We start from the raw sequence: 134,875 nt of genomic DNA on the forward strand, positions 1-134,875 counted from the left end.
AAGTATACTTTCCTGCAAAGAAGGATAAAAAATCTGAAAATCCTCTCCTTGAGAAAATTCTACGTACACCTATGCTTTCCTGTAATTAACTATATGTTTAATTGCTGTCAACCTCTTTTAAATATGAATCAATAGAATTAAAGAAATCTTTGGGATGAAATAAAATAGAATTTACAATGTCTAAGTCTCTTCACGCATGCCGTTTCCATGATTTATTCAATGTGGAAAAAAAAAAGGAACCAAAAAAAAAAATAAAATAAATAAAGCTGTCTAAATTCATTAACATTCGAGCACTTTCAAAGTGGTTTACTACAATTTCTGCTTGTATCGCTGAACTTTTGTGACAAGCTTATGACTTTTGAATTTAGAAAACTAATCATTTCCACAACCCTTAAGGTTTTTCTTGACTTGGTACACACTGTGGATACAACACATCCTCAGACCAATATTTTGGGATTAGCTCATGATTAGTGGTAAGTTATTAAAAGTTGTTTTAGCCCCACTGTTTGGGATGGTCAGCTCAAGTTGGTTTTTCAATTTTAAGGTGCAAATCTAAGCCAAACTCCCATTTAACCCTTTAAGTGGTTTTTGAAATTTTCCTGATCAGCATTATATAATTGCCACATTTGAAATTGCAAAACCTTGCCATTACATGTGTGGCTTTCTATGAAGAGAACCCTTTTTGTATTATTTATATATTGAGCATATATTTCTCTTTTTTTTTCCTCGCTTCTTCTTCTTATCTAACCTAGAACAATAGCTAACTCTGCCCACTGACAGTTGATTGGTTGGAGGGGAATGGAAAACATTTTATTGTAAAAACAGTTTCACTGCATTTTTATAGAAGACAAAATATTTCGGGTGACAGAAATAAAGCAGATCAGGTTTGACAAGATATCTCAGGATTGCCCCTGAAAGGGTAAAAAAAGTCTCTTTGGGCAGAGCAACACGGTCTATGATATTAAAAATTTAATTCATGATCATGTTTATTTTTAATATTGTAGAATCGTGTCTGCAATGTCTTATTGATGGCCTTATCCTCTCGGCTGTTAGAATAATTGTTTATTCTACAGTTATATATACAGTAGATAAACAGATATAATGTTTATCTTCCATGTTATAGAATGTCTGTGATCTCATATTGATTTTGATGGTCTGATCCTCTCTGCTATATCAGGAAATTGCTTATTCTATAATGTATAAAAATTCAAAACACCACGTACATCTGCACAGTATTACAGAATACTATGAAAAATAGCATTTTCAATCTATGGAAATACAAGCAGCAATTAAAAAAAAAATTTAAATTTCAAAATATGTAAAATCGTGTTTATTTCTAATTGCCTTTGAGACTATGACATAGTGTGTGCAACTTTGTTTATTTATGTTAAACGTCATTCAATAACATATGACTTAATAAAAAATTTTATGTTCAAAAATTTTTTCCCTCTCACTGTGTATAATTATTTGTACATTTCTATTATTCTCACAACCGTTCAAATATTACGTAAGCACCAATAGGGAAAAATAGGGTTTTATATTTTCTTTTAATAGCAAGGAAAGGAATGATTGGAATGAAGATTATCTAAGCATTTGGATGAGAACATATTGGCATGGCTTTATTCAAATCGGGTTTGAAGAAAATTGAATATATCAGTTTATCAAGGATATATAACTACAGTACCTTGGCTAACAATTTTTTTTTTCTGCCTTGGCTAACAGATGCGATTAATGAACATTTTCTTTGATACAAATGCAAGCAATGACATAAATCAGCTGCATCATGAGATGAATTTAAGCTAATCATTGTCAGAATGTCACTCGAAGATTTACTCACATCCCCTTTTTTGTAATCTTTTCTCCACATGTACCAAAACACAAATGGATGGGGGACACCTACACACTCGACTGTGTTAACACTGGCTTAAGTAGAATAAAACTGGTGTTTGTGTGCATAGTTTAAAATAAAAAGATCTGTATCTTACACTCCTATAAATTCTCATTTATAGCTCTCAAAGCTATTCATTTTAGCGTTTGGTCAGTTTTTATCGTCTTTATAACATTCCTTGGTATTTTAAATTTTGAGCCATACCTGGAATAAATCAAAATATATATTCCATAGAAACTTATGGGAAATTGTGTTTCAACAAACAAAAGTGATTCTGGAGCGAATTTCTTCATACAGTACTGTTTTCTCATTCAGAGCTGCAACTAGATACTTTTCACCCAGGGCAAGCTGGAATATTGGCGCCCCTTGCATGTAGAGGAAGCAGTTAAAGAGTGAATTTGGTGCCCCTTCTGGTTCAGCACCCAAGGCACCAGACCCGCCTGTCCTCATTTCCAACCAAATCTAATACAGTATCTCATACTACTAAAGACATGATTATCAAAACTTTCCTGTTAATTGAGCATTCATCGCACTGATATAGATTTTTAATAGAATCATTTTTCATCCTTTAAATCAAAGCATTGATATGTGATTTGGAAAATGATGCATCAGTACTTGGACCAGATTTTGACCACATTTGACATTTTAATGAAATGAAACTCACAGGGCACTTAGATATGCTACACGTATTAGTAAACAGCTCAGCAAACCATGCATTGAAGATTGTTTAGATGAAAGGGGTTTCGAAACCAACTTAATTGATGCTCTTCTGGGCATTCAAAATGTACATGCACTATTAAGGAATCAAAAAAATATATTTTTAGTTTTACTGGCACACAAGATGCTAGTAAAATATTATAAAGCACAATGGCAATTGATGGTTGTTTTGTTGATTGGTAGAGGTGCTCACCTCAGCAGTGCAATGTCCTGAAATCCTGATCTATTCTACTAGGTTGCTTCAGATCAACAAGAGAAGTAAAGAGGGCCCGGGGCCTTACACAGGACCTACCTTTAAGGGGGGGGGGGGTACAGGGTAAAATATTTCCTCTCATCACAAGCTTTCAAAACACATTTTAAATTTACAGAAATTAATGAAAACGGTACAGATATTTTTATACAATATTTCATTAAAATTATTTGAATTTAAATTTTTAAATTCAATTTTCATTTCTTGGAGGTCACGAGGGGGGTATACATTATACAATATATTATTATATCCCCCACCCGCATCTCTCTCGAGAATGGGGAGGGCAGCCCCCTTGGTTAATAACGGTACTAATCTAGAAGGTTTTGGTCCAGTTTACTTGATTTTTGGGGTTGGGGAGGGGTAAAAACCCATAAAACTTTGCTTAAGTAATACTTGAACGGTATATAGTTACGATTATTATGGAACTATTTTAACTTTTCTCCAGCTCGGAAGGTTTCAATCTGTTGTTTACACTTCTCTTACAGTGTTTACGCCGCTAAATTTACGGTTCGAGAGTAACTCATTCGCGCTCCTCTGTGATTGGTCGAGTTCAGTAGGGAATGTCGGATTTTTAGCCGCTAGTGAGGAAAGAAGACGCAGATTTGCATACGGCTTCTGGGGAAGAAGGATACACACATGCACTTCGTACACATTCCTCTGCGGAATTTCTAACGAATCGGCACATGCCGGAATGTGTGTGTGTGTGTGTGTGTGCGCAGGGGCGTAGCCAGAAATTTCGTTCGGGGGGGGGGGAACCAAAGTGACAGAAAAATGGATTTGGCCATCTTTTTCCCTTTTTTCGGTCATTTTCTCATACTTCGGGGGGGGGGGGAGGACCAGACCCCCAAGTCCCCCCCCTCGCTACGCCCTTGTGTGTGTGGCCCCTAATGTATGTATGTTGTTTAGTGTTCATGCTGCCATCTGTCATTCATTTTCTGAAGTAAAGATGGAAATGCTTGAAATTTATGTCTGTATCGTGTTGTAGGTCTGCCTGCTCTCTGCGGCGAGACGTTTTCGAATGGGAAACCGGCTTGCATTCGCAATTCGAAGCTGGAAAACTACAGAAAAACAGCTTCAACCGAGAACCTGGATCCTCAGGACGAGCACGATGTCCACATGACCGCACAGCCGCTCTCCTTTTGACACGACCTTTTTTTTCTCTTTTTTTTTTTTTTTTTTTGTTGTTGTCACAATCAGTGTTTTTTCCTGAAACTTGCAGAAACTGTCATTTTCCGACAAAAAAAGGGTAAAACTGCAATTAAAATTCGTGTGGGGGGGGGGAGAGTCTTCAACGCTGTGCTCCCGGCAGGTTAAATCTAACATCGTATTGTTACACCGACGCTATTGCTTTATCCGTCGGAAAAGATTTCCGATATTAGAATATTTCCAGACCCGTCATTTGTGGGGGGCCGTTACCCCCCCCCCTGCGCCTTTTGAAAATACACTAAAAATGGTATATATATATACACATACATTGAGTACATATGCTTTACCGCCCCCCCCCCCCCGGAAAAAGTTGAAATGACGACCCTGAATATTTCTGCTGATCTTGCTGGAAAATATGGTGGAATACGTTATTATTGTTGTTGTTGTTTCCTTTCTTTTCTTTCAATGCACTCAGTGAAAATCTGACTTACCTTCGAAGTGAAATATCTTCGTTTTTGATTACAATCCCAGGACGCCTAGGATGGATAAACTTTTAAAACAACGAACGTTTCAGGCAAGGAATAAGGAATCTTATTCTGGATGCCTGATGTGTTTATTTTCTTGTATATCAACGTAAGTTACGAAAATTACTTGTATCAACGTTTTTGATGAAAATAGCGAATTTTCAAGAAAAATCGGCCTAAAAAACCGAGACATGTTTTTTCAACAACAAAAAAAAGGTCAGGAGAGCCAAAAAAAGAGAAAAAAAAAATCAGGTTTTTGGGGTCATTCAAGTATTAAGTCAGCATCGATGGGGGAGGGAGAGGTTTTCCTTTTGCTGACTTTTGATGAGAAGGGGGAAGGGGGTTTGGATAATGCTTACGTCATCAACCACGCTTTATGAAAATATGAAATATTCTTAATTTCATTTTACTCGGTGCGCCGAAAACAAGAAAAATTTTTCGGTATACTGAGAAATTGAATTTTCTGGATGTTATGCCGAAATAACTGATATTTGGAGAGAAAAGTGATTTGTGTCCTCCGGGAATCGAACCTGGTTCCCCTTGCATACCGGGCAAGTGCGCTAACCAATGCACCAGAGACACACTTTTCAATTCCTTATAACATGCATTAGTAGCATGAGGGTGCCAGCACTTCACGCTACTAATGCGTGTTATAGGGAATTGAAAAGTGTGTCTCTCTGGTGTATTGGTTAGCACACTTGCCCGGTATGCAAGTGGGACTCGGGTTCGATTCCCGGAGGAGACAAATCGGGTTTCTTTCCAAATATCAGTTTCGGCATAACATCCAGAAAATTCAATTTCTCTGTATATATTTCCGGCCAAAAAATACCATCTCTTCATATAAAGTAGATTCTTAGTAGATTAGTATATTCTTTCGGTAGTTTGTGGGCACCTGAAATAACATTCTCCCCTATTGATAAGTGCCCTATACACAGCCACTAGTAATCTCCAAATGTCCCACAGATCCTTCAAGTAATCAGGAAATGTGTCCGGGCCGCTTAAGTGTTCTGGAATTGTGCCACGCATCACTTTAGTGATCCGTCGTAATTATATGCCGCTGATCATCTAAATAATCTGAGAATATGTTGCGGGTAACTTGAGTGATGTAGAACCGCACTCTCGGGCCGTCACTCAAGGGATCTCTAAATGTGTCAAGGATCACTTAAGAGATCTGGAACTGTGTCCCGGATTCATTTAAGTGATCTGAAAACGTACCACACGGGTCACTTAAATGCTCTGGAATTGTACCACGGGTCACTTAAGCGATCTGTAAATGTGCCGCTTAGTTCATTTTTACAAAATTAGGTTTGAGGAGGGCAGACCGCATCAGATAATCCCCAGGGCCATATTTGGACCGCGGGTGAAGGGCGTTTATGCGATTTATCATTATATGGCTTAGAGGGCGGGTCACGATGAATTTAATAAAGATAAATTTTGAGTTCATAGCCTTCAAACAGGGCCGCAACTAGGTGCGGGGCAAGCGCGCATTTTGACACCCCCCCCCCCCTCCCGTAATGTAGAAGGAGAGATTTCAGAATGAAATCTGCGCCCCCTCTGGTCTAGCGCCCGGGACACGAGACCCGCCTGCTCCCCACCCACTTAGTTGCGGCCCTACCTCCAAATAGCATTGAAATTAACAGAAATTAATTCGGAGGTTGCTTACGTCATCAACCACTCCTTTTTGAAGATATGAAATATTCTAAGCTGCTGACGGGGGGGGGGGGGAAGAGAGGTCAATGTTTTGCTAACAAGGGGGAGGAGGGGGGGTCAAAAATGGCTGAAAATCTGATTACGTAATACTTGAATGGCCCCTAAAGGTATTTTTTTCCGAAATTTCAATTTAAAAATTATTTTTTTTATCGTACCCTCCCCCCCCCCCCATCCCCCTAGAACTGATGACAAAATTTTGCTGACAAAGGAGGGGTCTAAAAATTTGCTGACGTTATATTTTAACGGCCCTTTTTCCTAAAAATGCGGGACGTATGGTCATTTTTTTGCAAATCAAGACCAAAAAAAGAAAAAAACCTATTAAATGGAATTTTTTTTAGGAAATGAATTCATTCACACAAAGAACAGTTTTGAAAAACGTTTAATGGAGATGAAATGAAAAGTTTGACGAAAGAAATTTCATAAACGATTTAAAAGAAGGTGATAACACCATGAAAAATCCAAGATTTGAAAAACAACAACAACTACGAACTTCATCCTGCTGTGTTTATCTCGGGAGTTAATTTTGGTTAGAGTCGACAATATTTACCCGACAACGGTATGGAGATCGTGCTTTCAGAAGGCTCTTGACCGTCGGTAAGAGCGGTCGGTTTTCGTTTTGGCTTGCGTGTCGTCTGTATCGAGTGCTCCTTTTCTGAGCACAGTTGTGCCTCAACTCAATTTCTAGTTAATTGGTGTTTTTCGCAGATCTAATTAGTGAGTAACTATTAGTAAATTTATTGTTAGGGTGCCGCGTAAGCGGTCGTGGAACATGTGCTGTATAATCCATAGATTGGCGATTTTTGGCAACTTTGTTTTTTCCGCGCCAAACATGTCCGACGACAGGAACAGGTGCTGTATAATCCAGAGTTTGGCGACTTTTTTGGCGCCAAACATGTCCGACGACCCGATCAAAAGTCGCCAAGGCAGTTAGACACTGCGGACGCCGAAAAAAAAAATCGCCAGCATGGAAAACAATAATAAAAATCCATTCAAATATGAAAAATATCATGAAACATAAAATATAATAGTATATTTAAATAAACGACGGTCATGCATGTTGTATTAATAAGCATATTCTAGGTATAAAAAAATTAAAACCCGGACTTTTTTCGGGTATCCAGAATCACCCGCGCTTTAAGCGTCATCTATAATGGATGGGTAATGGAAGCTTCTAGAAAGAACAACGACAACCTGGCAAAATAAGTGAGACCCAGACTTTTTCCGGGTATCCGGATTCTTTTAAATAAACAACGACCGTCATGCATGTTGTATAAATAAGCATATTCTAGGTATAAAAAAATTAAAACCCGGACTTTTTCCGGGTATCCAGATTCGTTTAAATAAACAATGACGGTTGACTTGCCAACTTATAGCGCCCTTGGCGATCTGGATTATATTGGATTTGGCAGTCTGTATTATACAGCACCTGTACCCAAAGTTGTCAAAAATCTCTAATCTATGGATTATAAAACACCTTTCCCATGAAGGATGTTGAAATGACCATGTGGAGTAAGACCCTGTTATAATGTTGCCCTCTTTTAACGTCAACCAGCCTATAACATCAGTTTTTCGAAAGTTCTGCTAACATAATAGGCAAAAATACTTGCTCGTCATAAGCTATGCTGATGACACAGCCCTCATAATTAGAAGCCGTTCAAGTATTATGTCATCATCGATGGGGAGAGGGGTTTCCGATTTACTGACTTTCGATGACAAGGGGGAAGGTGACTTTGGATAATGCGTACGTCATCAACCACCCTTTATGAAAATATGAAATATTTTTAATGCCGTCAGTTTGTGGGCACTTGAAGTAACACCCCCCCCCCCTCCACTATTGATAAGTGCCATTGAGAGCCAATTTAGTGATGTCTAAATGTTTCGCGGATCCAAGTGATCTGGTAATGTGTCCGGGATGCTTAAGTGTTCTGAAACTCTGCCACACATCTCTCAAATGACCCGTAATTATATGCTGTGGATCACTTAAATAATCTGAGAATGTGCCACCGATCACTTAAATAATTTGAGAATGCACTGGGGGACCACTTAAGTGCTCTAAAACTACGTCACATGTCACTCAAGGGATCTCTAAATGTGTCACGGATCGCTCAAGTGTTCTGGCTGTGTCCCGGGTCATTTAAGTGATCAGAAAATGAGCCATGGGCCACCCAAATGTTCTGGAATTGTACCATCGGACACTTAAGCGATTTGTATATGTGCCACTTGGTTCATTTTTTTACAAAATTAGGTTTGAGTAGGACAGGCGGCATCAGATACCCCCCCCCCTCTCTTCCTGGGCCATATTTGGTTTTGTGGGCCAATGGCTTTTATGCGAGTTATCATTATATGGCTTAGAGGGTAGGTCGCAATGAATTTATTGAAGATAAATTTTTTGAGTTCATAGCCTTCAAATAACATTGACATTAACGGAAATAATAATTATTACAACATATAAAGGTATTTTCTTCCGAAATTTCAATTGAAAAAATATATGTTTTCACATTAAAAAAATAAATTTTTGATCATGGGAGGGGGCACGAGCCCCTTATGCCCCTGTGTATGTCTCTGATCCCACCAATATGTGTTAGGATTCAGAGGGGCAGAGCTGATGACAAAATTTTGCTGATAAGGGGGGGGGGTGGAGGGAGGATGTCAGAGTTTTGCTGACAAGGGGAGAGGTGGTCAGAAATGACTAAAAATTTGCTTACGTAATACTTGAATGGCCCCTTACTTAAAATAATCTTTCGACATTAAAAAATCATGCTGAGCATGATCTAGCCATATTAAATTGTTGGATAAAAATTTATCGTGAAGAAATAATAAATTATCGTTGAATTTGATTAAAACTAAACATATAAAATTTCAACTTTTTTGCTGTCATCTGCAGACACATTCCTGTGCAAGGTGCTAAGAATTACGATATCCTTTTCGCTCTTGTACATATATAGTTTTGTCAGAGTATGGTATAGTATATCAGAGTATAGTATAGTATGTCAGAGTATAGTATAGTATATATCAGAGGTTTATACAACTTCTGACTATAAAGTTCGGTGAATAGTCCTGTAACATTAACATAGATGAAATGTTAACGAAAGTTACCTTACTGTCCTTCGAAATAGTCACCTCCCATTACTATGCACCGCTGAGATCTCCTATACATGTCCTGGAAACTTTGCAAGAAGTCTTCTTTTGGGATGGAGTTCAAAAGCCTCGTCACGTTTCGTTAGATGTCAGGAATATCGTCAAATCTCTTTCCTTTCAAATCGAGTCTGAGTCTTGGGAAGAAGTCTGGAGGATTGACATCTGGCGAGTATGGTGGATGTTCAATTTGCACCACCCCCTTTTTTTGCGAGGAACTGTTTGATGATATTGGCTGTGTGAGGGCGAGCATTGTCGTGAACAAGAAACCATGAACCTTGTTTTGCGTACTGAGGTCGTACCCTGCATAGACGTTTCATGAAACAGGTCAAAATTTCAATGTACCTTGCAGCATTTATCACCGTTCCCTCAGGTACTTTAAATTGATCTTTTGTTCGTTCATTTTCCTGTGCTCATTTAAGAACCAACGCACTAAACAAGCACTTTGTAGAACAAGTCTTTCACGGAACACAAACGACGCTCAACTGAACAACGGTGGCGGCAGATGGTCAACACCTGCCGCTACACATGTGCAGCGTTTTGCTTCGCCAGTGTTGCCAGATCAGCCGGTCTGACTTCATTCACTGAACTTTATTGTCAGAGGTTGTGTTTCTCAATGCAACAGGACAATACTGTGCCATTGAAGTGTTGTGCTCAATTTTTGTTTTTCGCCACAGAAGGTTCATCTACAAGTTTCACAGAAGTAAAATAGTTGTATGGTGCATCCAGACTTTACATGTGGTTGCAGCAATATCACACTGTCACAAAGTTCTGCATTGATTGGTCACTCTAAATATAGCGCTCTTTGGGCAAAGATAAAGATAGCCATTCAGGACATATTTCGTGGATTTCACAACAGTTGTTAACCAGAACTTGATGGCAAACTTATTTGCCACGTATTGGATGAATTTGCATCATTATTCACATGGCAACAATTACTCATCAACGGTTATGTTTTGGTCTATGACTATGGACTAATAACAGGTTTCCCGTCAGCTTGTGTCAATTGTCTGAAGTGGGAACAAATATGATATGTTAGTAGCCAGACGCTCTGCTCAGATGTCAAGTCTAAGATAGCGCATGATGCCATGGCACCGATTGTGTGGCATTGTTTCTTTGAACCACATGGTCCCCAATATACTTGTTTCATGAATCATCTACATATATTTACTTCAAAATCGATCATTTTTCATATGGGGGTCGAAATGACCCCTGTTGGCTGCTCTAGGTATTTCTCTAATTATTTAATTTAATAATTAACACATAGAGATATAAAAATTTGTCACAGTATTTACTAAAGTATTTTAAGAAAAGTCAGAAAATATTAGCTTCACCGTTGCATTATGTGTCAAGATAACACTGGGGGGGGGGGGATTGGAAAAAAAGGGTCAAAATGGCCCCAACAGTGCTTCTAGTGTTAAACACAAACTGCTAGGGACCTGGTTTTGGCCAATTTTGTTAAAATCACCCAGTGCATTTGTCAAGTTGATAGTTTAAGCTGAGTCTGCATAGTAAGATATCAGTCATATAACTATTTCCATTATTTCCTTTTAAACTTTAGTTTTTTTATTTGGTTATAGATATCTTTACTTCAGTTTTTATGTACATGTTTTTTTGAAGAGGGAGGGGATATTTTGGACAGGATCGTAAATAAACCGTGGCTTTTACCATAATGCCAAAAAACATTGTCAACAATAGATTTAGACTTTGTAATAATGAAACTTTTTCTTTCGCAGATAATCAAAGATTTCCATCTGCAGCATAAAATAGGTCTTAAGAAGAGGATATGCATTGAAAAGTTTTTGAAAAACGCTGAACCTTACAAAAATCATAGAAACTATAACAGATTTGGTTGTTTGCTTCTCACGTTTGAACAAATATTCAAAAGAATAGGTGAATCATCTGCAAGATAATGTGGATGAAGGCAATGTTGCTTTTGTATCAATTTAGACACAATCTATAGTTTGTGATCTATTTCTTTATAGAGAAAACTCACGAGTGTCAGTGTTGCAGAAGACTATTTGTGAAAGGGAATGATTCAGGCTTGTGTTCGTGAAGATATCAGACTGAAACGTCTGTACTGAAGTAAAACACCCATCAGTATGATATCTGCGGTCAAACATCTTATCAAGTAAGCAATTTAAGTCTGTACAAAAAAGACACAGAAAAAAAGGCCACATTAGTCGAAGAATGTTTTGTCAAATCAACGCTTTAAACAGGCACACAGAATTTTGAAGTGAGAAGGATCCACATAAGCATGAATTTTGTGGCAATTTTTATTTTTTGAGAAATTTACTTATTCATAAAAACATGCCTCACACATGAGCATAGCCAAATGAGTACGATAATTATGATGAAACATTTCTTACATCAGCAATTCGAACCAATACAGAGGAGTCCACGAGTTCGAAACCTGCAGTAAAATGTTTTTTCGAGTAGGCAATTTGAAATCACAAAATTGGGGCCATATGTACGCGATATCTGTGGTAAAACGTTTTCTAGCAACGGCAAATTGAACATACACAAATGAGTCAATGTGGAAGAGAAGCCACACGAGTGTGATATCTGTGGTGAAGTATTTTCTGTCAGTAGCAATTTGAATCAACACAAAAGATGCTACTTTGGGAAGAAGCCATATAATCGTGAAATCTTTGATAAAACATTTTCTCCAGCAGGCAGTTGAAAATCGCATAACAGGGTGCATAGTAGAGAGAGGCCGCAGGAGTGTAATATCTATTTTAGAATGTTTTCTAGCAGCAGTCATTTGAACATTCACAAAAGAGTCTACACTGGGAAGAAGCTACATGAGTGTATTGCCTGTAGAAAAACATTTGCTCAATTGAGCCATTTAAAATCACATTACAGGGTTCATACTAGAGAGAAGCCACACGAGTGTGATATCTGTGGTAAAACGTTTTCTTGGCGTGGCAGTTTGAATGGGCACAAACGACTCCACACAGGAGAGAAGCCACACAAATGTGATACCTGTGGTGAAACATTTCCTAGCAGCAGCAATTTGAATACGCACAAAAGAGTCCACGCGGGAGAAAAGCCATATGAGTGTGAAATCTGTGGAAAAACATTCTCAATCGTAAATGATTTAAATATGCACAAAAAGGCTCACATGGGAGAGAAGCCACATAAGTGTGAAATCTGTAATAAAACATTTGCTCGATTGGACCATTTAAAATCCCACAACAGCATCCATAGTGGGGAGAAGCCGCACAAGTGTGATATCTGTAGTAAAATGTTTTCCAGAAGCAATCATTTGAAGCAACACATAAGACTCCACACGGGAGAGAAGCCACATAAGTGTGAAATCTGCGGTAAAGCATTTTCTCGAACATACCATTTAAAACTGCACAACAGTGTCCATAGTGGAGAGAAGCCACATGAGTGCAAAATCTGTGGTAAAACATTTTCTCTAGTAGGTACTCTGAAATTACACCACAGGGTCCACACTGAAGAGAAGCCACACGAGTGCGATATCTGTGGTAGAACGTTTTCTAGACGCAGCAATTTCTACACGCACAAGAGAGTCCACTCGGGAGAGAAACCACACGCGTGTGAGATCTGCGGTAAAACATTTTAATTTTCATTTTCATTAATTTTCAATTAACATTTCATTTTCTCGAGTAGACAATTTAAATCTGCACGGAAGAATGCACACTGGGGAGAAACCACACGAATGTGATTTTTGCTTCCGGAAGTTTTCGACCAGTTCTCACCTGAAAAAGCACAAGTTGATTCATTCTGAAGGGAGTTCAAATGAAATTGGTAGTGTCGAGCAAATAGCATAGCGCACACATAAGTGAATGTCTTTGGGAGCCGTTCATGTATTACGTCAGCAGATTTTTAGCCATTTTGACTCCCCCGTCAGAAAAATTTCGTCAGCTCTGCTTCCTATCTCCTAACACGCATATCGGTGGGATCAGACACGTACGATGGGGCGGACAAGCCCCCTATGCGCCCCCCCCCCCCAACGATCAAAATTTTATTTATTTTTTTAATGCAAAAAATCTATTCTTTAATTAAAATTTTGAAATAAAATAACTTTTATATGTTGTTATAACCAATTTTTGTTAATTTCAATGTTATTTGAAGGTTAAGAACTCAAAATTCTTTTTTTAAGAAATTCATTGCGACCCCACCCTCTAAGCCAGAGGTGTTCAACTTTTTTCTAGTCGCGAGCACTGCCTGTAGCCTTCATAAAAAGAAGAGCACCTTTACGGCAAGTTTGACATAGGAATGCTTGAAAAATCGGGATGATTTCAAACCTTGAATGCAGTTTATACAAGGTGTTTAACTGGAACGCTGATCACAGGTGCTCGCAAGCACGAAATCGTACACGAGCATCGAACACTCTGGGTGCTTCAGGGAACATTATGGTGCTCGTGAGCAACGGTTTGAAGATGCCTGCTCTAAGCCATATATGGTGAATCCTTGAGTTATCTGATGAGGCCTGCCTCTTCAAAGATAATTTTGTAAAAATGAACTAAGCAGCACATTACAGATCCTTTAAGCGACCCGTGGCACATTTTCAGGTCACTCAAGTAGGCCCGTAGTGCATTCACAGATCACTCAAAGTGACTCGCCACCCTTCCAGAACACTTAAACGATCCGTGGCGCATTTAGAGATTCCTTGGGTGGCATGTGTCACTGTTTTAAAGCACGTGAGTGGCCCCCAGTGCGGTTCTACATCACTCAAGTTACCGGCGGCACATTCTCAGATTATTTAAGTGATCTGTGGCATATAATTACGTGCGTGATGCGTGGCGCAGTTCCAGAGCACTCAAGCGGCCCGGACACATTTTCAAAACGCTTGGATCGACGAAACATTTAGAGATCACTGAAGTGGCTCTGTAGGAGACTTATCAATAGAGAGGGCGCACCGATTAAGATGCCATTAAGAATATTTCACGTTTTTATGAAGGGTGGTTGATGACGTAAGCACCCCCCCCCCCCCATCGATGCTGACGTAATACTTGAATGACCCGTTACCACAATATTTCCGTGCAAAAGTATGCACCTCTTCGAGGTAATAAAGAGGGTTGTTAAAAATGAAAGAATAAAAGTAAATGAACGAATCCGCACACAACAACAAATAACTCTTCCAGAGAGAACCCTATATTAAAAATAAAGTGAACGATATGTGATATGTTCTGTAAACAGAGGCGGATTTAACGGCGGGCGCGCCCGGGGCCCCGAAAGACACAAACTTCATACTTTTTTCTAATTGAGGGGCCCAATATTTTCTTTTGCTCCCGGGGCCCCGACTGACTTTAATCCGCCACTGTCTGTAAGAAGTTTACATAGGTTTTTGCGAATCAACAAGGTCAAGTAGTTTTCTGTGCATCTTTTATCGCTTGACGTGGAAACTTAAATTGCTAACCAAACTTTGTTGATACATAACTACTAGTTATACTGTTAACTACATTATTGATTTTTTGTTGTTGTTTTTTAATGTTCCCATATGGACATACAAAACATCTCCTATTGAATGTATTAACGCTGGATATTTTAAAGGATGAGAGCTTTTTTTTTTCATTGGATGACCATATTCTTTGTTTGTGATTGTGTCAAATGACCAAAAAAAAATTGAAGGATCAATTCAAAAACGTCCGAAAATAATGCTCAACAACTGTTGTGATGTGTAAATTTTTTAAAAATAAAAGTTTCTATTTTCACAAGACTCATTGCCAATAACCGTATTTTAGTAAGTTTTTGTGAGCCTGTGTGATAATACGTAGTGTTTTTTTAAGTAAGTGCCGTTTTGAAATAAAAAGAAAACAAGTTGACTTTTCTTGACAATTATTTTTACATGTAATCCTGTACCTTAATCTAATTGTTCAACATAATTTCTACCAATATTAAGCCATTTATCTATCGTACAACCAGCTTTTGAATCCGAACCTCATAGTAGTCTGCTCCCCCCCCCCCCCCCCGATTTGTCAACCACTGTAATACGGCCGTTTTGACCTCATCGCCGTCGTCATGGCGCTGACCACCCAAATGCGGGAAAATGTGCGAAGGTTCGTTGTTCGGCAAAGATCGGGTAGTTCCCCGGCAATCGTATGGGACGCAGGAGTGCCTACGGCTTCCCCCTCGCAGCGGGGTCGATTCTCGGGTCGACCGTTTCTGAGGCATCCTGGTTCTTCGGCTCTCGACACGCGGACCGAAGTGACGGGTTGCGTGGCTGCTAGGTGGGGATTCCATCCCCGCCGAACTAGCCCCCGGCGAGAAAGAAACACGGACCGTTGTGGCGGACGACTCTCGGTTGAAGAAGTCGGAATAAGAAGACCGGAGGGAAATGTGCCGAGAGAACACGACGCGGCCATCATGCGCCGCTCGGGGAAGGTCTCGACCTCGGATCGGATTTTCCGAGAACTGATACCTGGTTGATCCTGCCAGGTAGTCATATGCTTGTCTCAAAGATTAAGCCATGCATGTCTAAGTACAGGCTTTAACAAAATGAAACCGCGAATGGCTCATTAAATCAGTTATGGGGGTCTATTACGCTCATGTCGTTATGCCCGCGTTTCAAACGTGTTTGGGGTTTGCGGTGCATTGTGGGCTAGATTTACGTCACCATCGCTAAAGGTTGATTTTTCTCACATCGTTACTAGCGATTTTCGTTATAGACATCGCTACGTAAAACGTTAAATTTCAAATAGATGTAGACGGTCTTTGAACTTATTTCGGTCTAATTTCCGGCGAGTACCACCGGATTCTGGCGGATTATCGAGATCCATGTCACCAATTGATTTGTCATCAAGCAGTGACATGTTTTGTAATGTAGGGTTCTTCTTTGCTCTCTGAATGGCTTTTCTCGAATATCCGGTCTTGAATAGTTTTATTTTAGATTTATTTCCAGTACTGATTTTTGGCTTAGTACCTGTAGTTACTTTGAATGTGTTCGCTGTTGCTTTTCCCGCTTCTTCGGAGGTGGTGGACTCCTTCCGTAATCCAGCAGAGCAACAGCAGCCACAACTATTACATGGTTGGTTAGATCAGTGGTTCTCAACCTTTTTTTGTCCATGGCCCCCTTTCAACCATTTCTCATTCCTGTGGCCCCCCTTGCGAACATGAATAATTTTCTACTCCCCCATCCTTCTCTCCCCCCCCCCCATTTTCCCATTAGAAGATAGTTATTCAAAAATTGTCTGAAGTATAAATATGTTTGAATTTAATTTGATTAATTTCTAATTTATGATAATAATGGAAAAGCAAAACAAACATAATAGAATACAGTAAAAAATAGAATAACTTATTTTCAATCAATGTAAACTCTGCGCTTGAAAACGGCACAATGTCATCAAGTTACTGTACTAGATGAAATTTGTATTATTTCCCAATTAGTTTTTTTGTGTGTGTAAATGGTTATGGTTTCATTAAGAAATGTCAGTTGTAGCTTCCAAAATACGCATTCTTATAATGATAAAAATTGCAAAAAGTGGTAGCAAGCAGTTTTATTAATTTTAATTCATGCGGAAAAGTAGTAATGAGGAAGTAGCCACACAAATGAATCACAACTGAAAAGTTCAACCTTTCACATCTTTTTCAACAATAATACATGCATCAAGGATATAGGTTCATGTTGTAGCCCTACTATGAATTTAAAAAAATGAACTAAAATACGTCTGAAAATTTTTTAAATATTTGTTTGAACCATTCATTCCAGAGAAATCATGTACGCAGTGACAAAACTGTTCGTGTGAACATAATAATGACTCATTATCAGGATTTCAAGCCCATTGGAAAATATAAATTATCAGATTTTCAAATAAGAAAATTATGAATTTGTTGACTTCAATTTCGATACGGTGAAAATCTGGTATTTTGTTGGATGGCAAGCTACCTTCAAGTGGCTTTTTTGGTTCATAATATGGCCGCTCTCTCGCAGGCGGACGAAGCAACGTGCGAGTTGGCTTAAACACAGGGCAATATTTCACGTAACAGTCCGTACTATATTTAATATACAGGGCGCATAGGTAACGGGGCATATGACATTTTACTGGCGAACCATTGGTCCTAGAAGCATACTTCCAGTTGGAAAAAGTACCCGAATAATGTGTATTACTCAGATATTTGATTCATGTTGCCAGGGGTTGCATAGTTATTAAAATAAAAATGTTAACTCTTTATGCGGACACCCTGTGCCCCAAAAACCCAATGTGAAAGTTTTGTTTCCCGGTCTCCAACAAAAAAATTCAACGGTTCTAAGTGCAATATTCACTGAGATATTCGAAGAAAGTTGGAAAAAAACCAGCATTATAAATACGGGGAAACCATTTTATCCGTTGCTGTTTTTTTCTCAAATTTCCTCAATTTTTCGAATTCGCATATGGTTTGGTGTATATATTAATCTCGGTGAATATTGCACTTAGAAACGTGAAATTATTTTAGTTGGCATCGGGAAAGACAGAGCAACAACGTCTTAATTGGGTTTTTTGGCACACGGGGACGGTATAAAAAGTTTTTTTTTACTTTACAACTGTACAACCCCTCACAACATGAATGACATATCTGAGTTGGACACGTGATTTGGATACTTTTTCTAGTTGGGTATGTAAGACTAACGGCCCGCCAGTAAAGTGACATACGCCCTGTTACCCCTGAGCCTGCTCATACACGTAAAAAAATAGTTTGGGACGAAATAAAGTCGACTCTTGTTTTAACGGATACCGTTATAACGGGAAAAAATATCGTTTTGACGAAAACTTTTCTAATCCTCGGGTAAGTTTACATATGAACAATATAAAAATCTGGAATTCCTTTGTAACGAAATTTCGTTATTACGAAGTGATTTCTCCGGTATCTTGGAGTTCATTATAATGGGGTTTGACTGTATTCCCTCAAAAAAAATCTGACATTTTTGCACTAAAGTAATTGAACTTCGGCAATTTGATCTGAAAACAGTCCTTTTTACTTTTATAAATTTAGGAAGGAAACAAAAGGAAGAAAGGGTGGGGAGAAAAAAAGAAAAATGACCAAGAGGGGCTCGGTTGTGCGTAAATGTGTCGAAATTCCACTTGTGCGCAAGGGGATTCGTTCCTCACTCTCAGTTTTATGACAAAATTTCACATTTATGAGACGTTTGACTACGGGCACGAGATTAATCTGTGTATATATAGCTTTCAATATTAAAATATTTCATTTATACGAAGAACAATTTCAATTATTTGTCATTTTCGTTTTGATTCGAACTCTCCAAATCTTTGGCATTTAGACATCATTTCAAACTATCAAATCCACGCAGTTTTTGCAGATTGTGAAAACGTGTGAAAATATTGCAGTATCGATTAAAAAACTTTAAAGGTGTAGTGTCAATCTTAGAGGACGTCCTAATGCATTATCTTCTTGGATTGCATATAGACACCAATCAGCAAACCAAATGACGTTAAGACCGTCTTAAATTTGTTCAAAACTACGTTTTTCCTGTTAAATTGAGAGGAATGACATATGAACACTTGCGATTGAAACAACAGTAATTTTATGCAATTATAGTTTCTTAAGTTATACAGCTATGTAGTTTTAAAAAATTAAATTTCGCGGGTATTTTTTCTCATGCATGATTTGGTCCCTTGAAGTTCGTTATAACTGAATTCGACTTTATTTGTTTTCAGCAAAGGCAATGAATTGGCACCCCCCTCAAAATTCATAAAAAAAAAATACCCCAGAGCAATCATTCTTTATTCGATTTTTATAAATATATTCCCCATCAGACCACTATTGAAGATAGCTTTGTGCTGAACTAGATGGCTATCCGTCTGTAATTGCATGAAAACGATGGGGGTTTTTTAAAAGCTTTCATTTTTCACCCATTTACTTCTTGGATTGCATTTACTACCAGCACTCAAAAGAATGTCAATGAATGGTCAACAAATATTTGTCTGCTTTCTTTATGGCAGCCCTCTCTGAATGCAAAGTCTTCGAACACACATAGTTTTCTGTCTTTACAGTTACTCCATTTTGTTTAAACATCTTCTAATAGTTTGTGTCAGGGCCTACTGTCACCCCCAAGTCGTAAAACCACCGAGATTACATGAACAACTTATTTTACTTTCTTCCTCATGTGAATGTTACTTGAATAGAGGAAAATTTGAGAAAAAGATATGCTATATATATATGCTATTCTATGCATTTTGTTTGCAATTAAATTTTTTTAGTCACTCTGACTAAAAAAATTTAATTTCATAAACTTCTTCGTGGCCCCCGTATCAGTAGCTGTGGCTCCCCTTTTGCGAGATTTTCATCCGTGGCCCCCCCCCCGGAATATCCTGTGGCCCCCGGTTGAGAACCACTGCGCTAGACGACTAGATAACGATTATTCTGGTGGCCTCCCTCATTCTAGTGGCTATAGCCCTGAGGACACACAAAATGCTGGTGTCCTTGACCATCACGTCGTTTCTTCCTTCCTAGGAGAACGACTGCCATGAGAGCCGGGGGGGGGGGCCTTGTACAATGTTCTTTTCTTCGTTTCCGGGTTTTTTTTTTCTTTTTTTTTTCGTTTACTTGTACATGTGTATAGTTAAAAAAAAAAATTCAATGAGATCTAAGGTACGTAGTTCAAGATATCCGCCCATACGAGTACAAATTGATATGATTGATATTAAAGAGTCCTGTCTATTTTCCTATGGGATATATCTGAAAGAAATAAAATCAAAAAGATCTTTCCACGGGCCCCCCTGACTCCCGGGCCCCAGGGCTGGAGCCCTGTCGGCCCCCCCCCCATGTGGGGGCCATGACAGGGACATTACATATCTAAGTGAATTTTATAAATAAACTAATCAATTACAATTTTTTGTAATTGTACCTCTTTAATCCCTCTACCACAATATCTTTTTTTTGGCCCGTAGAATATTGTTATATCGAGGTTTCACTGTATATTTAAACTAAATAATAAAATATAATTGTGTGTGTGTGATAAATCTTTTATCGCATTTCGAGATATGGTTATGTGACTTGTATATAATTTTACGCAATACAATAGAGCTCCCCCCCTAAAGGCTAGTTAAGAGTACAAATTGGTTAGGCGTATTGGGTTTTCCCATAGAAACTTGTGATTGCCATAGGCGTATTGCCATTTTCACGAGGGTGGGGGGGGGGGTTGCGTTCTTTTTTCCTGCAATAATTTTCCCTAGAATCTCGGCTCTGGGGGGGGGGGGGTTAGAACCCTAAACCCTCTTTGCATACGCCAATGGTGATCGTGATCCATGGTCGGCAGGGCCGCAACTGGGGGGGGGGGGGACGAGCAGGTATTTTGCCCAGGACCAGAAGAGAGCGCAAAATTCGCCTTTTATAGCCTCTTCTTCAAAATTACAGGGGGGGGGGGCCATGTCAAAATATGTGCTTACCTCAGCTGATCAAGCACTTAGTTGCGGCCCTGATGGCTAGTGTTCAATGTCAAAGTCTCTCGATTAACGATAATACCTCTATTATGGTATTTTTGATTGTCCGCAGAATATCGTTATATCGAGATTTCACGGCAGTTTTATCATGCCTAATACTAGCTACAATACCCGGCTGCTGTGTGTTTTATTCATTTATTGGGAGGATTGGAAAAGTGACAAACCATTACAAAGGAATAAATATATAATACTGGCAGGATTAAAGAAGTGACAAGCCATTGTAAAGGCACGTGTAAAACGCATTACTAGGGAACCACGGTAACCAAAGTAAACATTCCGAAAGTGATTGTTGAGGCCCACCCGAGCACATCCCGGGGGCCTCACAAAAATGGGAAGTAATTGAAATTTTCGAGAATTCTCTTGGTTGGGCCTCAGAAAAATCAATTGGCCCGGAGGCCCATGATGCTCCTAGACGGCCCTGTCAGCAAGCAAAGCACCACATCGAAAGAAAGTTCTACAGGAAATGATCGAAAGAACTTACTGCGCATGTGTACCTATTTTCGGCAGACCTGTACCCCCCAAATGCTTACAGTAGACTTTCTCACCCTCTCGGGATAACGTTAAAAACATAGGGAGAGAAAAAATTCTGAAAGGTCATATGGGCGTCAAAACAATTGAAACCCATTTCTTCGGGACTCTTCACATCTGCGTATTCTCAGAAAGAGGCAATAAACAAATCACCTAAGTGTCCACTCTAAATGGTCATCAGCCATCTCACTGGTCATTTTCGTATACGTCAGCAATCACCCTAAAATTTATGTCTTTTGCGGTGACAATATGCTAGAACTGTTGCAGCAACGCTTTTTCACTGCATACAAAAATCTTGTGCGCTTTTGATGTATACAAATTACGTTTTTCTTTTTTCAAAAGTATCCGAGTTTTAGTCGAAGTGAAAACGTCGAATAATTGAGGTTTTACGTTAAATTAAATGAATGAAATATTTTAACATTAAAATGCATTTGTTGTATTGTTGTTTAAAATGTATTTTTACCAATTGCTACCCAAGTTAAACGTCATATAAACATGAAAGTCGTATAACTGAGTGACGTATGAACGAGGTTACTCTGTAATTTGTAGATATGCCCTATTAAAAATAATCGTTTTTAAACTTTATGAAACACAACTCAACAAACACCGCAACTGGCCTCGATGCAGGGCCAAACTCTTCTGACATAGATTTATTATAGTTAACTCTTAATGCTCAAAATAAAAATTTAACAAAAATTCAAATTTTTAGCTTTGCTTACCGTTCTTTTGGGCTGGAACCGTAGGATTCAACCACGTGGGAAAAAAAATTAATTCTTTATGTACGCAAACTAGTTCAACTATTTTACTAAAAGATTTCGAACTGTATTTTTGTAGACGCGAATCGTAAATATTTTTCTGTTCAACCCTCTAAAGGCTCTAAAAAAGGCCGATGCGGAATGTAGCCTTTTTTTTTTCAGAAGCAAGGAAAAAAACCCCTTGATTTGTTCGGACTGGGAGAGGGTTAATAGAGGGGCCGTGAGCGAAATCACGTGATTCAGTACACACGTCATTACAGCCATTTCGTACAATACTTTTTGCGGGAAAACGCTTTAAACGAGAAATCTCGATGAGTATCAGTAATAAAAGTTGGCACCAGAGAGTCGCAGGACCCAAGGAGGAAAAAGTAATGAGGGATCCACTGTATACAAAAGCTTGCAGCAAAGCTGTCTCAGTATCGTAACCCGCCCACGAGAGTGGGGCTGGCGGAGCTTTAGGCCTGGGGCCTGGACCATTCTTGTCATTTTTTGTCTTTTTTCCACACTATTAGTTCAATATAGAGGGGGTCCGCTGAAGAGCGCAGCCTACGGGCCCCAGTTCCAGGATGTTGGGAGAGGGGTTCATGTGCTTTATCGGCACCCAGAGGCAATTTCACTGTGGAATACGACGTCTGTTTACTCCAATTTTCCTTCTATTGAGACATTATGGCCTTCTACAAACTGAAACAGCAGGAGTCGCGCGGTAGCCCTGTAGGTCCCTACACACGCTAGACGACTAGATAAGGAGTATTCTAGTGGCTTCCCTTATTCTAGTGGCTATAGCCAACACCCACTAGAAAACAAGGCCTGTACACGGTAACCCAAAAGTAGTTGTGACGTAGCATAGTTAGGCCGAAGAATTAAATGGAATGGTTGCCATCAGCCTACGATAAGCCATTAGTTATTCGAAAAAACGCGCCAAGTGATAAAAAGCTATTTTTCTTCAACGTATGTAGGCACGCTGTTTTCTCGCCAACAAAGCACGTTGCTTGGCTTCTACCTTGTATCTTCCACGTTGTTATTGTCAGACATGTGCGAAAACGAAGCTCTTAAAATCGTTCTTTTTTATTCGTTTCTGTGAATTTGAACACCTAAAAAAATTTAACAATCATGCCATATAAATGTTGTGTACCTTATTGTCGGGGAAACTATGTTAAAGGTCCCAAAGTATCAGTATTTTCATTCCCGGAGAATGCCATGTTGAGGAAGCGTTGGCTTTCAGCCATTCCAAGAAAAGACTTCGTTCCGACAGAGAATCACAAGGTAAGTGCATAACTAAAATTATTTTTGAATATTGGAATTACGTAATTGCCAGATTTTAGAAACAAATAATACATATTGCATATTGTAGAATTTTCTTTTTTATTCCCGAAATTTGATACAAGTAACTGAAGCTAAAAATACTGATTTGAATAATCAATTTGCTAATGAACATTTGCTAACGAAAAATTTCTGATTTAAATCAGACCTAATGTTTGAAGTAATTTTGAATATAATTTTTTTTTTAACATGTGTGATGTAATACCAGTAAAGTGAAGATTGGTTCATATTATTTACACATTAATATTTAAACAAATGTGATGGAGTTTTTTTTTTTGGGGGGGGGGCGCGAGATAAACAATTGGTAGAATTTGATGTCGTTGGTATGCCAAATGAGATTTTTAGTATGTTTTAAAGACAGATCTTGAGAGCTTAATAATATTGCCTATAATTTAAAAACTGAGAACTATAACTGTTATGAAAAATATTTGATACCCCCTATTACAAATACCACAACAGACAAAATGTCCAATGAGGTGGCTGACAAAAGCTGCCCTTAAAAAATATGGATGTTAAATATATATCACAAATACAGCAACCCAATAAGAGCAATTAAACACCAATAATTATGATAAAACATAAATATACTGCCCATAAAAAATTATGGTTGTCTCATTTTTTATTACGTATAGTTTCTTGATTAATACCCATATGTTTATCACATTTCTTTTTAATATGTGACAGTTGTATTAGAATTCATTACCCCCGAAGGAAAGTTATTCTATTTATTCACAACACAGAGGAAAACGCCCTGCAAAGTTGAAATTTTCGATTCGACTCGAAATTTAGGAAAAATAAAATATCGAATTTTTTTTTTAAAATTTGGTTTTTTTGGAGCAAACAATTTTTGTCAAAGCTGACTATAGTGCTTCATTATCTTATCATGATCCTCATCAGGCATATTTATCGTATGATTTAATTGATATTTTAATGAATCCTTGTAAATCAGTAGATTGCCAAGTAAAATTCTCGTTTTCTTACACAGGTGTGTGAATTACATTTCAGTGAAAATGACATTAGAAGAGTCGCTCAACATTATGATCCAGCCTCTGGCAAGAAACTGGTCGTCAAGCTCTCACAACCTCGACCTTGTGAAGGAGCCGTACCATCAATATTTCCAGGATGCCCAAAGTATTTGTCATCGAACAAAAGCTGTCGAGAAGATCCTGATGCAAGAAGAACGAGGCTCGAAAATGATCATCTTCAAGAAGGCATAGCTCAAAGTGTCATTTCTGAAAATGACTATAAAAACAAAAACCACTTCAAATCTGTGGAAGACCTTCAAAAGCTATTGGAAAAGGTAAATGTTCCACAGGAATATGATGTTATTTTCAAAAACGATATGGCTTTGTTTGTACATCTGAGTGTATTTCCATGCCCTGCAGTTTCTTATTGTGTGACTATCGACCAAAATTCGAGTGTATCAGTGCATCATAATAACTTGGTACTCAATGATGTGAATGGCAAACAGTTTCCTCGAAAAATGGAAAATATTTTTGAAATAATTTCTCTTTTAAAAGAAGTTACCAAACTCATAGTTTGCCCGAAAGAGAGTTGTAAGTTTGATTCCATAATTAAGTTTGCAAAAAATGTTGTTGAAAATTTGAAGGGGTTGAAAGAAGAAAATGACTATGTTGTCGATTTCTTATTAGAACAGTTGTCATTAATCAATTCATCTTGCTCAACTCAACGACGTTATTCATCTTCATTGTTAATTTTTTGTTCATTGGTTTTTTTCAATATCACCACATGCTTATCGCTTCATCAGAAATAGTGGATATTTTGTACTGTTAATACTGTTATTAAGAACCATTTTATTAGCTTTTGAATATTAAAATTCTTGCTTGTGTGTAATGAAAAACATTTGAAGGAAATTTTTAAATTATTGCTTAAATTGTTTGAGAAGACAATGTTTAAGCAGATAGTGTTTTCCCAATTCGTAAAATATATTTGAAAATATTAATTTAAAAAAAACTTCCACTTTTTGTTGATTTTTTTTTTCTCTGTAGGTGTGTGATGTGAAACTTGATTGAGAAAAAAAATATTCATATTTAAGTTATAAATTTATTTTCCTAAAACCCATTTTCAAGGAGGAAAAGGATAATTTCAATGGTTCTGTGAACCTAGACAAGTACAGGGAATTTTTTGTATTTTTGTCTGAACTGAAAAATGGGGAGGTGGGGGGGGTGATTAAAATAAAAAAATATAAATATATATAACCTAAATTCATCTAGTAAAACGTTAAGGCAGAAATATTTCATAGCACCAATTTTACTCGCGGAATAATAAATGAGTACGGTACATATATCAAGTCGATTCCACAGTGCGTAGCGCAAGCAGTCGCCTAAGTTTAGTGACGTCACGAGCTCGTGTTGCGGCCTTATTCTCTAGTGGGTGTTGCTATAGCCCTGAGGACACACAAAATGCTGGTGTCCTTGACGTCTCAGTAGCCATGATCATCACAATGTCTTTTCTTCCTTCCTAGGAGAACGACTGCCATGAGAGCCGGGGGGGGGGGGGGCCTTGTACAATGTTCTTTTCTTCGTTTCATTTTTCGTTCACTTGTACATGTGTATAGTTAAAAAAATTATCAATGAGAATAGAAGGTACATAGTTCAAGATATCCGCCCATACGAGTACAAATTGATATGATTGATATTAAAGAGTCCTGTCTATTGGGTGGGTCCCAGCCGTTCAACAAGACCACCGTACGAATCACTTGCTTCATCGACCTTGGAAAATTGAGGTACGAAGAACTGCTAATGCTTCATGAACCAATTGATAACACCGGCTTTCGCCATACACTCCAAAAAGTCTATGGTAATACTTTTTCCTATTTATATGTTTGCAACAATGGAAATTCATATTGTTTTGTTACCGGATTATTGAGCACCCGTTATGACAATGGAAATCCCTGGTACCATTGTTGACGAATTCAGAAAAATATCCAATGTTAACATTGAGTTGCGTTATGCTTGCGTATACTTTACACAATAATTTTTTTTTTTTTTTGGTGTGTTATGCACAATCTAGGTCCATTGCAATCAAAGCAACTATTTACCCAGAAAACCCCCTCCAGAGTTAGTTGTGAAACCTATAAACGTGTGTGCATTAAGAGCTGGCTGCTACCCAGGGGCCAGACTTAGGGGTGCGCGAAAGGTGCGGTCGCACCGGGCCGCAATTTTTTTAAACGAAACCCTTTCTTTTCTCAGCAAATTTTTTGGAAATTTTTGATTAAAATTTAATTTTTCCTCCCATTAAACATATTATTGATTGTGAAAGGAGGCTTTTAGTTTAAAGCCCTTATAATATCATTTTTAGTGTTATTAGGTATGGCATTAGCTTATTTTAAAGAGGAAAGGAGTGAATGCAGGGGTGGGCGTAGTTTTTACCCCTGAAAAAAGTCTGGTCTTTCTTTCTGCCATTAAAGAATAACAGGGCTATATTAACCACAAAGAGGAAAAAACATGGTTAGGGCATCAAACGAAAAGGGGCACCACAAAAAAAAAATCGAGTGTTTTTTCCCCCTTGGAAACCTCCCTTTTCCTAGGAGTTACCATCTGTTCCGTAGCATGGACATCTGTAACGGGGGGGGGGACCAAAATACCTAGCACCACTTAAAAAAGGGGGAAAATTTCTACGTTCCTTTAAATCTAGACTCGTTTATTTCATGAGTTGCGCACGAAGTCGTCACAGGGCCGCAACTAGATGCTTGGTCACCCGGAGCAAGTGCGCATTTTGGCGCCCCCTTGTAAAATGTTGAAGGAGAGGTTTAAGAACAAAGTCTGCACCTCCTCTGATCCAACACTCGGGGCACGAGACCCGCCTGCTCCCCCCTCTAGTTGTGGCCCTGAGTCGCCATATTGGTTAGCTTAGACATGGTTTGTATGTCCCTTAAAGAAGGAGGAAGGTATCACGTGATCCAAAAAGCCTCATTGAAGAAAACCCTGGCAGGCTGGGTATTATAGCTAGTTGGAGATATTTTTCAATTACATGTTTCTCACAAAAAAAGTCACCAGGAGGAGGACATTTAATAAAAACCCACTCCCCCCCCCCCCTGAATAAATCTAATTTGTGAATAAATTCACAATTCTAATTGATTTAAAAGGAGGAAAGAAAGTGATGGCTACATTCTTCTTAACCTTCTCAACACAAAATTTGATAGGTGGAAGCTGAAATTCCTACCTTTGCACATTTATTTTCCGCAAGAATGATTTTAATATCTGTCACCGTTTCCTTGCTGTCCCATTTTCAAAACCGCCAGTCCTTTGTGGGACACTCTGCATAAGCAAAGTGAATTGTAATTTGGTGACTTCTTTTCCAATGCCAACAGCACAGAAAATTATAATTAGCAATTTGACTTATTTCAGACTTGCGATTGATGACCACATTCCTTCGGAATTTTCTTACTTGTTTAAAAATTTGGATTTTTAAAAAAATTATACACTAGCGATATTTATTTTGCAAAATAAATCAATCAAGTACAGGGTGATTATAATTGAAGTTCCCCGTATTCTGAGTAGTTTTCCTCAAAAACTGCTTATCCGAATACAGCCAAATTTTTAGGATATCTTAAGGAGACCATGAAAGATTTACGAAATAAGTAAAAAAAAAAAGTTCAATTTTTGCCACCAGGCAGAAAAGTGGTGCTTTTTTTAATTGCATTTTACATTTTCCCCATGGTCTATATAGCGTATGTACCAAGTTTCAAGGAAATGCGCGTCTACTGTTACCATTAAACTTTATGCGAAGCACCAGGCAGAGCCCTTATCTTCTTCGTCATTGATTGAATTTTCATATAATAGCAATGGCTATAGTGTTTATATGTTTCATATTACTACTCGATTATTGGCTTTAAGAAAAGAGGGAAGAGTTTTCTAAAAAGTTTGACATTAATTAATTTAAAAGAGTCTTTAAATTTGAAAAATTTTGATTATTTAATAGTAAAGGGAGATATTTATCATTAACTCTTTAATGCCCAGATCGCCCGAAGTCGGCCGAGTAGGTTAATGCCCATAACCGCCTCAAGTCGGCCCAGCTAGGGGGTATGGGTATGTTTTGGTGGGCTTTTGTCACCAACGGGGAAGAAGATGAAAGCTCTTGTCAGAGGCGGGAACGGAAAGACAACTGCAACGCCCTATCAATGGGATTTTAAAAGCTGATGTACTAGAATGTTCCTTGAGAATGGACTAAAGGTACTCAAATTGTACAAAGAGATAATGCTGTGAGGAAAGGGGTGTTTTCAGTAGACAAATTATCTCCCGAAAATCCATTGAAATGAAAGGGTGAACGTCAATACAAAGGGTGGCATGAATAGATACTCATGGAGAAAGGGTGGGGAGAGGGAAAGTGGCTGAAATTTGGACGAGTCCACTTCGAACAGAAAAAACTTGGTATTTTCACGACCCTCCCAGGTTTTCTGTCTGGGCGTTAAAGAGTTAAGTAGTTAATCAACGAAACTCAACAATATCGATTAATCGTATTTATGTGTTTTGTAATGCTAGACGTAGATCTTTGGTCAAATGCATCTACCAGAACAGGCACTGCAGAAGGTCTGAACAGTTTCAGTATACCGACACTGCTCAGACTAATGAGCACCTGTCAGTATATTGTCTGCACGGCGACCCATGTAGCGCCCATTCTGGAGGACGTGTTCCATTGAAACTTGGAATGTATGTTATATGGTCCATGAGGGAAAAAATTAAAATTCAATAAAAAAGCACATTTTTTTACCTGGTGGTAGAAAAGTGAACTATTTTTTTTTTTTTTAATTTCATAAATACAAGATATACAGAAGACTGGATGTTGTGAAGATATTTATTATTTGAGATGTTAATTTTTTTTAAGGAAGGAAAAAACTCATCTCTGCCTCTACCGGGAGTCGAACCCGGGTCCCTCGATTGCCGGACGAGTGCTCTGACCACTAAGCTACAGAGGAGATAGAGATTTTCCTTCGCTAGAGGATATATGTAATCTCTCTCCCATGGTCTTATTAAGATATCCAAAAAATTTGGCTGTATTCGGATAAGCAGTTTTTGAGAAAAACTACTTAAGAGTACATGAACTTTAATTATAATCACCATGTACATCCAGTGATGATATTTTTCAGGCATCTGCTATTTTGAGTTTTACAGGCCCGTCCAGTATGGAGATCCGTCCATCCCTGCTGCATTGCTAAAATTAAAAAACTAGAATGTACAAAGTTTTTGCGATTTTTTTTTTCACAAACATCTTGATCAAAGTGTTTTGACACAAACTATAAGAAATTTCATATACACACTTCCCCTAAGACATCTCTCTCATGTGAACTCTTTTGTGAGTGTTCAAATGATGGGTTCGAGAAAACCTTTTATGGCAAGTGTCACATTCATACGGCTTTTCACCAGTGTGAATTATTCTGTGATGTTTTAAACTGCTCACATGAGTGAAAGTTTTCCCGCATATATCACACATGTATGGCTTCTCTCCACTGTGAACTCTTTGATGAGATTTTAAATGCTCCAATTCATAAAACGATTTATTGCAAACATCACACTCATACGGCTTCTCTCCGGTGTGTGTTTTTTTGTGTGTCTTCAAACTTGCATTGACACGAAATGTTTTGTCACACAAATCACACTCATACGGCTTCTCTCCGGTGTGAATTCTTCTGTGACAGTTTAAACCGCCGATTTGAGAAAACGTTTTGGCACAATAATCGCACGTGTATGGCTTCTCACTAGTGTGAACACTTTTGTGCTTGTTTAAACTGCTTCTTTCGGAAAACATTTTGCCACAAACATCACACTCATGTGACTTCTCTCCTGTGTGAATTCTTTTGTGAATATTTAGAAAATCGATTCGGGAGAACTTTTTTCCACAAAAATCACAGTCATACGGCTTCTCCCCTGTGTGAATTCGTCTGTGCTTCTTCAAACTTGTGCTGACGGAAAATGTCTTACCACAAAAATCGCACTGATACGGCTTTTGTCCAGTGTGAACTCTCCTGTGTCTGTTTAAATTTCCTTTTTCAGAAAACATTTTACCGCAAAACTCGCATTCGTGCGGTTTCTCTCCAGTGTGAATTCGTATGTGCTTTCGCAAATCACCGATTCTCAAAAATTTTTTCATGCAGCACTCACACTTATGTGGATTATCCTCAGTACCCAAGTGGTCACGAGAAATGGGTTCAGGTCGCTGCACGCTCAATGCTGCTGTGATCGGAGCACAACTAGAATTGTCTTCATCCTTGTGGTGTTCATCGTGTGATCGTGTACAAGATGATTCGTCCATTTCTAATGGAGTAGGAAGAATTTCAAAGAGATGTATTTCAATCTAGAGCAGAATCTTTTTATCTGCCATGTTTCTTATCCGATTTGATACTGTTAGGAAAACTAGTCTTGCGCGTCAAATTTTACCACACTGGAGATTTTCTTCTGGTATTTACCTAAAAAAAAATAAAGTAAAATTATATTTTCTATAAGCAAGTTTACATAGTGTGAAAGGTATTTAATTAACTCAACAACGATTTCAGTATAGTCTGTTCAGAATTTAAGTTGTCATATTTTGATCCAGAAAATACATAAAAAAATCTGGATCTGTCTGGATCTAAAAAACAGGATCTGAAGATCACTACTACAGTAGAACTAGAGATGTAAAATTCTCGAGAATAATCTTTCGGAGAGAATAGTCTCATCGAGGAGAATATTCGAGAATATTATTATTCTCTGGAAGGACTACTATTATAAATAACTTGAGAATATTCTTATAAGATCTTGGTGAGAATATTCTCCTGCTATTTGCAATGTATAGTTATATATAATATCCTTCAGAATATTTTCTGGGAGGACCACTTTCATAAATTACTGGGGAATATTCTTATCAAAAATAATAAGAATTATTCTCAAGTTATTAATAATAGTGCTTCCAGAGAATATTCTCCAGTTATAGAAGTCCTTCCAGAGAGTATTCTCCAGTTATAGAAGTCCTTCCAGAGAGTATTCTCAATAATATTTGTAATAGCATGTATTATAATAAATACTCTGTAAATTGATAAGAATAATTAATAAGAAATTGATAAGAAAATAATTGATAAGAATATTCTCTAGTATGTGGTTCCCAACTTCAAGGCGCAAATGCGAGCCGATCTCCCCGTTAAAAAGTCTCGCCACAGAGAGCAGCAGTCCTACAACGATAAATCATTCAATCATAACACTTCACTCATAGTTTGAAAAACTGGTGGCAGATGGCAGCACTACACATAACAAGCATTACAGAGAAACAAAAAACTTCACGTCAGGTTTAACTACACGTACACGCACATTCCGGCATGTACCGATTCGTTGGGGGTTCCGCGGGGGGGAGGGGTGTGTGTGGGTGGGGTGCATGTATGGTGTAGCAGTAGTGGTAGTGCCTCCAAAAAATGGCTCGGGGATCCATGATGTTCTTAAGTCAGCCACCTCGTTGGGCAATTTGCCTGTTGTGGCGTTGTATTTGTATTGTATTGTATTATAATGGTAGTCCTTCGAGAGAATATTCTCTGTCTCTCTTCCTCAAGAAGACGAGGAAATAATGAAGTTTGTAGCCCACAACATTAAAGTTCAAAAGCAAGAAAAATTAAACCATCATGGCTGAATTGCATGACTTGCAAAGAAATATGAATGGTATAGAATTTAAGTGTATGTGCATTGAAGAAAACAACATCTTCTTAGAATGGAGCTGATTATACAGGAATAGCTTGCTTTATCAATCAACTTTGAGTTTTACGCTTTGAGCTAATTTGTGAAAATTTATCTAATTTTAAAATAATTTTCTAAGGTTTTAATCTTAAGGCTTCTAAAATCTTCGTAACCAAACTTTTAAAACCTCCCATTCATGACCAGGAGAATATTCTCAAACTAAAAGTTGTCTTTGGGGGTTATTATATCAAAAATTGTTTTGTTTTAAATGTTTTAGGCAATGAAAAAACTGACAATATATTTCATAATATGAACAAAATTAGTAAAAAAAATCATTATTTAAAAGAAAAATGAATATTCTCGATTATATATTCTCCAACTTTTACATCCAGGAGAATATTGTCACCTCACATCTCTCAGTAGAACCTTCATAACTCAACAATTATTATTCTCATGTGGTTGGCATAATACTAAATTCAATGGGCAGAAACCTCTTCAACTCGACACGAGATAGCTAAATCCAGCTCAAGTCAACTACGGTCCATAATGTGCTATCACAACTAGTTTTTAGGAATTGGAAATGTCCGTAGATTGGTCAGAAATTTTCACATTTCTCTTGTATGTTTCAAAACTTGTGCTTCTGTACTCTTTTTGTTGTTTGTTGGTCGTAAATACTTCCTGACACTTTGGGAGTAGGGCCACTTTCCATTTCTTGGAGCGTAGAAACACGACCTGTGGACTACAGAAATCACAGATAAGCGAGGATGATATCTGAAATTTTTGAGCGAGCTGTTTGAATAAGCTAAAAATAAAGATTTTTTTTTTAGATCAAAATTTTCAAGTTAAAAAGTGAACGTTTTCCTAATTTTCAGCAATTGCACTGCTCATTCACAAATAACAGATAATTTGATACACTTATGCTTTTTTCACCACAATTCGGGATTATTTGAAACTTTTCGAAGAAAATTGCAGATAATTCTTTTCAAATTATTTTATAGATGACGGAATGGAATTACTTCACTTTCTATGAGTGCGTGTACATGGCATAAATGATGTTAAACTGTAACTGGCGACCAAACTCAACTGTAATGGTCGAATCTGCCATTCAATGCAGTTGTTTTGGAATTTGAATTGTATGACGCATCAATTTGGATAAGATTCCCTCTCATTCGGCTACAACTTTTTCCATCTGATTAGCCAAATTGCTACAATTGATAAAATAGTCAGGGGTGGGGGAATCCCCACAGTTGAACCTATGGATGATCCACTTAATGCATACAAACTCATATGGTAAAGTGCACCACTGCTACTGAATCAGTAGGGTAATGATGGGGGGGGGGGGTGTTGATGGGTTATAACTACACAATGGAACCCTGATATCGCCAATTATGAATTGGCGCACATCGCAAGGATCCAAGCCACATTGCAAGGCAAGACACATTGCCTTGGATCCGCCTGTCTCTGCTCTATTCACAGTTAAATATGTCTGCTTCTGTTCCATTCACAGCGGAAGATGTCAAAGCTTCATTCGAAGCTAAAGATACCTGCCTTGGCTCATTTGCAACTGAAGATGTCTGCCTCCGCTCCATTTACCGCTGAAGATGCCTGCCTCTGCTCAGGCAGTGACTCAGTGGAGGCAGGGGAGGGGGTGGAATGTGTTAGGAATGATCATCTTTCCAAAGAGCCGAATAATATGGGAAAATTTGTCTGTCCCATAAAATACAGGGCAATCCAACGAAACTAAACAAGTTGCCCCTCCCGATACATCATCCGGGACCCCATTCTCTGTGATAGGAAGTCCCCATTAAGTATCCCTAAAATCCTCTATGGAAAAGAAAAAAAATGGTGGAACAACATAAGGAAAAACAATCCTAATCGAAGGCCAAGAAAACTCTCGTCCTTGAAGATAAACATCAGCTTGTAAAAACCTCCGGAAAATAACACAAAGAAATATGGCTCTGTAGATACATTAAAACTGGTAAAGTGTTTGAAATGCTTCAATTGGTGCCATCAGATATGTTCATCGTCAACAAAACCCAAAAACTTTGCTTGCAAGACTAAATAATTTAAATGTAATTTATTTATTTATTCATTTCGTGTACATGTGTTCATCTCCATAAATTAATTATAAGAGATCCTAACACTGTTTTAATTAAGTTTCCGGTGAAAATAAATGTGTAGATAATAACTGGAAAGGAAGAGCGGAATTAATACACCTTTGATCAAAATCCAGAATTTGTGTTGTTTTAATCAGAAGAGCATTTACAGATTTGCTGCCTGTGGGCTGTACGAGAATTTTGCAGCCCATCTCCCATTCTGGTCCAATTTTCTTGACTACTCTTTCCTTAAATTCACTACCCTGTGCTATATATAGTCTGCTTGGCCTCCCTCCACTCCTGTTTCTCCAAGTCAGTAGCTTGCACACGCTCTAGGCCAAGGGCACTCAAAATTTAGGAGATTGGTTTGAAAATGTGTTGTGGGCATTCAAGTGATCTGTAAATATGATATAATCATCGCAATAATATAATCATGGGGGAAAATAGATTTTTCTGAGCGCCCCCCCCCCATCTGACTATAAATGCCTGCTTATTTCTATTTGCATGCTCAATCTCAAAAATCTTAACCAGGTTTCATTATCACGAGGCCCTGAACTGTGCCTGGGTAGGGCCCTGAATGAATGAACGCCAGGGTCTCTGCCACCGGACTTATCCCGTTGCCGAGATCTCTTCCAGCCCAGCTTTGTGGCAGAGTATGGAACAAAGTGAGTGTGTACACCTAACAGTCTGAGCGTGTAGCTAGTGTTGTGTATGATATTTCAGTGCTGCCATCTATACTTAAAATTGTGAGTGAAGTGTAATGATTGAATATCTGTAATGTTGTAGGTCTGTTGCTCTCTGTGGCGAGGCTTTTTAACGGGGAGATCGGCTCGTATTCGCGCCTTGAAGTTGGGAACCACAGAAAACCAACTTCAGCCAACCACCACTGTGGGGTTCGAACGCGGATCCTCGCATCGCGAATCCGTCACTATAACCACTCGACCACCACAGCGGCTGCCTGGGTGGGGCCCATATCTTAAGATGGCACTGCTCAAGTGCAGAGGGCTGGGGGGAAGTGGCCCTCATGAAATGAGACCTGGTTGGAATTTTGTAACGTAAGCATGCTTTGCCAGGTATGGGTCCCAGGATTTTCTTAAGACGTCCCTGGCTCCAGGCCACTTACTGACCTGGTTCCTCACTCTGTAGTTCACTTGTTTGGTCGTTCACATGCTTACTCATGTTCCAAGTCACTTTTTTGCTCACTCACATGCTTGCAAACTCTAAGTCACCACTCACTGTCTGGGCAGAAGCGGATTTATTGAAGGTTATGCAATTGTTGCCGCCTTTCTCTCATTCTATTAATTTTCTTGGCTAGTCATTCCTCAAATTTGATGCCCCTCTGAACTTGCAGCCCTGGGCTATAGCACGCTAAGCCCCCATAAATACACTTCTGGTTTTGATTTTGATTTTTGGTTAGAAAAAAATTAAGCTCAATTTTTGACTGATGTTGCATTTGCGAAATGCAGCATTGGTAGAAAATTGCTGCATTTACAATCTGATACCATACAACAGTGGAGAAGAGAGAGTATTCCCAACAAGCGCAGAGCCAGGGAAGAGGGGTGATTGCCCCTCCCAAAAGCAGAAAAATATGGGGTAAATTTGACTTTCCTGTAAAATACGGGATGATTCAAATGCACCTAAACAATATGTCACTTCTCAGACACATCGCCCTGGATCCTCCTGCCTTAGCTCCATTCTCAGCTGAAGATGTCTGTCTTCGCTCAATTTGAAGCTGAAGCTGTGTCTGCTCCATTCGCAGCTGAAGATATATGCTTTGGCTTCATTTACAGCTGAAAATGTTTGATTTTGCTCCATTCAAAGCTGAAGATGTTTGCTTCAGCTTCTTTCATGGCTAAGGATATCTGCTTCAGCTTTCAGCTTCATTTTGCGGCTGAAGGACATCATCTGCTTTCGCTTCATACAAAGCTGAAGATACCAGCCTTTGCTTCATTCACAACTGAAGATTGCCTGCCTTGGCTTCTTCCACAGCTGAATAACTGTTAACAGCTTCAAAACTGTTAAAAACAAGGGTGTTGCCCTTGTTTCTAATTTCTACTTTTGTCTAGTTTCTCCTCTCCTTTCTATATTATCAATAATTTGTCACCGAATCAAGATGAAAAAAACTGCTATTGTAAAATTTTATTACGCAGTCGAATCCTGTTATAACGAACTCCAAGTGACCAGAGAAATTACTTTGTTATTACGAAATTTCATTATAAAGGATTTCCAGGTTTTTTGCATTGTTCCTATGTAAACTCATCTGGAGGATTAGAAAAGTGTTCGCTAAAACAAGATTTTTTTCATTATAACGGTATTTGTTAAAACAGGATTCTATTATGTCGGCTTTTTGGTTGCCATAACTTACTTTTTAATTTAATTAATAAATTTCTTTCTACACCTATCGGGCCGATATATATATATTTTTTTTTAATCTTTCTTTCAGGTCAAAAAAGATAAGAAGATATTTACGTGCGTCACCTATAGAGATGTCGTCACAGGGTTGAGAGCATTTTATTACTGTTCTCTTCCCTGTCCCAGCTTTCTTCATCACATTATGAATTAACCGTTCTATCGCATCGCGTCAATTCAAATATAATTTTTTCTTTATACTTTTCTTTCAAATATTGTAAAACATGTATATTTTTATCGTAATAGATTGGGAACAAATAAATTACGTTATCTTATCAAGAGCCGAATGATACGGGGAAATTTTCCGTCCTGTAAAATATGAATGATACGATGAAGAACTTACACAATTTCCCCCCTCCTGACACATCATCCTGGATCCACGCTTGACACCCAAAGAGTACTTGAGTTCACACCAACAGATTCATTCAAACTGAACACAACTCCGCAACGAAAGTGTGAGTGAATGAACCTGACAGTCTAAGTGCATATTTAGTGTTGCGTCTAATTTCTCAGCACTACAATCTATATTTCAACTTGTGAAAAGTGTAATGATTGAATATTTTTAACTGTTGTAGGCCGTGTTGCTCTCTGTGGCGAGACTATTTAATGGGGAGATGTCTCGAAGTTGGGAACCACATTTTCTCAAGAGTGCATCCCCCCCATCCCTCCCCCCACACATCTGCTATTATTTATATTATTATTTCCTATAGGTTTCACGGGGTGAACTATCTCTGCAGTCCTTACTCGAAAAAAAGTAGTTGAGCGCCAATTTATCCATAGTTGGCTGGTAGTTCGGCTTTATTATCGATACTATCTCTAAGCTAAAGACTTTTTTAGTAGTTACTTAGGATCACAGTTAAAGACTGCCACCACTGTGGTGGTGGAGTGGTCATAGTGACGGACTCGCATCGCAAGGATCCGGGTTCAAAGCTCACCATCACCGCAGTGGTGATCGGCTGCAGTTGGTTTCCTGTGGTTCCCAACTTCGAGGCACAAATGCAAACCGATCTCCCTATTGAAAAGTCTCGCCGCAGAGAGCAACAGGCCTACAACGATACAATTAGGGTGGGATGTAGTTTAGATCCCTTCAGAAAGTCGCTAACTGTGGCACCTCAGAATCGTTTGTTTACCTTCAGCCTCAACTGGATTATTCTATCTTCTCGGTCTGCTAGGGCTTTATTCCTGCTTAGTGAAATATTCTTGCCATGTACCCCGCTTAGTGAAATAAAATTGCCATGTTTCTGGTTGTGGTGCAAACAGAGTTGATAATTACAGGCCGGGGGGCCCCCTTTAATGGTCAGAGGAGCGAAGCGACGTCTGAGCATAGCGAAGCGGCCAAGCAGCAGGGGGGGGGGAAGCTGTTTGCGGGCCATAGGCTCGCGCCGAATGAAGTTTGGCCCATAGGTGCAGCCACGGATTTGCGTATTCACATGCATCTGTTAGCGATTGGACGAAACGTTTTCTGCGCTAATGCATTGCTGAACTACGTGTCATTTCACTTCCATTGCGCGTTGTTGCAGGATGTTCTGCTCACAGTCGCGTTTCAGCACCAATTTTTTAAATTCTTGACAGTGTTAAATGGCTTCTGTTTGGCGAGGCCTAGTAACTTCAACCACTTCGATTTTAATTTCGTATTGTCGTGATGTATTTTTAAAATTCGGTAATATGAGTTTACATCCTGTTCAATTCCGTTGGATTATTTCGATTTATAACGTGTATTTTGGATTATTTACGTCCTAAGGATAATTTCACGTGCATGAGCCCCAAGGATTATTTCTGTTTCTAATGGATTATTGCTGCGCCGTTCAGGATGGGGGAAAGAGCAGGTGAGCGGTAAAAAAAAACTTTTTTATTTCCCTTTCTCGGGGTTACATTAGACTCGGCACTGTTTGGCGCCATGGCACCAAAGCAGTGCCAAGAAGGGTGCTTATACTGCTTTTCACCCCCGTTAGAGGTTCCGCAGAGGAATATGGACGATGTGCATGTATGGTTTAGTAGTAGTAGTTAAGGACTGCCCAGCACCAGTCGTTAACCAGTAGTTCACGGCGGCCATGTTGGAAGGGGAGAAATTTCGCGACTAGCCGCGAGCTCGCTCTATCGTTTTTGGCGATAAAATATGGTTTTTTTAACATCGGCAAAAAAGCCGCCAACTTGGCGTGTCACTTATACCAAAGCTGTTCCTCAAATCGGGCTTGGCGATAATAAAACAAAAATACTCGCCCAGCTACACCGGTATACCGTAATTTGGGAGTTCGTCCTCATCCTTTTCGGTTAATTAATAATAACAGTAGCAGGCTGGGGCCCTGTCAAGCCCAACAGGGGCCACGGCCTTGCGTGTACATCTACTCACCTGCACTTGAAGGTGAACTCGTCCAAAGGAATCAGTGGATCGACGCCAAGGGAGGGGGAATCCCGATTATAGCAATTATGATAATCAATTATGACTATTCAACGATCAGCGAGTGAAGGATACCAACGCGATCGTGTAAACATTATCGACCGTGACTGAACTCAGCTCACGACGTAAACAAAGGATGCATTTCGTAGTGGTTGTATTTTAAGGCATTGTGACGTCATCATTCCCGTGACGGATACCCATCACGTGACTGCAAAAGTGCTCCGGTTTTTCCCGTTTTTCACATGACGCCTATTTGAATTTTTATTATTTATGAGGCTTTCAGAATGGACGCCATAATCATCATCAGCATCACTCCTGAGGGACTTACACTGGATGATCCCATCGAGCCATCACCTTCTAGAGCAAGGTGCCTTCTGCTTTAGAAGGTATTGATCGAGCTTACATTACTGGAGGAAGAATGACGTCAGCGGTCTCCGCCTTGGCAGTGCTGAGAACAGTGTCCCCCAACATCTCCGTCGGAAGATCACGTGACTCGGTGCAAACAAACACGATCCCCCCCATAGAGATCAATGTTAAAATTGCCGATTTTACCATAGAAATGCGGAAATTTAGTGGAGTTTTCCGCCACATCAATCATTTTAAAAATTGAATTGAATCTTTGGCTTTCGAAATATTGAGTTCGCTTAGAGATACGAAGCCCAGAAAATTAAATATAAAAAAATGAGCCAGAATTTCTTCTCGATGAGCCAGACCCATTTTTGAGGTTGATATCCATGCAATAACATTGATTTCAACTATTTATTTATATCTTCTCAAGCGGGAAAATGATAATTAATGTCTCCGTATTGTCTTATATTATCCAATTGCATCTCAATCCATATAGTTTAGGATGTTTTGAAATTAATTATGGCCCCATATAAATTAAATTCCGCAACTTTAATCAAGCATTTTTTGAAGCAAAAACAGGCAAATCGATTCATTTCTGTTTCTTTCATTTGGATTTGTTCCTTTCATGAGTCGCATGTGACATTCCTTTCATGAGAGTAATTAAAGATAATTCTAGAATTAATGAAAGAGATACTTTCAGCATTGACGAAATTGATAATTTCAAAATCAATGGAAGTGATTATTCCAGAATTAATGAAAGAGATACTTTCAGCATTGACGAAATTGATAATTTCAAAATCAATGGAAGTGATTATTCCAGAATTAATGAAAGAGATACTTTCAGCATTGACGAAATTGATAATTTCAAAATCAATGGAAGTGATTATTCCAGAATTAATGAAAGTGGTAATTCTAGAATTTATGAAAGTGATAATTCTAGAATTAATGAATGATAATTCCAGAATTAATGAGTGATAATTCCAGAATTAATGAATGAAAATTCCAGAATTAATGAGTGATAATTCCAGAATTAATGAAAGATAATTCCAAAATTAATGAAAGATAATTCTAAAATTAATGAAAGTGATAATTTCAGTTCCAAAATTAATAATGAAAGAGATAATTTCAGTTCCAAAATTAATAATGAAGAGATAATTTCAGTTCCAAAATAAAAAAAGTGATAATTCCAGCATTAATGAAAGATAATTCTAAAATTAATGAAAGTGATAATTTCAGTTCCAAAATTAATAATGAAAGAGATAATTTAAGTTCCAAAATAAAAAAGTGATAATTCCAGCATTAATGAAAGATAATTCGGAATTAATGAAAGATGATTCCAGAATAAATTAAAGAAAAATTCTAGTTTTAATGAAATAGATAATTTCAGTTCCAAAATAAATGAAAGCGTAATTTCAGCATTAATAATGAAAGAAATAATTCCAGAAATTAAGAGAAAAAACGATAATTCGAAAATTAATGAAAGAAAAAATTATAAAATTAATGAAAGTGCTAATTCCAAAATAAATGAAAGCGGTAATTTCAGCATTAATGAAGTGATAATTCCAAAATTAATGAAAGAAAAAATTCTAGAATTAATGAAAGAAATAATTCCAGCATTAATGAAAAAGGGATAATTCCAAAATTAATGAGAGATAATTCCAAAATTAATGAGAGATAATTCCAAAATTAATGAGAGATAATTCCAAAATTAATGAAAGTTATAATGCCAGAATTAATGAGAGATAATTCCAAAATTAATGAAAGTTATAATGCCAGAATTAATGAGATATAATTTCAGAATCAATTAAAGAAGTAATTCCAGCATTAGTAAAAGAAATAATTTCAGCATTAGTAAAAGAAATAATTTCAGCAATAATGAAAGAAACAAATCCAGAATTGATTAAAGCAATTACTCCAGAGGTAATGAAAGAAATAATAATTAATAAAGAAATCATTCCAGAATTAATTTCAAAACATCCTAAACTATATGGATTGAGATGCAATTGGGTAATATAAGACAATACGGAGACATTAGTTTTCATTTTCGTGCTTGAGAAGATATAAATAAAAAGTTGAAATCAATGTTATTGCATGAAATATCCACCTCAAAAGTGGGTCTGGCTCGTTTATTTTATATTTAATTTTCTAGGCTTTGCATTTCTAAGCGAGCTCAATATTTCGAACACCAAAGATTCAATTCAATTTTTAAAATTATTGATGCCGTGGAAAACCCTGCTAAATTTCCTCATTTCTATATAGAATCGGCAATTTTAACATTGATCTCTATGGGGGGAGGGGGGATCGTGTTTGTTCGCACCGAGTCACGTGGTTTCTTTGCATTAGATGTCTACGACGTCGCGGCGGCTGGATGATCCCCATAGAGATCAATGTTAAAATTGCCGATTTTATAGCGTAGAAATGCGGAAATTTAGTGGGGTTTTCCGCCACATCAACAATTTTAAAAATTGAATTGAATCTTTGGCTTTCGAAATATTGAGTTCGCTTAGAGATACGAAACCCAGAAAATTAAATATAAAAAAATGAGCCAGACCCACTTTTGAGGTTGATATCCATGCAATAACATTGATTTCAACTTTTTATTTATATCTTCTCAAGCGGGAAAATGATAATTAATGTCTCCGTATTGTCTTATATTATCCAATTGCATCTCAATCCATATAGTTTAGGATGTTTTCTAGTTAATTATATGCCCATATAAATAACATCGAAGAATCGCAGCTTTAATCAAGCATTTTTTGAAGGAAAAAACCGGCAGATCGATTCTTTTCTATGTTTCTTTAATTTAGATTTGTTCCTTTCATGAGAATAATTAAAGATAATTCCAGAATTAATGAAAGAATTACTTTCGCATTGACGAAATTGATAATTTCAAAATTAATGAAAGATAATTCCAGAATTAATGAAAGATAATTCAAAAATTAATAAAAGAGATAATTTCAGTTCCAAAATAAATCAAAGTGATAATTCCAGCATTAACGAAAGATAATTCCAGAATTAATAAAAGAAGATACTTTCAAAATTAATAAAAGTGATAATTCCGGAGTTAATGAAAGATAATTCGGAATTAATGAAAGATGATTCAAGAATAAATGAATGAAAAATTCTAGTCATAATGAAACATAATTTCAGTTCCAAAATAAATGAAAGCAATAATTTCAGCATTAATGAAAGAAATAATTTCAGTATTAATGAAAGAAATAATTCCAGAATTAAGAAAATGGGATAATTCCAAAATTAATTAAAGAGATCATTCCAAATTAATGAAAGAAAAAATGATAGAATTAATGGAAGAGATAATTCCAAAATCTATGAAAGAGGTAATTTCAGCATTAGTGAAGTGATAATCCCAAAATAATTGAAAGCTATAATTCCGAACCAGCATTAATGAAAGATAATTTCAGATTAATGAAAGTGATAATTCCAAAATTAATGAAAGCGGTAATTCCAAAATTAATGAAAGCGGTAATTCCAGAATTAAAGTGAGATAATTCTAAAATTAATGAAAGATAATTCCTAAATTAATGAAAGAGATAATTCCTAAATTAATGAAAGATATAATTCCTAAATTAATGAAAGATATAATTCCTAAATTAATGAAAGAGATAATTCCTAAATTAATGAAAGAGATAATTCCTAAATTAATGAAAGAGATAATTCCTAAATTAATGAAAGAGATAATTCCTAAATTAATGAAAGAGATAATTCCTAAATTAATGAAAGAGATAATTCCTAAATTAATGAAAGAGATAATTCCAGAATTAATATGAGATAGAATTTCAGAATCAATGAAAGAAATAATTTCAGCATTAATGAAAAATTCCAAAATTAATGAAAGAAATAATTCCAAAATTAATGAAAGCGGTAATTCCAAAATTAATGAAAGCGTAATTCCAAAATTAATGAAAGCGGTAATTCCAGAATTAAAGTGAGATAATTCTAAAATTAATGAAAGAAAAAATTCTAGAATTAATGAAAGAAATAATTTTAGCATTGATAAAATAAGTGATAATTCCCAAATTAATTAAAGAGATAATTCCTAAATTAATGAAAGAGATAATTCCTAAATTAATGAAAGAGATAATTCCTAAATTAATGAAAGAGATAATTCCTAAATTAATGAAAGAGATTATTCCAGAATTAATATGAGATATAATTTCAGAATCAATGAAAGAAATAATTTCAGCATTAATGAAAAATTCCATAATTAATGAAAGAAATAATTCCAAAATTAATGAAAGAGATAATTCCAAAATTAATGAAAGAGATAATTCGAGAGTTAATGAGATATAATTTCAGAATCAATGAAAGAAGTAATTTGAGCATTAATAAAATAGATAATTTCAGCATTAATGAAAAAAACAAATCCAGAATTGATGAAAGCAATCACTCCAGAAGTAATGAAAGAAATAATAATTAATAAAGAAAATAATTCCAGAGTTAATGAAGGAAAATTCCAGAATTAATGAAGGAAAATTCCAGAATTAATGAAGGAAAATTTCAGAACTAATGAAGGAAAATTTCAGAACTAATGAAGGAAAATTTCAGAACTAATGAAGGAAACTTAATGAAGGAAAATTCAAGAATTGATGAAAGAAATTTTTTCAGCATTAACGAAAAAAATTATTTAATCTTTTTCATTTAGATGAGTTCTATATTCTTTTTTTTTTTTAATCTTTAAAAAGCAATATGTAGAAACCGAACTGTACATTGGCAAACGAGCTTTGTTTTCACCGAGTCACGTGGTTTCCTTGCATTAGATGTCTAGGCCGTCGCGGCGGTTGCATGCTCCCTCCAGTAATATAAGCTCGATGCCGCAATTAAATGCTTGGTCAGCCGGGGCAAGCACGCATTTTGGTGCCCTCTCATAATGTTGAAGGAGAGGTTAAAGAGTGAAATTTGCTCCCCCCTCTAATCTGACGCCCGGGGCACCAGTCCTGCCTGCACCCCCCCCTAGTTGCGGCCCTGGTTGGTTGGAATGTCGCGACTTTTGATTGGTGCTAACTTTTTTCACTGGATATATGTAGGAATTGATATATTTAACTAATTAATCTAAATCTGACATTTATATGGTTGGCCCGAGCATGAGGCTTCGATGACGGAAGTTAATGGTTCAATACCCTCTCAGATCCAGAATTTTTTTTTTCCTCCTTCAATTGTCGTTTCTTGTGTGTGATGATCCAAAGCATAGTTTACTTTATCGTATTTTTTTTTTTAAAGCGTTGCACAAGTTAAATGCGATTCATTCTTAACCTGTGTGTGTGTGTAGCATGTTTCTTTATTTTCTCTTTTTTTTACAATGAAACGAATTTTTTCCCTCCCTAGCGAAAATTCACCAATACTGGAAGATTAGCGATCATATCGAGGGAAGGGGAAAAATAGATCCATCATTTTCGAAAATCGGGGAATATATATGAGTGGATATTCGTCATTACAGTAGCCCGCTCCTCCCCACTTTGAGAAATCTGACTTTGTACCATTTTGAATTGTTTTGATTGTTATTACCTATGTAGTTTGTATTTTTATTCTCCCTAGATAGTGGTATCAGTTTTAACAGAGAATTTTCGCAAGAAATGAAATATAATTTATTAGGAGTGATGAAATTTGCAAAGTAATTTATAAAAAAAAATGAATATACACCAGCGTATATTTATATAATTATTCAAATTGGTTTTAATTATGTCGCATATGTATCGAATACATATGCTGTTAATTATATTAATATTATTAGCCTTCTATAGTTAAGGGGCCGTTCAAGTATTACGTTTTAGCCATTTTTGACCCCCCCCCCCTCCTTGTCAGCAAAATTTCGTCATCACCCCCATCCCAATAGAAATGCGTGCGATGATAATATGACATTCAATAAATCCGTTGAAAATTATTTGTATCAATTTTTTTGATTAAATAACAAAATCAATTCACCAAAAAAAGAAAAAACCGAGGTATTTTTCTCAAAAAAACCAAAACAGAAAAACTCGTTTCTATCCCTGAAAACACGGGACGTATGGTCACCTTATCCACAGTGTAAAAAAAAAAAAAATCTCTCTTCCCAACAGCGTGCTCTAGATCCTCCCCAGCCCCACAATATATTTCTAATAACTTCACGCATTTGCGTATTGTACATGCTTTCATTTCCAATTTGATAAGGGGCCGTTCAAGTATTACGTAAGCAAATTTTTAGCCATTATTGACCCCCCTCCCCACCCCTTGTCAGCAAAATTTCGTCATCAGCTCTGCTCCTCTGAATCCTAACTCATATTTTCATAAAGGGTGGTTGATGACTTGAGCATTTTCCAAACCCCTCTCCCCCCTTGTCATCAAAAGTCAGCCAATCGGAACCCCCCCCCCCATCGATGATGACGTAATACTTGAACGACTCCTTACGCACTAGTCAGTTTTAAATCCTCTCTGCAAAATTTAAAGGGAAATTCGAAAGGGAAAAATAAAAGATTTCGAGTGAGAAACGGTTTCTATCTACTCACACAAAAAATTCTCAAGGTTACATTCTTATCTCAAATTGTCGCAAATACTTGGCAAGAAAAAAAGGGGGTTTGCATTTCTTCCGTAGAACTTCCGACGTAATATTACGTCAGTAACCCTAGATGATGTCACCCGGGGCAAGTCAGAATTTTGGCGCCCCTTCTAATGTAGAAGCAGTTGAAGGGTGAATTCGGCGCTCCCTTCTGGTTCAGCGGCCGTGGCACCAGATCCACCTGCTCTTCCCCTAGTTGCGGCTCTGGATGTTAATGTGCTAGCATGTAACCGAGTTTAGATTCATTTGTCTCGAAGGTGGGAGAAGGACGTCGAATGTCAATCCGAAAATCGATGAATTGAACCCCACTCTTAACAATAGCTTTCCCCCATCCTTTCTATTAGAAAATTCTGAAAAGCCATTTTCAATATATTTTACGATTTAGCCATTTTCAATACATTCAATTTCTTCAACACAACAACAAATCGTGAGATGCTCGGGGTTAGGGCAGGGCCCCCTTAAAGTGAATTTATAGCGTGAAAAAAACAAAAACAGCCGCTGTGGTGATCGAGAGGCCATAGTGACGGACTCGCATCGCGAGGTCCCGGGTTCGAACCCCACCGTCACCACAGTGATGGTCGACTGAAGTTGGTTTTCTGTGGTTCCCAACTTCAAGGCGCGAATGCGAGCCGATCTCCCCTTTAAAAAGTCTCGCAACAGACCTACAAATGTAATTCAATCATAACGCATCGTTCACTTCTGAAGTATAGATGGCGGCACTGAAAAATCCAACACAACACTACATGGGGGCATTCAAGTATTACGTCAGCATCGGGGGTTACGGATTTACTGACTTTTGATGACAAGGCGGGGAGGGTGGGTTTGGAGGTTGCTTAGGTCAGCAACCAAAAAATATATAATAATCCTAGGCCCCACCCTTGTGGTGGTTGCTCCCAAATTGCGAACTATGAAAAAAGTATGAAATTCGCGCTGCGGCAAGCAGCTGCATTTATTACACGTCAATATCATTATTTGCACTTATCTCTAATTATCAGCTTCAAATCGAGAAGAAAAAAAAATCCTACTAACCGAGCATTCGACGAAGTGTGCATTTCTTTTGAAAAAACCGACTCTTCAACTTTGCGCATTATGACAGATGACAGTGACTCCCTCTCTTTCTCTTCCTCATGACACTCCCGTTTCAAAAATGATGCCAAAAGTGAACTAAGTTGCCAACAACTATAATAATCACGGAGAAGTAAAGCACTACGGCAAATTTCAGTGGATTACAATGAAGTCCACGAAATAAAAAGTTTAACGTTAACAAATATGTGAGATGAATGTTCTTATTTACAGTGGTAATTATTGTAATGATTTGTGAGTTAAAAATAATTTCAATCATGAGTTCAATAAAGAATGAAAATTCAATCAAGCTTCGTTGAAAACACGTGATAGAGTGTTTGTATGGTTACCCTACTAATTTTTGTGGGTTGATTTTTAATTAATCGCTCAAGTTAGGAAACCAAAAATTATGGTGTCGTTTGCAAGATACATTTCAACCTTCTAGAGAGGTTTTCTTATACAAATTTTCTTCAAAAAAATTGTATAAAGTAGATTAAATGCGTTCGAAAATGCAAAATTTTTCTTTTGTTTAAAAAAATTAGAACCGAACAAATCTTGCGTTTGCTTGGACAGTATGAGAAAATGGGTGTTGAAGACGCAATGCAGCTACGAGCATTGATTTTACTCATGAAGACATTCAATTGATAAGTCTCTGGCACAGATTTGGATTGGCCATCAACTATGAAACCCATCAGCAGATAACAGTTGGTTGCAATTGTAATTTATCGGCTTTTTTCTTTTCACAGGATACCACAATATTTTAATAGGATCAGCACAATTATCAGGTATCATGAAACCATCCAAATGTCAATTGTTTGATGAACATTGCTGAATTCTTGATCCAAATTCTGCGTTTTCCCATCTTCAAATAGTCTTCAGCTGCTGGAACCAAAACTAGGAAACCAATGAATCAAAAGACATCTCCAGATGGAGGTGAACATTAGGTTCTGTAGGTTTTTAATTCCAGAAGTTGAAAACTATGTTGATGGAAATTTCATCTTTCGTCAAGATTTTGCCAATATGAATTGCTGCTGCATTGATAGAGCTCCTTGGACACTGAAATTTCATTTGCCATCAAGATTTTGACAATCTTCATACAAGTCCAACGTCTGGAATCAAAAAGGTAGAGAGCTTTGCGTGAACTGGCATCCAGAGATGCCTTCTGATTCATTGGTCTACAATTTGTGGTTCCAGCAGCTGAAGACTATTTGGAGATGAAAAGTGCAGATTGGGTCACGAATGCTACAATGTTTATTAAACATGATTGTTATTTCGATGGTTTCGTACCTGATCATTAAAATAATATGGTAACCTGCTAAAAAAATAAATTGCAAACCAGCTGCTATCCACTCTACGATAGCAATGATGGGTCTCATGATTGAGGTCCAATAGATCTGAGTTGGAGACATAAATTCAATGTCTTTATGCATAAAATCCATGGTTAACGTCAAAGATGGCTGCAATACAATGTATTTGTATGAGATATATATCAGTGCATGTTTTCCCACACTGTCCAAGCAAATCCATGTGTAATCTTGCATTTGCAGAAAACAATTAAAGTAACAAAGACTGTTCTCTAGTACCTGTGGTTACAGCAGTCTTAACTATAGCAGGGCATGGCGCAGGACTCAAGAGGATCCAGGTTCAAACCGTGTCCAAAAAATTCACCAACAACAGTTCGATGCGAGTCAGTGAGAGAGGAGTATGTGAGTGATCAAGTGACCTAGTGCATGAGGGAGTGAGTGATTAAGCGAGTGACCTAGTAGTGTCACAAATGATTAAAAAAATCAGATTGTTCCATGTTATACTGTATATATTACAATATCAACCTAATGGCATATTTATAGCTTCAGCTCGGCGTGATTCCAACATATGATCCCCTCCATTATTGAACCCCCCACGAGTCAAATATCAAAAAACCTTTCTTAGTTCACGTCGTGAAACAAAACTATTCACAAAATTTGATATCAGCAGTTTTGGCTCGGCGATGATGAATCAGTCAGGATATGTTATTTTATATACAGTAGATGTAGACATGCACTAAAACGGGATTTCTGAAATTTCATCACCCATGGGGATCATGAGGTGTTAAGTGGTTCAAGAGGAATCATTGCTGAGTAAATCTGAGATTGTAGAATCCACACCAATGAAATCGCTGGTAACAGCTAGTTCATGAAAAAATAATCCATTGCTTACTGATGATCAACAATGTTTTTTATAATATTAAAGTGATAACAGGAGATGATTTTAAGCATTTTAGGAAGGTTATTTATTGCGTATCCACTTACTTTATGATCTTTTAATTCTCTGTTATCATTCCTTTTCTTGTTTCGTTAGAAGATTCCGAGTAAAATATAGAGTTAATGGAATTATTGAATATACTCTCTTGGGCAACAGCAATTTTTAATTTCTTCCCTTATCATCTCAATTTCTTCTAATAAAGTCATTATTAAAACTTTTCGCCATATCTTTAGGATCACCGACTAGGTCACTCACTCAATCGCTGAATCCCTCGCTAACTGACTCAGTAACTCAATCGCTCACTCCCTTGCTTTCTGACTCTCATCGAACTGTTGTCGGTGAATTGCATGGCAATGAATTGTTCGGTAAATTTCCGTAAACTGGTTCAAACCCCATTAGTGGCACAGTGGGTGCATGGCTGAATTCAGGTTTCTGCTGTAACCATGAAATTATAGATCCAAATCTTCTGTAGTTTTGCTTAAAAGCCAATCAACACAATGGACCCAAATCGACAACCCCATTTTATTCAATATTCCCACTATCAAACATTATATAACTGTGATAGAAAAGACCCTAAACATTTCAATTAGACTGTGCTACGCTGACTGAAATCATGGAAGAAAGAGGACTCAAGTAAAGACAAGAATGCAAGAAAAATTAACAAGACGACGATTTTTGTTTTATTTACAATTTCACAACAAATATTAAAAATAGCTTTTTTTCTGAACTTGTTTCCTTTACATGCATGGTTGTATAACCTCCAAATCTCGTGTAAATGATCAACACATATAAGCTTCTATTTGAACCTCACGCCATTTAAAAAGAAAAAACATTTCATTCATAAAAAAGGGGGTGATACAAAGCGTGGGATGAAAAATTTTAGTGGTTTTGTATTTAAGCTTTAATACAGACTTTTGGCAGGATTCGACATTGTTTGACGTAACGTAACAACACTCAATGACAACACTCATTGGCTGAATTCAACACAGAGCAATAACCTCCCTGTGCTGCCTCTGCAATAATCGAATAAAATTGACAAGCACACCATTTTGAACAATAAATATTCATATATATCTTATAACATGCCCTCGAAATCTGTTTTGTAAAATGTTCGAATTTGAAACTTGCCACAAAAATATAGAGAGCATCTTCCATATATTCTACATTTTTTAGATTACATTTTTTTAATATATGTAACATGATGGTTTCGATCCTTGATCACTAAGATTTTGATTTGTTCTTGTAAGATAATCACAAATACAAGTTCTAATCAGGATTTAGAATAGAATCTCAGGTGACAGAAAAACAGCGAACATGTAAGTGTATAATCCCAAACCCCTCCAATCATACTTGACACCCCCCCCCCCCAAAAAAAAATGATTTCACACAGATTGAAAACAAATGCATAACTATCACCCTTGAACATGTTCGTGAACAAATCTTTCTCGATTTTTTGTTTTTTACGGCACGCAACACAATAAATGCTTCTTTTCCCACCAACGACAATTAGCACCAAAACATCGTGAAGGAAAACAGCAACAGTCATTTGGACATTCCGAGACAGTCACAATAAATTAAAAATTACAAAACAAAGTTCATAATTGCAAATAAACTGGTAATAACTATTCATTCATTCGACGGGCTCCATGAGCGATTGGATCTTGTTATCGAAGAGCGGCAGCACCTCCATGTCATTGTTGATTTCTTCGTAAACAACACCGAAGTCTTCCTTCTGCGTTTTGAAGAAATACCTGTGAATTGAAAAAGAATTTTTTTTTTTTTTTAAAAAGCGTAATGGCGAAAGATAAATTACAGCATCATTTAAATATTTGCTGATTACAAATAATTGACTTGAATTATACACTATGTAACACAATTTTTGTCCTTGGTTAGCAGACCATATTCCAAACCCCACCGTTACCACAGTGGCGGTCAGCTGTGGTTCCCAACTTTGAGGCATCAATGCAGGCCGATCTAGCCATTAAAAAACTCTTGCAGCAGAGAGCAACAGGCTTACAACGGTACAATTATTCAATCATTATGCTTCACTCGAAATTAGAAAAACTGATGGCAGCACTGTACATGACAAGCATTACATAGAAACAAACCTCACATTAGGTTCACAACAGGTACACCACCATTCCAACATGTATCAATTCGTTAGAAGTTTCGCAGAGGAATATGGACGAGGTGCATGTATGGTTTAGTAATAGAAGACTATATTTCCCAAGCACTTATGACTAAAAAGACTGAATACAGCCATTTCATATGCTTCAACCTCTGGTTTTGTTTGGGGGGGGGGGGGCGGTAGGATCGATATCTGTGAATTCAGGGGTCTGTCCAGACTTAGGGTCCTGTCTTTATGTAAATTTTCCTTATTGTGAAAAATAAGTAATTTTGTGGTAAGCGAAATAATCCAGTCACTTTATCACAAAAGAAATTAAATGAAAAATTTATAGTTTCATTAATATGTATTTTGTGAAGGGTCTGGAAAACACCCAAATTTTGACTGGACAGACCCCTGTAGTTGGTCGTTTACATTGGTTTATTGGAATATTGAAAATACCAAAGAACAGCTTTCAACACTGAATAATAACTTTGAAAACTGTAAATAACGTTTAGAATATAAATCACATATCTGGACGTTTGGCCTAAAATAAAATTTTAAATTAAAAAAAAAAGAGACTTTCCCCACCTTTATATTCCCACATACACTTCATCTTCCCGTTTTAGCTCCCAAAAGTATAATTGTCATGATACATTTGATGTGTTATCCCTTGTATAGATACGCCAAGTAGAGAATTCCTTGGCGAACGTGCTCTTTTGGGTAAGCAGCTGTCTTTGAATTTTTCAAGATGACCATAGAGAATGACATTTGGAGAAACATTGGAAATTCCATTTTTGTATAACATAGCTACCAACTTTGGAGAATGGTAATTCGGGAGGTTTTTGCTCAGATCCGAATTCCGTACAAAAATAAATGTAAAAAAGATTAAAACATTTTAGGGATTTTTCATAAGTAAAAGGGAAATTTTAGGGATATTTTCCAGTTGCAAAAACAGTGACACCTTGCAAGCCATTACCACAAAATCATGGCCAAAAAAAGTCCTTGGTTTAAATTAACCTCTCAAAAATCTCAAATCTTGCAAACCAAAAAACCTCAGTTGTTCAGAGTCTGAAACGGGACACATGGATAAAGCAGATACATGCGATAATGCCTATTTTGGATTTTGAAAGACTGGATCGATGACCGATGATCGTGGAATTTTGTGTTTTCCCCACAAAAATTTTTTTTGTGATCTGATGAAATGGCGACAATTTACATAATGCTTATGAAGCAGCAGTTTTTTTTTAGAGAAAAACACAGCTCCATTATTTGTGGATGAAAGCAAGCTGATCACAATGGCAGCATTATGGTCTGGGGGACTGTTCCATGGCATTCACTGCTAGGTTCACTCATCAAAGCAAATGACAAGTATGTATCAATCCTTGAATATCCTATATATTCAGATTCTGTTTCCCGGGAATGACGGCATCATTAGGATAACAATACGATATGCTATACAGCTAAAATGTTTCACAGTGGTTGGAAGAGCATGAGTAACAATTTACTGTACTTCACTGGCCTCTGAATTATCCACACTTAAACCCAATTGAGAATCTTTGGCAGTGGTCCTAAACATTTGGAAGCCTGCAGCCTAAATTGAATTTATTTGTTTGTGAGTGGAAGGTCTGCTTAATAAACACGACTAATGCGAAATAAATGGGAAAAAAATGAAATCGCAAATCACTCATAAGCCATGTTGGTTGAGAAACACTGATCTATGGGACCACCTCGATCTGGTTACACTCTATAAACCCTCCACCAGGCTTTCTCAGCATCTGTCAACTTCCCTGCCAGTCAGCATGGCTCCATATCCACATGTGAACACTTTCCAGCACCTCACGGAGTCCCTCTCAGCTCGTTGAGCAGCTGTGCAGGCTTCACATGGCAGTTATTCCAGATATTAATAGACGTTTACATTAATGTGTGTTCACTGTGAAAAAATGTCTGACTTACTTTTATAAAAATGCCTTTGCATCTGTATACACAAACTGGTTACGACCACATATTCATATAGAGTATATTTTACAATGTATTTTACAAGGATTTGGAGATGAAGTGCTAATGAAAAACTGATCCACTTAAATAGTTGTTTTGTCGCCTGTCTCTTAAATCACAATAACCCATTATTTCATCCACACTCACAGGAACGCAGAAAATCAAAGACACGCACATTGTGGACCCACCTTAAAAAAGTAAGATCCTACAGGATCAATTTTAAAGCTCGCTTAATACGATTGGGGGTAAGTATATATAAATTATGCATGATCAAGTATATCACAGCAAATTTGAGTTCAGTAAGTTCAAGCAAAGCTGACCTGAAATTGCCCCTCTTCGACACCAATGACTTGAACTGCCTCAGAGTTATGTTCCTCCCTTGGATTTTGGATAAATAAGGCGTAGTGTGGCGGCCTATGCTGTATGCAACCTGTGTGAAATCACTTGTTGGGGGCTTGGTGACGACACAGTTCACTGTGTTCGGCAGAGACCGTCTATTCGATCTCCTGGGGGAGAAAAAATTATTTTAACACATAAATAACACAAACTTCATGATGAAACACAATTTTCAATTCAATAGAAACATGGATATTGGTAAACATCATTATGAAAATCTCTCATTTTATAAGCTAGGGACTGAGATCCGATTCCAAATGGCTGAACAACTACATTTTCACATTGTAACTGGCTAAGCCCATAACATGACTAAGGTCGGTGAGCTAATCAGCTACTATACAGTGCATTACAAAAGTTTAGACATTAATGAAATTCGTCCTTAAATCAAAAAGAAAAGGATATTTATTAAGCAATAAAGATTAACACTGCTCAACATTGATTTATTCTCAAAGATATTTCAGTTATTGTAGTCATTTTGGGGCACTGATTCCGAATCTGGTATTGGTTTTGTTAGATTCACGCTGGTTTTGGAGATGATGCATACTCCAAACAATGTGATTTGTATACTGCTTATGGCCTTAACATTTAGAGTTAATTTTCACTTAATCTAAAAAAGTAGAGCCAATCAAACAAAACCAATGTCAGATTCGGAATCAGCACCCCAAAATGACTGCAATATCTTTGCCAATGATTTAGTGTATTTATTTATAACGCACAGTTTCAATGTGAATTGTATGCTGCTTATGTGTTATGCCATTAAAATTCAACTCACTTCATTTCAAAAGCTAGAGCCAATATGACGAAACTATTTTTAGATTAGGAATCAGCAGCCCTAATATTCTCTAAAACCATTCATATGTCTTTAAAAACATGATTTATTTTTGAGCAGTCGATTCCTGTTTTAAGGAGAACACCATTGAAACGAAAATCTTGTTTTAATGAAAACTTTTCTAATCGCCCAGATAAGTTAACATAGAAAAAGTGTAAAATTTGGAATTCCTTTATTTCAAAATGATTTCTCTGGCCTCTTGGAGTTTGTTATAACAGGATTCAACTGAGCAAAATCAGAGTTTGCAAAAGTTTAGACACAATAAAGGGTTTTTGCCATTAATTGTCAAAATATACAAATTCGCCAAAAAAAAAAAAAGATGTCGCAGCTGTTCATAATTTATGTTCTCCACATGATATAGCATCAGTTCTTTGAGATACTGCATGCTACAGAGAAAAGTTTTGAAAAAATGATCCCAGTATGGAAGTTGAAATTGGAAAGAAAGATTGTGTCAGAAATTGCAGCTCTCACAACATTCTAAAACGTCTATCTATCGAGTATTATGTGAAAGGTGATATCTGAAATACCGATCAGGAGGGCCACATGTTTCACACAACAGATGACTGAAGAATCCAGAACATGGCATCACAAAGGATGACTATGTGAAAAATTAGGCACTTATCTGGACTTTCAGTGCCTATGGATATAGTTCATAGATGTATACACGAAACAGGTACTTTTAGAAAAAACAGTGAAAAATCAAAGGTATGTCATATGGACCCAAAAGTTTTTATTTTGAGTCCTAAGTTAGTAGTGTCGAGTGATGAGAAGTACAGGAATGTACACAATCTCGAGTGACGAGAAGAAGTGTACTCAAGACACTAGAGCAGACCCTCTTTTGACAAAAACATTTATCAGTGGCCCCTACATAGCCTGACCATATGTCCCGGTGTACATTCCGATATTTTTGCCAGTAAATGTGCTATTCCAAAAACACTTTTCAGAAAAAACCTTTTGGCACTTTTCATCCTAAAGCTTGTTTCGATTTTAATTAGGCGATAAGACTTCTGATAACATTCAATTTTTTTTATATTATATACATATTTACTGTTTTTTTTTTTTTTTTTGGTGTGCATAGTGTCCCTCATGAAAGATGAAAGTGTAGCAAGGTGTATAGTCCTCGATTTTCGTGTACAGGGTGATTAAGAATCATCCGATTTTGAAATGATTCTACACTTGAAATCGACAATTAACACATAAAACATACACACATTTCCCCTGTATATTTACATATTATTTATCATTTTATTCTGGGTTTTAGATTTTCAAGAAATAAACAATTTTGAAATCAGGTTTCCAAGTCACCCTGTAAAAGTACTAACTTCACAACGTCCGCTACATGCCAGAAGCATGGATGTACAATTTTTTTTTAATCAGTTGTTTGGACATCTTGTTTTGCTAAGTTGTGCCTGAAATGCAAATGTTTATCCCTATTGAAACACCCTCCCCCCCCCCCCCCATGTTACAAAACATTTTAGGAAAATAACTTCCAGAGTAACATGGGTAGAGTAAACATTCAAACGCCATTTCCCAAATGTAATTTTTGCAAGGACATAGAGGCATTTTGTCGAGAGTTTATAGAAATAATCCAATATTATTCATCTGTAAAAGGTCTTACAGCTTCCATTGGGAGTTATTGGTACTATTCCAAGCCGAAGATATTTCAAGACAATTTCTCCAACATAAATCTGCATACACAAATTTATTAAAGAAAAGGGACCTCCGACCAGATTTAAAATTTTTATTTTGCTGAAAATTAGACTACGAAACTTCAGTGTAGATTGTTTGTATGATTTTGTTTCATTTTGTCATTATGCTGTCCGTAAAGTGTACAGCCTAATTTTACTATTTCACAAATAAAGTGAATGTTAACCCCCAGTAAGTGGTAATTAACCCTAGATAACTAAACATAAATCAGTGTTACTCAGTAGTCTATGAAACGAATGTTCAATTATCTAGGGTCAATTTGTGATAATGCAAGTAATATTTCTCAGATACTCTGTGATCTCAACCAGTGTCTAAACTTTTGCTGTGCGTTCTACACATACTCATGAAGTGACACAAACAGAACTTTTATAAGGTATAGTAAACTTCGGATTATGACTATTACGCAAGATGAGCAGAAATTTGTAGCACATTTTGACTTGATGAACTAGCAGTATCTAACAATATACACCACCAAATCATTGTAGATGTGGAAAAGTCTTGTGAGTCAAGCATCACATGATCAAAAGGACAGGTGAAGCAGCACTGGGCCCCACATTCAAACAGGTCTCCCACTCACAGTAAGAATGTGAAAAAGTATTATTATGCAATAGCAAAACAAGATGCAGGGCTCCCACTCAAAAAATGAGAAAAAGTAAGAAAACGCAGGACTAAAAAGTAGGATGGGGGAGGGTAACCTCCTTAGACAACATAATCATAGCATAATGGAAAAAAATCCCTAAAATTTTTTTTTTTTAATTTTGAATTAACTTTTTTTCCCCCCAGCACTATTTCAGTCAAGCCAAAACAAAATGACAAATGACTTGGTTACAAAACCAATTTTTGGCCAAAACAGTGCACTAGCAACCACAGATAATTCTTTGCTGTCTCTCCTCATATATATTACATTCTTTTTTGGAGTCTTCCAAAGTGAAGAGCTTGTCAACTCTCTTCGACAAGTCACGGCAAATTTCGAAGACATACATTTTTTAAGAATGATGCACCTTCGAGATCACTTTCGAAAGCACAACACAAAAAATGTGTAAATTACAAGATCCGACGTATATAAGGCAAGGCGAACCAGATAGTTTTACTGCGTTGCTCATCATTTTTAAAATTTTTCTGTTTTGTTCACATTTTACTGTTCAATGCCAGTGTAATCATTTTTGACAAATGAAGCACTTCCATTTCTAGCTCTTTGCTGAGCATTGTAAATATTGTTTATGCCTGTTCATGCCTTAACAATACAGAAGACAACTGAATACTATTGGGTAGTATCAGAATCACCAAACCTAGAATATGCCTATGTATCCAACTGCTTTGAAATGCAAACTGTTGTTTCACCTATTTGCACCATAATTTTGAATGATGAAAACTACTGTCCAAGATCACGAAGTAATATACAAAATTATTTTTCCATCCAGACAGAAGTTTTTAATGACTACTATACTTGATGAACCCTCAAACTAAACAAATGAAAAATTAATCAATCAAATGGTCCCCATACCCCTCCCCCCTCTAAATTACCTTAAAAATGATACAATTTCTACTTTGGCAGAATCATTAATTGCATTCTCCAACATTTGTGATATTTGGCAATATATCAATAACTTCCTGCTCAATTAAAATCAATTACACAAATTTTGTCAATAGGATTTGGTAAAAAAGTAGGACAAAACCGAGAAAGTAGGGCAAAAGTAGGACATTTTACCAAAAAAGTAGGAAAAGTAAGATGAGTGGGAGCCCTGAAGATGGCTATGAATCAATTGCAAGAATGAAATTTAAAATAATAACGGAAATAGGGAAAATTATTAATCTCGCTGACAGGGCAATGAAACTCGTAAAGGCAGCCTGGGAAACAGAGAAGAAGACCACAACTAATACTGAAATACTTAATGCGTACCTGTGCATACTTAGATCTTCAGACATGTCACAAGTCCTTGACATAGTCCGATTTCGAGCACCTTCGTATGCCATCTTCAACATCCTGCAAGAAACATTTCAAAGAAAATTACACTACTTTGTAAACAGCAAGGTATAATTTAGGAAATTCACTCTTTTCTATGAACAGAGATTATATCGATATCATAACATAAGCAAAACTCTGTAAAATTGTTGCAGAGAACTCGTACAGACCTCTGTTTGTTTTCTTGGCGATAAGAGATATCATCTTCTAATTTCATCCTCCTAGAGTACTCTATCATCTGGCCATCACCGCCACATTGATGATCCGAAGAATACGAAACAGAAGAGTCTTCTTCAAATTGATGTATCTGCTGCACTCGACTGGTCGCAGGCATGTAGTATTGGCCCTTACAATAACTGCCAACATTTTCAAGAGGCCACTGTGAGCTGCTACTGGAGGCAGTGCTCGACCAGGTCTCTCCACCTCCACCCATGCGTCTGCGAAATATATAATAGTTGATATTTACAATTAGAGAAAACATTCTAATTAATGCAATACGAGATCGATAAAAATACACCTGAATAATATTAAATTGATATCAAATCACACACACACAAAAATAAGACTTATTAACTTGAAGCGGTATTTGTGAATGAATGTCGTGGAAAATGGTAAGATTCTTTAGCACAATTTCAATGTGCAAAGAATCGTTGTGGAAAAATTCTAGCAATGATATCCTCATTATTGAATGACGACATTCATTTCATTCTGTTATACTTTGAAATTTTGCACATACAGTAAAACCTGTCTTCGATGAAGCCTGTATTAAACGGAGCCTATATAACGGGGGAAATGGAAAGAAAAATCTTAACAGAACATTTCCCACAAGCACCCGAGCAAGAGATATCACAAAACGTTTAAGTGCTCTACCCAAATTTTTGATGCTATCTCTGCTTGCCAATAAGAGCTCTATGTCATCCGCTCCTGCATCGGCAAAAACTGTTTCCATACTTGATGCTGTAATTTTGATAAGCTGTATGCAGTTGAACAGTTGCTTCCTGAAACTGCAGTAAGACGTTTCAGGAAAAAACAGGCCGAAACCTGAGACATATGTTGCAGAACAATCAGTGCCACTGCAGAACAATGTGAAAGAATTTTAAAGAAAAAGTGCAAAAAAAACACTGTTACGGAGATTTTTACCACAGAACATTTCCACTCAGCCGAGGGCTCGTTGCAAGAAGTTGGTACAAAATTACATACAAGCAGTTTTATGTGATGGCACTGCTGGGTATTACATAAACAGATGACAATGTACAAACTAAACCTAAATGGTAGATATTGACACAATCATTGAAAATTTTAGAGAAGGCCGAAAAGAGGATGAAGATGATGTAAAATGTTATTTTTGGAAGAACAGTTTAATGTGAAGCCTTATGCAGATGTTAACAAAACCTTGGAAATTCTTGATTTCGAAAGCAAAACTGTTTACAGAAAATCAGGCTGTGAACTATAGTAAAAAAATAAAAATTTATACATATACACACAAAAAAAGAATTATTTAAAAAAGGAAAAAATTGAATTTTATGAGTTACTATATATATCTCACACACACACAATAATTTCAACAAAAAAGTAAAACGAAATTGAAGTTTATGAGACTGAAATAGAACCTATACAGTGGGTCGTCATCAGGGGGAACCCAGTGCATGGTTTGAAAAATGTAAGCGTTTCTGAAGAGTGGTCTACGCCTAATTGCATTAAAAATACCATTTAATAATGCCTTGTGTAATAATAATTTTAATGCAATTAGGCGTAGCCACCCTTCAGAAACGCCTGCACTTTTCTAACCATGTTCGACGAACCTATGGTGCTCAAGCTTTAAGATCTGTTATATGTCAACAGCAATTCAAGAAATAATAACACATGGGCAGTATACTTCAAATTCAAAGTTGCCGCAAGTTATTATTGCATAATTTTAAGAGTTATGTCATCACGAACAGAGATTTTCAATTTATTTATGAATGTATCAAATATGTATATTAACCTATCTCTTTGCGTTGGGCCAGAAGCAACACTGAGGCTGATTCCGCTGTCACTTCTTCCCATCATGCTCAGTTTGGCGTGACCATATGAGCCTCGCGAATGCATTGAATCTCGGTCCCGACTCCCTCTGCCTAAAGTGGACTGTAATTCAATATCAGATTGCATGTCTTCTCGTAGACCACTGTCAATAGAATATGTGTCACGGTCCTAAGGAGAAAAAAATACTATTAGAAGCTAAAAGAAATTGATGAGAACAAATGAATAGATGATCGTTAAGTATCAAGCTTCATTTACACATCAGTATTTTGAAGCAAATCATCTTCAGAATACTAAGCAGTTTGAAGAAAACAACACATACCCTTCTTTGACGGCCCTGCTCAAAATTTGTGAAGGGAGGAGAGCATCTTCCGCTCTTGAAATCTCCGGCACTCTGAAAGCCTTGCAATTTGTTCAATTGGCTGCCCAATGGTGAACACGGTGCTCGCAGCCGCTGCTCATTTGAAGACAGCGAAGATGTCAGGCTTGCGGAATCTTCTTGAGCAACAGGTGGCGTGAGGCAACCAGGGGATTGTCCCGGTGTCTGATGGGATGAAGAAAAAACTCGGCTGACATGTTCGTCTAAAATCTGCTGAGGCTCATCTTCATGTTCCATCTGGGCTAACGAATTCTGCTTGCTGGATCCTGCACAACCGTCCTTTGTGGAGCTTTGATTCACCTTGAGGTTGGTAAACATCTAGAAAAGAAATCAATAAACTAATTATATTATATATATAAATCAGTTTTTTTTTTTGGAAAATTAAATATCAAATTTATCTTGTTCGTAGGTATAAAGAAGAGTGGGCCAAAACACCGGGTAGGGCATTATTTCCAAATCTATAGTGAAACCTATCATTGTGCACATCGCAATCCCTCCAAAAACATGTAAATTACTGCTCCGCAGCACTTAAAGAAATTTAAATAATATTAGGAAGTGGGTGGTTACTGTGTAATTTTATCAAAATTATTGCGGTTTTGAGGTAGAAATAATTTGATTTCGTGCTTTATATTATCTATTAATTAATGTCATTTATTTTCAAGCATTTATCACAGCTAAATGTTAGAAGAATCACAATCACAAGTGTATGAGTGGATTATGTTATCTTTACGGTAATGTGCAAAAAAAACCATCAGTGGAAAATTGAAGGCATCAAGAATGCTGATGCAGAGTGAAACCTGGTACCACCCGGTCACATAGTTTAAATTATAATATTCTCAAAATTAACAAAATATTTCACTTGGTGAATAAATAAAAGATAGAATTTGTCAAATTGCGAGTGTCCATTTGGCCTTTTGATGATCGAATTGGCCATTTGTCACAGTTGTATTGGAATTCACATTTTATAATGTGTCAATCTGGCTTAGGTTCTCTCTCATTTGGCTACAACTTTTTCCACCTGATAAGCCAAATTGCTATAATTGATAAAGAGTCAGGGAAGACCCCTGGTTCCTGCTAATCATCACAAAGCTCACCGATCCTTATACTTCCAGTACACAATACTGCACAAGTTTTTATGCATATATACACACATCTGGCAACCCTAGATCCCTGTATTCTTCGTATCTGAGCTGTTCAGTACCTACGACAAAACATTTTTTTTTAAACAAGTTTCACAGGCTGGACTGCGTTTTATCAATACAAATGAAGCACAGTCCAGACTAGTGGAGATGAGCTGCTCAAAAACCTAATTTTAGACCAAAGTGCGGGTGATTTTGATGGAGAAACAGGTTTAAGCATTAAGTGGACAGAAGGGCATGGACCGGATTTTACAAATTGCATTTCGAATGCTGATGAAGCAGATCAGCAAAGGTAAAATACAGTGAAACCTATCACTGTGCATACCATAGGCAGAAATAGACTTGGAGGTCTGGGGGGCACGGTCATTATTGCTGGGGACACGATGATGTCAATTCATATATACATTAGATCAGTCAACTCCACCTGTGACGCTGGGGGGCAATGGACGCCCCCTATCTTCACCCATGGTGCACACCTCCTGTTAATAGACACTTTTTCGAATTCCGTCAATGGGCTGCAATGTGTCACACCAAGGTACAATCTAAGAACACTCTCCACTAGCGGACAAAGGTTTCAGTCAGGGCCATCATTTCAACTTTTTCCTGGGGGGGGGGGGGGGGAGAAACACATGTACTCAATGTATATATATATACACATACAATTTTTAGTGTATTTTCAAAAGCCAGGGCCCCCCCCCCCAAATGACGGGCCTGGTTTCAGTCCCATAAGTTTTCATTATCAAATGCAGTAAAAATAATAAAAATAGAGGGAGCGTAGCTTGTATGTGCCAAAAACTATTGTAAGATTGACGTACTGCATTGTTTTCCTGCCATTTCCGTTCAATGAAGCAATAGTTTTCCCCTCTTTGGTGGCACATCATAAGGAGAACAATGCCCTTCACTCATCTAAATTTTCTGTTGATTCGGGTCATAAAACCAGTCGTTATGTGTATATATTCATGGACACAGAACTGCCTCTACTGGATACGAGGACCTAAAATAGTTGTGGAGTCCCTTTAGAAGACGGAAATCACATATTCTTTATGCTTTTCAGATTTCCTGGTTCAGAAGTTATAATATTAGATGCTTGTTGTTTGCTCATTGTTATGTTCTAGCATCAGTCTCGATTGTGAGATGGTCACCACATTCCTTCGAATTAAGTTCACAAATACTCTGTTGCAACATTCTTATTAATGGCTAACGATATATCAATCTGATCACAGAACCTTTCATAGTCCGAGTTGGTCCTCCTTCGAGCTCTGTCACATGCGTATATGACTTTATCGTTGCAGTAAAGATTGGTAAAGATGACGCGGTTTCAAAATAAAAAAAATCAGTAAAATACTGAAAAAAACTTGAAAAACCTTCATTTTCTTTCAACAAAAAAGATGATATATATATATATTTGAAAAAGAGATTTTCATAGTGTTGAGAGTATATTGCTCTGTATTTGAATGTGGCCGTCTGTAAAAACTATGGACAATTTGTACCAGTTGGCAACTCTGCTATTGTGGATATAATTAGAATCAGAGTGCCTATTGAAAAACAAGTTCCGTGTCAGTTCTGACCATTGATTTTTCTCGAGCAACTCTGTGAAAAATCTCCAAACGAAATATAGCTTACTTCTACTAATGTAATGCAATATTTCTAGATATTTATTCACAGGTGAAAATATTTATTATTGAAGCCCTACCAGAGAATATTCTTCAAAAAATTACCACAGAGAATTTGGCATCACTAGTAACAGGGATTCCAAAAGGTTATCCATACAAGGGCAGATGTGCCAACTTTTGGAATTCAGAAATCCCAAGATTCTTCCGAAGGGGAGTACCCCCCCCCCCCCCCCGGGCACTCATAGACTCGATCAAAAAAAAAATATTTCAAAAACATTTTTTTAAAATAAATTATGAAAAAGTTCCATTGCCCCCCCCCCCCAGCAGAATATAATTCCATGTCAGTCTTTCCATGCAGAATAGAGAAATCACATTTATGTATACTGTTCATAAAACATAAGTTTCCTTTCGTGGATGCTATCAGTGATTGATAATCTTGAGTATATGAACTCTCAAAAGCTTTATATTTAGCTGTATATAGCTTAAAGTTATATATTTTTTTTATCTAGCTTTTCTGAAGACATATTTAATCGGAGGAAACAATTAAAAAACTTCAAAATACAAAGCTGCTGACGAAAAAACTTGTGTTTACCGCTTGGCTGTTAATGGAATACAATAACGATTATACAGGAATTTCGGCAACCAAGGTCATGCCCCTGATAAATGATTGCCGATAAACACTATGTAAACAAAATCACGTCTTTGCCAGTTGCTTAAATGCGGTCACCAAGACTTTTTTATACGGCTGCTCGATGGAAATGACCACGGCTGTCCTCTATGGGTGTTTTCCCTAACGACGACTACTTTCATTGGCGTCACGACAACATGAAAGCTCTCTAAAATCTAATTTTCTGCAAAAATCTGGAGAAATTTTTAAAAATCCGGAGAGCGGGAGGAAGGATGAAAAATCCGGAGTCTCCCACCTAAATCCGGAGAGTTGGCAGGTCTGCAAGGGTAATAGATAGCCTTCTTACAAATAGCAATTTTTTTTAAAAAATTGACTCATATTAAAGTAATAATAAATTCAGACACTCACAGTTTCCAGCAAATCATTCATTGACTTTTTATCTTGCAATTTCTGAAGCTTTTCTGTGAGCAATGCTGCAAACCTTGATGGTGATGTAATAGCCTCTGTTGGACGAAATGTTTGTGTCCTCTGTGGATAAAAATTTAATGATATCAATCACGCATAATTGTTAACACAACATTATCACATGAACTAGAAAATTGTACAGGTGAAACAAGTGTATAATATGCACTCTGCTGTCTAACTTTCATAGCTACTAAGCCTTTAGCTGCTGAAATTCTCGTCCTTTACGTTTTCAACAACTAGAAACATATGCACAACATACTTGCCAATGGCTTAGAAAATATTAAACTTACTCTTCAAAATGCACAGTTTATACGGTGATTAAGAGGTCATATTAAAATGTCACGATTTTGAAAATGGTACATAACTGAAACTTCTTTGAAAATGCCGACCCCCCCCCCCCCCAAAGAAGAATGTTTTGCATTGTTCTGCAATGAGTCCTCTGCTGACAGGAAATGTTCTGCGGTAAAAATCCCCATAATAGTGTGTTTACATCACTTCTTAAAATTCTTCCGAATTGTTCTGCAGTAGCACTGATTGTTCTATGATGTACAATGCAGATTTTAGCATATTCTGCTTTGAAGGCTCCTTCCATTGCAAATATATTAAACTGTCCAAGCACAAGACAATTTTACTGGACAGAAAAAAATTCCCTGTTGAACCAACCCAATACAGTTGAACCTTGATATAATGTGGGGGGAAAAAAAAGAAAAATCTTATGGCCGTATTCACAGAGCGATTGTCAAATGGCCAATCTAATAACATGCACATGAATGTTAAAGTGCATGTTAGAAAAGACTGGCATTTTTGGCAAACCAGCAAGCAGCCGTGACAAGTCCACTGTGTTTAACGAGTGATGATCTTGATGCTGATTCATCAAAAAAGATCATGTGTTCTATTTCTCCTCCGCTGTAGAGAGTGTTTTTGAAAACAAGATGGAGGATGATCGCGTTGATTATTGCCGCAAGATGTTATTTGTTTTTGTTATTGATAGTTTTATTTTGTTGAATGAAGTAACGAATTAGAGAAATTTCAAGAAACAGATGTTTATGGCGGTGTGGTATAGCTGTCCATACGTTTTGGCCTCGTGACAAGAACCATGCTCAATCACATTTCTGGAAGATATGGAGGAATCCGATTACGATTCTCAAGCAGTTGATGAGGTATGTAAAGCTTTATTTAACAGTTATTTATTTCCTTTTTATAAAATTATTATATAAACAAATTTAGGTATACAAGTGTGATACATAATGCTCCTGATTATCTCTCAACGAAGATCCCCACATCCTGAAGCCGGGCCCCAAGGACAGGATTTTTTACGGGCCTGTTCAAAGAAAATTTACAATGTAAAAACAAAAAAATTACAATCAACCCTGGCCCAGGGCTGGAGTTCTGTCAGCATCCCCACCCCATTCTCCCATGTGACAACTGGTGCTTTTTTAAAATAATATTATACAAAAAATATTTCCTGTTTTTTAATCAAGGGAACCTTAGTGCCACTTTGCAACACATTGAAGCGTAACTGCACTAAATTATTTAAGTGCTAAGTTTAGCTCCCTATATTTTTCTAAAATTTTTCCATGTGCAAAATCTAGAAAAAAGAGCAGTTTCCTTTCTGCACTGTATCTAGGGATTAAATTCAAGTCTATATTTTTACTCCAAAGATCTTCTGTACTTCTTTTAATCATGAACTTTACCACATATGAATAACATGTATACCATACCAGGATAATTTTACTTCAACATCATCGAAGTTACATAAAGAAAACACATAACTTAAATTGTGATTTAAATCAATGATTTTTTTTTTAAATCAAGTGATTTAAAAAATCATTTGAGTGAAGATGATTTTGAGCGAAATATAAAAAATATCATTGTAGTTGTTCTCAATCTCTTGTTGTAGTTGTCAAAATCTCCTCAAAATATTGTTATAAAGGGATTTATTGTAGTGAAAGACATTATTATATAGAGAGGAGCTTAACATGAGAGGAGACTACAGACAGTTCTGTTATTGTTATATTGAATGTAGTTGTAGCGAGGTTTCACTGTATTCAATAAATTCTAATAGACACAGAGAACTACTACTATAAACCCTATTCATATTTTTCTGTGGAACTTCTAATTGGTACATGTTGGAAAGTGCATGTATGTATTGTGACCTTGTATGAATGTTACGTTTGTTTCTGTGTAATGCTTGCCATGGCACTGGCATCGGCCACATCTATTCTTTGAACTATGGGTGACGTGTTACGATTGAAAAACATAAAAAAACTGCATAAAATATATAAACCTAAAATTTCTGTTCCAGATTATATTTTAAAAAACATATTCCTACAATTTAATAAATTGATTAACATACGTGTTTTAATGATACATGGAAGAAAAAGGACTCACGGGTATCTTGGTAAATGATAGTGGGTCGGCATTTACCACAGCAGTCTTCATTCCTCGTTGCTGATGGTATCGCTGTATCCTCATCGAAGCTACTTTATCTGAAGATTTGTGTGATGATAAATTCTCCCTGATAAAAAAAAGTCGCGGTTAGAGTGAATTCACTGATGACAATTTTCAGAAAGCATGGGTTTCATGGCAAATTAGTTAAGCGAACAATCCCTTTGTAAGTCAAATTTTTTTCATAATGAAAAAATTAAAAATTGCCAATCAATTTCTTTCTTTTACATTGATACACACACATGATGAATCAACATGTTTGGGTTTATATCCATTCTTTTTTCATTTCAACATCACAAACTTTAGAATTATATCTTGGAAATTATCAAAGACCTGCGTTCTATCCCCCCCCCACCCTTTTTCACACTAGGAAGACCAAAACCGCACTTTTCACCATTTTCAATTTTCTCACTATTTCATAGTGAACCAGATTGTTTAGAACAGTGGTTCTCAACCTTTTTTGACTCGTGGAGACATTTTTAGTGAAAAAATTCTATGACGGAGCCCTGTAGGCCCATTCCTTAATTATTCACCAAAGTTACCGATTTAGCTTTACTATTTAAAAATATTAGAATTTTATTTATTTTTATAATTTTTATCTTTCTTCCCCTCGAGCGGCCATGGAGCCTCTGGAGAGTGCACAAAGAGCGCCGAGAGCTCCATAAAGCACCGGTTGAAAACCACTGGTTTAGAATGTTGAAATTTTGCAACTTTCCCTATAAATACTAAAACTTATGCTGTCAAACTATCATCAACTTAGAAAAAAACAAATGGCCAAGATATTTGTAGTTTTACCGAAAAAGGCCATGACTGTCAATTTGAATGATAATGTTATAGATGCTTTCACTACTTGCACAGCGAATATTTCATTGAATCATTATAAATTTTTTCCAATATGCAGGACGTTTATAACTAAACTTGCTGTACTCAGTAGTTTTTCTCTCAGAAACTACTTATCTGAATACAGCCAAATTTCCCAAGATATCTTAGCGAGACCGTGGGAAAGAGATTTATGAAAAATAAAATAAAAAATTGAATTTTTTACCCCCAGTAGCGCTTTTTTATTGCATTGTCTTTCCCCCCCCCCCCCATGGTCCATATAATGTATATGTTACAGTAAACGTTTTATACGGCCCACTTGTCTTCTAACTTCCAATCAGAATGCTATTCGAGAACAGAGGAAACTTGGGGTGGGTGACAACTTTCCTTCAAATTTGAATATCTCAGTGAATGTTGCACTTAGAAAAAAGTGGAATTCTCTTTTTTTTTTTGTCATCAGGAGAGACAGGGTAATAACTTTCTAGTTGAAAGTTAAAAGACAGCCCTCAAAGCAGAATGTTTTGGATTTTCTGCAAGGATCCCTCGGCTGACTGGAAATATTCTACAGCAAATATTCCCATAATAGTGTTTCCTACACTTTTCTTATAATTCTTTCAGATTTTTCTGCAGTAGCACTGATTGTTCTACGACATGTCACAGATTTTGGCATGTTCTGCTTTGGGGAAGACAGGTGGACTGTCATAAAAAGTTGACAATTCTAGTTTAATAACTATACAATGACTTGCAACATGAATGATATATATATCCAAATGATACACATTATTTGGTACTTTTTCTATTTGGGAGTGTGCCTCTAGGGTCAGCGGTGCACCAGTAAAATGTCATGCACCCTGTACAGGGAAAAGGTTCAAATCCATATTCACCAGATCTTCAAATTATTTTAACTATATCATATTTTGATTTCATCACATTTCAATAACTTATAACGCAAGGTTTTCATTTCTTCAGATATTTTTGAATAGAGGGAAAATTAATTTGAATTTCGTGATTTGATCACGATTTAAATCGGCGCGCATACCATGTTCAGAAAATATCAATAAATATTCATTACATGTATAAATAAAATGCTGCAAGTAACTAACAAATAGTCAACAGCGTTGAGTATATCAACAAAAGCGTGAACATTTTAATAGATATTTTGTATACAGAAAAATGTATATAATGCGGAGATCCTTCTGTGCATTTGTTTCTAGAAGCTGTAAATACTTTTCTGAGTGGGAAAAAGAAAAAAAACGACACATACGTGCTATTGGCAATGGATATGGCGTCATCCGTCTGAACATCCGAAGAGGCACTATCTTGAGCTGATGGAGGTAGGTACGGGGCGTAATTACAAGAGGTGTTGTAACCAGATATTGAAGCCTTGTGGTAAATCCTTCAAGAAAATGTCACAAAAGGATAAATTAGTAAAGAAACAAAAAGATAAAACTTGTAATAGTGCAATATAATTACAGCAACTCTTTTCAAAACATATTTTTTTGATGAACATCAATTCTCATACAAATATATATTTAAGATACTCGAGAAATACATCTTACAGAAATATATATCACATGTTTATAAAATAAAATTGAAAAATATTGATCCATCATCCGCCTAGTTACCATGGGCGGAGATACGGGGGGGGGGGGGCAGTGTCAAAGGTGGAGTCGACTGAGCTAATGTATATATGAATTGACATCGTGTCCCCAGTGTGTCTACCAACACGAAATGGAGAGGGGAGAAATCTCACGAAGTCGTGCAACAGTCAAAAATAGCATGATATTGGACAGTTTCTCTCTCACAATATACATGCATATATGCTTGGCACCAGAGAAATTTGGCTAGCATCAAAATTTTTTCACTGATTCACCAAGCCATGTGGTAGAGATGCTGACATGAATTACAAAATCATTTTGTCCAAAAGGTCGTAAGTTTGGAAATCATACATAGAACATTTTTGGCACCAGTGAAATTTTTTTGATCATCCTGATACTCAACGTTTTGCTTTGTTCTGCAACTGGTCCGTGGATGATTGAAAGATGATCTGCAGTAAATGTTCAGTAAGTTCTGCAAAGGGATATGATGGACGAGGTGCATGTGTGGTTTAGTAATAGTAAATATTCAGTGGTGGTCAGCTGAAGTTGGTTTTCTGTGGTTCCACACATTGAGGCACGAATGCAAGCCAATCTCTCCATTAGAAAGTCTTGCCACAGAAAGCATCAGGCCTACAATGGTACAAATCTTCAATCATTGCACTTCACTCGTAATAAGGTTTTTAACAGCTGGCGAAGATATATTTTTGGAAAGAGAAAATTCAACTGTCCCCTGCAGGTAATTAAACTCGTGCCCTTTCACTTTCCAGGTGAACACCCTAGACCACTAGACTACAGACGCAACAAATATTTCGACTTTTCTTTGGAGCTTGTGTACACTGAACGGAACTGTACATGGACGGTCAGACCTAACTCAGACCAGAGCTCACAATTGCTGACAATGCCACCAGATGGTGACTTATCCGAGGAAGATGTCAGACTTCACTCATAGTTCAAATAGTAGATGGCAGCATTATATATAACAAGCATTACACAGAAACAAACTTCACATTAAAATTTTTTTATTTTCACTACACGGACACTCCAACATGTACCAATTCGTTAGAAGTTCACAAAAAAGAATATAATGAGGTGCATGTGCAATTCTGCGACATACCCTTGAACCCCAATGGCAATGCCACCATTTGTCTCAGATTTCTGCTGCTATAATGAGCTAGGTTATATAAAATCACAAATTAACATGTATAATCCCCTATACATAAGATTCGTTCACTGAAAAATTTTGGAACTAAGCGGAGTTCGTGCTAAATCGGGAGGGGGGGGGGGGGGACACTACAACTGGATTTGACTGCAGATTTCAGCATATCCAACTTAAAGGGGTCAACACATCTGCTGCAATTCATTGTGCACATCCGAGTTTCTTTTTCTCATTTTGGCTCAGACCTTCTGAAATTTCTCGGGACTACTGAGTCAGGTAATTACATATACTGAAGCTTGACAAACACTGGAGGTCGCAATTGTGATTGCAAAGTTAGAATCCCCAGAGATTAAACATTAGAAAAACTTGATTGAACCGCATTTGCTTCTGTGAGAGATACCTCAGAAATCCTGAAGGTGGGGGTGGTTCCAACATGACATCATTTCTGTAAATACTTCAAACTCTACAATCCAGATGGCAATTCCTCTTGAAAATTCGGTAACTAGGCTGATTGACAGTCAATTCGCAATAACTCAGGCTCCGATACTTCGAATATATGCTTAAGTCAAAGTTTTTACTCTGGCTCCAGAATTTTTTTTTTTGTATTTTAATATTGAAATTTTCCCTTAACTCAATTTTAACTAATTTTCCCTTAACTTACTACTCTAAGTCAGTTTTTGTGAGAGAAATTTTTTTAAAAAAATAACATTTAATCTCCCAGTGGGGAATTGAAAGTGTAATGTACATACATAAAAGAACTTTCTTTATTTCCCTTTCCCTTCTACTCCAGTTTTGCTTGTTTTTGTTTTGATAAATGCTCACCAATGACAATCAACTTGATCATCTGTGTCTGGAATTCATTTGGCGCACATCCGGTCTTTGTCAAAATCTCAAAATTGCTATTCTGCCTCTTCGGGCAAATTCTAATTGTGCATAGATTTTTTTAAAAACTTTGAAGTAAAAATTGTGAAAGCTTTACATTTGAAAGAGAAAAAAAAACAAATTATCAATGAAATGAAATACAATTCTTAAGCAAAAATTTGTTGTTCCAAAGTAAGGAATCTCAATACCGTACCGAAGTTCTTGGAAAAAACAAGGACATTATTCGAGCAAGACTAATTATTCATTCCACACTTTTAATTTGATGCTCAATTAAATTATTATATTATATTTAATTTATTTGTGCAAATTTCTTTATTTCCAGTAGTTTGGAATCAAGATTTTTGATAAGTTTTTTTTTGTCAACCGCTGCATGTTTGACTTAAAGATTTGACTGTGTATGCTTCAGTCTAGATCACAAACACAACATTTTTGACAGAACCTAAGATCGTCATCATCAATGATACATTCGAAGCAAAGTTCCTAAGACTAGTTCGCCCCCGTGTTCAGCAGCCGCCACTCATCTGCCTTGGGCTTTTCTTTAGTTGGTTATAGCTCGTACATCCTGTGTCATTTAGTAGCGTTGAGATCCGGGTGATCCTGGGCCTTTTCCCTTCTATTGTGCCTTCCCTCACATCTTGCAGAAACCCGCCACAATGGAGAACATGGTCCCAACCAGAGTGGGCATCTGTATTTAATCCTTTTCAGGATTTAATGACACTCTACAACTTGTGGTAGTACTTGGGAATTTTTAAGTGCCCAGCTTATGCGCCTTCCACACCACATCTCCAGCGCTTCCAATGGTTTTGTCTCTCTCTTGTTTATGGTCCATGTCTCTGATCCGTATAGTGCGGTGCACCACACATATACCTTAATCAGGCCTTTTCATAGTTTAATCGGTAAGGTTTTGTTCATTCACAATCCTTGTTTAGAAAGGGCGATTCTAGATCTAAAACCTAAGATCAGGGCTGGACAAATGACCAATAAAAAATCTAGGCAAGAGAAGAAAATGGTCCAAAATAATGTTTCTTTTGACTTTTTCAGGACATAGTGATCCTTTTTCCCTTTTTCATGTTGGCAGATATGCTGCTAGGAATTCCAAACATTTTGTGCTGCTCTCAGTCTGCAATTTAATAACTACACAGAGAATATTTTAGGTGCCAATAGCAATTTTTTCAGTCGCCATGTTGACTGGGATTTGTCCAACTCTGCCTAAGGCTGGAATTCACTATAAAAGTTTTATCAAAATTATTTTATAAAACTTGACAAATGCGACCAATAAGCTGATCAGTTGCATTTGTTCGAATGTAACCAATAAGTTTATTATTGATTACATTTTTCCAGTTTTATGAAAGAATTTTTATAAAACTTTTATAGTGCAATCCCGGACTAAGATAGGAAACTTTTATAGAGTGATGGGAAAATATAGTCAGGTCTTGAAAACGTCAGGTCAAGCACTACTTGACAAAAAAAATTATGTGCAGTCAAGTATTTTGGGATCCAAGTATATTTTTATTCATGGGGCCAATAATCACACAAAGAAAATTCTAGGTGCTGATACAAATTTTCAGTCACAATGGTGACCTGACGCTGAGATTTACCAAGCCCTCATGCAACATACAATTCATTTTTCGGAAATTCACCACCTTCACAGCTTTTATCCCCCAGCCTGTTATAAGGGAGGTACAAAAAAATTATACTGTTTTCGGTGAATACATAAAGTTCATATCTCTTTGCCCCAGTTAATAGAAAAAAATTTATCAGCATAAAAAATGTATTGCCCCTGGAATACCAGCATTTCTTCATATAAACAAGGCGAATGCATGCGCTTTCATTCATGTCTCAATCAAGTATAAGCGTTCAAAACAGTATGGTTTTTTTAAAGCTAAAGACAAAAAAAACCTGATAGCATAGCTGCCAACTTTGGAGAATGAGAGTTGGAGAGGTTGGTAGAAGGGTTATGCACCTCAGCCGGTGTTTAACACTGACGAAACTCTACTATTTTGGAAGGAAATACCCCCAAAGCAGAATGTGCCAAAATCTGTGACGTTCGTCGCAGAACAATTAGCGATGCTGCAGAACAATTCGGAAGAATTTTAAGAAAAGTGCAAAAAACACTATTACATATATGGGGATTTTTACAGCAGAACATTTCCAGTCAGCCAAGGGCTAGTCGCAGAACAGTGCTGAACATTCTGCTTTGGGGGGGGAAATACCACAAAGAACATTTATCACCCAAGAAGAAAAGTGAGCCACTGGTTTTAAGACAAGTAAAGATGTACTTACTATATTGTTTTGTGCAAATGCGTATGGGCACATAAGCCCACCGTCATTTCAAATCTACGTTGAAGGGAAAGGATAAGTCAAAGCTCAGAGTATTTTGAATAAACAATAAAAAAAGCTTGGACTATGAAAACCCTTTTCCAAGATTGGTTTAAATCATAGTTTCCCAAACTTTTTGTTCCATCGCCCCCTTCTTCAGAGAAATTTTTCTCTCATCGCCCCCCAACTCAAGCGAACCCATAGGATCCCATGTTATACCCATGGCTTCTATCGCCCCCTTGGACCTTTCCATCGCCCACCAGGGGGCGATATTTCCCACTTTGGGAAACACTGGTTTAAATGGTGTTTCGTTCCGGAAGTACCTTGAGAGGGAAGACATGCCATTCAAAGTTTTTTTGATACTGAATAATAAATACTACTGGACACCCAGATATCAATGAGTTCAAAACTGATGGTGTGGAAGTCCTTCTTTATATGCCTCCAAATACAACATCATTCCACCCCTTGATCAGAGGTAATGAGAGTATTTAAGGCTCACTATACATATGACACAATGGAGATGATAGTGGATGCAATAGAAGATGCAAATGCAGAAAATATCTTGAAGGTATGGAAGAATTACACTGTCGCTAATGCCATTACTGTCATCACTAGAGCCATGGCAGCTCTTAAGAGAGAAATTGTCAACTTGGGATGGATTAACCTTTAGCCACAATGAGCGCTATAGGACAACCCTTTCTACAGAGTCAACTGAAGAGATTATAGAAGACATTGTCACGTTAGCGAAACAGGTGGGTGGAGAAGGGTTCAATGATGTGGATGTAGAGGAAGTCAAACAGCTAATCAATAGCAATTCAGAGGCATTGATAGAGGAGGAATTAATGCAACTGACTGCTCGTGAAACAAGGTGGTACCAGATGAAGATCAAGATAAAGAAGTGGACGACAAGTTCACCATAGCGGAAGGGCTTTGCAAGTTCAAATCAGCAATACATTATTTTCTGACATAGATCCCTCTATGGCAGGTTCTTCCCATGTAGAAAAATTAGTAGAGGAAGCCTTGTCAACATATTCGAACATACTTGATGATATAAAGTTGATATAAAGAAGAAACGGCAAACAGAAATCACAATGTTCTTTCAGAAAACATCACCAACAACTGCTGCACCCTCTTTTACATTCCCTTCTGTGTCACCCCTGTTCTTCCCATGATGTTCAATAAACAAGATGAGAAAAAACTATGGTTTCAGTTATTTGCAGATTTCCGTATTCGCGGTCACCCTGGAACGTAAACACTGAGAATACCGGGGGGAGGCGACTGTAGTCTCAAATTGAATCACAGTAACAAAAAAAACCACTACTGGATACGAAACGGGATATACAGACTTAATGGGACACATGATCAAAGCAAACGATTCACCTCGTTGATTTCGAATGCTGAAAAGCTGAACTGATACGGACTGTTTGGTGAATTCAGTCCTCCCAAAAATATGAAGTTTTTTTTAATATTTATTTAGCGTAATGGTGACAATTTACATTACGCTTGTGACGTGATTTTGGGGGATTAAAACAAAATCAACAGTCTAAGCGCTTTAAATGCAAACTATATATATGTATAGATCGCGAAAGACTACTTACCCAGCCTTATTTTCGGATTTTGCCCTGCCGAGATGGCTCATTAAACGTCTCGTTGGTAAAGCTACTGTTTCTGAAATAGAGAACCTGTTGCAAACTGATTGCTCCAACTCACTCTCTTCAAACACTACAGGCAGCATGTCTATCCTCGGGGGCTCACTGTCTGATAAGCAACTCACACTGCTGTCACTGTCCGGAAAAGACACTCTGTCTGGTGTCCTGCATCCTTCTTGTGCCATCTGCACAAACTGGATGTATATGTCCGACCTCAAGAAATTTGGATATGTAGTCTTCACCATCCTGAACTCAACATCTTTACAAGCCGCATCAAACACAGTCTCGTCTAGTTCAGTTTTATTTGACATCTTACTGTCTATGACGTCTTTCGTTTCGGGTCTGATCCCCAGTTTTGATGAAGAAGCCCGCACATAATTCCTGTATAATACTTTTATCATGTTCAGTTTAAGATTTGGGTCCACTTGATTCCTGATACCCTGGCAAGCCAGCAGGAAGTCGAGACTGCTGGTATCCTGCACTTCCTCTTTAAGGTACTGTCCGAAAAGTTTGACACCATCGTGATCCTCCAACAGGTTATGTAGACCTTCTGCCCACTTTGTATAAGGTGGCGTCCCAGATGGGACTGGGCTATCACTGGTGTCGGCGCCACTGTTACTTTTGCAGTCCCATTCTGTCACAGGGGAAGAAGGCCTAGCTGCCATTTGCAAGAAAAGTGTGTCCTGCGTTTTTTTCGGGACCTCTGCTTCCCTGATAGAAGCTAATTGTTCTTGACCATCAGCGGGAAGACGATGCGGTGACTGTGCAGCGATAGCCCGAGAACTGAGCTCTGCCTCCCTGTTCATCACGAAGATTCTGCCTCCTTCCTCCTTTTTTTTTTCTTTTCAGAGCCACCACATATTCATCTCAGGACGAAAGAACACAAATTTAGCCTGCCATAATGAAAAGAAAAAATATAGTCTGTAAGATAAAATGTAACACATCATAATATTAATTTTGCTGATGAATAGCTTGCATATACAATGAAACTTCACTACAATGATTTATTCAATATATAACAATAAATCCATCAACAACAATATTTTTTCAGGTCTCATTCGACTGAAGTTGTTTTCTTGTGGCTCCCAACTTTGAGGTGTGAAGGCAAGCCGACCTCCCCATTAAAAAGTCTTGGAACAGACAGCAACAGGCTTACAAACGATACAAATATCAGGGGGTTGAAGCTACGGTCACATTTTTTGCAAAATGCAAAAGAAAATCTTAGAATGCGAAAGAAGTAGTAGTTGCTACTTTCGCAAAAATATGTACAGGAAGTACGAAACGAGTAGACATCCATCTATCAATCATTATCATTTTACTAAAGCTTTTTTTCCCCATTGTTAAAGGAATTTTTCATCTAGATGAAACCCCGACAAATATTCAATCATTATGTTTCACTTCTGAAATATAGATGGTAGCAATGAAAAATCAGGCAACACAAGATTCGCACTTAGGCTGTTAGGTACACATACTTACACTCCCAGCACAACTCATTAGGTAGCAAATTATCCATGGTGATAGACTTGAGTTGTGTTCGGTTTGAAAGAAAAAGTCTCATTTGGAAGATCTATACTCGTCAATATAACGATAATCCCTTAACATAAAATTTTTTTCTTAGTCTACGGAGTATCATCATATTCAGATTTCACAGCAATTCAAAAATGATAGTAAATCTCACATGATTTGACATTCCCGATGACCCTCAAAGCAGAATGTTTTGCATCTTTCTGCAAGGAGCCCTTGGCTCGCTGAGAATGTTTTGTGGTAAAAAAATTTTAACATTTTATTTTCTTGAAAGTATTCTTTCAAGATCAGTGTTGATGAAAATCATGATTTTAAAAAAAAAATTTAATTTTTTTTGATTCAAATCAATTTTTTTAAATATTGTCTCTAAAATTTAAATAATAAATTTTTAAATTTAAATATTGTGGCTAAATATGACTGAACGATATTTAAAATCCTAAAGATAAATATATTTTTTAAGCATAGAAATCAGACTAACACCAATTTTATAGACATCATCGAACTTTGTAAATAAAATAAGTGCACAGTCATACACGGAACAAAAATTTATTTATATGCATAGAGTATATAATAGTATAATCCATAATAATTATTGAAAATTTCTGGTAATTTTACCCTTTATCAAGTCAAGGGTTGAAAAAAAAAAATCAAATAACCCCCGCCCCCCCGATTTCTTTATTTAGATTCAATATTTACTCACACATTTTAAGTTTGAAATGTTGACTTATTGGGGGTGTTAAATAGTTTCCATAACAATTATAGTTCCCGCATTTCAACTTATAGGCAATATTAAGCTCTAAAGATCTTTCTTTTAAATAAATCACATTAGCATACTGAACTACTATAAATCCCATTTATCATATGAAACAATATCTAAGAACAAATCGTTCTATGTTTAAAACAATATTAAAATTTGTACTTGATAAAAAAGAAAATCCAATATTTACATATGCAACTAACATTCATTAATATAATCAATTTAAATATTATGAAGTAATATCTTTCGGACAAGATTTTTATCCCCAGAATGGAAATTTACTACAGGCTTTGTGGAAGTAGCCAATACACTATCTATGGGAATAATTGTCACATTCAGGAAGCAAAATATGTCCCATGTCTTTTTGATTATTACTGTATAACACTCTCTTTAACAACTTCACTTTCTTCACGAGAAAGAATGCTCTTTGAGGAGACTTAAGAAACCTCTTTCGGGCTGTTCAAGTATTACGTAAGCAAATTTTTAGCCTTTTCTGACCCCCCCCCCCCTTGTCAGCGAAATGTTGTCATCACTGCCCCCTACCTCCTAACGCATATTGGTGGGATCAGAAACGTATGCAGGAGGAGGGGGGGGGATAGGGGGCTCGTGTGCCTCCCCGACGAAAAAAATTTAAATTTTGAAAGAAAATACCTTTTATATGCTATTGTAATCAACATTTCTGTTAATTTCAATACTATTTGAAAGGTAAGAACTCTAAATTTCTCTTTAAAAAATTCATTGCAACCCACCCTTTAAGACATATATGACCCTTAGCCCGCAGACAAAATGTGGCCCTGAAGGTTATCTGATGTGGCTTGCCCCCCCCCCAAACCTAATTTTGTAAAAATGAAGTAAGCGGCACATTTACAAATTGCTTAAATGACCCGTGGCATAATCCCAGATCATTTGAGTGGCCGTGACACACTTTCAGGTCACTGAAGTAGGCCTCAAAGACCAATTAAGTAACCCACAACACAGTTCCAGAACACTTAAATGATCCATGGCACATTTAGAGATCCCTTGAGTGACATGTGGCAGTTTTAGAGCACTTAAGCGGCCCCCAATGCAGTTCTAAATCACTCAAGTCACCCGCGGAACATTCCCAGATTACTTAAGTGATCCGTGACATAATTACGGATCACTTGAGTGATGCGTGGCACAGTTCCAGAGCAGTTTAGCGGCCCGGAAACATTTCCAGAGCACTTGAAGGATCTGTGAGACATCACTAAAGTGTCTCTGTAAGGGGGACTTATCAATAGGGAGAATGCTAGTTCAGGTGCTCAATAAGTATCGAAAATTTTTTCAATTTTTGGCGCACCGAATAAGATGTCACACATTAAGAATATTTCATATATTCATAAAGGGTGGTTGATGACGTAAGCATTATCCAAACCCCCCTCCCCCTTGTCATCAAAAGTTAGCAAATCAGAAACCCCAATCGATTCTAACTTAATACTTGAATAACCCCTTTCTCTAAAACATAGTCACCCAAACTTTTTGTCCCATCGCCCCCTTCATCAGAATTTTTCCTTTCATCGCCCCCCCAACTCAAGTAAACCCATAGGATCCTATGTTAAATTAGTAGCTTCTATCGCCCCCCCCCCCTTTGGATCATTCCATCGCCCACCAGGGGGCGATATTGCCCACTTTGGGAAACACTGCTCTAAAATAATCTTCTGAGAAAAATTGAATGAGTCCTAGCAACTTGACACTTCTCCCAAAAAACAAATATCTTTGACATTCAAATATTTATTGATGCGTAAATAATTAAAATATGAATTCTTATTTTATCTCTTATTTACTTTTATTACATCATACAAGTTAAAAAAAATCACATTATTCAAAATTTCTTTATATAACAGAAGTATCTGATTTAAATCGGTGATTTTTAGAAAACAATCATGTGATTTAAATCGAGATTTAAGCTGCCATTCAAATTGAGCTAACCTGAGCAATTGTTCTGCGATTTATATAAAAGTTTTTGGTACATTCTGCTTTGGGGCCTGAAACCTCAAATTTTCATAAACATATGTAAACACAGTAAAAGACGTACAAAACGGAATGCCAAGAGACTGAAATAATATTCCATTTTATAAAGGGACTGAATAATATTCCATTTTATAAAGGGGCGCATAACCTGTGCCGTCAAAACACATGAACACACCCTGGCATTCAGGGCCACAACTAGATGCTTGGTCAACCAGGGCAGGCATGCATTTTGGCACCCCCCCCCTCATAATGTTGAAGGAGAGGTTAAAGAGTTGAATTTGCATCCCCTCTAGTCCAGCACCCAGACCTGCCTGCACCCCCCTAGTTGCGGCCCTGTGGGCACTGCACGTAGTCCTCACGAGAAGAAGTCCTCAAAAAAAAATGTGTGATCCAGTTGAAATTTTCTAGAATTTGCAAGGTAGAGCCTTAGAAAAACCACTTGGCCCGGGGACCCATGATGCTCTTAAGATAGCCCAGCACATCACTAATTGAGAACAAACTATCTTTTGATTCTGTTCACTGCAGGTTTCCGTTCTTAGTGTCTGTCTTTCTCTTAGACAGATTTCGCTATATATTCATACTATTTATATATATTTGCTATCAACACTGAATAAGCGCCTGCATGTTACATATTTGTAAACAAATGCAAGACAAGAATTTGCACTTATGTTATGTTTAATCAACAGTCATACTCAAACTTGTTGGTCCCAAAGCAGAATGTGCCAAAATCTGCAACAATTAGTGCTATTGCAGAACAATTTGGAAGAATTTTAAGAAAAAGTTCAAAAAACACTATTACATGCATGGGGTTTTTTACCGCAGAACATTTCCAGTCAGCCGAGGACTCGTCACAGAATAGTGCTAAACATTCTGTTTTGGGGGCTTGATGGTATAATAACATTTAGATTAAAATGTGGCAATTATTCTTTTATCAACTGTTACCCAATAAGTATGGTCCTGTTTACATGAGCCAGATTGTTAAATAATGGGGTGCATATTAACTTGATTGACAACTTTTTCCCTCTCGCATTGAAAAACGGGAGAAAAAAGATTTACACAATCTTCTTTGGTGGGATCTTGGGTTTCACACCCCCCTTTCCCATAATCCTTTGCTTTTTTTTTCTCTGTTGAAGAGTGAAGAATACCAGGATTTTCATTTCCCATGTGAACAGGACATATGTGCACTCATATGTTGAGAGAGAGAATCAAATTTTAATAACTTCAAGGCTCTTCTTCAAACTCATTGACTGACCAATTTTAACCCTTCAAAAAGGCAATGACAAGATATCTCGCCTCCATAAAAACCTACTATTTTGGCATTGAGAAGCACAGAAATTTTGTAAAAATGATTTCTCAATAGAAAAGTTTTCCCTGTACCCTTTAGTTCGTACCAGGTGAAAATCCCAAGAAAATTTACTCAATTAAAAAAAGATATGGCATTTTGAAGGGGTTTCATGATTTCTATCTGCCACTTAAACTTCTTTTGCAAATGCATGATCTGTAATACTGGAGGGGGGGGGGGGTGTTTGTGTTGCCCTCAGACTGTACACAGATAAAACTTTAGGCCACAACACCAATTTTTTGGCATTATCTGGCATTTTACAAGCCCTGACAAATGATGAAATCAACTTTCATACAACTCTATCTCTGGTGTATTTCCTTAAATAAATTTCAAAGAAAACAACAAAACTGCACATGCACATACAAAATGTTTTTAAAAGTTTCTTTTTTCACTTCAATTCAGATTAAAAATCTGGCGCATGCAGTATCAATAAACCTTCAGTTTACATTTCTGACTCTGGTCCCTCTTGAGGCCCTGGATGGAGTCGCCTGAGTCTCACGGAATGGAATATGAAAATTGGTGAGATTTTCTGAGATCAATTTAATACTGGGTCTCCCACAAATTTAAAAGAAAAAAATGTTAGGCATAGGCCAAAGTTCTAAGGAGAACCAAGATTTTTTTTTTTGTTGTTGCTGTTGAAAACATCATAGGCCTATTGGATTTTTTCGCGACATTGAGTGACCCCTTTTCGTGCTGCAGCAGATGCACACATTGTTTAGGATGTTTCCCACCTTAGTACGACTTATTTTTTTGTTCCCAACTTCAACTACTACTTAACCATACACGCATCTCGTACACATTCCTTCGTAGAATTTCAAACCAACTGGGTACACATTGGAAAATGTGTACCTAACTAACATTCATCAAAATTTCCCGATTGCAAGGTTTTTCATGACTATTTCTTTTTGCAAAATGTTAAAAGTGGAAGCTACAGGATTTCTAAAGCTCCAATTTGATGGAACAAAAAAACTACAGATTTTATGGATTTAAAAGTTAGCGAGTGGCCTTGTTGAATCTAACTAAATCAAAATATATATATATATTTATGGTTGAAAATCTCCCCATATTGAAAACAGTGACAAGAGCCAAAGATTTCTGCAACCAGATAGACCTCTAATCTCAAAGGATCACTACTAAACATGCCCCCCCCAAGGGTGGGGGCTGATGGGGCTCCAGCCCTGGGGCCCGGGACCATTCTCATCATTTTTTGTTTTTTTACGCTATATGTTCACTGTAGAGCAACTCGTGAAAAATCTGGTCTGGGGGCCCTGCTCCAGGATGCGGTGGTCATGCCCATATCCTGTGAGGGCCCCTAGGCTGAAATATTTTGCAGTGCCCCCATCCCCCAAGGCAGATACATTGGGGTCATTGCTACAGTTAATTTAAGTGAAAAAAGAAAAGTTTTAAGGGGAATACAGTCCGGGGCTGGAGCTGTGTCGAGCCCACCCTTGTAGAGGACTTGACATTAATGCAAGTGCACGAAATAAGTGATTTCATTCTCAAAGTTTCTATAACTTTATGAACTAGCACCTGAACAAATTTCCAGTTAATAGATAGCAAGATCTGAGGACTGATGGTTTCCAGAATAGCGTTGGCTTACTAAATAACATCATTGAATGTTTTGTCATTTATTTAATCAAACTGCAACACAAATTACATAGGGTCCCTGTCAAAATCATCAATACAGGTAACACACACACAGCCACGCAACGGGAATCAAGATACACAGACAGCAAGCGAAACTCAATATGGCCTAAGGCCGGCACGTATCTTTAATTAAGCCCCCCCCCCCCGAACCAAAACCAATCAGCCCTACACAGGGCACTTCAACAGAAAAATAAAAATAAAAAATTCCCGATTTGTTCCAGCGCTAATCTCGTAAGACAACGCATGCGCGAGAAAAATAACATCTTCTCCCCCCCCCCCTCAAAATCGGGCCGAAAATACATGACACGGTAGGCAGGCAAGACGTGTGTGTGTGAGAGAGAGAGAATAACATAAGACCCCAAAGGCGCGACCGGTGAGGTGAAAAACTACAAACTCTCGGCGTTCTTACAGTAATTATAGGTTAAAATTGATTTCCAGCACATTTTTTTCCACCATACATATATAAACGTACGCTATCACTATCCACTTCTCTAGCGCCCCCCCCCCCCCCCCGCCACGTTCCGAAGAGAAAATATATATACATTGCGGGAGAAAAAGAGAAGAAATAAGCATTTTCATGGCAGCCGTGGGGGAAGAAAAGGCGGGAAAATAAGGTGGGGATCTCTCTTCCCAGGCGGTACCGGCTTCCATAGGCCAGCATTTATAAAAGAGAGGCGATGGAATGGTAGGCAAAATAATAGTAGGTTGAGAGGAGCATATAGTTTTTTTTACGCCATGCGAAAAAATAAATAATATTTCTTTTCCCAACTTGTGTCAGAAGTAAAAGGGTCACTTTTTGGACGACGATGCCTATATCAGCACCGAGCCCAAGTCACTGCCTCACTCACAAGGAATCCAAACAAACACAACGCCAATTTTTGTTGCAACGCCAACGAGAAAAAAAAAATTCCAAGCTTTTGATACCGCGAAATCCTACGTATCCTCATGAAGTTTATCCCATGAATTTATAATCACCTGTTCATACGGTCAGAACTCCACATAACATCACACCACCTACGGTAGGACTGGACGAATCCCAAAAGAAATTTAGGAGCCAGAAAAAAAATTTCAGGTGCCCCAATCTTTTTACCCGGAAAACGTGTAAAAAATTTTTTTCTCAGGGCCGTATCTAGGGGATTTTCGCCCCCCCCCACGCAACTTTGAAATTCGATTATTTTATAACGGTTTTCTTTGTTCCCATTCACAGGAGTAAGCAGAATTTTCTCGAGGGGAGGGTCATTTTTTTCCCTTCTGAGGGGGTGGTTTACGTTTTATCCTGCAAAATAACTATAATCTTGGCTCGGGGGGGGGGGGGGGGGGGGAGTTAGAATCCCCTTGCGTACGCCAACGTTCCCATTTACAAAGGCACCCCCTCCATTTTGTGCTGCTCTCAGCGTGCAATTTAGTAACTACGCAAAGAAAATTTTAGGTGCCAATACCAATTTTTAGTCGCCATGGGGACCTGGCGGGTGGGATTTGTCCAGCCCGGCTCTATGAAACAGAATAAAACTGACAACTCCATAAGCGAGGAAACTTGCTTAATTTGCTGCAAGGACCTTGAAAATCTCACGTTATAGATGTAGTAACGTTCAAGTTGTTGACTTTATACCGAGGTCTTACTTTAGTTGGAAGCTTGCAACCCCCCTCCCCCCCCCCCATACCAAGTCATGAAAAATCCGAGGGGAAAAAATTAGATTCGATCTAAATTTCTTTTAGGGAAACCTAAAATTCTTTTTTTTCTCTCGAGATAAACTTTCCCTACACGCATTTTCTTTCAAACTTAATCTCTTCCCGTGTTGAAAGACACACTGCCATGAAATCAGAATATTTAGTGTCATTCTTAGAGAGAGACCAATTTAACAATCATATAGTATTGGCGCCCAAAAATTGATTTTTTTAATCGACCTGGCACTTGTCAAGCCATGGATTATGCCCCACGGGTAGGTTTCAAACAAAATTTAACAACCGATTCACCGAACTAAAAATAAAAAGAAAAGGTATGGACTACCGAACCGACTACAGCCTACAACACCCCCCCCCCCCCACCACCAAAATATATAAATGAGCATGTGAAACGTCAAGAAATCGGCTGATGTTGTATGACTGCTATCGAGTTACTCAAATTTCAAATACTTTCGCCTGTTCCTTCAAGCTAATGACGACAATGACCCTTAACAATATTGCTAAAAACAATGTTGTATTGGTACGTACGCTCAATTAGGGTAGTACACATTGGCGTACGTTCTAACCCCCGCCCCTTGAGCCAAGATTATAGTGTTATTTCGCAGGAAAAAACGTAACCCCCCCCCCTCGAGAAAATTTTGCAATTTTGCGCAAGCCTATGGTAGTACCTACTGAAAAAAAATTTCCCGTGGCGATTGGAGTTGAACAATGAATGCGTTTTTTACATCAGGTTTTATCCCACGAGAACACGGGAAAGGTACTTATGGGCTCAATGACGCAAAACGTATTTTTGAGACAAAAGTGACAGCATATTTCTTCAATCTTGGAACATGCACAAAAAAAACGCGCAAAATAAAGTATCAATATTTCTTATTAGATAGACTGACCATAATTAGGTTAGAGGGATAAGTAAAATGCTCAGTTTTCATTATCGTTAACAAATTCCTGGGCAAATTTTCTAAAGTGAAAACTATTACTTTATTCTGATTCCCTTGTCCAAACTGCTCATCCGCGAGATGATCCTGTGCGGCCCCCGACAAGGTAAAAATAAATTATCAAATTAAAATTAATAATTTACGAGATATAAAACCAAATGTGATTATTTGAGATATTTTCGTCCCAACAGAGGAAAACTACTTACATTCATTACTTTAGTAGCGAAATTAATATTTACTATGTTATCACCATACTGCCCTTTCAAACACACAAATTGCTCCTAGCTTATCGCATGGGCAATTGTTCCCCCCCCCCCTATTTTTTACGTCATTTCGTTTCGTCGGTCGATGAGAGATCGATTGCGTAATATATTATGCATGAATAATCTCATGATTGTCACCACACATCCCATACACGGGGCAAGGAAAAAAAAAAATCAACAAATCTTACCTCAATCGTATAGTTATCCAAACATAAGAGAAAAACATTTAGCCATGAGGCACGTACACACACACATCATCGGGAGTATCCGAGAAAGGGCTTTGGAAAAAAACACTATTTACACGAGTTCTGGTAATGAATGAACACGAAGACGAGGCGCCAACGCAGCTTTGCGCCGAAAATCCACACGGACATTCCTCAAATCACAGAGTCGAAAAAACATCAATCGGACCATCACCGACAGAGAGAAAAAGCCTAGACCATGCTTTTCCTCGTCGACGACTGTTAAATGTTATTTTTACTATTATTCTCAATATGTGGGACCACAAGACAGAACGAAAGGGTTCGACACACACAAGTTAAAAACCATTAAAACGCAAGAGCCAAAATTACAAAAACGAGGTTACAAATCCTAATCCCACGGGGCAGCAACGCCAAGAAAAGATGTCCGACAAGGAACGAGGAGGACAATATGAATAGAAAAGACATTCCAATTCCCCCCCCCCCTTTTCGGCGAACAAACGACAAGAAGGGAGTGGCACAAGAGTAGGTACCACCACCACGCGCCGCAGGAGGCCCCCGAGCCGGTCTTTTTTGGCCATCAAGGAGGACCACATGTGCTTTTTTTTTTTTTGACGGGACCTACAACAGCCAAGAGTGTTGTTCTGCGAGCTTCTTTCTTTTTATTATCGTCATCGGTAGGATAATCTGCCGCCTTTCTGCCATTCATGCTAAAATACAGTGGAATACGCCTCCAGGTACGTACGTACAGTGTTCGCCTGGAATGCATTCAGCCATTGTGCTACGGACAACAAACATCCCGAGAGTGGAGAACGACAATTAAGCTCCTATTAGGACAGAAAAAAAAGAAAAGAAAAGAAACCTCTTTATGAGCGGAGGAAACAGACGGAAATATTCCCGGATGGCCGATATTTCACAATGGCCAAGACATTTGAAAACGACTTCCCTCATTCCTAAATTATGACCATCTGTCACACAGGACTTCGTACAGCCCCGCCAAACGCACATGGCCTGAATACGTTCAATTCATAAATTAGGGGGGGGGGGGGGGAGAAACATAATCGAGAGGTGCCTAATTAAACCTGCATGTCACCGATTGCAGCGGCGTCTTTTGAAAAACCAGCTCAAGGCGTTAACAAGATTCTTCCGATAAATACGCCTTTCATTTCCAGCCTTTCCGGGGTCTAAATACCGGATATTCACTCCAGATGCGTTTAATGGCGGTCAAACATACTGCTGGCCGATCAAAAATCAGAAACTGCGTGTTACATTAAGTTTGATTACAGGAGGCGTAAAGGCACCTAGCCTCCAGAGAAACAGAACCATTGGACAGGACAGACTCATATCAAGTATCGTTGTAGAGAGATTTCACTGTATTTCTGTGTACGCACCCATCAAATATTGTGGTACAGCAACTGAAAACGAATGACTAGCATTAAAAAAAAAAATCCAGTTAATTCTAATCTGTGCATCTGGCGATAGATGATAGATTGTGAACGAAAGGATGAATCCACAAGAATATAAAATACGAAACTTCACAGAAGCCACAACAGGCAAATCGCCAACGATGTGTCTGAAAGAACTAAAACTCAATAGTACACTGCCGATAAAAAAGATTATGGTTGTCTTATAAAATCGTCTACCGTACTCTTTTTAAACGTGTATATTGTGGTGTAATTTACGATCCCTAGGAGATATATATAAGCTATTTCATTTATTAACAACCCTATTAGAGGAAAAACTCCCAGTGACACCACAACTAGAATTGTCTCTTACTAAACGATACTGGCGTCCTCTTGTCGAAGCAGTTAATCGACGGTGTATTAATAACTCATGGTCCATCCTATCCATCCAATTGAAAATTTTAAACACTTTGATCATATCTTCCCGACACCCGCGTTCCTGTAATTTGAACATATTCAAGAAATCAAGTCTTTCTTCATAGCTCTTCTGTGCGCCCCCCTCAACCAAGTCTATGCCCCTCTGTAGGTATGGTCTCCAAAACGTTACGGCATACTCAAGTCCAGGACGAACGAACTAAGCCTCGACTCTGGTCCGAAAAATTCAACACAACCTCGATTTAATGGTTTAAAAAATGAGAAAAATAAAAACATTTCTGACCTTCACAACACCTCACGGGAAGGAGAAGAAAACGCACATAACTCAGATTGTAAACATGCCCCCATGCAAGAACATTCCAGAAAATAAAATGAAAAAGAAGCAAAGGAAATCTCTCGGAGGTGACAAGACCGAAACCTTCCCCAGACCTGACCAAATCAATTGTGGTGCCATGTAACCTATTATTAAAGTATAATTTACACGTCTGGTTGCCGCGGCAAGAAAAGGGGAGACATAGGTGGAACGGCATAAATGCTATCATTTCGTTCCTTCCAGCAGCACACCCCCCCCCCCCACCATATATAATAATCTCATACCTTTTCTTCAACCCTGCACAACGTTCAAAAAAACTTCCTTACGGTCTGGGAGACACATACAAGCGGAGAAGGGAAACTTACACATGCATGCATGCATTACCTTCCCATTCCGTTCTGTAAAGACGATGAGACTTCTGCAGCACTTGAAGAGGGGGTTATAACATCGCCACCCCTCCCCCCCTTAATGTTAGATGCTGGAAAAGAAGGGCAAGAAAGAAAAAGCTATATAACCCCCCTCCCCGTCTTTCTCAAGCAAGTCCACGGTGAGAAAAGAAAAAAATAAAGAAGGCACAAAAGGCATCACTGTTACAACAGAAGGGTCCTTCTTTAGTACAATTTGGAAGTTTTGTAGAGAGAGAAAGAGAGCACGGGCCAAACGGAAACATCATTGAAGAGGTGGGAGGACTCTTACCAACAGAAGAGAGAGAGAGAGAGATTGGCTTTCTCTACTTACATACCGTTGAGATTAGTTGATGTACAGAGAGAAACATGGTAAAATGTCGGGACGGTTACACCACGTCTTCAACTCCAGATTTAGGATGCGATCAGTTCAAAATCGAATTCTACTCCGCGTGTGACTTTCGAATAACTGCATCAAGAACAAAACCTCCCCCCCCCCCCCCAAGCTTCAATTCTGGATTCCCAACTGGGAGCTTGCAGGTCAATTGGGCAGGCTGGCGTCTGAACCAGAAGTTTCCAATTTATTTTTTTTAAGTGAACCTATCTCCCCCAACCGGATCAGCCGTGGGCACCCTTAAGGAAGTGGAGCCACCCAATTTGGATAACACTACCTTATATATATATATATATATATATTATATATATATATATATATATATATATATATATATATATATATATATATATATATATATATATATATATATATATATATATATATATGAGAGGCCATAGGCGTACCCAGAATTTTCTCGGGGGAGGGGGGGGTTACATTTTTTCCTGTAAAATAACACTATAATCTTGGCTTGGGGGATGTTAGAACCGCAAACCTTATTTTTTACACTATAAATTAATTCAAAAACGAAGTATCTTTCGGCCTAGAGTCCACTCTAGAATGTGGGAATTATGTGATTATACATGTGGAAACTGTGTGTGTGAAATGTGTATGTGTTATTGTATAATGAGAATTCTGCATAAACGATGTTTCTAGTCACATCCATCAAAAGTGATAAACATGCCATACAGTGCGTCTAATCATGAGAGTAAATCAATGTTGGATAAATCCCAAGCGCCAGGTCACCACGGCGACTGAAAAATTGGTACAGTATTGGCCCTAAAATTTTCTTTGTGCAGTTAAACTGCAGGCTGAGAGCAGCATGAAATGTTTGGAATGTATAAAAAGCGTATCGAAAAAGTCAAAAGCGGCGAGCACATTATTTTGGACCTCCTCCTTCGAGTAAAAAAAAAATTGGCACCTAGATTTTTTTGCGATTTGTCCAGCCCTGGGGTAAATACAGCCGACCCCGATATAACGAACTCCAATTAGAATTTTTTTTTTTTGAAGTCCGTATATACGTACATTTGTGTTATTCTCAACTTCAACATTTCGATTTTGCTCGATTTAACGAATAAAAATGTTGGTCTTATTTGATTCTTTAAATGAGGGTTAAATGGTTTTCTGCGTTTTCAAGCCTTTCAGAGGCATTGACGAGATATCTCGTTTCCTGAAAAACCTGTTATTTTAACATCGACAAGCAAAAATATTTTGTTAAGTCGATTTCTTAATACACGTTTCCCCTTTTTACGAGTTTTTACACCTGCTGAAAATCGGAAGAAAGCCTACTTAAGGCACTTTTTTTTAAAGCACTGTGATTTTCACAAAAAAAGTGGGGGTTTGAATCAAAATACTGAAACAAGGAAATCCAGTGAAATTTCTGAAATATATCTAAAACTTTTTGGGCGATCACCTATTCACTTTACGTGCACATCCTCGATGATTCGTCCCTACCCCTGTTATAACAGCCTATATCGACTTATACGGGGTCTGTTAGAAGTTACTAATGAGTCCACGGGATACGTTTCGGAACCAACCAGAAATTACTGCTAAAAATACAGTCATTGGCTATAGCCATGGTTCTCAAAGTGTGCTCCCACGTCTCCTAGGAGCGATGGCAACCTTTGTCAGAGGCGTCGGGGGAGAACTGGTGACATTGATGTGTGCATGTCCAGTGCTTTGAGGTGGCTCTTTAAATCATTCTGGGCAGCCGTGTAAAAACAGTCATGTAAAGAAAGCCACCAACGGAAAAAATGCGCCAACATAACTGCTGGGCAATGATTCTCAAAGTTTTGTCACTCGCGAAATAAAAAAATTGTTGTTGAAGCTTAAAACTTTCCTCGTGTAGTCACTAAATTGCAGGCTGAGAGCAGCAGAAAAAGTGTGGAATTTACAGCAGCATATCTGCCAACATTAAAGAGGGTCACTATGAAAAAGGCAAAAAGAAGCATTATTTGGGAAGGCCCTATGTGTTTTTTTTTCCCGATTTTGCCAGTCCAGCTGTTGAACACGGGCATTGTTTTAAAGCCTACGTAAAAAATGAATATTGGCTTCAAATATGTCAAGAAACGCTGCTTCCGACGCGATCGATATTTTCTTTCCCCCTGGAAACACTCAAACCATACACAGCGTGGGAAATAAAATCAGAAGAATTTTCTAGGAAAAAACCAGGACAAAGAAAAAAAAAATCGATCTCACCAATAAATGTACAACTGTATCGAGTCAAGAGACGCTCCACTCAGCAATTCCAGGAGCGAAACGTGCTCGTTCTCCTGGAAAACTTTCGGAGAAGCGGGATTTCCTGGGAGTCTCTCGAACGGACGATCGTGACTTTTTTTATTTCCAAACTCCACCCTGAGGATATGCTATAATGACAGGGAGGAAGATTTTTGAAAAGCAATACCAAGAACTGTATGGAACAACAACGAGAGAGGAGTTCGTGTTTTCAAGTGGCACAAACGAGGGGCAAGAGAGAGGGGGGAAATTCTCAAGTGGGAGAAGGAGAGGCTCTCATTAAAATCTGGGGTCCATTCCTCTATAATGAGGGGATCTCGCGTCCCCGTGCAGTACACAATTAATAAACTGGACTGGGACGGGAGCTAATCATTCTGGAGAAGGACGGGAAATACCTTGGAGATGAATTGCATGCAGCGACATCTATCTGCCTACGTGAATGGGAAATCTCAGCACTTGAATTAATGACATCGAAACATCCACAATTTCGACATTTAGTCATTATGACGCCAAAATAAAAATGGATGAAAGTAAGGAGTAATAATAAGCCATATTCATCAAGTTGTGAATACCCTTAAAAAAAACCTGGCGTCAGGGCAGTCTTAAGAGCATCTTGGGCCCCCGGGCCAAGTGATTTATCTGAGGCCCTGCCTTACAATTCTCGAAAAGTTCAACTACTTCTCATTTTTCTGTGGCCCCTCTTCTCATGGGCCTACCTTATATGCATGTTAAGCAAGCCACCCTCGTTATGAAGATTGATGACTAGAGCCCCGAAGTTCAGCCTAAATGCCTTTTTTTTTTTGCCTATTTCAAACTTTTTCGGTAAAAATGCATTTTTTTAATTTTTCCTGTCGGTTTTTTTCCCTGCCCATTTCCACATCGTTTTATGTTTATTCGTGAATTACAGAAGCCGTACTCTGTAAAAATTAGATATACAGTCGAAGCTCGTTATAACGACACCCCACGTTGTATCGACCATTCAATTATAACGACCGGTGGGCGAGAAGTCCCAAATTTTTCAATACGACGACTATAACATACGTTCACCTTTAGTCCGTTTCGCCAGGACGATGTGGGGGGGGGGGTCGGTATAACGACCGTTGACTCTATTTAGCATTCAGAACACATGAAAACATACATCAGAACTTCAGAAAAAGACGCTCTTTTTGAAATCTTCAAGCCTTAGTACTGATTCTTATCAGAAACACCCCCCCCCCTCCCCGGCCTCACTCCCAGACCCATTCACACGCGAATCCATGCAAATGCTAGGCATACGTGACCGACAGGAGACTTGAGCACAGATGACAAAGATGCATTGCCTTTCCGTGTCTCTGTGTTTTACACACATATTAGTAGTTTTCAAAAACCGCGTAAGACTTAGAATCTCGAATTGCAAAGAACACAAAATATATAAAAACTAAAAATATAAAATGAATAAAAGACAAAGCAAATGTAGAATATGAAACTGGAACGGTTCGAATGCAGTGAATTCCGAACATGCATGTTTTAGTGTTTTAATCCGTCAATTCGTATTATTCTGAGATTCTCAAAGTTTTGTACGTTTAGGTTTTATATAAGAGTTTTAACGTTTTTGTGTTTCAATTTGATATATTTGATATCTTTCATTTTGCTTTCAGTGGTTCTCCAATGTTTGGAAGCCCGGCTGATTTCTTTTTGGGTGGGAGGCCCGGTTACACACACACGACCAAAGGCGCCGGCATGAAGAAAACATTGGGGGGGGGGGCGGCTGAAAATTACTGGTCGTCCCGTATATACGTGACTCAAGCACGTACGCAGGACAGAGGGTTTATTACATTGTTTTTCGGAAATTATTCGGGGAATGAGTCCTCTTACAAAATTTATTGTGGAGAACTCAAATGGCCTCAGCCCCTAGGTACCGGCGCCTATACACACGACTAATGGAAAAACGATGAAATGAACTAATCACGGCCCGGTGTGACTGATATCAGCGCTAAGTACCGGGCGGCTGGGAAACAATGCTCCAGCTGACGAGCGATGTGGATCCCAGCGGAAGCATGCTTATGGTGATCGGTGCTCGTTCCCGATTTCGTACTCATGGAGGAAAGCAAGGCCCCCATTTTAGAAATTTCAAATAATCTCAAGAACCTGTGCCCACTTCACTGTTGATTGCAATGGCACACCTCATCCTGAAAATGACACGACTAATATTGCAACTACGTTCAACATGAAATTTATAATACCTAGAATATATATCGCGGCACCTCTGAAAGATCTCGCGGCTCACCGTTTGCGAGTCACTGGCATAGATGGTGCTCGCGACGACTAAAAACCACCGCTGTCTCAAGTCATCTTTTTCTAAATCCCACCAACAATCAAGTGAATTCGTTCGGAGAGAAACCTGCATTCCCTACATTAAATTAATTTTCTGAACACGAAGCCTTTGGACAAACTACCAAAAATATAGGCCTTTAGCAATAATTACAAATGGACAAAAAAAAAGTTCTTACACCTCTAGATGTAATAAAAATTGAAAGAAAAAGCGCACGGTAGGGCAGAGAGGGGGGGGGGGCGTCGAACAAAATGGCCGAATCACCCCTCGGGGAGGCTAACCTTAAAGAAAAAGAACCCATGCTCATAATAATTGGCCAATGCTCCATTCATGACACCTTACAGAACATGGAGACATGGCAAGGTAATGTGGGGAGGGGGGGGGGGGCAAGTAAGGCCCAGGTAAGAAGCAAAAAAAAAAGCCACTACCGCGGCTAATGGGAGGTGGGGGGGGGGAAGGGAGGGAGAAAACTGGCAAAGAGGATTTAGTCACGCACGCACACCTGGCAGGGCCCATAATAGCAGTGCGGCCCGCCTTTCAAGAGAAATAAAAAATGGACGGGAGGCCCAATCATAGCCGGACTGCTCGATTCTGTGTGATGTCCCTTTCCCCCCCCCCCCACCTTGATGTAAACCTGTCGGCCATTATGCAACACCTTTCTCTATCTAGCTTCTTTTTTTTTTTCGGCGGCCTCCCCTCCCCGGGCCCCGAAACCGACTATAATGTGGAAAAATAAAATGAAAATAACCGACACTTGAGTGAGAGAGAACGACAATAAGAAAGACGCGATGGATGTGGTGGTGGTGGCAACGTGTGTGCATGTTCCGGCAAGAGGATCAGACCGGACAACACATGCACGTTGGCCGCCGCATACATTTATTATGGAAATTAACGAAATGCATGGGATGTGGATTTCCGCCCCTCCATGTCATGAGAGAGAGAGAGAGAGAGATGTGATTTCTTAGTTGGTTTTTTTTTTACAAACATCACAAGAGCGAGATGATTGAGATGGAAGAGCTGCTCGAGTGCACACGTGCCACAAAAAAAAACACCACGAACTGTATATCGCACTGCATGGCGCAACGTCCATAATGGATCATGTCGAGAATTCTTATGTATTTCATGAGATCTCTCTCAATGGCCGGTGAAATATAGACAGTTGACCAATCATATTTCTCACGATCCCGATCTTTTCGTCTAGAACAGGCAATGTTCAACCCTGTTGCTCGCGAGCATAGCGGTGATTCGGCTCGTTGTGTTAGATTTCGTGCCTGAGAGAGATTGTTTACTAAACACCTAGATTAAACCATCCCATTAAAGACTGGATTTAAGGGGGTGTTAGTTTAAGCACAGCTTTGCCAGTTGCCATGTAGCCAGGGTTAGAACTTGGTCGAGGCGACGGGGGGCAGTTATTTCCAATAAAACAGTGCATTCATTTTTTAAGGCCGGCGTTACACACAACAGAAGTTTCATAAAAGTTTTGATAAGACTTGAAAAATTCAACCAATATGCCGACATTAACATTATTTCCGAATGGCGCTCAACCTGGGAATTGCCCCTCAACTTCTCAAAAACTGTTTTTATGAAAGTTACCCATAAAAGAATTCCCCACGATTTCCCTTACTTGATAAACAACTCTAAGGTTTCCCATTATAAATATCTGGGCATTATAATGGGAAAAACTGGTGGCAGGTGGCAGCACTACACATAACAAGCATTACAGAGAAACAAAAAAAAACTTCACGTCAGGTTTCACTACACGTACATGCACATTCCCGCATGTACCGATTCGTTGGGGGGTTCCGCGGGGGCGGGGTGCATGTGTGGTGTAGCAGTAGTAGGTAGGGCCTCCAAAAAATGGCTCGGGGATCCATGATGTTCTTAAGTCAGCCACCTCGTTGGGCAATTTGCCTGTTGTGGCGTTGTATTTGTATGTATATTTGTATAATCTCTTCCGATCTCCGCTGGAATCTTCACGTTGATTATATTTTTAATATAAATGTCTTCAAAAACTCATTTTCCTTCGCCGTAACCTGAAAAACTCCACCCGTCATGTCCGTCACTTGTGCTACTCGACATATATTCTCCCTGCTCTCTCCTATGCCTGTGAAGCATTGGGACCCCCCACACCCAAACCAACATAGACAAATTAGAATCTATCCAAAATAAGTCCACTCGCTTCATTTTTAACTGTTGGTCTTCATCTGTGTTCATATCGGAACTCAAGCGCCAAGGGGTAATTCAAGTATTAGGTCAGCATCGATGGGGGGGGGGGGGGGAATTTGCTGACTTTTGATGACAAGGTTGAGGAGGGGTTTGAAGGTTGCTTACGTCATCAATCATCCGTTTTTGAAGATATGAAGTATTCTAAGCTGCTGACAAAATTTTGCTGACGGGGGAGGGGGTGAGTGTTTCGCTGACAAGAGGGGAGGGGGGTCAAAAATGGCTGAAAATCTGCTTACGTAATACTTGAATGGCCCCCAACTTAATATCCAACCGCTCTCTTCTCTTCGACCTATCTCTCGTTTAACTTTTCTTTATAAAATCCTCCATGGGGCACTTCCAACATTTTAATTAAACCTTCACATTTCTTTTGTTAGACTCATCATTCCCAAATGACAGAATCATTCCCAAAAATTACAGCCCATCTTTGCCTCTTCAGATTGTCACAAATTTAGCTTCTTCCCAAGAACTATTATCGACTGAAACAACCTACCACCAAATATTGTAGATTGTACTACGATTTCAGAATTTTCCTGTTCCATCAATCGTCATACATAACTTCCGCATCCTCTTGTATAGGCCTCGGCCAAACAATATTGAATAAATAAATACGCGTATCGGTTGCATTCGAATCTAACCAATAGGCTTATTGGTTGGTTTACCCTTCAAGTTATGTAAAAAATGCTTTACAAAACTTGAAAAAAAAAAAAAACAAGAGATAAGTCAATTTTGGACGAGGCGATCAACTTTGTCCAAATAGTCTATTGGTTGCATTCGCTCGAATGTAACCGATACGCTTATTGGTTACGTTTTTCAAGTTTCATAAAAAAACTTTAAAACTTTGGGGCCATTCAAGTATTACGTAAGCAAATTTTTAGCCATTTTTGACACCCCCCCCCCCCCTGTCAGCAAAATTTCGTCATCAGCTCTGCCCCTCTGATTCCTAACTCATATTTTCATAAACGGTGGGTTGATGACGTAAGCATTATCCAACACCCCCCCCCCATCGATGATGACGTAATACTTGAACGGCCCCTTTAATACTGTAATCCCGGCCTTACGAAACGTTCTCGATCGCTATAGTACTCAATTGTATAAGAAAAATATATTGCAATATTTTTGTAGATTTGATTTTTCCCACTCCCCTTCTTTTGACTTAATAAGCGTTCCAGACTGTGCAACGAGGAGATCTTGGCAACGGGATAAGTCCGGCGGTAGAGTTTTGGCGTTCATTCATTCATGCCCCACGCCAATTCTAGTGGAGGGAAATCACCGTCACATAAACATCAACTTTTACGACCGAGGGGGCGTAAAAATTAGACCCGTCTCCCGAAAAAAAAAAAAAATTCATCTAGTTTAACTTCATGTAGGTATTATTTATATGGTGCTGGGGGCATAAGTGGTGCCCGTGAAGGGTTGACGACCGCTGATCTGCAATGCATATGCGAATATCCGAATCCACTTCGGCTCAAAGCAATGGTGTCTAGACGGGTCAGTCAATGGGTCGAAAATTATATCCCTCAATCATAGTACATATATACAAGATTTCTAACATAGATATTCGCCCCGAAGGCAGAATGTTTCGCATTGTTCTGCAACGAGCCCTCAGCTGACTGGAAATGTGTGTTTTTGCGGTAAAACACAACACTGTTTTCTACACCTTTCTTAAAATTCTTCCACACTGTTCTGCAGATGTCGGCATATTGTGCTGTGGGGGATATTCCCAGGGTTTGAAAACTCCCGGGCGCCAGGTCGCCATAGTGACTAGAAGATCGGTGAAACTTTTTTATACGCTAAATTGGAGAATTATGAAAAATTGGTCTGTTGTTTCGACTTCGAATCGTGGTGAGTGTTTTTGTCCACATTATTATCCTTCGAGAATCGGATCTAAGATTCGCAGTGCTCTTCATTAACACAATAATTAACATCTATAAGTCGATTTTTAGGCAGACACACGACAGCAACGAACCATGGCATGTAAAACAACCTAAAATCACAAAATTTTCTACTCGACACATTCACACACACACACCATACAATAACTATTTCTATACAACCCTTACACTTGCGATTCGGAAAGCCACGTTGGCAGCCAGTTTTTTTTCCCCTGTCATCAGACCTTTTCAGAAACTTTAGCCAAAGAGGTTTTTTGGCATTTCGGTCATTCTGTTCGGTGCAGCAGTGATCATTCGTAGATATTGTTTTTCTATAGGTTATTATGACACTTTGGTCAGGTTTCTGGAAATTATTATAATTGCACAAAGTTCCTTTTTTGCACCCCTGGAACAAGCAGTTACCTTAAAGTAGATCCAGTGCCGCCCTTAACGCATGGGTCGAGTAAAGGGACCTCACGAAAATTACATCTAGTTCGGCCCTGAGTGTATCATAATTTTGGCTAGTTTGGAATCTTCTGAAATCAGGAGGGACACGGGGGGGGGGGGGGCAGCTGACCAAAAATGTTTAACAGTAATTTAAAAGTAACATTTCGGTAAATAATTAATATATCTATAGAAAATGCCTTTTAAGTGCTGTTTCAACCACTGTCTGTTAATTTTAAATGAGTTTTTACAGTTTGGTAACCCTCGGAAACCGAATTTTTGCCCACCCCCCAAAGGCTGATCTTGCGTACGCACGTGCTCCTCATAAAAGAAGTATTTTTCATTAATCAGAGCGTATTAACGAGTTCGGATGTTCCCTGGTATCCTTTTAGCACTTAAAATTTATATGCACTTCAATCAATTTGTTAATTCAAAATTTTTTTCAAAAAAGGTTGGTAACCGAGAATTCTCTGGAAGAAATTTATTGTAGTGTGAGGGCGCCCCCCCCCCCAAAGTCAATCCTGCGTTCGCCCCTGCCTGGAATTACTCTTTATATTCCCGGAATATTATACAATGCCCATAAAGAATATTATGGCTGTCTTATTCTAAGTATTTTGGATAGCCCTCGATTACCCCCCCCCCCCAACGAACTGTCTACATGCAGGGATGTGTTGTATGTATATGCGTGGCCCAGAGTTGTTTTTTGGATTAGGGATTTATGCTGTCGGAGTTGGGTTTGTTTCGTGTTATGCTGGTTACTGCCACCTGTCTTCCATGTTTTGAAATGAGATGGTGAATTCTTGCATTTTCGTGCCATGTAGCAAACAAAGGCCTGCGAATACTACACCACGGTCGGATGACGGCAATAAGAACAGAAATGTTTGTCAACAAGGGAGGGAGGACAGAACACCTTCTAGCTTCCTTCCTGCATTGTCTTGCAGCCTGATAGCGATACAGATGGAAAAATTTTAAGTTCGGTTAAACACTTTATTTATTTATTTTTTGCGCATTCTGGAGCGAGTGTCCGAAGTCCCGATAGCAGCGACTTTCTTTCCCATATTATGGACCAGTGATGGTAACCTCGTCAAGCAAAATTTCCCTTTTCACTAAATTTTTCCCACACATTCCGAAAATTGTGCTGCCGTCTATCGGCGGAAGTATGTAATCAAGTATTTTACACTAGAAAAGCATTTTTTGTTTTGCATTTATATACTATATATTGTTATTTGTTTGCTGAACTCTCAAAATTTCCCACAAACGCCAAGAAATTTCCCGTGTGCACCAATTTTGGCCAATTTTCCCCACGAACATGGGAAATTTCCCACGCGTCACCATCACTGATTATGACATCGGTCCGTTCCGTTTCTTGCATAAGTGACAACAATACCCAAATGATAACATTACCCGCGACTCTAACAACAAGCGGCGTCGACCGTACGTATAATAAGGACCAAGAGAATCTCCGGGATATATAGGCTATACGCATTTTTTAGTTATCATAACTAGCCCGGACGACCCCCAGCTGGTTACGAGGAAAAAGTAGATAGATAATAGACGTTTCTTTTCTTTTTTATATTTATTATATTTTCCATGGAGAATGCAAAGGCAAGAAAAACAGAGAGCGAGCGGCTTTCTTTTCTCTGGGCTTCCTGCCGGGGGGGAAGGGGGGGCCCCGCCGTCGACGCCTTTTCTCTTCTTCAAAATGCCTCCTTCCCAAAGTGTGTGTGTGTCCTTCCTTCTTTCCCAAGAGTGCATGCACTAAGTAAAAGAAAAAATAAAATTCAAGAACCTCCTCTTCTTATCTATCCCATGCAAGACGAAGGGAAGGGAGGGTTCTTCTTCTGGTAAGTAGTATAGTAGCACCGTCCGTACACACAAGAAGGAGAGGGTCCTTTCTTTTTCGTTCACTATCTTTGCCCCTCCCGACACACTATCACCAGACAGCACTCAACAGCTGCTGGTTTGTATGTATATGCGCCTCTCTCTCTCTCTCTCTCTCTCTCTCTCGCCGTTCTGAGAAAAACTAGTCCCTTGCTGGTACCGTCGGGATCGCTTTGATGATTTTCGGGGGCAGCTACAGAAAAGATGGCTTTTTTTTTTCTCTCTCTCTTTTCGAGAGAGCAGATGTATGTACATGGGATATTGAGGGATGGGTTCGGTCTCTCTTCCTTTTTTCTTTAAGAAAGAAAAAAATATCCTTTTTCGGTATATTTTTCTTCTTTTTTTTCATGGTTGTCCGATTGGAAATGCGTGTCAAGTTGACAGGAATGTCTTCTCTTCAGAGAGAGAGAGAGAGTGCTACTTCTTTTTTTTTTGCTCTCCCTTTATGGATACCGATCTTTCCTTTCGGGGTTTGGACCACGTGTGGATTCAGGCTTCCCTCCGACAAGGGGGTGCACAACCTCCGACCCGCGGGACAAACGCGGCCGGCCGAGTCATTCCATCCGGCCGGCGAAAAGTGTTCTGGTAGGAAAGTACCCTTCATAAAAATACGGGAAATTTGGATACACTAGGGACGTTGTCAATTATCGCAAAAAAAAAGAAAAAGAAATACAGTCGGATCCCGTTTTAACGAATACCGTTACAGCGAAAATCTCGTTTCGAACACTTTTTTAATCCCCAAAATAAGTTTACATAGGAACAATGTTAGGTAACCTAGAATTCCTTTATAACGAAATTTCGTTTTAACGAAGTGATTCCTCCGGTCTCTTGGCGTTCGTTATAACGGAATTCGATTGTATGTCAAAGGCAAGTAAAGTTGCCCATGACAGTCAAAAAAAGAAAATCATCAAATGCAAATTAAGTTGCCAATTACAGCCAAAAAAAATTGTCGAAAGGCAAATACAGTTCACAACTTTCGCAAAAAGTGCTGAAAAATCACCAACGACAAGAAATAGAGGGCTATTGCAAGTCGCAATGGGTAAAAATGTGATTCCCCAAAAAAAAATTCACATGTTTGGCAAACGTGCAAGATGAACACATCTATATGACTTTAGTTTCGTGACTTACATATCATAATTAACCTTAAATATCAAAAATTTGAATAAGCCTAGTACAAAACAAGGGAAAAAACGGGACTACATAAAAGTTGAAACGGACAAAATTACGGGAATGTCTCGTAAAATACTGATCATATGCTCACCATGTACAGCGCCAGCGCCGTCTTAAAGAGCATCATGCGCCCCCGGGGCCAAATGATTTTTCTGAGGCCTTCCCTGACAAATTTACATGCTTACTCTCAAAAATTTCAAACAAATCTCATTTTTGTGAGACAAACAACACCCCCCCCCCCCGCTCTTCGCGCGGTGAACGGGCGGGCCCACGCGTTAAGACGGCACTGACTGTGTATACAAGTTTTCTGGCCCGCGGACTAAAAAGGTTGTGCACCACTGCCTTCAACCAATGGATTCTTATGACGACCGCCTCAGTACAGTCTTAAACTGAATTATTATGGGGAAAGAAAGTTTGGCTTGTTTTCATTGAAAGTAATTTTTAACACGTTTTAAAGGCAAATTAATTGTCTTTGAAGAGTGTTGAAATTTGTTTGAATTAAACACAATTGGATTTTCAACCGGCACAAAAAAAAAGAATTTTGACAACTAATTATTGGGCTAATAACACAATTCGATTAGCTAGTTCAGCGTTTCTAAATTTTTTTTTACCCTTGTTCTAGGAAACACGTTTATCATCCATGTCTTAGGGCAGAGATTTCAAACGTAAAAGCTCTTTCGCAGCCCTCGATGGCCATGAGGCTGAATTCGAATCACATTCGGTTATAACGACACTTCAGCTATAACTAGGGTTTTTTTTTAATTTTAAAAAAATCGATGATTTTTAAGATTGAAATCAATTTTTTTTTATTTTATTGATTTTTAACAAAATATATATATTTAAATCAATTTCAAATTACAATTCCAACTGCGAGGAATAATGCTAAATTTTATAACTTCCGATGCCGCGTTGGGAGTGTGGAACAGATTGCCACCAGCAGCGCCGCCATAACGCATGGACCAACCCGGGCCCTCATAAAAATAAAATCAGGTGCAATTTTCTAGGATTTAACCAGGTAGGCCCTCCAGAAAATCACTTGGCCCGGGGTCCCATGATACTCTTAAGACGGCCCTGGCCACCTGAGCTCGTATGTTCATCCACATATCACAGATTCTGCCACTCTCTCAGCACTTCTGATCTCTCATAATTTTTACGGTGCTAATTGCTAAGGTTCATCATATTGAGTTGTATTGGTGTATATATGCTTATTTGTATGTTCGTGTTTTTCTTCTTTTTTAACCTATTAATAGATGTCATCTTTCATGTCCCCCCCCCCCCTGTTTGCGTTTGTTGTGTGTAATCTTTTTATTGTTTTTACTGATTTCGCTGCTTTTTCCTATCAGCTCTATTGATTATTTCAATAATTTTCATTCATTTGAAATGACATACAACACGACTTTTTGATACTTTCATTTTTATTTTTTTAAATTACACATATATTTTATGTGTGTATATTTTCAACTTATACACGTTCATATATTGAATTTTATTTGTGTAGGCCTATAGCCCACATGTTTGTCGTATGTTTGGGAAATTTTTTTAAACTGATTTATTCTGTCATACATTATGCATTCTACCTTTGCAGATGTTCATGTAAGAGAATATGTTATTGCTTTCAACTGATATTCTCTGCTGTTCTCTCCAATTTTTATCAATTGTTTGAATTGTGCACCTGTGAAGTTAGAGCCTACTGGCCTTACTCAGCTTTGTATGTAAAATAAATTACATGCATATATTACTAACACAGGCACTAGTCATTAATCTATATTTTCCTTGGAATATACAATTAAAGAAATTTTAATTTATAAAACTAACGACTATTTACAAAATATTTGCAAACTAAAGATAGAGCATCATATACTTGTTAGGCTGGTATTACACTATAAAAGTTTGATAAAATCCATTTTATAAAACTTTAAAAATCTGACCAATAAGGTTATTGGTTACATTCTACAAAATGCAACCATTGACCTTATTGGCTGCATTTTTCCAAGTTTTATAATAGGACTTTTATCAAACTTTTATAGTGTAATACCGGCCTTAGAAATATCAGAACATTTCATCACGAAAAAGAGAAAAAAAAATTCATTTCTTGAGCAGACATCTTACGTCTTGTATTGAATAATTTCACCCTCAAAAAATAATTGTTCGTTTGCTTCATTAGAAACACTAGTTTTGATGCTTTGCCTACTCCTAATCTGTTTTGCTATCTGGAATGAACTACAGCAAATGTTGAAAAAATCCTTTCAGCACAGGCATGCTTTGGCTGTGGTCAACATGTCCAAAAATTGCATACCACTCTCTTGGAAAAGACTAGACCAGTTTCCCAACCCTTTTTGTCCCCCATCGCATCCTTCTTCAGAAAGTTTTTTCGCCCATCAGCCCCCCCAATGCAATCTAACCCATAAGGTCCTATGTTATACCTGTAGAGTCTACTGCCCCAGGGAGCACTAACGCCAACGTTGGGAATCACTGGTCTAGACCAATTCCCACAGAGTTGTACCCCGATAATGTTATCAACCTTGCTTATAACATTGATGACAACTAATCACCTCGAATATAACAGATTTTTTTTGTCACTTTTGTTCCCGTTTCAAGGCGGCGTTTTCTCAAAAAAATCATAAGATTAAAGCTGATCACATCCAGGGAATGTTTGTTTTTTCTATTTATACCTAACTAAAGATTTATTACATGTTGAAGGATTGCTCGACTTCTTCATTGACACACTATACCAGAGGCGCGGACACAAAGAAAACATTGGGAAGGCTGAAAGTTCTTAGTCATCCCGTATATGGGTCATTCCCAAAAACAAATGTGTACATTCCACATTTTTGAAGTGAAAAATTCAAAATTGGATTTTCAAAATGAAATTGATCTCAAATTATAGCCAATGACTTGAAGTTTAATATTTCGTAAATATTTAACTTTTACTTTGTAATATTTTATTTTTTGGGTTTCATGACTGAAAATCATGGATTCTGTCCACTCTGTTACGAAAACAAATATTGCTCTAAAAAAAATTATTTCTGTTGTTTTTATCGCTTAAAATAATGAAATCAGCTCATTTCTTACACATGTGCTTAAAAAAAGGCAGTTCAAAATTTGACTTTTTTTTCTGTCATTTTGATGTAACTTAAAATCAAAATTTTTTTTCTGACAGGCAATGGCTCGGTAATTTATAATTTAACATCTTAGTTTGAAGTGTTATAATTTTTTGCCTGTGAACTGCAAAAATACTTCCTGTAACAGATTGCACGAAATTTTAACTGAGACACAGATATCTCAAATATACTCTAAATAGTAAATGCAAATGCACTCTCAAAAATTATATACATGATAGGTGACCCAGAAACTCTTCTTATAACCTCTGAAGAATGTCCACCCCCATGACCGAATCCTAAAAGCACGCAACCCATCCCTCGTAGTTTGAATTTTGGTCTGGTAAAATTATTAAAATCTGGTCAAAGTGGACTTACTCAGCTGTACACGATTGGATGATTTTTTCTTTTATTTCAAAGTTGTTTTTTTTTTAATTGAATAGTAATTTGATGTTGGTATAAATATTACATTTATGCCTCTCACATTAATCATCCAGAGTTGACTTGGGACGGAGGAATTGGGCCTGGAAACAAAAATATAGGAAGATATAAGTTCTATGGCCGGGATTACACTATAAAAGTTTTTTAAAAGAGTTTTTTTTAAATTTGAAAAATTCAACCAATAAGATTATCGGTTGCATTTGCACAAATGTAATCTATGAGCTTTATTGGTTGGACTTTGAGTTTTATAAAAGGGATTTTATCAAACTTTTATAGTGTCATCCCGGCCTATCGCATAAAACACAGAATGCATTGTCATATAATGACCTTCACTCATACTAAAATGCCCCTTTTTTATGACACATCTGGACCTCTGCCTTGTATTTTAACGATATGTACTACTTTACTTTCGTATTTTACTGAGTATATGAATGACGTGAATAACATGATGGAGAATATCGTAAAGGGTTTAAATCAAATAGATAACTTATTAAATTTAATTGAAACCTACAATTATCATTCTCTAATTCTCGTATTAACAGACAATAAAAATTGAATTTTGGTTTTTGAGGATGAGGTAACCAACAATTCGGAGGCCCTGGGTACGCGCTTCATGTGCCAGTGCAGTAATCAGCCACCGAGCACGAAGGTATTTCTAGACTTGGTAGGGGCCTCGATGAAGTCGCTCAGCCAGAGGCCGAGGGCCCACGATGCTATTAAGACGGCCTTGAAAAGAGTTGATGAGGGGAAAACAATATGTCACCAAGTTAGAGATAATAGCCATTCACTGCAGTGCTTTTCTTGACAATGACATGGTCACAGGATGACGTGCGCTGCATGAAAGAAATACTCTAGACTTGCCTATTCTATTATATATCTCCTTTAAGGTCACGACTGGATTATACGGGGACTTCTGCTGGATTCTGAAATTAATCACATTTCCCCCTCCCCCCAAGTCAGTTCTGGACATTTTCAAAGTGTAAGCAAATAATACATAGTGATAAAAAAAATTGCTTCTCTTCAGTTGGTGCATTCTGCGACCGCATAGTTTGCAGAATTTAAGACCCGACCCTGCTCCCTACCACATTTCCCTTGAAGGCTTCAATTTTTAACATGTAATTTTTTTTCCACGGTCATCATGACTCACCTTCCATTTGATTTGCACCTGTGACTACAGGGACCAGAACCTAGACACTCAAGTGATTCCAGCCATGAACCCTCTAATAGGGTGTAGTTTTGATAGAGTCAAGGAATTAGGAACACAGAGCACACAAAGATCTTTAGTTATTTCGTTAATGCTGCTTATTAACATCACAGATAATGCCATTGGTTAGGTATTGCAGGGCTTGACAAAGCTAAGAAAAAAATCTAGGTGCCAACCAGCCGCTATGGTCAGTGACTGACTCACGTTGCAAGGACCTGGATTCGAACCCCACTGGCACCACAGTGGTGGTCGGCTGAAGTTAAACGTTTTCCGTGATTCCCAATTTGAGGCATGAATGCGAGCTGATCTCCCTGTTAAAAAGTCTTGCCATAGATGGCAACAGGCCTTCAAAGGTAAGATCTTCACAATTAACACTTCACTCACAGTTCAAAAAATAGATAGCAGATGGCAGCACTATAACAAGCATTACACAGAAACAAACTTAAAAGTGCAAATATTCAATCATCACACTTCACTTATTTTTACTCTAGAAATATAGATGGCATCACTGAAAAATCAGACAACACTATATACCCAATCAGACTGTGGTACACACATACTTCAGACACAACTCACTCGGAAGAAAATTGCCTGTGGCGATAGTTGTGCTTGGTTGGAAAAAAACCTCTACGCATATATCTTTCGCCGGAGCTATTAATGATAGGAAATTTTAAACAATATGAATTTCTTAGTCGCCATTGAAACCTGATATTTGTCAACCCCTAGTATACGTACTGTTATCACTTTAGCAAAGTACGGAATAGATCAACATCACAACGTGGAAGAAAATTCAGATATTCATTTATAGTTGATCAGGACAGTTTATGGTTTTTACTAAAAATTTCCTTTGACCCCACCTGAGCACAACCAAAGACCTCAAGAGAAAAACAGGTGGAGGCCCTCACGAAAATGAGATTGGTTGAAATGTTCCAAGCATAAGCATATTAATTTGTAGGCAAAATTCAGAAAGATCCCCTGCCCAGGAAAAGGGGGGGGGGGCTTATGATGCTCTCAAGACCACTCTACACGTGGAACCAGTATCAATTTTGGCATCCCCCATCTGTTACTTTGAATGGAAAAATATTAGGCTCTGCACCCTTCCTTGTCCAATGCAAGGACGCCAGATCCCCTGCCCTATTCCAGTTGCAGCCCTCGTCCTGTTTCCATACATCCCGCCTGACCAAATGGAGCATATATGCATCATGTTAACAACTGGGATTTTTCAAAATACAGCTAGCCATCGGGTTATTGTTATCAGAGAACACTCCCCTCCCCCCACTGAGTTCCTATGTGATCACATTAAATGGTGTCTAGGCAATCCTATATAGGCTGAAGTTGGTTTTGTGTGGCTCCCAACTTCAAGGTACAGATGCAAGCCGATCTCCCCTGTTAAAAAATCTTGCCATAGAAAGCAACAGGCCTACAACTGTATACTGTTCAATCATTACACTTTGTGCAGATCTGAAAATTTAAAATATCAAAATGGATATTTTTTCACAGCAATTATAATTCCGAACATAAAACCCTTTAATTTACATTAAAAGTAAGTGTTTTGTTATTATCTATCAGGTTAACAAAAACACAATTTGACATTGACAGTAACTTTTGAAAGTATTAATAACGAGTTAGTTTCTGGGGTCAGAAACCTAACCCCTGATGCCCTATCATACATATTTTACGAAAGCAGCTCTATTCCGCTTCGCAAATTGAACACGGGTAATCAGCAGCTTAGAAAAACAAACCATAAAATTATATTTTATATGTTCTAGACTCTGTTGAAAATTACGAGATGTTGAAAATTCAAAATTGCAAATTATAATTAATAGTTTGTTTTACTTATTGTAATAAATTAATGTTTAAAATAAAATGTACTATGCAAAAAAGTAAGTTTTTCATCATTATATTGTGTTTAAAACATTATCAAAAGACATTCGTTTAGGTTTTTCATGCTTGTCATGTCAAAACTGGTTTTTAACGTCAAAAACCCAACCCTGATTCCAACATTTACCTATTTCTTAGAAGTTTCGCAGAGGAATATGGACGAGGTGCATGTCTGGCTTAGTAATAGGCACTATATAGCAGAGCTTGGCAAATCATGAAAACATCAAGATTCCAATACAATTCTTCTGGGACCGATTATTTTTTTCACCCAAGAAAACAGGTAGGGAATGATACTTCTTTCTACCTTTTCCAGGACATAGTGATGGCCTTTGGTATTGACAGATTCGCTGATATAAGTTCCGAAACTTTTGTCTTGTCCTCAGATTAAAATTCAGTAACCACACATAGAAAATATTAGGCACGCAATTTCATAGTCTCCATGGCAAGCTGAGATTTATCAAGCCCAGGTGATATATATACAGTCAAACTCGGTTATAAGGACACCTTGGTGGTATGGGCAGATTCCCTACACAGTATAATGTTGAGGAACCTTGCTTATAACAAGGAAATTACAACGACCTCACATTTTTCTTTGCATTTGTTTTCATGGCATTTTACCAAGAAATGTCTAGAAAATGTCCCCTTATTTCAAATTGGAGATTGGCTTGCATTCGTGTCTCGACGTTTACAGAAAAACTCAGGGAAATCACAGAAAACCAATTTCAGCCAACCACCACCGTGTCAACAGGGTTCGAACCTGGATCCTCACGATGAGAGTCCAGCATGATTCAATCTACTGGACTGAAAAAAAAAACGTTTCACACCCCTGTTGAGAGTTGTCACCACAAGAACAATTTTTTATCAAATCATAATACAGTCGATGCTCATTATAACAACCCAATGTTATAGCGGCCATTCCATTACAACGACGGTTAGGAGGTCCCAAATGTTTCCATAAAACATCACATATGTTTTACTTTCAATATAACATCCGCTTTCGAGCATCAACTGTATGACTGTTCCAGTCTACCAACGTTGCAGTGGTGCTTTTGCAATTTTTTCAATTGGGCCGTGGACCCTAATCAGGAACCATTGAAATAGTTAATTATGGTTCTCGTGACTTAAAGCATTGTTATATGTCAAAGGCAAATTTTATCAATAGAGGAATGAAACATACCGTGCAACTTCACTACAATGATGCTCAATATAATGATAAATAAATTGCTGCCTCTTGATGAAAAAATATTGTTGTGGAGGGATTATTTTTGTTAGTCTTGTTTGGAAATGTCTATCTTTGCCAGCAGTTCCCAACCTTTTTTCACTCGCGGAACCCCCTAGGCCTCGTTTTTTTTAAATTCAAATTTACAGATTTATTTTCCTTGAGCGGCCACAGAGTCCTAAGGGCTCTACAGAGCACCAGTTGAGAATTGTTGGTCTATACCTGACATCTTCAACCCGGTGCTCCCAGAAGCACTTGGTGCTCAACGCTCATGTCAACAAGCACTTGATAGAGGTTCCAATTATACACCTTGTACAAAATATATTCCAGGACTGAAATCATCCCGATTACTTGCATTTGTATGTCACACTTGCCGTAAGGGTGCTGCATTTTTTTTTGATGATGGATTAAGGCAGTGCTCGCGACTAGAAAAAGGTTGAACACCTCTGGTCTATACCATAGTTTCCCAAACTTTACATTCCATCCACTCCTTCATCAGAAATGTTTTTTCTCGCATCCCCCCCCCCCATCAACTCAACTCATAGGATCCTATGTTAAATCCTTAGCTTTCACCGCCCACCGGGAGGGCAATATTGCCCACTTAGGGTAGAAACAATGTCCTATACTCCACAAAATTAAACTGCTTTGCCTCGATACAACAACAATAATAGGACCTAATCACTCTACAGCGGTATTTTTCCCTTGGGTCCACAGAGTATCGTTATATCGAGATTTCACTTGTATTTAAAAATAAAACTTACTCCTCTGTCCATTACTCGAGTTTCTTTTTGATATCGTTGACAGTGATTGGGGAAAATGCACCTACTGCTGCCTCTCGATACAACAACAATAATCACTCCACAACTGTATTTTTCCCTTGGGTCCACAGAGTATCGTTATATCGAGATTTTATTTGTATTTAAAAATAAAACTTACTCCTCTGACCATTACTCAGAGTTTCTTTTTGATATCATTGACAGGGATTGGGGAAAATGCACCTACTGCTGCCTCTCGATACAACAACAATAATCACTCCACAGCGGTATTTTTCCCTTGGGTCCACAGAGTATCGTTATATCGAGATTTTATTTGTATTTAAAAATAAAACTTACTCCTCTGACCATTACTCGAGTTTCTTTTTGATATCATTGACAGGGATTGGGGAAAATGCACCTACTGCTGCCTCTCGATACAACAACAATAATCACTCCACAGCGGTATTTTTCCCTTGGGTCCACAGAGTATCGTTATATCGAGATTTTATTTGTATTTAAAAATAAAACTTACTCCTCTGACCATTACTCAGAGTTTCTTTTTGATATCATTGACAATGATTGAGGAAAATGCACCACGGGAACGGCGGCGGTGGTTATCGAAAAAGGGAAAATAAAAAAAACTAGAGATAACAAAAACAAAGCGGCACATCAAAGGGAATCAACTGAGGGGGAAAGAAAGAAAAAGAGCCAACTACGCGTTCGCGGCTACTTCTCTCGTTTATAAGAGTTTTTTTTTTCTTCTTTCTGTTTAGAAGGGCGATGGCGCTGTGAAGGGGGAAAAAAAGTTTGAAAACTTACCAAGATCTTTGGCACCTTAAACGAGAAGTACTCCGACGGTATTCTGTGGTACATCCGTGGTGCCACATCGCTATGAAACACTCGCGTTGTCGAATTGGTTTTTTTTCTTTGAATAATAAGTTAAAAATACGGATGTTATGATTGAACTTAACGAGAGAGAGAGAGAGAGCACCTCCTTTCTCAACGAAAGAACCGAGAAGCCACACGACGCACCACCAGCGCTAGTCCTTCCGTCGGCCGCCGCACATGTTTTTCTTTCCCTTTTTTTTATTCTCTGTAGGCACTTTTCTACGCTCTTTTCCCTCATCTGCTCGCTCGCGCTCGGCTTCTTTCTTTTCCTTGAGCGTTGTTGAAATGACGTCGGTCGTCTGCAGCCAATCAGAGCGATACACATTTCATTATACAGGGCTTCTGGCTTCGAAGCTCAAAGATCATGTGAATCACTACTCCTGACCATTCCTACACTTTCTTTGGGGAATTATACAAACCGTAGACAAAGTAGCTAATATGGCGACTTCCTGCGCGACTCATGAACATTGAGCTATAGGGAAAGTGGAATGAGGACTTCGCGATCCGTCCCTACGAGACTGCATCACACCCTTAAGCCGGGTTTTCCTAGGAGCAGTTTCCTGTGCCGCGCAACGTGATTCGCCCTGCGCGACACGCAGTCCACTCACCAGTAAGAAAAGCAGCATAACTGTTTTCCTACAGAGCGCAATACGCCCGACGACAGCGCTTTACTTCGCCGACTGCTTGGCCGACTGCTTCTGGAGGAGTCAAATGCGTCGTGCGCCGCGTGTTTCACCGATCTTCATTTTTGTTGCGTTTTCTTCCCCTTCCATTCATACCGGAGCATGCAGACGACAGAGAATGATGCGCCAAGCTAGGAAATCACAAACACGTAGCGTGATTGTGTAACACATTTCTGCTGACGCTGAATGATCCAGTTCGGTTCACGCGGCGCAAAAGACTTACTTCTAGGAAAACCCTCCTGAAGTGGGCAAAATGTTTCCTCAACGTGTTAATGCAATGGGGAAATTCCAAAATACGAGACCTATACATTCCGTTTTTTTTCACTTTTCGGCCAATAATTATGCATTCTTCATTTTAAAAAAATATATAAAAATGAATACTCTCTTACTTTCGTACAAGAAAAATACCCGTTTTTAAAAAGCCTAAGAACTATTAAAAAAAAACAACGACATACATTTCTAACATGTTTTGTATTTTGGTGATGGCTTCCACTTGGAAAATTCATAGCAGTGAATATTTCCGTGAAGTAACTGCTCAAAAAGAACTTTCAATGCAAGAAATGAAATAAAAATTACAGAAAAAAAAAGATTTTTTATATTTTTTCCCAACATTAACAACAACATACAGAACAAAGTACGCATACAAGTTCTTCAATAAACAATTTACAAACAGATATACAGTCAAACCCCGTTATTGCGTCACCCGGTTAACACGTCACCCCGCTTACCGGGTCACTTTTTGGAAGTCCCAATTGTCCTCAGGCAAGAATTGGCACAGCTAGGGCTTACTCCGTTTAACGAGTCACTCCGCTTACTCGTCATATTTTTGCTCTCCGAAGAGTGACTCGTTAACGAGGTTTGACTGTATAGAGCATAATTTGGAATATTAAAATCACAATGCACAAGAGCACTCAAATGTTTTCTATCTAATAATTACTTAATTACAATGCAAACGTGTGTCTAGTATTTTATACAAACTCTGTAAATTTGTAGGGATTTTTTTCCCTCCAACATATGCAATTATTCACAGCATATAAGAAATTCTTTAACATTTTCATTAGATTCATTTTCATCATGACTCTACAACTGTCATGTTTTCTCACATTGCAAGGTAGATATTTCGAAAATTTTCTTCAAGTTCAAGTTATCGATGTTATCTGCTTCTACTTCAAAAAATGCTTGGATAAAGCTGTGGAATTTCTTCAATATAAGTTTACGGGCTCATAAGGGTTTGTAAATTGTTTATTGAAGAACTTGTATGCGTACGTTGTTCTGTATGTTGTTGTTAATGTTGGGAAAAAATATAAAAATCTTTTTTTTTCTATAATTTTTATTTCATTTCTTGCATTGAAAGTTCTTTTTGAGCAGTTACTTCACGGAAATATTCACTGCTATGAATTTTCCAAGTGGAAGCCATCACCAAAATACAAAACATGTTAGAAATGTATGTTGTTGTTGTTTTTTAATAGTTCTTAGGCTTTTTAAAAACAGGTATTTTTCTTGTACGAAAGTAAGAGAGTATTCATTTTTATATATTTTTTTAAAATGAAGAATGCATAATTATTGGTCGAAAAGTGAAAAAAAACGGAATGTATAGGTCTCGTATTTTGGAATTTCCCCATTGCATTAACACGTTGAGGAAACATTTTGCCCGCTTCAGGAGGGTTTTCCTAGAAGTAAGTCTTTTGCGCCGCGTGAACCGAACTGGATCATTCAGCGTCAGCAGAAATGTGTTACACAATCACGCTACGTGTTTGTGATTTCCTAGCTTGGCGCATCATTCTCTGTCGTCTGCATGCTCCGGTATGAATGGAAGGGGAAGAAAACGCAACAAAAATGAAGATCGGTGAAACACGCGGCGCACGACGCATTTGACTCCTCCAGAAGCAGTCGGCCAATCACGCTCGACGTAAAGCGCTGTCGTCGGGCGTATTGCGCTCTGTAGGAAAACAGTCATACTGCTTTTCTTAAGCCAGGTTCTCCTAGGAGCAGCTCATAATTTCAAAACATTCTAAACTATATGGATTGATGAAATTGGATAATATAAGACAATACAGAGACATTGATTTTCATTTTCGTGCCTGAGAAGATATAAATAAAAAGTTAAAATCGATTTGTGTTATTGCATGAACATCCAGCTCAAAAGAACATCCGGATAATTATTTTATATTTAATTTTCTGGGCTTCGTATCTCTAAGGAACGCAATATTTCGAAAATAGAGAATTCAATTTAATTTTAAAAATTATTGATGTAGCGGAAAACCCCATTAAATCTCTGCATTTCTACAGTAAAATCAAAAATTTTAACATTGATTTCTATGGGGATCATCGTGTGTGACGTCTATTCAAAAAACCTCATAGAAAAAAATGGGACACGGCAGATTTTCACTAAAAAAAAGTTGCCAACAAAGGCGAAAAACTTGTATTCGGCCCATGGGCCCGAGCCATGGCTTCCACAAGAGTAGGGCTGGCAGAGCTCCAGCTCTAGGGCCAGGGACGATTCTCATAATTTTTTATTTTCTTGTGATATAAATCCAGTATACAGACCTCCCCGTGAAAAGTCTGGCACGAGGCCTTCCCCCAAGATGTGGGGGGGGGGGGGCGCATGGCCCAAGTCCCCCCAAACATTTACCACCATCTCTAAAATAACCAGGGCCGGAATTTGGCAGGTGCGAAGGGGCCGAAAAACTCTCTGATAACGATTTGATCACATTTTGACTTCATCACCTTTATGATCACGGATATTGTATGTCATACTGCCATGTCCCATTATTTGGACGTAATATTGTGTCCAAACGCTAGTGGAATAAATTCAAACACGTTTCTTCTCGGTGTGTTTTCTTCTGTCTCTCTTCACCATCGTGAAACTTCATAGTAACCCTATCAACTGAAGTTGCTTTTTCTTACGGTCCTTTCTTTCTATATTCTTGATAGGGGTTATTCAAGTATTACGTAAGCATCGGTGGGGGGTAAGGGGTCTCGGATTTGTTGATTTTTGATGACGGGGGGGGGGGGGAGGGGGTATTTGACTGATGCTTACGTCTTCTAAAAATATGAAATATTCTTAATTACCGTATAGCATCGTTACTAGGCGAATGCGAAAAAAGAGAAAAACCTTTCCCTAGCTTGTGGGCACCTGAGTTAATTTATTTTTTTCATCAATAAATACATTTTTGATCGTCTTGGGGCTATAAGGGGCTTGTGCCTCCCCCAGGCGTACATGTCCGATCTCAATATGCGTTAGGAAATAGGGGCAGAGTTGACGAAATTTTGCTGACGGGGGGGGGGGATCAAAAAAGGCTAAAAATCTGCTGACGTAATGCTTGAATGGCTCCTTAATGATTTTTTTTTATACACATATAATGTATCTTTCATATATATGCATGTAAGAGCGACAAAGAACACGTAGGGTGAGGGAGGAAAAATCTCTCGTATCTACCTTAGGGGCCGTTCAGGTATTACGTGATCATCGATGGGGGTAGGGGGGGTGTTGGATAATGCTTACGTCATCAACCACCCTTTATGAAAATATGAGTTAGGACTCAGAGGGGCAGAGCTGATGACGAAATTTTGCTGACAAGGGGGGGGGGGAGGGCGTCAAAAATGGCTAAAAATTTTCTTCCGTAATACTTGAACGGCCCCTTATCTTATCTATTATACCTTTTCCCCTTCCTTTTTCTAACGAGCGATTAAGTTAGGACAAGGTTACCAGATTTGTCGCCGATTCGTCAGAGATACTATAATCAAAATTTCTTGCAAAACTTTGCACGTGAAGTGCATAGACGGAGATAGACGTGAAAGTCTGGTGGATGGACACGATGCTGATTGCTGGGAGATGATGATGATGATGTCAATTCATATACAGGGTGTTCTGTTAATGGACCGACAAACTCAGAGGGTTGTTGGTAGACATCGAAAGGAACAAAAAATGCAATTGAACAATTGAACATGGTGTCACAAACCACGTTGAGAGGAATCACGAAAAATGCATCCAGGTTTCGACGTCACGCTGGAACGACAAAAAGTGCAATAATAACTACAAAAAGATTTATTTTATTAATTATCACAAGAGTTGTTGGAAGCGGTGGCCGCTGACGTCATTGCACAGTCCACAACGACGTAAAAACGATTCCCGGACGCTCCTGAAGATACCGGGTATGCTTTTGATGTCAGACGACAATCTGCGCTATGAGATCCTCCGGTGTGTTCACCACAGGAGTCGCATAAACGAGTGATTCAAGGTTACCCCATATCAGATGCATAATCGACGTATTCCTCGTTCGTGTAGTCAGCCATCACGATACTCATTGAAACAGACAACTAACTGCTATACGTGCATTACTACCGCAATAGCTCTGAGTTACGTAGTCGGCAGAGCGGTGATCCTTTCCCAGCGCATGCGTTTCGCGACGCTGCTTACGTCAGATATGGTGAGCGAACCCACGAACGCATTCAGCGATCAATTGTTTTGACCACGTTTTGTTTCCTCTGGACTCAGAGCCTGCACCCTCACAACGTGGTTTGCGGCACCATATTCCATTGAATTTTTTTTCCCTCTTGATGACTAATAAAAACCCTCTGAGTTTGTCGGTCCATTAACGGATCACGCTGTATACGCATATACATTAGATGAGTTGGCTACACCTTCGACGCTGGGGGTGGGGGCAAATCCACCCATGGTGAAGTGGTTGAAAAATGACTTCAATTTGCATTTTGACTTACGAAAGCAACAGGATAAAATTTTGTCTAAGACAGGGCCGTCTTAGGGGCCGTTCAAGTATTACGTAAGCAAATTTTTAGCAATTTTTTACCCCCCCCCCCCCGTCAGAAAAATTTCGTCATCAGCTCTGCCCCTCTGAATCCTAACTCACATTTTCATAAAAGGTGGTTGATGACGTAAGCATTATCCAACCCCCCTCCCCCCTTGTCATCAAAAGTCAGCAAATCGGAAATCTCCTCCCCCCCCCCCATCGATGATGACGTAATACTTGAACGGCCCCTTAAGAGCATCATGGGCCCACGGCCCAAATGATTTTTTTAGGCCCTACCAGACAAATTTTCGAACTGGCTCTAATTTCTCAGAGGCCCGGGTGGGCCCATGCGTTGAAATAGCACTGGTCTAAGACCTCTAAAATTCAGACATCAAACCCTCTGGCCTAGGGTTTCGATAGAACTCCCTTCTCCCCCTCCTCTTCCAAGGCAAGAGAAGGGTGCAGATGGATTTGGTGCACCGGGCACTGCACCAGAGGACTCTAGATTCTTCTAAAATTATTCAAAATTAGACGGTGGAGGTTTAATGCATGCTCACCCGGCTGAAAGAGTATCTAGTAGCGGCCCTGGGTAGATAATCAGTTTTTTTTAGCCCTGTCAGTCCTCGCCCTTTTGATGCCTGGAGGCAGGCATACTTGCAATTTTTTTGCTGGACAGCGGGCACTATCGTCCAAATTTATTGTCGAATGGTTTTTTTTTTTTTTAATGGCCTATGAAATAATAGTTTGATTGCCATTCTCGGCTGCCAATGTAAACCTGGTATTCATCAGGATGTTGTTCATGGACACCGAGGGATCGGGAACTTTGTTTTATAGAGGGCCGCAAAATACGTAAGCCCGTCTGATAGTAACCTATAAAAATATTACGTTTGAGCACCGCCCCTCCCCCCCCCCCCCCCCAATGATTCTGAGTCTTCCCAATATTTCCAATTAATTTTCGATTATGGTTGCGAATCATATAAAACAGTGGTTTTTAACCTTCTTCCACCCCACCCCCAGACAGGGCGCACACCCAAGAATATACTGTTCCGGATAATTTTCCACAAGACTTCGATGTTGCAAAACAAGAAGCGGTTCGACGGACAAACACAGATTTATTTACAGAACAGCAATTTACACGTATTTACAAGCTAATCAGAGAGCTAACAACTTTCTCGCAAAGTGTTTAAACACGACTGACTTCAGCAATAGAGTCTGTCTATTCGAGTCTCTTTTAGCCTGTCTAGCCTCTCTCAGTCTGCCATCCTGTGAGCGCCACGGTATTTATAACCCGGATAGAAACTTCGAGAAAAAGAACATTCCACAAAATTCTATTTCACAGTTTCCTAGTCGGCGGCGCTACCGTATGGAGGGGCGGGACTTTCTAGATTTTTCTCTACACGCCCCGCCAGTTCTCCGCCAATCGCATGTCGCTGCGCTTAAACCGAAACCGGTATCGTCTGATTTTGACATTTTGAGAGCCATCGAACGAATCACGCCATCTATCGTCGAAAGTTCGTAACATTGCCCCTCTCTTAGAATTGTTCGTCCCGACAATTCAGTCCTTAAATCGGCGGGTTGTCCCGGCGGTAACAGGCCAGTCTGTTGAAGTGGACCTCCTTGCAATTCGAGGATGGCGTCTTCTGGATCCGAGCTACGACGTCGTTCAGTCTCTTCACGACGCTGTAGGGTTCTTCCCATGACGTCTGAAGTTTCGGGCACAGTCCTTTCCGGCGCTTCGGGTTCCAGAGCCAGACGAGGTCCCCTTCCTTGAAGTCATGAGTCGTGGCCCTCGCATCGTAGCGGTTCTTCATCTTTTCGGAGCCGAAGCTGATCCTGTGTCTGGCGATTCGATGCATGTCCTCGAGGGGCTCCTGGAGTCCCTGGACGTGTTCCTCCGGTGAAAGAGCAGCATATATCGGTCGCCGGAACATCAGATCACCTGGCTTTCGAAGGTCCTCTCTCATCAGCGGTGACGAGCATCCGGTGCTCTCGTGGACGGTCCTCGGCAACGGTCGCAGGATGTTCGGGGCGATTCCTTTGCGGGCGGCGCAGGCGTCGCAATTCTTGCACCACTCGTGCACATCGGTCCTGGATTTGTCCCAACAGAATCGTTCACGGACCTTCTGGAGAGTCCTAATCATGCCGAAATGTCCACCGGTCGGGCTTTCGTGCAATTCTTTCAGCACTTCTTTCACACGGCTCTTTGGCAGGACGAGTTGCCACCGGAACGTCTTTCTATCCTCCGAGTCCCATCTGCGGTACAGCACGCCATCTCTCATCGCCAGAGATTCCCACAGCGCGCAGTATCTCTTGGTCGTCAGACTGGAAGAGTCGACGTCTTGCCATGCTGGTTTGCTACCGGTGGATTCCTTCAACTCCATGATCGGTCGTATGTCGGGATCTTCTAGCTGGGCCTTCCTGGTGTTCTCGTCGCTCCAAGGATCGTCACTTGAGACTTGAGATGTTATCCGTCTCACTACAGGGTTCACCGGCCCATACTTCTCTTCCTCCTCGATGCAACGACGACGGTTCTGTGTACCCGGTCCTCTCGTCAGGGCGTCGGCATTTCCATGCGATTTTTCTTTACGAGGCTGGATCGTCCTCTTCCAGCAATCTGACCCTCGTGAGAGCACAGTTCCGGTCCTGCCATTGGCCTTCTTTGCATCGACGATGCACTCTTTTTCTGCCCCGGGAATGTCCATCACTTTCCTTGGAAGTACTTGATTACGACCACATCCGAGCAAGGCGATTCGTTCCTTCGGCATGTGCAACTGGTCGTTCCTGATGTCCAAGGAAAATCCGTATCTCCTCAAAAAGTCCACTCCGATGACGCACGGATCCCTTATGTCTGCCACGAAGACGGTGTGTTGGTAGGTGACCGTGGCGAACTTCAGTGAGACTCTCAATTTTCCTCGCACAGTCATTTTCTCTCCCGTGACTGTCTGCAGCGTCAACGATGGTGGTACGTAGAGAAGTCGTTGCTGGAATTTCCGAGCCAGGTCCGTCCTGACGATGCTCACGTTGGCTCCGGTGTCGATGACCATCCTGCACGGCAGTCCATCGATCTCGCCTCTCACGTGTACCCCGTGGTCTCCTCCGTGCAGCTGTGAGACGTGGTACACTCGGCATGGCGCATCTTCCGTACCGGTAGCTGCGGCTGAGCATGCGCTCCGTAGATGGCCTTTTCCGTGGCGTTTCCAGGTTAGAATAGAGACGGCCCTGGGCCACACCGGGTTTGGGGGGGGGGAGGAGCGTAACGTGAATTTCTTCCAGAGAATTTTCACAGGTACTAACCTTCAGAAAACTTTTCAAATCGACAGAAACTGATTAGGATAGCACATTAAGTTATTTTCTTTAGATATTTTAATACGGTCAATCCTCAGTTTACGAACAGTTCGATTTGCGAACAATTTTGTGCATGAACAACAGGAAGAATGTTTCTGAAATATATGGTCACGTGACTATCATTTCGGAAGAAGAATTAGTTGAAAAACTTGATTTTGTTCTCAGTGATGCTCGCGCCTTCAAATACGACTCCTGTTACCCACTCTGTGATCCACGGGGATCAGCAGATTATTTCAAACTTCAAGAAGCTTCACATCAGAGAACGTTTCCAAAAATGTTTTTACGCTAATTTTTGGCATAAAACTAACACTCAATGACTTTTCTCAAGATTGTCTTAATATTGCAAATTGCGTATTGCATTCGCTATCGTTAATGAAGCTCAGCAGCAAGTATTGTTTTTACAGAACTATGAATTTTGCTTGGAAGATAGTGCAGGGCTTTTTATGGTATATCATAGCATATGTGTTTTTGTTATATATTTAATCTCTTTGACGTTGCGCTTGCCGCCTTGGCCCAGTGGGCGTGGTCTCGGAGCTGCTACGTGAGGTCTCGCAGACGACATCAGCTTTTTGTGATTCTTGTATAAATCAGTGACAAAGAAATATGAGTTGTTGCCGCACTTTAATCCATTCTATTAATTTTCTTGGTCAATCTCTAATTTGCCACCTCTCTGAACTTGCTGCTCTAGGCTATAGCCCGCTACGCCTTTTCCGTAAACACTCCACTGTGTTTACTCATATGCTTGCAAACTTTACATTTAGTTCATTGGCCTAGTCTCTCGCTCTCTGGGCAGAGATAGATTCGTGGTAATGAAATCTTTCCGCCCATCTCCCATTATATACTAATTTTCTTAGTCACTCACTTCTAAAATTCGCCGAGCTGAGCTTGCTGCCGGGTGGGACGTATGGTCACTCACATTCCGATTGGTAAACAATCGTGTGTGGTTTTGTGCTACAAAGCAAACAGGTTATTCCAGGTTCCCCTACGCTAGGGATTCTTAACCTATGGTGCGACCCAAACGCACAGACTTAAAATTGATGGGTCGCTGAAGCCAAGGCCGTAGCGGTGGGGAGGGGGGGGTCTGGTTTCCCCCCTGAGATGTGAGAAAATGACCGATAAAAGGGAAAAAGATGACCAAATCTGTTGTTCCATCAGTTTGCCCCCCCCCCCCCAAACGAAATTTCTGACTACGGGTCTGCTGAAGCCCACTAACAGTCAAGGGATCTTGAGCCATGACCTAAACTTGATTCGCGGAGCTTCCGAGGTGGGCCGTTCAAATTCACCAACAGCCAGGGGCTCTTAAGCTATGGTTCCCGACCCAAACCTGATTTGCAAGGGCTCCTCCGAGATGGGTAGTAAAAATTCTGACAACCAAGTTCTCTTGAGCTATGGACTCAAACTTGATTCGTGGGGCTTTCCAAATGGGTCGTACAATCCATTTATAGGCACAGATTCTCGAGCAATATGGGTCGTGACCCAAACATGATTAGCAGTATGAATCCATTTACAGTCCTGTAATAAATGCACTCATTGCGTCACTGGTTTCACTAATATTGAAAAACAAACCGTCCCATGCATAGGCGTACGCAGAATTTTCTCGAGGGAGGGGGGGTTTCAGATTTTTTTCCTTCTGAGGGGGGGGGGTTTACTTTTTTTCCCTGCAAAATAATACAACAATCTTGGCTCGGGGGGTCCCCTCCCCCCACTCTCTCTGTGTACGCCAATGGTCCCATGGGTCACGAAGCCGATCTTGTTACTGGTTTTGGGTCGCGGCTGAAATAAGGTTGAGAACCCCTGCCCTACGCTTAAAGCCGTGTCAGCCTCCCATCAGCAGCACACGAGGCTTTGTGTCCCGGGCGGCAGGTGAGCTAGAGCCGCCACTGGTGCCAGGAACGGACTAATTCATTTTACAGTGATTCTTTTGGGAAAAATTGTTTCGGTTCACGAACAATTCGGCTTACGAACAGACGTCAGAGACGAATTAAGTTCGTGAAACGGGGGGGGGGGGTGACTATAATTTTATAAATATACATTCAATGTTCGTTATAACGAGCCCCTCTGCTGTCGATAAAGGGAAATCGGACATTATATTGAGAGGTCTTTATATAGATATTAAAAAAATTATTTTCTTCAAAGAATTCCATATTTGTACGGGGGGGGGGGATTTTTCCCATTCTGTAATGACGTAAGCAACCAGGACCGAAACTAAAGAGGGCAACTGCCCCGGGAGGAAAAATTTAGGTGGAGGAAGACAAATTTTTCAGGTGGGAACACAAAACACTGGTGGGAGCCTCACAAAAACGAGAAACTGTTAAAATTTTTGAAAATTGGCCAGGCAGGGCCTCAGAAAAATCACTTGGCCCGGGGGGCACATGATGTCCTTAAGACGGCCCTGTTCCGGCCATATAAGCAGCTGCAGTGAAAATGCATCAGGTTGGAAAATAGCAATGAATTGCATGTGAAAACACCTATGTACCAAATTCTCCAATATCAAAGGTCAAACCCAATTATTTTGGAAAAGGGGGTCATTCAAGTATTACGTCAGCATCGAGAGGGGGGGGGGGAAAGGGGGTTTCGGATTTGCTGACTTTTGATGACAAGGGGGAGAGGGGGATTTGAATGTTGCTTACGTCATCAACCAACCCTTTTTGAAGATATGAAATATTCTGAGCTGCTGACGAAATTTTGCTGACAGGGGGAAGGGGTCAGTGCTTTGCTGACAAGGGGGGGGGGAGGGTCAAAAATGGCTGAAAATCTGCTTACGTAATACTTGAATGGCCCAAAACGAAAAATTCAGATTTTTTAAATTTCTTTGCAAAAAAAAAGGAAGGGGTAGAGCAGAGTTCTCTCGGACGTTATATTGGATGGGATGGATGGGAAAAATTGGGACTTAACGTACCGCGCATCATCAGTGGCGTATTCACAGGAAGACTAGGTGGGCCGTTGCGGCAAGTTCAGAGCGGCGGCATATTTGAGGAATGGGTGGCCGAGAAAATCAGTAGAATGGGAGAAGAGTGGCAAAATTTGTATAACCCAAAATAAATCTGCGTCTACCGAGCAGTGCTGTCCTAACACATGGGCTTACCCTGGCCCCCTCAAGAGCAAAGCAGTTCTCTTAAAAATGAGATCTGGTTAAACTTTTCGAGAGTGTAATTGGTTACGGACAAGCATTTCTAGCCAGGTACAGCCTTAAAAATATCGCTTTGCCCAGGGGCCCCTGATGCTCTTAAGATGGCTCCGCTGCCGAGACAGTATGGTAGAGGGGTGGGGGTCTTCAACCTTTTTTCTAGTCGCAAGTACTGTCTGTACCTATCATCAAAAGGAGTATTGAAATTCTAGATTTCAATCCTTCAATGCGATTTGTACAACGTGTTTACTTGGAATGTTGATCAAGTGCTCGCGAGCACCAAATCGGACACGAGTATCGAGCTCTCTGGGTAATTTAGAGACCACCGTGGTGCTCGCGAGCAACGGGTTGAAGATGCCTGCTGTAAGGGAATAGGTCATTGAGTGCCCAAAAGAGTGACCTAGAGAAATTGCAAACACGTGAGAGAGACAAAAGAGTTAATTTGGAGTGTGAGCAACATGACCCCTCACAAGGGTGGGGACTGACAGGGCTCTAGCCCCGGGGCAATTAATAACATAATTTTCTGTTTTTTCATGCTATAAATTCACTATAGGACCCGTGCAAAGTCTCGCTTGGGGGGCACCAAAAAGTCCCTGCTAAAAGATGTGGGGGCTATGGTGAGCACAAGCATGTGAATAAACAAAAGTGTGACCTACAGAGCGAGGAACCAGGTCAATGAGTGATTTAGAGCATGTGTAAGCATGTGAATGACCAAAAGGGTGAGCTAAATTAGAGTGTGAAAGCATGTGAATGTCCAAAAGGGTGAGCTAAAGAGTTTGAAAGTATGTGAATGACCAAAAAAAAGTGATCTAAAAAGGGTGCAAGCATGTGAATGGAAAAAGAATGACCTAGCCTAGATACAGTATGTGTAAACGTGTAAACGATCAAAAGAGTGATCTATAAAGCAAGGAACCATGTCATTGAGCGGCCAAAAGAGTGACCTACAGCGTGTGAAAGTATACAATTGACCAAGACAGTGTTCAGGCTCGAACTTAATTTAATCAGTTTGCTTTAAATCATGATTAAAATCCCTTGATTTTTTTTTTTATAAATCAAATCATTGATTTAAATCACAAAAAATTAAATTTTTTTCTTTACATAACTTTAATGACATTGAAGTAAAAGTAACCTGTTAAGGTAGGCATGTTACTGATATGTGGTAAAGTTTGTGATTAAAGATCTTTGGGATAAATATTAGACTTGAACTTTCCGGGCTCTATTAGGGGTATTGCGATGTATAATTGAACATAATAACAATATCATGGAGCAACGACACGAAGCGGTACGCATGAATAATTCACGCTTCCTCCCCCCCTCCCCTTTTCGGTGCTTTCTATATCTATTGAATGCAGTACTAAATGTATTTTTAAAGCAGCAGCTGGACAAGGGCGGTGTTGGCGCAAAATATAAGTAAAAAGCGGTGGAACATCAAAGAAAAAAAAAGCGGCACAAATCTCCTTTGAACTCCACCCCGATGTTATGCTCTTCCATCACATCATATCCCAAAGAAGCACCCGAACGCGAGAGGTATTAAATACACTCTTTTACCATATTCCACTACCTTAACCTCCCCCCAAACAAAAAGGGGGGGGGGGACGAAAGGAGGAAAAAAAATCCAAAACCACACTAATCGATGAGCTCTTACAAATGGTTACCAAGGGGAGCGCACAAAACAGATATTTTCTTTTTTGTCTTCCATTAAACGCATGCACCCTCCTGAACAGGGCCTGTTTCTCGCATGGGAAAACGGGGCACGCGCCCGGGACCCACAACTTTTCAGGGCTCCGAAATTGGCTGCTTTTTGGCTCTCAGTCCACACGCCTCCTTCCCTTATGTACGACTCTGCCTCAAAGAAGACACAACAGATAAGGAACCCGGAAAATTCATTTCTGCCCAGGGGTCGAACTTATAAGTTAGTTTTTAACCTATAGGTCGCAACCCAAACTTGGGTAGCAGGGCTTTCGAGATGGATCGTTCAAATCCTGTTACAGCTAGGGATTCTTGAGCTATGGGTCTCAACCTGAGCTTGATTCGCAGGGCTTCCGAAATTGGTCGTATAAACCCTCATGCGACTAGTGATTCTTGATTCATGGCCCAAGAGATATGGGTCATAACGCCGAGCTTGATTCGCAGGGCTTCCGAGATGGGCCGTATAAATCTTCTTGCAGCTAGGGCTCACGACCAAACTTGATTCGCAGGGGCTTCCGAGAAGGGTTGTACAAATACATTTACAGCGAGAGTTTATCGAGCTGTGGGTAACACCCAAACTTGATTTGCATGGCCTACTAGATATGTCGTCCATCCACTTATAAAATCCACTTATCAAATCCTGTTATGAACTAACTTATTGCGTCACTGGTTTCTCTAATTTCACAAAAAAAAACAAATAGTTCCATGGGTCGCGAAGTTGATCTTATTTTCGTCGCTGTTTAAAAGAGGCTCAAAGAACCCTTGAATTAGAGGAAGAGGCCTTAAGACAGCGGTTCTCAACCGCTGCTCCACGGGTTCCACGGCCGCTCGAGGAAAATTAAAAAAACCTGTAAATTTGAAAAAAAAAAATTATTAATATTTTTCAATAATAAAAATAAGTCAGAAAACTTTGATGAATAAATAAAAAATAGGCCTACGGGGCTCCGCCATAGAAATTACATACCGAAAAGGGCTCCGTGGGTCAAAAAAAGGTTGCGAACCGCTGTCCTAAGATAATCAAGCGAATTTAAATAAGCTAGTACTGTAGTTGTAGAACCTGCCGTCAGAGCTGCAACTAGAAATAAAAATTTCTTCTGTCACCAGTGCCCTTCCTGGTCCAGTACCCAGGGAACTAGACCCCATCCCCCGCTAGTTGCGGCTTCGCCTGCTACAAGAGGGTGGCAAAATACTGTGGCAGCTCTATCAGAAACTACTCGCTAAAAAATAAAAAAAATTGGTTGCTGTTTCTTTCGACCATTTGAAGTCATATATAGTAGTAAACCACTAAGAATGGTAAAAACTGACCTCAATCAGGACGGTTGAAACAAGTTTTCTGCATGGTTAGAACAATGCTTGGTCACAGTGAATGCTATCCTATTTGTTAAAAAAAACGATATTAATTTCAAATCTATATATATAAATTTGATTTTCTGTATGTGTGTTCTCCATACAAATCTACAATTTTAGATCGATCGTAGGCACAAATTTTGCATATATACCAAACGGGACCCGACTTTAACGATAGGCTGCTTTAAAAGTTTGTCAGAGCTGGGCAAATGCCCGAAATGGGCAAAAAACTGCCGGGCAACAATGGTTCCTGAGCCTCAACAATCACTTTCGGAACGTTTACTTTATAATGGTTTGTCACTTTTTTCAACCCTCTCAGTAATTGAAAAAAAAAACCCAGTCAGAGCCGGGTATTATAACTATTATAAAATACAATTTTATGGTTAATTTATCTGAACTACTCATTACCTGTGTTCAATGTTGTCAAATAGTTATTTTAACCTGGATGCCTATGTTAAATAACAAAACTTAGTTTTACGTAGATTAAAGTTTTTTATTTTGAATTATAATCAAAATTTTGATCCAGTCACGCTGAACAGTGTCGTCTTAAGGCATGGGGCCAACTCGGGCACCGCCCGGGGGCCTCAAAAAATGAGATCTGGTTGAAATTTTCGAAAATTCGCCTGGTAGTGCCTCAGAAAAATCACTTGGCCCGGGGGGGCCCCATGATGCTCTTCAGATGTCTCTGATGCTGAAACGCTTCTACTTCTATTTTGGAAGACAGCGACATAAATGAAGATGAGGCTCTGGATGTTCTTGAACAAATTAAGGGGCTTGCCACCAATCCTTCGCTCACTCCCATTACAGTGAACATAGTGAGTGATGATGAGGATCATTCATTACCAGGACCTTCAAAGCGAGCTAAATTATAGAACTGCAATGAAACAAAACTTTTGTGAAGAGAGATTGTAGTGAAAAATTTAAGTATTTTAACAGGGCGATTATTACATCATTATGTAATAACATTCAATATTTAACTACTTATAAATTTTTCCATCAGCGTTTACGCTATGCTTCATTCAAAGCATAGTATATTTTATAAGGAAAAAGAATACATATATATTGTCCAAAATAATTTTGTAGAGAGTGGAAAATTATTTTACAATCATGTTAGGTATTTATTCTTTGTATCACATAGTCACTTTAAACATTACATGCACAATTAACGTCTGTATTTCAATGGGAATTTTTATACTGAAAAGCAGTATTTGAGGTTTTTGACAGACTTTTGATGGAGGATTTTTGACGTGACAGTTTCAAAAATTGCCATCCATCAAAAGCCTGCCAACCGTGATCAATAACAATCTATGGCTTCTACCCGGTGTGAATCCTTTTGTGTTTTGATAGAGTTCTAATTTTAGAAAATGTTTTACCACAACAATCACACTCACATGGCTTCTCTCCAGTGTGAATTTTTTTATGTATGGTTAAAATGCCATTTCGAGAAAACGTTTTACCACAAACTTCACACTCATATGGCTTCTCTCCGGTGTGGCGTCTTTTATGATCATATAAACTGCCAATTGCAGCAAACGTTTTACCACAGAAATCACACTCATATGGCTTCTCTCCAGTGTGAACTCTTCTGTGTCTGTTTAAATAGCTGACTCGAGAAAATGTCTTACCGCAAACTTCACACTCGTGTGGCTTCTCTCCAGTGTGAAGTCTTCTATGATCATTTAAACTGCCAGTTGCAACAAATTTTTTGCCACAAATATCACACTCGTACGGCTTCTCTCCAGTGTGAACTCTTTTGTGTTTGTTTAAATCACCAATTCGAGGGAACGCTTTACCACATAAATCACACTTATATGGCTTTTCTCCAGTATGAATAATTTTGTGTATGTTTAAATTGCTGGTTTGAGAAAATATTTTACCGCAAACATCACACTCATACGGTTTCTCTCCAGTGTGAACCCTTTTGTGTATGTTCAAATTGCCAATATCAAAAAACTTTTTGCCACAATAATTGCACTGATATGGCTTCTTTCCAGTGTGAATTCTTTTGTGATTGTTTAATGCGATCATTTTAGAAAATGTTTTACCACAAACATCGCACTCATATGGCTTCTTCTCTGTGTAAAATATTTTGTAAACGTTCAACTCAGGACTCGTTGAAAATGTTTTTCCACAGCACTCACACTTATGCGGATAATCTTTAGTACCGGAGTGATCATGAGAAATGGGTTCAGAATACCTTTCATTTGATGTTGCAGAGACTGGAATACAACTAGAATTGTCTTCTTCTACATCATGTCCATTGTGTGATCTTGTAGAAGATGATTCATCCATTTCAAAAGAGTCATCAGAAGAACATCAATGATGTGATATTTAAAATGAGAGCAGATCTTTTATAATTCATCGAGTTTCCTGTTGGTTCAATATTGCAGCAAATACAGTCGTTGCTTGTAGACTTGTACAAAATTAGGAGTTGTCTCTTCTAGATTTTGATGAGGATCTTCAATTACCTGAAAAAAGATAGAGGTATCATGAGAAAGTCGTGGATGAGTTTTTTCTTCCTTTCCCACTTCCCTTACGTGTGTACAGTATACAGTGAGTACATGGATTGGATATCATTCTATCAGGTTGTACCTTTAATCCCAGGATGACGTCATTCTCTGCTATCCGTACAAAGGTTTTTAACAGCTGGCTGATGCAAAGATATATTTTTGAAAGAGGGAAAATTCAACTGCCCCTGCAGGGAATCGAACCCATCCCTTTCACTTACCGGGTGAACACCCCCTTTTTTTTTCTTTCTTTCCAAAATATACCTTCACATCAGCCAGCTGTTAAAATCTTCGTACAGATAGGGGACACTGACATCATCCTCAAATAAGTCGCAATCTGATAGCATTGTCAGCAATTGTGAGCTTTGGTCTGTGTTTAAATTGTTCATGTATGGTCCCGTTGAGTGCACACGAGCTCCAAGGAAAGATCGAGATATTCGTTGCCTCTATAGTCTAGGGCATTCACCCAGAAAGTGAAAGGAAGTGGGTTCGATTCCCCGCAGGGAAAGTTGAATTTTCTCTTCCCAAAATATATCTTCGCATCAACCAGCTGCTAAAAAACCTTTGTACCTTTAACATTCATTACTTTATTGCATACCCAACCGATAGGTTTATTATTTAAAATAGAGTCCAGGTTTTACTTTTTTATACTGTGAATATTTATTTATACAACAGGAAGGACTAGTACGTACTTCACAGCACGCCAACTTCGGTTATATATCACCATAGGGCAATTTTCACCTAATGGAGTGGAGTGGGAAATAAAGGCTCCATCTATCAGTGGTCACTCTGGGATCAGTAAATCAATAACTTTTTAACGTTGTTCCTTTGCCCAGATCCAAACCCTTGGACCTTGATGGTAACCTTCATAGTGGAAGACAAGCATCTTACCACAGCACCACTTGGGCGCTTACACACAGGAAGGACTGTTTATTTAAGAGTCTGGATACTCCATGTTGTTTTCTGTTATTGTTATGTTTTGCATACTGCTGATTTTTTTTTTTCAGTGCCCATAGCATCCGATGACCTTGGCGACTTTTTGTCAGGCATGTTTGGTACGGAAAAACCGTCACCAGAAATTGCCAAGCTGTTCCGTGATTTTTTTTTTCCTGCTTTGGGTCGTTTTTCCCACCAAAGAAAAAATTTCCAAATCATCGCCAAAGGGGATTATAGTACAGCTGTTCCAATGATGGATTTGGGAATTTTCTTTTCTGAGATGAACATGAAGACAAAGGGTAAGATCCTTCACATGTAAGTTGGCCAACAGGGTCGTAGGCTTCAAACCATACAAAGGCACCCACAAATTTTACAAAATATTTTCATTCATACCCACAGACAAAATTTCAGTCCCCGCCACTAAAAAAAACTAAACACTGACCATGAATGAATATGTCAAGAAGGGATCCTACAGTAGTATTTCCATAATCCGGTCCCCAGCCAACTTGGCGAGTTTCATACTACCCATAATTCCTCAAGAATTATAGCTATGGCAACCCTAGTAAAGCACGGAGCCATGATATTCACAATATTATTAATTTTTGATGATGCCACACACTGAAACAAATTTGAACTGTTACATATAATAGGGCACATTAGTGGTGACGGTACGACTGGCAGAGGTGATTCCAAACAAACACGAGCTGCGTGAGATTATAAAGGAAAAACGCCATATTCCTCATAGATATATGAGCCTGTTTAAAAAATTATTTTATCTAAAAAAATATGGTTAAATAAGACTTGCGAGCTCTTGAAATGGAAACTTCAAATTGAATGTTCACGAGAATATTAAAAATATAATAATAACTGTGGTTCCCAACTTCAAGGCGCAAATGCGAGCCGATCTCCCCGTTAAAAAGTCTCGCCACAGAGAGCAAAAGTCCTACAACGATAAATCATTCAATCATAGCACTTCACTCATAGTTAGAAAAACTGGTGGCAGATGGCAGCACTACACATAACAAGCATTACAGAGAAACAAAAAACTTCACGTCAGGTTTCACTACACCGTACATTCTCGCATGTACCGATTCGTTGGGGGGTTCTGGGGGGGGGGTGCATGTGTGGTGTAGCAGTAGTAGGTAGGGCCTCCAAAAAATGGCTCGGAGATCCATGATGTTCTTAAGTCAGCCACCTCGTTGGGCAATTTGCCTGTTGTGGCATTGTATTTGTATTAATAGTTCGTTTCTAATTAGCTACAAAATCTTTTTATTTCTTGCACGCTATCCATTCACGTACATATATATATTTCACCTAATTGCTCTGAATATATTTATTTCATTAAAATTGAATTTTTATTTATTTCTAAATAACTTCCTTTCATTGATCATTTCTGTCAAATCACGGTCATTTTCTGTACACGAGGACTAATTAGACCGGGACCTACAATTTATTGCCGATCCCGAATGGCAAGCTTGCTTTTTATACTCATCGAGAGATTGGTGTGCTAACCCCTTGATGGGGGGGCTCCCAGCTGTAGCTATTTTTTTCTGTGGTTATGTCGCCATTTCGGTTGTACACCAGTGTCAGGAAAGTTTTCTGAAAAGGACGAACTGGGTATCGAACTCGCGACACCTTTAAACATCCTTTGGTACTTTAGGCGAGTAAGTAAAAACTCATTTTTTTCATAATTTATCACTTTTAACAATTCTGAATCACTCTCGACAATTCCAAAATGATTCTCAATAATTCTGATTTCTATCAGTAGTTTTGCAATTATTGCTTTCAGTAATTCTGTGACTATTTTCCCATTAATTCTAAAAATTATTTCTTTCATTAAAGCGTTTTTCATAAATTCTGTCATTGCGTATACTTTTTTAGATGCCCCGAGTTTGGCCTCTCGAAATATGTAGCCTACATAAAATTATAGGGTTCCCCGATGATTCTTTTAATGTTTCAAATGCACAGCATTACTATTGGTTCTGGAAAGCATCTCGCAGTTTTACATACAGCAGTACAGATTTCAGCGGTCCGAGTCTTTTTTTTTTAAGATTTTTTAAAAAAAAATTTCATCTTTTTTCTATGTAAAGTAGCTAATTTTTTAAAAATGGTCAGCGGGCCTCTGCAAAAAGCTCAGAATGCCACATTTGGCCCATGAGTTGAAGACCCTTCTGGCCATGGCCCCCCCCCCCCCACAAAGGTGGAGCTGATAGGGCTCCAGCCCTAGCGCCCGGGACATTTCTCATCATTTTTTGGTTTTTCACACTATAAATCAACCATAGAAGGGCCTATGAAAAGTGTGACAGACAGCCAGCGAAAGATCCCAGCCTACGGGCTCCTGGCCTAAGCGAAGTTGCGATTTTTTAGTTTTCACTTTAGTATCTGTTATATTTTTTGTTTTCAGGTTTTTTCCTGGCTCGGAAAAAATGTGACAAAGTTTCATGATTTACTTGATTCCATCAAAGAACCCAAACTGAGAGAAAGAGGGGGAAAATGCAGTTGATTCCGATTGTGGGTCGGCTGAACTTGGTTTTCTGTGATTCCCAACTTCAAGGCGCGAATGCGAGCCAATCTCCCCGTTAAAAAGTCTCGCCACAGAGAGAAAAAGGCCTACAACGTTAGAAATATTCAATCATTACACTTCACTCACAAATTGAAGTATAGATGGCAGCACTGAAATATCATACACAACACTAGCTACACACTCAGACTGTTAGGTGCACTCACTTTGTTCCAGACTCTGCCACAAAGCTGGGCTGGAAGAGATCTCGGCAACGGGATAAGTCCGGTGGCAGAGAACCTGGCGTTCATTCATTCAGTTGATTCTGATCAAGTCAGATCCATTCACTATGATAGAGATGGTGAAAATATCTCGGGCATTGTGAAAGCATTTACAATCAGGCACAGAACACATCATTTTTCATAAATGGGAAAAAAATGACTCGAAAACAATTGTGTTCGATTCAATCACTGAATAATGATGATTCAATTATTGAAGGTGCATTCAAGTGATTCATAATGAAAGAATGTGCTTTTGACAGCATGGCTACTGGGATAAATACGAGCCCCTGCGGTGGTCGAGTGGTTATAGTGATGGACTCGTGATGCAAGGATCCGGGTTCGAACCCCACAGTGGTGGTCGGCTGAAGTTGGTTTTCCGTGGTTCCCAACTTCAAGGCGCGAATGCGAGCCAATCTCCCCGTTGAAATGTCTCGCCACAGAGAGCAACAGGCCTACAACGTTACAGATATTCAATCATTACACTTCACCCACTATTTGAAGTATAGATGGCAGCACTGAAATGTCATACACAACACTAGCTACACACTTAGACTGTTAGGTGCACTCACTTTGTCCCAGACTCTGCCACGAAGCTGGGCTGGAAGAGATCTCTGCAACGGGATAAATCCGTTGGCAGAGACCCTGGCGTTCATTCATTCATGGGATAAATACGAGTAAACAGATAGCATGCGAGAAAGCTAATTAGAAGAAAATTATTCATATATATATTTTTAACACTGCATGTTTACAAGAGTTTGAACTTTCCATTTCAAGAGATCGCAAGTCTTATTTCATCATATATTTTTTAGAAAGATAATTTAAACAGAGGCTCACCTACGTCCTATGACGTTTTCCCCTTATAATCTCGGGCAGTTCATGTTTGTTTGGAATCAGTATCCGCTCGTGACGTCACACTAATGCGCCTTTCATTAATTTTTATGATAAATAACCATTTATTGCAGTGATAAATTTTTAAATTAAAGGCAATATCAGCTATTTAACCTGGCTATGTATTCCTCCTCCTGGGTGCCATGTTTGTCTTCTTTGTTGACATCTGGTATTCGGACGCCCTTAACCATCTATGCGGCTTTGACAAATCAAATACTCGAATCATATGAGGCTTTTCGAATAGACGTCATAATTAGACTGACCATATTTCTTCGAGAGAAATACGGGACATTGCGTTTCCAAATACGGGACATCGCCAATTTTCACCAAAAACAACGCCAAATTCAAACAAAGTTGCCAAATATTGTTGAAATTACGGAAAAATCACAATGGCGGGAAATGATGCAAATTCAAGTTGGCTTCGTGTAAAATACGGGAAAAACCGGGACACTTTTGCCAAATAGTCGGGACGGCCAAAAAAACAGAAAATACCGGGACTGTCCCGGGAAATAGGGGACTTATGGTCACCCTAGTCATAATCATCATCGCTCCTGAGGAACATACACTGGATGATCGCAAATAGTAAGGTGACTATTTCTGCAGTGACATCCTGCATTTCCCGGGACAGTCCTGGTTTTTTTCTGTTTTCTTGGCCGTCCCGACTTTTTTAGCGGAAGTGTCTCGGTTTTTCTCGTTTCCTACACGAAGCTTACTTGAATTTTTATTCCTTATTGAAGTCAAAAAGGAATGAAATTATTCTCCCACTCATAAATTATATTATGATAATTAGTTATAAATGAGAATATTAATTTCTCACATTTGCCTTGGTGAACGTTCTATTTCATTTAAATTCACTGCACTTTGCAGTAATGCTTTATTTCCCCACCATTTTGATTTTTACGTAATTTCTCCAATATTTGGCAACTTTGTTTACTTTTGGCGATAATTGGCGATGTCCTGTATTTCTTTCGAGGAAATATGGTCAGCCTACCAAATAGAGATCAATGTTAAAATTGCCGATTTTAGCGTAGCAATGCGGAAATGTAGTGGGGCTTTCCACCACATCAATCATTTTAAAAATTGAATTGAAATTTTTATTTTCGAAATATATTGAGCTCGCTTAGAGATAAGAAGCCCAGAAAATTAAAACTTAAATATAAATGTGAAAGTATGTCTGTCTGTATGTATGTTTTTATACAAACCTACAGTTTTAGGCCGATCGTCGCCAGATTTACCAAACAGGTCCGGGATTGAACCGTAGGCTACTTTAAAAGTTCGTCAGAGCTGGGCAAATGCCCGAAATGGGCGAAAAACTGTGTGGCAACAATGGCTTGGGGGCTTCAACAATCACTTTCGGAACGTTTACTTTGGTTACCGTGGTTCCCAACAATGCGTTTCAGACGTGTATATATGCCTTTACAATGGTTTGTCACACCTTTAATTCTGTTATTATAACAGTTTATTCCTTTATAACGGTTTGTAACTTTTCCAATCCTCCCAGTAATTGAAGAAAACCCGGGAAGAGCGTCGGGTATTTCTGCTAGCCTATATACAGGGTATCCTGTAAGTGCTAATGTGGCCTTTATCTCATCAACCGCCCATCGTAGAGGTATAGTTTCAATTTAAAAAATGCTTAAAAGGCGTTTGAATAATATTCGCTGCACATATGATGTCACCAAACAACAGAGGACAACAACTACGACGACAAAATTGGGAATAAAAATGTTTTAACGCCAGCTGATGAACTCCACGCTTGCCTCAAATCATCAACACTCTGGCACGAAGTTAAAAAATTATCATTATCCACTAACATGCGAGTTCAACTGAAAAATGACCAAGAATGACTCGGCACTGCTATCATTTTCACGTCCGTTGATCAAACTTGGCAATGGAAGAATTCCCGTAGAGACCCAAGCACTGGACTCATTACGTTCCCAAATAGATTTTGCCAGTTGTTAAACTCAGTTCTAGAACTTGCAGACAAAGTCTTCCCAAACATTGAACAAAATCACCGAAACCATGAGTGGCTTTGTGACAGAGCGATTCTGGCACCGAAAAATCACAGTGTGAACGAGATCAACGAAAAAATCCTAAAAATTATTCCGGGAGACTCCAAATCTTACAAATCGGTTGACACTGTCACAGACACAGCGCAGACAGTTCTGTATCTTGCAGAATTTCTGAACTCTTTGGATATTCCGGGTGTGCCACCACACAATCTGACCCTCAAAGTCGGAGCACCTATAATGCTTTTAAGAAATTTGGAGACACCGAGACTCTGCAATGGGAGCAGACTCTGCGTGAAGAAATTGCACAACTACATAATCGAAGCACCGATTCTAACTGGATGTACCAAAGGAGAAGACGTCTTCATTCCACGTATGGGGTCATTAAAGTATTACGTCAGCATCGAGGGGGGAGGGGAGGTTTGGATTTGCTGACTTTTGATGACGGAGGGGAGAAGGGGATTTGAAGGTTGCTTACGTCATCAACCACCCCTTTTTGAAGATATGAAATATTCTAAGCTGCTGACGAAATTTTGATGACAGGGGAAGGGGGGGGGTGTCAGTGTTTTGCTGACTTTTGCTGAAAAGGGGAGGGAGGGGGTCAAAAATGGCTGAAAATCTGCTTACGTAATACTTGAATGGCCCT

The 134,875-nt window shown here is 38.7% G+C and overlaps 4 protein-coding genes across 9 annotated transcripts; 1 reads left to right on the forward strand and 3 right to left on the reverse strand.

Annotated features, from left to right (window-relative positions):
* Positions 1–22,844: 22,844 nt before the first annotated feature.
* LOC149068454 (uncharacterized) lies at positions 22,845–25,179 on the forward strand. Its single transcript, XM_089251956.1, has 2 exons — positions 22,845–23,327; positions 24,370–25,179. Exons 1-2 carry the CDS (start codon positions 23,175–23,177, stop codon positions 25,156–25,158), a joined length of 942 nt encoding a protein of 313 aa, XP_089108082.1. The 5' UTR covers positions 22,845–23,174; the 3' UTR covers positions 25,159–25,179.
* A 4,090-nt stretch (positions 25,180–29,269) lies between these two features.
* Positions 29,270–39,066, reverse strand: LOC149068455 (uncharacterized). Its single transcript, XM_089251952.1, has 2 exons — positions 38,897–39,066; positions 29,270–30,810 (listed from the first exon to the last, which is right to left on the reverse strand). The coding sequence occupies exon 2, from the start codon at positions 30,654–30,656 to the stop codon at positions 29,670–29,672; it is 987 nt and encodes a 328-aa protein (XP_089108078.1). The 5' UTR covers positions 30,657–30,810; positions 38,897–39,066; the 3' UTR covers positions 29,270–29,669.
* Positions 39,067–49,802: 10,736 nt separating this feature from the next.
* On the reverse strand, positions 49,803–110,504 carry LOC149068456 (axin-1-like). Of its 4 annotated transcripts, none has more exons than XM_089251938.1 (11): positions 110,101–110,504; positions 75,206–76,149; positions 68,917–69,048; positions 66,777–66,903; positions 64,329–64,448; positions 60,484–60,858; positions 60,127–60,332; positions 58,313–58,579; positions 58,080–58,163; positions 53,568–53,753; positions 49,803–50,896 (listed from the first exon to the last, which is right to left on the reverse strand). In XM_089251938.1, exons 2-11 carry the CDS (start codon positions 76,060–76,062, stop codon positions 50,776–50,778), a joined length of 2,475 nt encoding a protein of 824 aa, XP_089108064.1. In that variant the 5' UTR covers positions 76,063–76,149; positions 110,101–110,504; the 3' UTR covers positions 49,803–50,775. The 4 variants fall into 4 exon arrangements, with proteins under 4 accessions (XP_089108064.1, XP_089108067.1, XP_089108066.1 ...); XM_089251941.1 differs by lacking the exon at positions 110,101–110,504 and adding an exon at positions 109,463–109,567; XM_089251940.1 differs by lacking the exon at positions 110,101–110,504 and adding an exon at positions 109,288–109,344.
* Positions 110,505–125,501: 14,997 nt separating this feature from the next.
* On the reverse strand, positions 125,502–132,420 carry LOC149068457 (uncharacterized). 3 transcript variants are annotated; one of them, XM_089251955.1, is made up of 3 exons: positions 132,338–132,420; positions 126,503–127,579; positions 125,502–125,985 (listed from the first exon to the last, which is right to left on the reverse strand). In XM_089251955.1, exons 2-3 carry the CDS (start codon positions 127,401–127,403, stop codon positions 125,978–125,980), a joined length of 909 nt encoding a protein of 302 aa, XP_089108081.1. In that variant the 5' UTR covers positions 127,404–127,579; positions 132,338–132,420; the 3' UTR covers positions 125,502–125,977. The 3 variants fall into 3 exon arrangements, with proteins under 3 accessions (XP_089108081.1, XP_089108079.1, XP_089108080.1); XM_089251953.1 differs by lacking the exon at positions 125,502–125,985 and having other exon boundaries at positions 126,001–127,579; XM_089251954.1 differs by lacking the exon at positions 125,502–125,985 and having other exon boundaries at positions 126,001–127,579; positions 132,170–132,386.
* Positions 132,421–134,875: the final 2,455 nt, after the last annotated feature.

Source organism: Pholcus phalangioides, unplaced genomic scaffold, assembly GCF_987345545.1.
Source record: "Pholcus phalangioides strain wild (caught in Gottingen) unplaced genomic scaffold, Ppha-v1.0 ptg000027l_1, whole genome shotgun sequence".
Taxonomy (NCBI): domain Eukaryota; kingdom Metazoa; phylum Arthropoda; class Arachnida; order Araneae; family Pholcidae; genus Pholcus; species Pholcus phalangioides.

What these genes read in the sequence shown, in the direction of transcription:
- LOC149068454 (XM_089251956.1), top strand. Translation starts at nt 23,175, where the DNA reads ATGCCATATAAATGTTGTGTACCTTATTGTCGGGGAAACTATGTTAAA. An exon ending in TTCCGACAGAGAATCACAAG is followed by an intron (nt 23,328 to 24,369) that starts GTAAGTGCATAA and finishes TTTCTTACACAG; the next exon opens with GTGTGTGAATTACATTTCAG.
- LOC149068455 (XM_089251952.1), bottom strand. Translation starts at nt 30,656, where the DNA reads ATGGACGAATCATCTTGTACACGATCACACGATGAACACCACAAGGAT.
- LOC149068456 (XM_089251938.1), bottom strand. Translation starts at nt 76,062, where the DNA reads ATGAACAGGGAGGCAGAGCTCAGTTCTCGGGCTATCGCTGCACAGTCA. An exon ending in ATATCCATTGCCAATAGCAC is followed by an intron (nt 66,904 to 68,916) that starts GTATGTGTCGTT and finishes TTTTTTTATCAG; the next exon opens with GGAGAATTTATCATCACACA. An exon ending in TCGAAGAGGGGCAATTTCAG is followed by an intron (nt 50,897 to 53,567) that starts GTCAGCTTTGCT and finishes TTCAATTCACAG; the next exon opens with GTATTTCTTCAAAACGCAGA.
- LOC149068457 (XM_089251953.1), bottom strand. Translation starts at nt 127,403, where the DNA reads ATGGATGAATCATCTTCTACAAGATCACACAATGGACATGATGTAGAA.